Source organism: Notolepis coatsorum (genome assembly GCF_963971535.1).
Source record: "Notolepis coatsorum genome assembly, chromosome: 2".
Classification (NCBI taxonomy): Eukaryota; Metazoa; Chordata; class Actinopteri; order Aulopiformes; family Paralepididae; genus Notolepis; species Notolepis coatsorum.
The window spans coordinates 197,807,052-197,947,051 of record NC_140166.1 but is presented as its reverse complement, the minus strand read 5'-3'; the positions used below and the strand labels follow the sequence as shown (position 1 = coordinate 197,947,051).

General features: G+C 43.4%; 4 protein-coding genes across 6 annotated transcripts in view; 2 read left to right on the top strand and 2 right to left on the bottom strand.

Annotated features, from left to right (window-relative positions):
- Positions 1 to 396, bottom strand: part of ccl25b (chemokine (C-C motif) ligand 25b) — a 3,646-nt gene extending 3,250 nt beyond the window's left edge. Inside the window, exon 1 of the mRNA XM_084337991.1 lies at positions 337 to 396. The gene's annotated coding sequence lies outside the window, so the exon portion shown is untranslated. The remainder of the gene's footprint in view (positions 1 to 336) is intronic.
- A 6,413-nt stretch (positions 397 to 6,809) lies between these two features.
- Positions 6,810 to 43,573, top strand: gclm (glutamate-cysteine ligase, modifier subunit). 3 transcript variants are annotated; one of them, XM_084338148.1, is made up of 7 exons: positions 6,810 to 7,081; positions 15,978 to 16,040; positions 23,035 to 23,119; positions 26,062 to 26,118; positions 30,557 to 30,759; positions 30,926 to 31,040; positions 39,483 to 43,573. In XM_084338148.1, exons 1-7 carry the CDS (start codon positions 6,962 to 6,964, stop codon positions 39,650 to 39,652), a joined length of 813 nt encoding a protein of 270 aa, XP_084194274.1. In that variant the 5' UTR covers positions 6,810 to 6,961; the 3' UTR covers positions 39,653 to 43,573. The 3 variants fall into 3 exon arrangements, with proteins under 3 accessions (XP_084194274.1, XP_084194273.1, XP_084194272.1); XM_084338147.1 differs by having other exon boundaries at positions 15,978 to 16,043; XM_084338146.1 differs by having other exon boundaries at positions 15,978 to 16,043; positions 23,014 to 23,119.
- Positions 43,574 to 51,161: 7,588 nt separating this feature from the next.
- On the top strand, positions 51,162 to 71,437 carry dnttip2 (deoxynucleotidyltransferase, terminal, interacting protein 2; the record flags this gene model as incomplete). Its single annotated transcript, XM_084338048.1, has 7 exons — positions 51,162 to 51,233; positions 59,430 to 61,789; positions 64,288 to 64,426; positions 64,654 to 64,743; positions 65,101 to 65,265; positions 67,175 to 67,284; positions 69,671 to 71,437. 7 exons carry the CDS (start codon positions 51,162 to 51,164, stop codon positions 69,765 to 69,767), a joined length of 3,033 nt encoding a protein of 1,010 aa, XP_084194174.1. The 3' UTR covers positions 69,768 to 71,437.
- A 5,043-nt stretch (positions 71,438 to 76,480) lies between these two features.
- On the bottom strand, positions 76,481 to 108,318 carry spata6 (spermatogenesis associated 6). The gene is made up of 13 exons (XM_084307481.1): positions 108,207 to 108,318; positions 107,736 to 107,870; positions 107,562 to 107,610; positions 107,414 to 107,455; positions 107,184 to 107,302; positions 104,255 to 104,335; positions 97,924 to 98,373; positions 94,070 to 94,178; positions 93,445 to 93,491; positions 93,098 to 93,261; positions 88,065 to 88,161; positions 78,923 to 78,988; positions 76,481 to 77,409 (listed from the first exon to the last, which is right to left on the bottom strand). Exons 1-12 carry the CDS (start codon positions 108,288 to 108,290, stop codon positions 78,944 to 78,946), a joined length of 1,422 nt encoding a protein of 473 aa, XP_084163607.1. The 5' UTR covers positions 108,291 to 108,318; the 3' UTR covers positions 76,481 to 77,409; positions 78,923 to 78,943.
- Between the last annotated feature and the right edge of the window lie 31,682 nt (positions 108,319 to 140,000).

The window sequence follows — 140,000 nt, the reverse complement described above, 5'->3', positions numbered from 1 at the left end:
GTGTGATATCTTCCCAGGAGAAACCACCTCCCTTTGGTTTCTTGCGAAAAGAAACTTGGCATCTGTTTGACCATGATTCCAGGAATCCAGCTGTGTGCAGCTGTTTTATCTCATTAAAACAGCCTTATTGTGTTTAGCAATAAGTAATATTAATGGAAAGTAGTTGCATTGACATGGGGTAAGTGACCGCTAACATCCTTCTCATGAGTTAAGCCATGGCATATGGTTTCTTTTAAAAACTGACAAAATGTTTGCAGAGTAATTTACACAACTCCACAATAATATCTGGTTCCATTATTTCATAAACATGCAGAGAAACATGTGCAAAATACTCACAAACAGTTCACAAGATGTCTCACAGGTAGTGCCTTAGTCTGGTCTACTAGGACTTCTAGATTATCTCTACTCTTATAGTGAGCATGTGAAGCCTGCCCCCCACCTCCTCCCTGCTGCCACACCTCCTCTCAAATGGCACAGAAGCAAGTTTTAAATTGCCGGAGAAGGTGCAACTTGATCTCTGCCCTCTGAGTTTTTTTTGGCTAAGTAATTATTGCTGACGACTGATGATTTGTGAATGTTTTCTTTCCTCAAGGGGACAATCAAAAGCTAGTTGTCTCTTATCTCCCTCCTTTCCTGTCCCCCCTCTCTCTTCCCTCTCCTCAGCAGGCAGCTCTATAACTACAACAGAATGTCTGCCATATACACAGATTTCTGGATCCACAGGCGATATTTGCGATAGAGATGGGCTCCATTATTCCTGGAGACCGTGAAATAAACAGCATCTCTCAGGAGAGATTACTTGGCTGCAGGGAACAACATCCTCGACAAAGGTGGCGAAGTGTGTGTTGTTGCTCTAGACAGGGCCGGACTGGGGAAATAATTCATACCGGGAGATATAGCGCGAAATATAGCCGCAATCAGGCCACTTTTTAAGCGGGGGGTCTGGGGGTCCCCCACCAGGACATTTTTTGTTACAAAGACTTAATTTCCTGCATTCTGGTGAATTTTAGTGCATGTGAATCACAAACTAATGAGCCAACAATTGCTTAGTACAATGTACTGTTATGGACCTCAAATAAAACTGTTGTGGCACTAGCAATGCTACTCTCTCCACCTTCAAAAAGAAAAAATCAAGAGCACAACATATTTTTCTATTTACTATTATAATACAGTTAACCACTCTCTCCTGTAAGGGCCTTTCTTTTTCTTTGTTTTATCCCTCTCTCCTCCACCCTTTCTCTTTCTTCCACTGTCCATCTTGACATCAACGTTAATTGACTTTCGCTCTCTGATCTCTCCCGAGTCCCTCACTACCTGGCTCACTGCCTGGCTGTTATTCTGCATCTGAGTGCCGTCTGCCATTCCATTCGCCGCCTCCGCTGTCAATCAGTTGTATCGCGTGGTCCCGCCTCCACCAATCACAAGCGGCAGCACGGCTCCATTGTGTGTGTGTGTCCGCGTGAGGGAGAGAGTCAGATAGTTCTCCAACTCTGTCGCAGACAGTGAAATCCTGGTTGTTCCCCACCCACCTAGGTTTTCTAACTATCGCGCCATGCCGCCGCCACAACTAGAAATTATAATAAAAAAAAAATCGTCTTTTTTTTTTTTTTTTTATCTGTGCAGGCCAGGCCACCGGGAAAACTCCCGGTGCTCCCGATGGCCAGTCCGGGCCTGGCTCTAGATATAAAGGGTGCATTCGACCAGGTCTGGCACAATGGCCTTTGTTCAAAGCTCACATCAAAGGGCATAAGTGGAAAATTACACATTATGGCTACAGAATTACCTCCAAGGAAGATCCAGCAGAGTTGTGCTCTCTCATCAGTCTTTGTCACCATCCCCCATCAATGCATCAGTACCTCAGGGATCCATTCTTGGTCCATTGGTATTTTCCATCTCCATAGATAATCTGGGTCAGAGGTGGCAGCAAACCTAAACAAAGACCTGGAAGACATCAGAATGTGGGCTGATGCCTGGAAGTTAACCTTTGAGCCCAGCTAGTTTAAGGCAATAATCCTGTCCAGAAAGAGGAATCCATCTTGCCCTGAACTCTTCTTTTGGAGGCACTAAAATCAAGCTCAGTAAGCAGCTGAAACAGTATTATTGGCATTGATAATTATGCACACATTCATTAATCTCTTAATTTTGACCTTTAAATGACAAGTATCTTTATCAGCAGATGTATTTACATCATATGGGTGTTACTGTAGGGACTCAGCACAATGCTATTCATTAAGCCATTCACTTAATGTTACATTTATGGCATTTTGAACCAGTGGGCATGGCCACTTGCAGTCTGGAGTGATCACTTCCAAAGGCTCCAGTGATCTCTGCCTTCATCTGACATAAGTGTAGCCTACCACTAAGGGCTAAAATTATTATGTATTTTTTTCTTTAAATTAATACTACTGTGCATGTTCATGAACATCCCCAGAATCGTTGTTGAAGTTGGTTCAACATCTCAGATTTCTGAGGTGGCCATGGGTGTGCTACTAGGAGCATAGTCTGTTATTTGTCTCAGCTCCATAGCTGTAGAAAATGCTGTTTTATGGTCCTGATTGATTGATTGATTGAACATTTTAATTAACAGATTGCAGAATGGGTACAGTACAGTACACCTCAATAGACACAATTGTTAAGGGGATGCAGACCAGAGAAAGACTTTCATCTTGTTTACATCAGGGTCCCCCATTTTCAATTCATGATAACATTTATGACATACATACAACGTCAGCAAAACAAAGGAGATGATTGTGGACTTCAGGAGGTCGGGGGTCAAGGACTACAGCCCCCTCAGCATCGACGGGGCACCGGTTGAGAGAGTCAACAGCTTTAAGTACCTCGGAGCCTACATATTTTTTCATTTCATTTCAACCTTTATTTAAAATCGTAAGCATCTGAGGTTTCCCTCATTTACAGAAACGACGATTGTACAGTACATAATAAAAACAATATTCACAGAAATTTAAACACCAGAGTAAAACAAATTAAAAACGTTTAAAAATAATTTTAAAATATTAACTAAAACAGTTACAGGTAGTCACACAATGGTCTGAAATCATACATTTAAACATTCCAAGGGAAGGGAGAACCTCCAATTTTAGAGTGAGTTGAAGGACATTCCATGAGTTAGAGGCATCAAAGGAAAAGGCTGACTTCCCTAGCTCAGAACAAATCTGAGGAACCCTAAGAACCATCCAGTCATTCGATCGAGTTGAATAGGTTCCAATATTCCAATTTAACAGTGAGGAGATATAAACAGGTTGTTTACCAATAAGGGCTTTAAAAATAAATAAATACCAGTGTTTGTTGCGCCTTTCTGCAAGAGAAGGCCAACCCACCCTATCATACAGGACACAATGGTGAGTATCATATCTGTCACCAGTTATAAATCTGAGAGCTGAGTGATATGCAGAATCCAGAGGTTTAAGAGTTGATGCCGCAGCATGCCTATAAATTACATCACCATAGTCCAAAACTGATAAGAAGACTGATTCCACAATTCTTTTTCTACTAAATAGAGGAAAATTGGATCTGTTTCTGTACAGGAAACCAATTTTCTGTCGCAGTTTATCCGAGGACTTGACATGGACCACACACATTGACAGTGTTGTGAAGAAGGCACGACAACGCCTCTACTTCCTCAGGCGCCTAAGGAAGTTCCAAGTCAGTCAGAAGATCCTTAAGAACTTCTACTCATGTACAATAGAGAGCATCCTGACTGGCAACATCACCTCCTGGTTTGGGAATAGCACTGCACAAGACCGAAGCAGACTACAAAGAGTGACACGTTCAGCCGAACGCACAATTGGAGGGGGGCTCCCCACCCTCCAGAACATTTACAACAAGCGTTGCAGGGGCAAGGCTAAGAGAATCATTAAAGACTCCAGTCACCCGAACAACTGCCTCTTTGAACTGCTGCGGTCAGGCAAGCGATACCGGAGTCTCAAGGCGAGCACAGAAAGACTCAGAAGAAGCTTCTATCCCCAGGCCATCAGGCTGCTAAACGAACAATGAACACTACACAACAACAACCATCAAACGCACATAGCACACACATCCACACGCACACACTCACTTTAAACAAACACACTGTAGCACCCACTCCACACACTTTATAGCACACACTCACTTTAAACAAACACACTGTAGCACCCACTCCCCACACTTTATATTTATTGATGAAGGATTGCACTACAACTCGTACACCTTACTGTAAATTGTACCTAAATTGTACCTCATCCCATTTCTGCTTTGCACTATATAGTACTGTACATTAGTACACTGCATAGTATTGTATATTATATGGTAACTCAGTTACGTCTATTCTGCATCGAACATTGTACATATGTCTATACTGAACACTGTGACCTCATTTTCTACTTCTAAATTACATGCTATACTATGTTATTTGATACTATCTTGTCTAGCACAGTCTCTGGAGCGTAACAGTAAGAAGCATTTTGTATGAAAGTATTCTGTACTTCTGTATGACAACTATTAAAGAAACTTGAAACTTGAAACACAACATACAGATATACAGATATACAAATCTAATCTAATCATCTAAACTAATCTAATCATGACATTTAAGACATACATGACATACAGATATACAGTACTGTTACATTTGTGACATACAAGATATGCAAATATACAGTACTGTTAACAGATCCTAACAGTAAATATATACATACGAGGGGGAGGGAAATGTACATTAGGAGGGGGTGGGTGGGTGGGAGGGTGTTCAGACATTTACAGAGATCCTAACAGAAAATATATACATACGAGGGGGAGGAGACTGTACATTGGGAGGGGGTGGGTGAGGTGGGTGGGGGGAGGGGGGGCGTCTATGCTCTAAGCAAGTGGCTTGTCCTTCCGCGTTGCTCTGATTGGCCACTGATCTACGCTAGTTTCGCCCCCACGCTAGTTTTGCCCCCACGCCGGTATGAGCGTAGATAATAATAATAATAATGCGAGAGCTCTCGCACACACGCAGCGTAGATAATAATAATAATAATGCGAGAGCCCTCGCACACACGCAGCATAGATAATAATAATAATAATGCGAGAGCCCTCGCACACACGCACGCTGAAATGGGTATCGTAGAACATGACATATTAGACAAACGCACGCAATTGGCACAAGTGTAAATTATGCATTAGTCACTCAGTTCAAACATTGATGCACTTAGCTCAACTTGTTCGTCAGCTGGCTGTGGAGCCTATGGTCACAAGTTCAAATCACTCTTAGTTCAATTTTTTTTATCTTTTTTACGTTTAATAAATGTATCATCTCTCTATATTAACGTAACTAGCTATTCATATCAATCGAAATAACGTTCATCTCTCTATATTAACGTAACTAGCTATTCATATCAATCGAAATAACGTTCATCGCTCTATATTAACGTAACTAGCTATTCATATCAATTGAAATAATGTATTGTATTGTTTTCATCTCTCTATATTAACGTGATTTTAAATGCTTTGTCTAATAAACTAGACTAAATATAGCCTATAGAACAGATTTTTACAGCCTAATCTAAAACAGATTTTTTACACATTGGTTCAAACATGATCACGGAAGGTGACAACCCTAACATGTCATGTTGTGTCACAACAGAATGAGTAGGTGAGTGTTAGGCCTACAGAAAGTGTAATCTATTGATTGACTTGCGCGACCTAGTCAATTCGGTAGAAGAGTCTGGTGGGCGAGATTATGCATGACCAGCCTGTGATCTAAAAACTCCTGCCTGTGGCTGAATAATGAAGCCCAAAGTCGCGTCACGCGCAAGAGCATATTACCTATGCCGTGCTCAATATTAAAACTCACTGTTCGTCCACCCATAACCCAGAGATAAGCAATAATGTGCAGAGATAAGCAATAATGAAGTCGTGTTTTGAACATTTATGTTGTGTTGATGGAATCACGTTAATATAGAGAGATGAAAACAATACAATCTTGCATTATTATAATTATTATCTACGCTGCGTGTGTGCGAGGGCTCTCGCATTATTATTATTATTATCTACGCTCATGCGCGCGCTCATACCGGCGTGGGGGCAAAACTAGCGTGGGGGCGAAACTAGCGTAGATCAGCGGCCAATCAGAGCAACGCGGAAGGACAAGCCACTTGCTTAAAGCATAGACGCAGCCCAGGTATGTAATTTCATCTTTCCTTGTGACAATATTATCACCCACTCTAACAGAGAAGCCGTTGGTTTTGCTGAGTTAGTTATTTGATCAGTATTTCTGTTTTACCCAGGTGTAGGCCTAATGATAGTTTGTTATCAGCGAGCCAGGTGCAGATTCTGCCAAGTTCTGAGCTGAGGGTTTTTTCAACCTGTAACGTGTTCTTGTCAGAGACCAGCTTCATGGATGTCAGAAAACGGAACCCTGCTTATCCTGCAGCATACGGTTGTATCAACCTGAGTTGCATTTTGTGTAGTGTAGACAGTCGAGAGACATACTGAAGGTCCGATCTCCATCCTCTGTCTCCTCTCCACACTGGGATTCACCATAAGCACATACAGTAAAGTAACACAACAACACCATCTAGTGTTGGAGTGGAGAATTAGCTATATACCATTCCATACATTTGAAGTCCATTCCACCATGGACCATTCTGTCCAATCGGTCCAATCCAAAGAGTTTCAATTGAAAAGTCCATGTCAGATTTTACCTTCTCTACGGAATCCATACCTTCATGTGGGCGTGGTCGAGCAGCTCGCTTCCACATCGGCCACACGCAACACTTGAAGTGGAATACACACTGGGTGCTACACATGCTGCAAGTCATCCTGACTGCTGCATTTTACAGTAGTGGGTACTACTGTAGTTCAAGGAGGTGTCTCTTGTCTCCTGTCAGCCGTCAAGAACGAGGTGAAAGTTCGGTCACGTTATACGACTCAGGTTAGCAACTTATTAGCTAACGTCCCTTCGTTTAGTAGAAAAAGCCACATGGAATCTCAAAACATGAACGTTAATTTAAATCATGCTTCCACTCTGAACCTCCACACTGGGAACTTGGTGAACCGGAGTCGTCTAAAAAAGAAATGCCCGTCCTCACCAAGTGAAGAGGTAGGTTAACAACATAAACTCCTAACGACTAAAGTAGCTTAGCTGATCTAACTTACCTGCCTGGTTGATTACATGGTGGCGAGCTTAGCCTGTTAGCATAGCAGCCTAACCAAAGATGGTCGTTAGCAAGTTGGTTAGCATACTAGCTAACGCAATATCTGTTTTATATCTGTGCTGATTGAATGCATTGCACCAGGAGGAAGACTAGCCAACAGATGAATCGTGATTTAGATAATGATTACTTTTTATTTCAGACATATCCGTAGATCCACGTCAGTAAATAAAGAGAGAAATGAGAACAATACAATACAAATAAGGAGGACAGACTGTACAGGAATATGTACAGGTTCATGGCATGAATGAATGAAAACTTTATTTAACAGATTGCAGAATGGGTACAATACAGTACGGCTCAATACACACAATTGTTAAGGGGATGCAGACCAGAGAAAGACGTTTGTCTTGTTTACATCAGGGTCCCCCATTTTCAATTCATCATAACAGACATACCCAACATACATGACATGACATTTATGGCATAGGGACATACATGACATACAGGTGTATTAGTTACATTTGTGACATATACGATATGCAAATATACTGATTGATTGTAAACTTTATTAACAGATTGCAGAATGGGTACAGTACAGTACAGCTCAATACATACAATTGTTAAGGGGATGCAGACCAGAGAAAGACTTAAGTCTTGTTTACAGTTCACAGTTCACATTGATTTAAAACGCATACAGAGACATTCGTTCCAATGTTTCCAAAATTAACGTTAACCGACACATACATTTATAAATGAAATTCCTCAACACACCATGAAAGGTGGGAACAAGTAACAAACATATCACTTCTACTTAGAAGCTTATGGAAGATTCTGAATGCATCATTAATAAATGCCACCTGGAGCTTATTGATTTTTGCTTTACTGCACCACCATTATGAATTGAAAATGGGGGACCCTGATGTAAACACGACGAAAGTCTTTCTCTGTATTGTACCCATTCTGCAATCTGTTAAATAAAGTTTTCATTAATTCGTTCATTCAGGTATCCTGTATAGAGTGGAGTACAGTGAGCTTAATAAAAACCTGTTTTACATGATTGATTGATTGATTATGTTAACAGATTGCAGAATGAGTACAGTACAGCTCAATACACACAATTGTTAAGGGGATGCAGACCAGAGAAAGACTTTCGTCTTGTTTACATCAGGGTCCCCCATTTTCAATTCATAACATATATGACATACAGATAGACAACAGTACTCTTACATCTAGACATTTATGACATCCCAGATCTACAAATATACAGCACTGTTTATGAGTACAAAAAGGGTCTAAAAAGAGAGTATATATACATTTGAGGGGGAAGAAACTGTACATTGGAGGAGGTTGGGTAGGTGGGGGTAACTGTACATTGGAGGTGGTTGGGTGGGGGGGGGGGATAACTACATTGGAGGGGGTTGGGTTAGGACATTTGCAGGGGCCAGTTTCGAATTGCAGTCTCCCGTAGGTGCTCTTTGAGAGTGGTTTTGAAAGTGGGTAGTGATTCACATTCCTTTACAGCTGTGGGTAGGGCATTCCACATTGATGTGGCATAATTGTGAAACGTGTTTAGTCCCTTGTTTGAGCCGAATCTGGGTTTAACATGATTTGTGGAGCTCCCTCTGGTGTTGTCGTTGTGGTATTCACTGACCTTTGGGAAGTATTTTGACATAACCTGTACACGTGAAATTTGCTTCGAAGTTTCGTTCGATGCGCATGGGATTCGAATATGAAAATAAAATTCGATATATTTTTTTTTGCAAATCAACTGCCACTCTTTGTTAACTACAACAAGCAATGCTGTTTGTTATATAAGATGAGGTCGGACTCGGTACTGACAGATTTGTGTTCGTTGTGCTGCTTTTATAAAGCCTCAAATGACGCGTCGCTTACAATATTTCATGGAAGCAAAGTGTTTAGTTTGTCTAAGATTTAAAAAGGTTTAAACTTTACAGCACTGACACAGTTGAACAAAGTGCTGTACAAGTCCCACAACATTAAAAAAAAAAAAATTTTTAAAGAAATAATAAAAAAAAATATATATATATTTAATATATATATTCGTTTAAACATTTTTATTTCGAAGCTTCGAATTTAAATCGAATCTCGGCCCAGAAGCTTCGAATTCAAAAAAAAATAATCGAAGGTCAGCCCTACATATAGTATACTGCACACTTACTGTAGCTGTTAGGTAGACCCGACCGCTACTGTGCTCAAGTGCATAGGACAAGGTTGGGTGAAAAATAAATGCTTGCCAAATTGGCGTGACATAATGTAAAGACATTAAATTACTTTGTTGGCTTTTGCACTACCTTGGTGCAATGTTTATCCTCCCAGCACTCTTTGCATATAGGCTAGCTTTTTATTTCCACATGATGCATTTGCATAACTGGCCATGCAAAATTAAGTGATCTGGCAGGTAACTTCAATTAAGGAAACCCATTAGGAACCCTAATTTTGGCATGGCAGGTCACCTGAAAATGCAATTCCGTGTCAGATTGCGTAGCTCAGTTTGAGGAAAATATTCTAAACATTGCACTTTCCAAACAATCAATGTATTATTGCAACTTAAATCTTGAGCCAGCACTGTAAGGAGACAGGAGGACTCAGCAGACACTAGATGGTTAATAGGACTATTCCCCACTATACATCTAGTCTACACTCTTTTCGCATTTTTCGACAATGCGGCTTATATAACGGTGCGGCTAATCTATGGATTTTTACAGCTAACTGGGCGCACTCCCTCAGCTCTGTGACCGTCAGATCAGACTCCTAAATCTGCTGCAGCAGTGCACACCTTGCCCCTCCTCCTCCCCCTCACATAACCACAGGGAACAAAATAAGTACCAGCCAACCGCCAATGGCTGGTAAAAAATCTGCCTGGCTGGTAGTTTTTAAAATCTACCAGCCATATGGCTGGTAAGTCAAAAAGTTAAGTTTGTTCCCTGAGAGCAGAGCTACACAGCAGTGCGCCTATTTTGCGAGCCGAAATAAGTCTGTGGTTTTTTCTTCTTCTCACAACGGGTCAAATGCATCTAACATGCATTGCATCGTCGCCATTCCTTTATGCCCACATCGCCCGAAATGAACGCTATGTTAGCGTAAGCTAACAAGCTAATCCTGATCAGCGGCAGAGCCATAGAGAACAGCAGACGGTGTGGACTGGGGAAAGGGAAATGGGGGGGGGGGCACTCCCTTTCTCTGTGTGTGCGCGTGCGTTTGGAAAGACGATGAAGTCACTAGTCAGGACTCAGGAGAGGAGTATATTGTAGTAAACTGAGGATTACTGAGGATGCACAGATAATGTTGATATTCAAATATAAAAAGGTTTCGAGAGGAGTGGAAGTTTGAAGACAGACTAGACTACAATATGATGCGGGGGTGGTGAGTTGAAACAGTGTGTGTGTCCCCGACGCGTCTTCCTTAATGATAAGCAAGCAGTGCAAAAATGCTTCCGCATTCGTCACCGCACGCCAGTACGGTAAAGCGCCTTTCTTTTCAGGCCCCGCTTAGACAAATGCTATGGCATTTCCGCGTACATTGCAACGAATCACTTGAAACCTCGGCTGTCTTTAACTATGAGTGAACACAACTGTCTTTAACTATGAGTGAACACAACGCAACATTGTAACGTTAACGTAGAGCCATATGAAATCCGCGTTCACGGAATCGCGGACGGAATCGCGGAATTGACCAATAAAAATGGAATCAACTGCAAAACGTGGAATATTGCAGAATTTGGCCTAATCTGGACTGAAATTCCGTTTTTGGGTGGAACGCTTGGTGCACACGCGACCGGGGAGGCGGACGCTAGAGCGGGTTACACACAACACAGGCAGTCTCCCAAGCGTCTCGCTGCTTCGGTGTTTACATCGTCAAGAAGCTAATAAATTCCCCAATAAGCCCTCAATTCAGAGCAGAGCAGTATCCTAATGACTTTTATGCCTCCGGCGATAAGGTGTTTTGCTAATTCTGTCAACGTTCCGTGGACTGGAGCCACAAAAACACTTGCGACACTATTGTGATTAAATGGCTATAAGTTAACGTTAGGACATGATCGCTTCTTGCTAAATCTAGTGCACCCATCCATTTGTTTAATGCAAACGAGTCATTATACACTGCCCTTTATAATCGAAATAAACTTAAATAGCTATGAAACGTTTTACAGTACATAGGACTATAGATGGAAATGATAGCTTCTTGCTAAATCTGGTGCAATCCATTTGTTTAATGCAAACGATTGTCATTATACACTGTCCTTTATAAACGAAATAAACTAAACTAAAGGTGCCTAAATTATGCATTACTATATTTCATCACAATAAAATAGATATAGCTAGGCTACTGACATTGTGATAATGTCACTGACATTGTGATAATGTCAGTAGTAGCTAGCTGTATCTATTGTTTACACTTGAAATGTGTATTTTTATTTTGTCACAATATTATTTTGAAAAGTATTGTGTAAAATGTAACTGTATTTCTGAGTTGCAGCACTTAAAAACATTAAATGGACTGTTATGTCATATTCAATTGTAGACATTTATTCATTCCCACTTATTAGACACTATTTCTGATGGTAAAATGAGCATAAAAAGCAAAATACAGAATTCTGAAATATTAAAACGGAAAAAACGGAATTTGGGAAAAAATAAAATGGAATTTGGAAAATAATAAAACGGATTTCATATGGCTCTACGTTAACGTGTAATTTACTATGGAATATAGTATAATTATCGCGACGATTGTAACGTTAACGTGTACTTCGCGAATATAGTATATTATCGCGACGCGTCGTCGGACTAAACGCTGTTGTGAACACAACACATTGTAACGTTAACGTGTACTTTACTATGGAATATCAGAAGAAACTACTCAACCTCGGCTGTCTTTAACTATGAATGAACACAACACTCTAACTCACCAATGTACAGTTTCTACGCCAAATGTATATACACTCCTTTTTCTGGACACTTTTGTATCACAAACAGTACTGTATTTGCAAATCTGATATGTCATAAATGTATAGGCGTAGCAGTACTGCCTATCTGTATGTCATGTATGTCATATATGAATTGAAAATGGGGGACCCTGATGTAAACAAGACAAGTCTTTCTCTGGTCTGCATCCCCTTAACAATTGTATGTATTGAGCTGTACTGTACTGTACCCATTCTGCAATCTGTTAATAAACTTTTCAATCAATCAATCAAACCATGTTTAGATAATAAAGTACTCAACCTCTACTTGTCTACTGTCTGACTGAACACAACACTCTAACTAACTTACCATGTTTAGATAATGAAGTACGCAACCTCTACAGTCTTTAACTATGAGTGAACACAACACTCTAACTTACCATCTTTAGATAATGAAGTATGCAACCTCTACTGTATTTAACTATGAAGGAATTACAACCTTTATTTAATGGTTAATAGTTTGATAAAAGGTAATTTACTATATTTGTATGGTATTTACACTTAAAGTAGAAAAACAAAACACGCACGCACCTGAGCCGAGCGAGCACGCCGCCGCCGCCGGTGCACGCACCTGGGCGAAGGAAAATGAAAGGCGCATTACTGCACGCCACTACGGTACATTCTTGCACTGCTTGCTTGTCATTAAGGAAGACGCGTCCCCGACCCCACTTCTATGTTTCAATAAATTATTTGCATTTAAAACCATTAACGCTGACTCATTCCTTCAGTCCACTCAAAATTATGCTAATATTCCTTATGTTGTTTATGATATTAATTGAAAATAGCATATGAGAGTATTATATAGTAATAATAACACATGGCGATATCAGGGTTTCCGTTAGAAAAAATTGTTGCCGGTCTCCGTGACCTGCAAGATTTCAATCTACCGGACAAATGAGATTAATTCCGGTCATAGTTTATTGAGCTTTAAAACAATTTATAGGCAGACTATATAAAGAATGTCATCCTCAAGGCATGTAGATTTATAATATTATTATTTAAAACTAGGCTACTTTTGCGTATACAGTCATTAATATATTCCAAATAAAATAAGTCCCTCGATACTCCGTGCTGCTGCTGACTTGAAATAAAATAGACCGCGTATGTGGGCAGTCGGTCCGACACTAAACGGCAGTCTGTTATAATCACATTTTTATGAGCTAACGAATTCCGTTATATTGGACATTTGTATTAATTATATCAAGCGAAGAACTGAGAAATTTTGCAGAGAGAGACGGCAACATTATCGTGGCCGGGTTTGCGTGATGTATATCTCCACCTCCCAACGACTTGGTGCTGGTCATAATGTCCGGTGAAAACAACTCCCTCCAAGCACAACTTGACCACCCGAACCGTACCAAAACAGGCCAAAATTAAATAGCCCATGCGACGAACGATTCATTACATTCGTTTCATCGTTGCTCCACCAAGCAGCCGGTCCAACAATGAAAGCTGTTATCAGCGCGAGCCGGCCGCAGTTAGTTTGCAAGAAGCATCCAGCTGCAGACCCGCAGAGCAGCTTTCCAGGTATGGGGACCGCACTGTGCCAGCAAAGCTGGTGGGTTCTGTGGGTCTGCAGCTGCATGCCTTCCGCAAATCCAGCAGCAAGCTCTCGCTGAGCGAAGCAACGACAACAAACGCAATGATTGTTTCGTTCATCGCATAGGCCACCCAACTCCAGCCCATCCAAATACAATTCAAATAATCAAACTGTGCCCAGAGGGAACTATTTTCACCGGACACTATGACCGGAGAGATTAAATATGTCGGACTTCAACAGATTTTGCCAGTCAAATACCGGTAATTACCGGCTAACGGAAACGCTGGGCGATATACTAAAAAGCTATTTTAAATTTTTGGCTGGTAAAAAATCTGCCTGGCTGGTAGTTTTTAAAATCTACCAGCCAAATGGCTGTTAAGTCAAAAAGTTAATTTTGTTCCCTGCATAACCACGTCAACAAACCATTACGGCAAGAGTCTAGTGTATGAGCAGCTCAGGGCTCCTCTTTTAACATAACTGAAGCATTAAACAAAATGACCCAGTCAACGAACTATTCACTTTAGTTTATTTATACATGAGGCGTTGTCTAATGTTAGCTAGCTACTGATAGCTCCTGATATCAACGTCTGATATCATCAGTTTGGCACTCGATTTCGCAGGTGCTGGCTAGCGCTGGCTAACTGGCTAACGTTGCTACCTATATGTACCCGGCGCTGCTAACTGGCTAACGTTGCTACCTATATGTACCTGGCGCTGCTAACTGGCTAACGTTGCTACCTATATGTACCCGGCACTGCTAACTGGCTATCGTTATGAGAGCTAACGTTGCTACCTATATGTACCTGGTGCTGCTAACTAGCTAACGTTGCTACCTATATGTGACCCAGTCTGGTGATGATGCCTACAAGTCGCCAGGGTGAAATGACACAGAGACGCAATACAATTTTTTTTTTTTTTTTTTTTTTTTATATATAACTACAGTTCGAGAGTTGAAGAACATATTTAGTATAACAGCGAACAGATATAATAACTCTAATTGTAAGAATTCTGTGTTTAAAAATGGCTGTTTTTAAACAGTTTGTTGCTCTCCACAGAGGAGAGGTGGGGGCTGGGTTTATTTTTGCATCTGAATAGAGCTGCGCGTTGGGATTCAGATTCACTGAGCCAGGTAAAGGCATTCACACAGAGAGAGTCATTAACGTTAACAATGGGCGCATTCAGGTGAGGGTAGTTGTCCACGCCCCCCTCCCCAAACTAGCTGAAGTGTGGAAATCTTTAAGAGGCATTTTCTCCCCTTGAGTGTTTTAGACAACAGACTGAGTTACAAGATTTAAAAAACATTCTCAGATTTCAAAGTTTGACACATCATTTGAAAGCTTACATTCTGTACTTTCACAATCTGGAAAAATCTGGAAAATGAAAATGGAGACATGTTGGCACAAATGCTAGACTTGGTCACATATGTACCCGGCGCTGCTAACTGGCTATCGTTATGAGAGCTAACGTTGCTACCTATATGTACTTGGCGCAGTGGCGCTGCTAACTGGCTAACGTTGCTACCTGTATGTACCCGGCGCTGCTAACTGGCTAACGTTTAGGGCTGACCTTTGAAGCTTTTTTTGGCAATCGAAGCTTCGGGGCAGAATTTTTTTTCTTTTTGAATTATTTTAATCTTTTTTTATAAAAAAAATAAATTGTATCTTATGTTGTGGGACTTGTACAGCACTTTGGTAAACGTCGTTGTTTTTAAATGTGCTCTATAAATAAAGTGGATTGGATTAATTCATTAATAACACTGTCCACATCCATATCTAGTTTGTTTTTAGCCTCGGTTAGCAACTTTCGTTACCGAAAAGCTTTATCAGGCGCTAACGACTAAACACAAATACCTGAGCGCATCACCTTTTTATTGGAATGGCCTATAGGTAATGACCAACAGGGACCGATAGGGAGCGCAGTGATTGCTGGACGCACCAGGCATGTCACAAAAAAAGCAGTAGAAGAAGAAGACGCCATTTTGCAAACGTTCGCTCTGTGAGTACCACTCGTTTTATAAAAATGATTTAAAATGTTTATTAGCAACTCCGAGCTTTCAGACCCCAGCGCGTCGGTGTGTGAAACCCTAATTGTACGCTGGGTACCTTTTGAAATTCATATCAGATATATTTTTGACCCACCCCGAGCTCAGAAGCAGTGCTTGGTGGTCCAAACGAGCCTGGTAGCTATATAGCTGAGAGTGACTGCGGATTCAAAAGCCCCTGGCTTGCACATCGCAGTCACGGAAGGGGCTAAGTACTTTCAGGGTTTGGTCCCACCAGCAGTCACGTTTTCAGTCATGTCTTCCCATCTTCTTTTCTTTCAGCTTCAAGACTGCATTCGAGCTACGCTCATTGAATGGTTTTCCAAGACTCAGCCATCTTCAGAGGTGGTAAGACATCTGCAGTTGAATGTTGTCTGAAACTCTTCTTAAATGATAAAGAGAGGTGGAATTTATGGGCACAGTCGAGGGGAAACAGAGTTAGTTAAATAACTAACAATTAGGGATGCACCGAATGGGAAATTCTTGGCCGAAACCGCTACCGAAAATAGAAAACAGTTGGCTGAAAACCGAATGCCGAAAATGATTCATAGAATAGAATTTTTTTGACCAATGTTGTGGAACATTATGATTATGGAAAAATATATGATTGGCAAAACTTAACTTAAATAATAAATAATCACTATTATGGGTCCATAAAACATTTATTCAGCACTTCTGAATGCATACAGCACATTAATTCCATCTTTTCTCTACTGAGCGCACCTTTCTAGTCCCCAGTTGAATGTGCTCTCTTGACTCGGCACAGTAGACGCGCAACGTGTATGCTCGAGAGATTATATTATCAACGACAGACAGCGTCAATGTGAGAAACACTATCCCCCCCCCCCTCTCGCTCTGAAGAATATGCATATTAGATCACTCAGTGATTAACCGCGACGGGCATATAGTAAATAAGGATGTTAAAGACTAATTTATTGGACGCGTTGCGCGCAGAGTTTACATAGAAACAGCGCGACTCCAGACAGCGCGACATCATCACAACAACACGCGTTAGGTTACAGGTTGTTTCTGTATTATATTTTCGGTAAAAAAACTCTTTCGGCCGAAAGCCGAAAGGCCATTTTTTGCCATTTTCGGCCGAAAACTTTCGGTAGCCGAAATTTCGGTGCATCCCTATTCCCTACTAACAATGACACTTCAAAGGGGCACTTCAGCAAAAAACAACACTGATTTAATTTTACACAATCTCAAGTTCAAGTTTGGTTTTATTTGTCACATATAAACGTACATGTACTTCACAGTGAAATGCTTTGTTCTGTATGAGCCCCTGAGAATGTGCTTCATACAGTAAAAAAAAAGTAAAGGAGGAATAACACTTACAACTAGGGATGTCCCGATCGCATTTTTTGGCTCCCGATCATGTGATTTTGAGTATCTGCCGATACCGATCTTTCCCGATCCGATCTTTCACATTAGTAACTAGGGATGTCCGATCTATAACCTTTATTTACCCAGGCAAGCAAGTAAGAACAATTAAGAGTTGGACAATATCGGTATATCGGTATCGGTAAAAAAGCCAATATCGAGCATCCCTATTAGTAACCAATTTGACGCATTTGTCAGAAACTGGTGAAGCGAGACAAGCCCCTGTGTTGCCTCAATAGCCCCGCCTCGAGCACGGTAGCTCACATTACATTCATCCTGAGCCCCTTCATACGAGAAATATTCAACGTTTCAATCTGTTTGCACATTATATACATTCACAGTGTTCGACTTATGTAATGATTTGCTCCATTTTGGTCTGAAACGCCGACGATAATCCTCACAAAGTGAATAACGACATAGCTCAGCGGTTAACAACAGCTGAACAGCAACAATTAAATGCCACCACACTGCAGACGCAGACTAAAACATGAATGTCATCATGATTCATGACACAAAAGCATACCGAAAACACTCATAAACCAGCAGCCAATTAATTTGAGTAAATCAGGACTCGCCACTTCACTGTTGATGAACGTCACGTCAGCAACAAAAACCTCTTGCGTTGAACAACGTTAACAAAACTTCGCCAACCGGCTAAATTCAAGAACAAACAAACTTTCGCCAACCGGCTAAATCAAAGAACAAACAACAAATTAACTACTTCGGTCCGCTGTTCATTTGCGGGCGCTGTGGATGAAAATAATTGCATCATCCACCGTTGATGGCTTCAGCGCTGTTCCCCTCTCCTCGAGCGTTCTCCCTGCAGTCAAAATGCTTCGAAAATGCAGCTTTCCCAGACGCATTGGTAACTTTTCAAAAGCTCTCCCTTTACTATTTTTATTTAAATCATAAATTTTTCTTTTTTCACGATCTTCTGAAAATCATGTGATCGGCCCCCGATCCCGATCACGTGATCGGATCGGGACATCCCTACTTACAACCTCCTAAGGCATAAAAAAAAATATTGTTTGTTTCCTGTTGGTTGTCAGTTAAGGCCATGGGTAGGTAGGGAATTTATTTTATTTTATTTTTTATTTTATTTTTTATTTTATTCTTTCCCACGGCGACTATGGATAGGGAATTTTTTTATTGAATAAAAATGTTCACAACAACATGGATGCATGTACTCTGTCAGCATGTTTAATATCCATAATACTAAAGGTTTGACTAAGATTTTTATGAAACTTTTATGAAAAAAAAATGTAACTCATAAAATAAATTGGGTCGCACCTAAATCGGCAGGGTCGGTCGGCAACCGAAAACAATTTTTTTCTTCTTTTAGGCCTAAGTACAATCTAAGTACAGTGAAAGACAATGAGGTACAAATGCAGACTTAATGAGGTACAAAACTTTTAAGGCAAGGTGCAAATGAGGAATGCATGTAGTGCAAATCTTTTAATAATGGATAAATATAATGTAGTGTTAGAGTGAGTGTTAAGGTGAGTGTTTGTTTAAAGTGAGTGTGTGGGGCTGTAGAGAGCATTCTGACTGGGAACATCACTGCCTGGTTTGGAAACGGCACGGCCCAGGACAGGAAGGCCATACAGAGAGTGGTGCGCTCAGTAGAGCGTACTACGGGTATTGCACTACTACCCCTGCAGGACTTATACAATAGGAGGTGCAAATCCAGAGCCTGCAGAATAATGAAGGACCCTCACCACCCCAACAACAGCCTGTTCAAGCTGCTACGGTCGGGCAAGCGCCTCCGTATATACGCAGCAAGAACAGAGAGACTAAGGCTCAGCTTCTTCCCCCAGGCCATCAGAACATTGAACACTAAACACTCCACACACAAGCACACATGAACACACACATACACACACACAAACACACCATAGGTCACTTTAAACGCACAAGAAAAGGACACTTTAAAGGAAGGGGAAAAATGACACTAAGAAAATAATTTGTTGTGATTATTGCATAGTATAGCTAGGAGGGCTGACCCCTATTAGTCGATTAGTCTACTAATCGGTCGAAAGGAGCCGTAGACGACTGCCAACCTCTTAGTCGAATACAAAAAATATATATATTATATATATATATATTTATAATTCTTTTTTCTTTCTTCATTCTTTCCAAAAGAAAAGAGGCCTAGAAGTGTGGCTAACGCTAATGGCACACATACCAGAGGCTAACTGCCTACGAAAACAGGCACAGAGGCACTGAAAGAGGATTTCACCCATCTAATGAACACACTAGACTAGACAAATATCAAGATGTATCCATCAGTGGACCAATTGCATGCTTTTGCAGAGGACAAGAAGCCTTCAGTCGACTCCTTCAGACATTAAGCACCCCCCACAGCCCAAATGAAAAAAAAATTATAATAATAATATATATATATATAATATATATATTATACTTTTTTTTTGTCGACTAATAGTCGACTAACGGCACATTATGGCCAATCATAGTCGACTATCCAAATCCTTAGTCGGGGACAGCCCTAATAGCTAGTAACAGCAAGTATAGCATAGGGACATAGAAGTTAAACTGTATATTGTATAGGAGTGTACATATAAGGACCCAGTGCCTTGAAGTGATTTATTAACATGTCTATTTTATCATGTCTATTCTACTTATTTTTATTACTATTTACTATTATTACTATTGTATTCTTGCACAATCGTAGCAGGCATGGCCAACCGCATTTCACTGTATGCCCTGTTATGTATGTGATAAATAAACTCTTGAATCTGTGCATGTGGATGTGTGTGCAATGAGTGTAGATGGATGGGTTGATGATGATGCATAGTCATTGAGCATCCTGATAGCCTGGGGATAGAAGCTCCTTCTAAGTCTCTCTGTACTATGAGACTCCGGTAGCGCTTTATCTCACACACATCCAAAAACTCTACTCACACATTAATTTAGTTTGACAGTTATTGAGAGTAAATTAGTTTGAATATGGCCACCAGTGATGTATTGTGTTGTGTTACAGCTCCATGAAATTATGTTGATGACAAAATAGCAATACATTGTCTTATAGGTACTGCTACCATTTAATTGGGCTGTAATTAAAGGAAAACTCCAACATTTTTGGAAATTAGCTTATTTGCCATCTACCCTGGAGTTAGACAAGAAGATGCATACCTTTTTTCTTCTCTGTGCATGAAGTAGGAGTAGGAAGACGTGCACCGTTAGCCTAGCTTAGCGTCAGTCACTGTAAGTAGGTTCCTCCATTAGCCTAGTTCCCAACGTCTTCCTACTCCTACTGCATGCACAGAGAAGAAAAAGGTATGCATCTTCTTGTCTAACTCCAGGGTTCCCAAAATGTGTTAAGATTAGGGGTGCACGATATTGATTTTTTGACCCCGATATCGATACCAAAAACGTTCTGCTCCTCAAGGTCGATACCGATAATATATATATATTTATTGTATTATATTTTTTTTTTAATGTATATTCCTGTAGTTTTGACCTAACCAGATTTATCATGACATGAGCGTTACTACTATGAACAAAACAAAGCCAAGAGAACAGTTTTGACTCTTCAAATAAAGTGACTATTTATTTGTCCAAATAAATATAATTTGAGTCAATCACAAAATTCACAATCCGTCAATGTCATTAACAATGTGTTTCCCTGAACAATGAGTGAACTAAAAACCAACAGGTATTGTGCTTTGTCAGCAGATAAAACATTTGACGCTATAGGAGAGGAGACTGTTGTGGTCTTGGTCCATGAAACAACTATTACTTGGCATTTATAGGACAGCACGCCTCAAAAAGAATTAAATAAATCAAACGAACATCACCGGTCCATATGTCCGTGGTAAAACTTATGTGCTGTGATTGCTGGCTGCTTTGTCACGTGTCTGGTGCGCCCATCAATCACAGCGCTCCTACTGTAAAATTTGGAAGCAGCCATTTTAGCGAAGGCTAGCTCAGTGATTTATTTACTCATTTATAAAAATGATTTAAAATGTTTATTAGCAACGCCGAGCTTTCAAACCCTGCCGTGTGTGTGTGTGAAACCCTAATGGAACGCTGGGTACCTTTTGAAATATATATGATATATTTTGGACCCACCGCTAGCTTTTAAGCAGTGCTTGGTGGTGCAAATTAACCTGGCTACTACGGAGGAATAAGTGACTGCGTGCGTATTCAACCAAGGGTTGCATCACAGTCAGGAAAGGGGCTAGATTTGCAGCAGCTTTAGCTGCTCGTGCGTCGTCGTAGGCTTTTAACACACCATCGTAGCGTTGGTGATGTTGCAGGTGACTTATTATGATGGATGTGTTATAGCTTGTTGCCCTTTTCCCTCCTTGTGGAACTTCTGCATTGCATTTGTTACAAATAGCAAGCGAACTGTTTTCCTCTGAAACTTTGAAAAAGTCCCACACTACTGACGCCATGTTTGTTTCCTATCCGCGCTGCTTCTGAAAGTTACGTGACTACGTCACAGCCAGGCATGAGAAAGGGAGCGCTGGATTTGTGAAAAACTCCCTCTTCCTAAACCACACGCTATCAGTCGTACCACAGTACTGGCAAAGCGGGAGGAGCCTACAGTAAAAACAAACGCCCTTCATCCCAATCCACCCACACTGCATTTTTTTAACCGAAGAATATATTATATATTATAAGGATTCAGTGTCCTCGATGACATCACTGGAGGCCAAACTCATTTACTCGCAATAACTAACTAAATTTGAACATTTAGCTGACTCTTTTATCCAAAGCAACTTAAAAGTTCTGTACAACAGGTCAGCAGGAAGGGTACAACTCTCAGCTGAGTAACAATGTTCATCAAACTGTTGAAACTTGGGTGCTACAGTGTTGAGTGCATTGTGGTAAAGAGGGAGTATAGTAGGTACTAGTAATATAGGCAAAGCAGATTATTTAGTGGAGAAGTGCATTTGCTTTATCTGGCATGTTGTACCAGGCAGGCATGACTTTTTTTTTTATATTTAGGATAAACCTAATTTTCAAAAACGTCCCCAAGATAATGCTATGCCTATTTTAGGAATAGATGCTATTCTATGAAATGGCAAAAAAATTCATGCATATTGAAATTCTACCTGACATTTTGCCCGGCAAAACAAAATCATGTGGGCAACTCGGGTCTATGCTGCTGTCTCTAGATGGGTTCCACACTCAATTACTGAATACTATGCAGGCAGACCACAGCATTCCGGGCCTGTGCGAAACAAAAGAACTGTGTGCTGATTGACATCAAAGGATGCCCTTAGGCCCACTGAAAGGGAGCTGTCATAGTGAATGTTCATGCAGAGTTGCCTGCCAAAGGCACCAGTCCACATGTGTCTGTCTGCCCTGCTCTGGTGTTATGTCCAGTCAGTAACCAGCTACATGGAGGAATTCTGAGAAGTTGTGGTAATTGGTGGTAGTCGGTCATCCTATGAGTTGGCCAAGCTGACATGCTGAGAACGTTGCAAAAAGAAAATGCAGCAGCTTCTACACAGGCCTGCATTCACTTGTAAAATATGGTAAACATAGCAAGCAAACAATTCCTGCACACACTCCTACTTAGCTCTGGCGTGGGTTTCTTTGCTAGGATCAGCTAATCTGTTTTTAGCTTGAATCACCACGCCCACTTGGTTCAAACAGGGATGAGGGTGGGATGGATGAAGTCGGGGCGAGTGAAGGGGGGGGGGGGGGGGAGTTATTAATAAACATTGTTTTAATAAACGTGGTTTATTGATACACTTCCATTACAATGAATTTCCAAGATTGTGATGCAGGAGACGTGTTAATATGTTTAATCTTTATACTTGCATTTTTGTAGTTTGTATATCAAATGGATGCCCACATCTAGAATCTCATCTTGAATAGCCTTATCTTTCAAACTAAATGGCTCAACAGGAGTCAAATGTCATTCTGCGTTACGCACCAATGCTTGTGTTTTGAACAGTGGGGTTGTTGTGTAATGCAGAACGTTCCAGATACCTTCCAGATACGCTTGCCCCAAGCAACGGAGGCCATCACACCTGAGGAGAGGGAGGAGCTAAAGGTTTCTGGTCAGTATCACACCTGAGGAGAGGGAGGAGCTAAATGTATCACACCTGAGTAGAGGGAGGAGCTAAATGTTTCTGGTCAGTATCACACCTGAGGAGAGGGAGGAGCTAAAGGTTTTTGGTCAGTATCACACCTGAGGAGAGGGAGGAGCTAAAGGTTTCTGGTCAGTATCACACCTGAGGAGAGGGAGGAGCTAAAGGTTTCTGGTCAGTATCACACCTGAGGAGTAGGGATGGGAATTGATAAGATTTTATCGATACGATTCCCTTATCGATTCTTGCTTTATAATTTAAATAAATAAATTGGAAATGCAACAGAACTAAGCTGGTTAGAATAACAACATGCAACTTGACATTTAACAACATGCAACTTGACATTTCTGATTGTCATTTATTGTTGAGCCCCCATGTCAGAAAAATACAAAAACTGTAAACAAAAAAAATTAAATATAGCCTACACTTAAATAAAATAATGTATTTGAGATTCTCTTAAAATTTATTTATTTTTTGAATTTTTTTATTCTTAAACTAATTGAATCTATTGAACCGTAGTTGCATTCAACAGGTCGTTATTGGGCACACACGCACACGCACACACACACACACACACACACACAGCTCCCTCCCTGGGCCCCTGTCCTGTAAGCCAGGGGTTCCCAAACTTTTCAGGCTGGGACCCAGAAAATAAGGCGTCAGAGAGCCGCGGCCCAATGCACATCGTCAGGCTTTTTTTATTTATTTTTTTGCCAGGCGACCGATTTTTTAAGCCAAATATCACTTCAATCCTATTAAGTTAGTTCAAGTTAGTTATTCATTTATATGTGCTATTTATGAGAGGGCTAACTTGTTGCAAAATAATAATGATAATAATAATAGCCTCATTAAAATACTATCGTTGCTTCGGTTGTTTTCAGCGTTTTATGTGCATAATCTGTTATTTAGTTTGAAATGTTCGTTGAAATAAGTAGATTTTTCGTTTTTGTTTATTTATTAAGTTAATATAAAACCATATAGTCAGATTTTAGAATACAATAGAATAGAATTTTAGAATACAACTAGAAACACTGTCCTGGCCTGCTTCTAAGTTCAGTGGCCTGACAAAAAAAAAAAAAATTGGATTTTTATTTTTTTTAATCATCTCGCGGCCCTCCCGTGGCTGCTCGCGGCCCACCTTTGGGTCGCAACCCCGACTTTGGGAACCACTGCTGTAAGCTATGGGCTTGCGTTGCTACACGGACATGTTTGTATGTTGCACGGTACCTACCTACTAGTAAACAGTCAACCCTCTGTCTCTTATTATATGTGAACTAAAGAGTACAAGGTTTACACGACAGTCCCCACCCCCTTTTTTTTTTTAAATTTGTACCTGTACTACCTGCTGTCAGCTGTTATCTCTCTCTGTGTGTCTGTATGAGCCTGATTAGCTAGCGTTAGCCAGCACTAGCTCCGTGGCTGTTAGGTTAAGTGAATGACTCGGTTCTAAAGCATTCGAGTAGTTTTCAATCACTGCACTTAGAAACAGTCAAACAGCGGGAGCATTTCGGGAGCATATGACCAAAACCCAGGCAATTTCGAGCGTAAGGAATCAAATAGTCTGCCATGGCTACATGCTAACGTTATTGTTTTGAAATGCGCAACTGTCGGAAAAACATGGCATCGATAGAGGTATCGATAGTCACGGAGGCATGCGATACCAAGAATCGGACAATTAGGAACCGGCTCCCAACTGGAACCGGTTTTCGATTCTCATCCCTACTGAGGAGAGGGAGGAGCTAAAGGTTTCTGGTCAGTATCACACCTGAGGAAAGGGAGGACCTAGGGCGGCTACGTGGTGCAGTGGGCAAGGCGCTCACCATGAATACTGGAGGCTGGGCTCAAACAGATCATCTCCCTGTTCGAGCCCAGCGCTCCACGTTGCTTTCAGTTTAGCTGGTCGTCCGCACTAATACACATTGGCAGTATTAGGGGGAGGGAAAACTGATGGGTGGGGATCGGGCGTTGTGGACAGCGACTCCTACAGGTCGGTTGGTGCGCCTGCGCAGTAGAATCAGGAAGCGACGGGGGCGGGGCCCCTCCAAAGCCCAGACCCCTGACGCTGAAAGATCGAGCCACGCAGGTGGAAATATGCGACTGCTGTTACCTCGAGTATCGGAGGGGACTCGTGCTATGTATGACTTAGTCCACATTGCAGCCGGCTTGTGGGAGGCATGAAACAGTGTTCAAAGACAGGGGAGGGTTGAATTGGACGATACGAAAATTGGGATGGGAGAAAAATAGAAAATGGGAGAAAAAGTGGATAAAAAAAAAGGAAAAGGAGGACCTAAATGTATCACACCTGAGGAGAGGGAGGAGCTAAATTTATCACACCTGAGGAGAGGGAGGAGATAAAGGTTTCTGGTCAGTATTACACCTGAGGAAAGGGAGGAGCTAAATTTATCACACCTGAGGAGAGGGAGGAGATAAAGGTTTCTGGTCAGTATCACACCTGAGGAAAGGGAGGAGCTAAATTTATCACACCTGAGGAGAGTGAGGAGCTAAATGTTTCTGGTCAGTTTCAGACCTGATGACTTGGATGACCTAAAGGTTTCTGGTTTCCTTTTATTAAGGCAGGGCTACATGCACACAGCACTTTTTACACACTGTACATGATCCATATTAGTATTGTATTTTTATTGCATTGCATTTTGTAGTACTATTTATTTTTTACTGTACTATTTAAACATTTTATTGCTATTATTATTATTATTGCAAAGTTTGAGGATCTGACTCTCTTGTACGGTACTTGTATAATGAGATGTACCAAAATGTGAATCTGATCTGATGGACAACATTTGAAGATATATTCAGATGCTACACCTCGGATCTTAATTATGATCAGGCACTGTTGTATGAAAATGCCAAGACGCCATTATGCAGGAAATGGTAACCATGTTGTCATTTTGCAGTTAAACTGTTCCTGTGCGAGGCAGATCAATCCTCTATCGGAGATGCAGTGGACATGGGTGAGTCTGTCATACTTTCCAGCTCTTGCATATGACGGTTACATTTCATTATTATATGCCAGAAAGATAATGGAGATTGTGATATTCTTGCACAAACCACATAACTATTCCTTTCACCATAGTCACTGACACATTGCCAGCTGAGTTATACATCAATGTCAATATCCTAGCTTAGCAGCGACACAGTGGTGTAGTGGTTAACACTGTCGCCTCACAGCAAGAAGGTCCAGGGTTCGATTCCCGCTTGGGGACCAGGTTTCCATGATGCCAGGTACCCAGGTGGGGTATCTCCCAGGCCTTTCTGTGTGGAGTTTGCATGTTCTCCCCGTGCTCACAAGGGTTCCCCCCCGATAAGATAAACCCAATGGAAAAACATGCACAACAACAGATCGCTAACGCTGTGGCGTCCTTGACGAAGACGGGCAGGAGCACTTGGATTGGTCCCCGGGCGCGGCCCTCGCCGACGCCTGTCTGCTCCCGGCTGCCCTTGGGGGGGGGGAGGACGACGGGATGGGTTAATCGCAGAGACGATCCTACAAAGACGATGCATGCGTGTGTGTTCCGGTGTGTGTGTGTGTTGAGGATAATTGCATGCCAATTAAAGACCTCTGAACAGGTCCTGCATTATTGTTATTATTATAACTTTGATAATTAATTATAAGCTTGATAATAAAAAATGCTATAAATGCATCATGATGGCTCCATAAGCATAGACTGTAAACATAACAATAAGCATAGACTATAAACATAATAAGCATAGACCAGGGTTAGAAAAAAAAATAAAAAATTCCGGGGCTATTTTTGCCCCCCTTAATTGATTTTCGGGGGGCTTTTTTTGTATTTCGGGGGCACTGCATTTTTATGATGAAAATTAACATAAGAATTATAAAACATTTACCATATGCCATTTTGTGGCTGCGGTTGTCTTGGTGGCGCAAAGCGCTGTATTTTTTTTTAGTCTTCGTCCCTGTTTGATAACGTAATTTCTCCATAATATAGGGCTCTACGCTAACCTTTTTCCCAAGGAGCACAAATACATTTTTTATAAAGAAGATCTAAATGTAGGAGCACACAAAATACATTTAGGAGCACAGTGAAAATTGTTCAAGTAACACAGTTTATTAACAAACTATTTATTACATGCATATTATACTGTGCGTGTGCATGGGGCCAAACATCTGCCCGCGGATGCGTAGCTAATGATGGAGCATCGCCATCGGGTGTGTGATAGTAAAGGGTTAACTTCTGTCGTGTGGCAGTGAAAGGGTTAATTAGGGATGCCCTGATCACGTTTTTTGCCACCGATCACAGATAGTCTATGAGCCATATCGGCCGATACACTGCCGATACCGATCGTTTTTGGTTTTGTTATACTGTAAAAACTGGGATTTGGGTTAATTAATATTTATTAAATAAATATTAGTAACCTATACATCAGGGGTAGGCAACCCTAGGCACGCGTGCCTGCATAGGCACGCGGGGCATTTTCATAGGCACGGGGGGCTGCATAAAAAAACAAATATATATATATATATATATTTTTTTTTGCTTTGAAATATTATAGTGAAATATTTTGCACTGTTGTCGCATTTATCTTGTTGAAATCCTCCCACAGGGGGGAGCTCCCGTAGCTCACCGCGTACCTCGGCACTATCTCTGTGTCGGGGACAACCGTGCTCGTCGCGGATCTGGGGTACACGAGTTCGATTCCCGGACCCGCCGTATTTTCTCAGAGTGTCTTCCCCTACTCTACATCCTATTCAACCTGTTTCTGTCGGTCATGCTTGACCAGAAAAGCGATAAACGCTAAAAAATAAAGTTTAAAAAAAATTAAAAATCCTCCCACAGGTTCTTTTTACTACCACATATTTAATTGAGACCCTTTATTTGTTTATTATTTCAATTTATCTGGAAATACATTGCTACATCATTCAGTAACATTTGCAGAGCCTTATAACAAAAACATTATTACGGTCACCATTGTGACCAGTGGGATTAATCAACACATTTTATTATTTATTTTTCTATTTCATTGAACATTGCACATGTTAAAAGCCATTTTTTCAACTCAAAATGTGAGTATTACCAAGTCAACTTGTGTTCTTAAAACAATGACAATAAACATAGTTTTATTAGGTTGAAATAATGTGGTTGTGTACTTATTTTTCTGTTAACTTATTATGGATTGAAAACTGAAAACCTTAATGCGCAGTAACTGAACTCAATATTTTTAAGTTCTGGTAACTTATTATTATTTTTTTTTTTTTTACAGTGTAGTCTTGCGATCAATCAAAACTTATTTACACCATATACCTCACATTCACCCTCCATTCACATCCTGGTGTTCTCCTGGTGTTCTCCATTAGGCCTGTAGGTGGAGCTATGACAGCACACGTACAGTACACACACCGATGGTGTGTGATGTGTCCAAAAATGAATGGGCAAATGTGAGTGAAATGGTCGCACTGTATGCAGCTGTTTGTCTGCATTGCATCCCCCCCCCCCCCCCCCAACTCAGATTTAGGGTTGATACAACCATCATAATAATATTGTTAATAATAACAATAACAATAATGATGTAATAATGTAAAAATTATCATTAAAAATACCTGATTATGAGGGGAAAAAAATTACGATGCATGGAATATTGTTGAGGCACACTAGTTACAACTATATTTCAAACAGGCACTCCATGTCAAAAAGTTTGCTGACCCCTGCTATACATAATAAAAAAGACTATGCCATTTGAAATCGAATTGAGCTGAATTCAATGAATTTTAACCATTTTCATATCCATTACGAGTCGAAATCCTGTACATTGGAGGGGGTTGGGTTTGAACATTTACAGGGGCCAGTTTCGAATTGCAGTCTCCCGTAGGTGCTCTTTGAAAGTGGGTAGTGATTCACATTCCTTTATAGCTGTGGGTAGGGCGTTCCACATTGATGTGCCATAATTGCAAAACGTGTTTAGTCCCTTGTTTGAGCCGAATCTGGGTTTAACATGATCTGTGGAGCTCCCTCTGGTGTTGTGGTTGTGGTATTCACTGACCTTTGGGAAGTATTTTGACATGTACATGGGTACCTTAGTGGTGTAGTGTATCTTGTAGACCAGGCCCATTGCAAGTTGCTGTACTCTGTCGTCTACTCTAAGCCATCCTAGGTTGTCAAAGTGGGCAGGGGTGAGGTGGGTTCTAGGAGTTAGGTCAAGCAGTAGTCTGACCAGTTTGTTTTGTGATGTTTGTAATTTTGTTTTTAGCGCCTTTGAGATGCTTTGGTACCATGAGGTGCAAGCATAGTCGTAGTACCCTTGAATGAGTGCTCCTGCCAGAGTCTTCAGGGTATTCTTGTTTACCAGAGAGGAGATTCCTACCCTGTCAGTAAACATAACAATAAACATAGACTGTAAACATAATAATAAACATAGACTGTAAACATAGCCTTTAAGCATAGACTGTAAAAATGTGTAGGCAAATGAGATGCTCATAAAAGTAATTCCTACCCTGATGCCTGAACTAGCATGACACAGCCAAAATGTTTAATCTCTCGCCAATCACTGGGAAGTTCAGCTGATGAGTGAACGTGCTCTCAACTTGTCATATGTACTGTACTGTATATCGATGCATGATATGTGATATGTAGCTAGCGTAGCGTTTAGGGGTGTAACGGTACACAAAAACCACGGTTCGGTACGTACCTCGGTTTTGAAGTCACGGTTCGGTATGGGTTTTTGGTACAGTGGGGGAAAGTTTGGCTTTCCACATTCCACTCAGGGGTGATGTAGTGTGCAGTAACTAATTGTACTTGTAGGGCTGTCAACGAATATTCTATATTGAAATTAATAATCAATTTGTTAAATAAAAAGATTATTAATAATTTATATTAGATTGTGAAAAAAACAGCCCCCGGTGGGCGGTTGTTAGTGGTTATAACATACCGTTGTATTCGTTCGGTACACAGCCATATTGAACGGTTCGGTGCGGTTCGGTACGGATACGTGTACCTTTACACCCCTAGTAGCGTTACACATTACCCCTGGAGGACCGGCAGGCTAACACCAAAAGCAGATATTTGACACTTGGGGTAACATTAGATCAGGAAGATTGAATGAGGTCATAAGCAGCAGGGCTGCTGAGCTGAGCTAAAAAAAAAAAAAAAAAGTAGAGGGAGAATACTAAAATGAAGTCAGATTGGAGAAATACAGTACAGTATGTCAGCAAAGCATAGATGAAGATGCTCATCAGTCACATGCGATGAGGAGAGGGTGAACAGCCTTGACAACCGTGAATGAGGAGTTTTTTGTTGTTGAAGGAAGTTTTGTCTTCCATTGCGTTATAATGCCTCCAGTAGTTCTGTAGATCCGACTTGGACACATACATTTCTGTCGGATCCCAAAACAATGTTGACGTATTTAGGACCCCATCTCCTCTATCATCCCCAGCCTGCGAGACACTGGCTGTATCCCAGCTCGACTCTGTGATCATAGCGCCCCCTGGGCTGCCAGAAGGGGACATCCAGACCCTGGCCCACCTGCAGCCAGCCTGGGAGGAGCTGGAGGCTCTGGTCAGGAGCGAGAAGATAGCAGCCATCGGTACATCCGACCTGGACAAAGATCTCCTGGAGCAGCTCTACAACTGGGCTCAGGTGAGTGGAGGCTGTGTGGTTGTGGTTGTGTGTGTGTGGGTGGGGGGGTGTCATTTCCATAGAAGTGTTATGCCTGGTGCTAACGGGTTAGGCAGGTATCATTTAAAAGTCTCATATCGAGTCATGAAGCCAAGCGTTAACCACTTGCCCTACTTCCTTTGAGCAGGTGAAGCCCAGCAGTAACCAGGTGAACCTGGCCTCCTGCTGTGTGATGCCTCCTGACCTCACAGCCTTCGCCAAGGAGTACGACATCCAGCTGCTCACACACAACGACCCCAAAGGTGAAACCCCCTTTCTGCGTGCTGTCCTTGGCTCTGCTCGACTTGGGTTCAATTCTGACCAGGCGGCGTTCATGAATGTTGATGGTTAACTGAGTGAAAGGACTAATTATTAACCGCCAGGTAGAGATTTGACTGACGTTTAAACAATGAATTGCCCCATTTTACAATGATGTAGATATTTAAACACGCAGTCTATGTTCTGTGTTGCATTTGAGTATATGACCCCATGCACAATTTACATAAAATACAAATGAGTCTCAAAAAGACTGCATAGTCTTAGGCTGAGGTTACACCTTTCGTATCATTTCGTATTGTTTTCTTATACGTATCGCCGCGTATCGCCGCGACGTCATGCGCCTCGAGTCACACTTTCGTTTTTTTTCCCGTTTTTGTCAGCCGAGCACACTGATGTAGTACACTGCCAAAGCAGTAGGTGGCAGTAGGTGGCAAACATGAAGGCAATTTCAACCAATCTGAACGAATGTGCCAATACACTTCCTGGTGGAAGCTCCAGCAAAGAAAATGTCAATAAGGCAGGCGCCTATGCCGCGCCACCATCTTGCAATGCAAGATGCACTCAATGCAGCAATAATTTTTCAGCAAAGCCTAATAAAAGTGCAATAAACAAAACGGATACATTCACTGTGTGTTCTGCCTGTCATTTGTTGATGAAACAAAACTAACATCAACACAAGTGACCACCAAGAGCGGATAGTTTAGTCTAAAAAACGATCGGTAGCATTGTTAGCTGCATGCTAACGTCAATGGAGTATGCCATTATAACAATATAGCATTGTGGCTAGAAGCTAACGTTAGCTCACGCTACTTAGCCAGCACGAAACTGATGATATCGCGAGCTATCAGTAGTTAGATAACATTAGAGACAACGCTGTGTGTATTAAACAAAGGTGAATAGATGACTGGGCCATTTTGTTTAATGCTTGTTAAGTTGAAAGAGGAACTTGAGCTAACAGGGTCTGAATCCTGATAGCTCACGTTAGCCAGCTGCTCATGCAATCGGTAATGCTAGCAGAATGAATGGATGTAAACTTTATTTAACATATTGCATATGGGTACAATACAATACGGCTCAATACAAACAATTGTTAAGGGAATGCAGACTGTTGTAGCTTGGACTGGGGTCCTTATAACAATAACTTGACAACACATGGTAGCTGAAGCTATTTGGGACACGGAGCTCTGTCCCAAACACACACACTGTTGTCACCGGAAGGGCACGCAGATGGTATCTACTGCGCATGGGCGTTTTCGCAACAACTGCTCCGTGCTGACTACACGCTGTTGTCGAAGCGTTTTTTTTGCGTATCTCCAAACGCAAACACAATTTTGCGTTTCAGCCGTATCCACAAAAAAACGCCAAAAAACGCATTTCTGTGTAGATAGGACATCAAACGTCGTCAAAAACGTATAAAAAAAACGCCAGGAATACACTAGTCTAACCATAGCCTTAGTAGTTGTAAGTAGTAGTAATTGCAGTGACATAAATGCAGATGAGTCTTGTATAGGAGTCTAGTGTTTCTCCAGTTTGAACTAGGGGTGCACCGATGTATCGGTCGGGTATCGGTATCGGCCGATAAGTGCCTTGTTGACTGCAATCGGCCTGTCGGCCGATAAGCTCGAATGTGCCGATGGCAGTAGCCGATAAATATCCATCAATTTGTGTAGCGTCAAAAGACAAAAAAAAGTTCACTCGCGACCTACCTGCACAACGCCCGCCGCCATGCCGTGATTAACAAGGCATTCGTTTTGTGGCATTAACGTTATATAGTTAGTGTTACACGTTCAATAACATCAGCATATTATTTACCCGAACATAGCAAGTAAGCAAGGCATTACTCCGTTCATAGCTCAGTTCCATTCCGTTGCTCATTCCGTACCCAACTACTCATTCTGCAATCTGTTAATAAAGTTTTCAATCAGACAAATGTATAGAAAGGCTTTGTTTTATTATAACATTCGTTTCAGTAAAATCATTATGTCTCGTTTGGTCATCCTGTGGAGCGCTGGTCGGCGGGCAGCTAACGTATTAGCTACGGTAAGTTTGTTGTGCTCTCGCAAGCAGATCAATGGCGGCATTGCCGGAAGTAAAAAAACGAATAAACGCTTGCCGATTGGTGGTAAGAACAGCAGGAGGTGGGTGCTAGCGGTGTGACGTAATTGGCAGATTCGACTGTCAATCAAAATTTCATTGGTTGAGAGCTCTGTATCCAGCTGCAGCCCGGTAGACCATACTGGTAGAACTAGTATCTAGCTGCAGCCCGACAGACCATACTGGGAGAGAGATAGTGCTATTTCTTGATGTTTCCTTTTTTAAGTAAGTAAAGAGGCCTATGTTCATATCGGTGAGCTCAATTTGTAAAATATACAGTAGTTTCATAAAAAAAATTAAAAAAAATTACAAAAAAAAGGAAATTACAAAAAAAATTATATATATTTAAAAAAGAATTGCCACAAATATCGGTATCGGCCGATTGGGTTAGTTGAACAATCGGTATCGGTGGCAAATTTTCATATCGGTGCATCCCTAGTTTGAACACTTTTACAGCCAATCCTAAGCCTCTTTCAAACATGAACTCAAGTTTCAAGTTCAAGTTTCTTTAATAGTTACAGAATATTTTTCCATTAAATGCTTTTTTCTGTATGAGCTCCTGAGAGTGTGCTAGATAAAATAGATAAAAAGTAGGGATGTCCGATATTATCGGCCTACCAATATTGGCATTAAAATGTGATATCGGAAAATATCGGTATCTGTTTTAAAAAAAAATATTTTATTTTTTTACATTTCTATAACCTTTATTTACCCAGGCAAGCAAGTAAGAACAAATTCAGATTTTATTTATTGTCAAAAGTATGCATAATGTTATGTTAATTCCACAACAAGACACATGTAATGTTAACACTTTAATCGCCGATGACGTGTTTAGACGTCATTCCTCGCCATGCTCATTCTGCCGAAGACGCCGTAACTCGTCTTTGATATCAATAATTCAAAAATCTGTGATCGAAATCATATTTCTCCTCCGGAGACATGAGATGTACTGGTGAGCTCCACTCAACTGTCTAATGGTTTGAGAGCGCCATCTGGCGGCCGATCGGCAGATCGGCCAAGAGGGAGGGGCGCGCCAAACAGGAAGTGCTCATCCATAATCCGTCCGGGCACTCGCGATCGGTAGCCGGACTCCATCTCAACACACTGGATAATCAATCGCTCGCCCTAACTCAATAAACAACGTTATTTGGACGTATATAGTATTATACAACCTGGAAATGGTTCATCAGGATCAACATCCCATAATCGAAAACTGTCTACTCCACGCTGATCGTCCAACGGCGCGAGGAAGATATGGTAAGATCCAGCGTTATTTTCTAACGTATTCTATACTAACTGATCTGATGATCATATGACCCACACTAGATGAATGGTATAACGTTGCCCACGGAATTATAAACGCCCCCTCGCCCATCCGGTCAATATCAGATGATACGTAGTAACTTCTAGAAGTACCTCCAGTTGAAATTTTTCATCTGGCAACGATCGCTACCAAACTGTATTTGATCATCAATATAATGCATTTGGAGCTATAAATCAAGTTCTGGAGAAAGCTGCAGAAAACGATAATAACATACTTATACTTTAGACTATATTTTAGTATGAATATGTGAATGAAAAAGTATATCGTTGCTACACCGTGAACAATGGATATAGGACATTGAATGGGCCATAATAATGGCAATTTAGCAATAGAATTTAAAAAGTTATAGCCCTGCAAAGAAGGGGAACTTCTCCATAGACAAATAGAGCTGGCTAGGGATGGTAAATTATGAATTTGAACCATGGCGATCAAAGTGTTAATTACCTGAAATAATTCAGTTTTGGGGGGGGGGGGGGGGGGGGGGGGGGGGAACCCTGCATATATCGGTATCGGTTGATATCGGTATCGGAAATTAAGAGTTGGACAATATCGGTATATTGGTATCGGTAAAAAAGCCAATATCGAGCATCCCTAATAAAAAGTATAAAATAGACAAAGTCAAGAGTACGTAAACAAAGTGTTCAGTCAGTCAATATACATATATACAATACAGAGTAAAAAAAAATAGTAACAGTGAGGTACAATGCAGCAGTGGGATCAGGTACAACTTAGGGTAAGGTGCAATGAGGTATGAGTTGTAGTGCAAATCTCTTTGTTAATAAATATAAAGTGTGTTAAAGTGAGTAGAGTGGGTGTTACGGTGAGTGTTTATTTAAAGTGTGTGCGTGTGGATGTGTGTGCTGTGAGTGTAGATGATGGGTTGTTAAATAGTGTCATTGTCGTTGAGCATCCTGATGGCCTGGGGATAGAAGCTCCTTCTGAGTCTCTGTACTGGCCATGAGACTCCCGTATCGCTTGCCTGACCGCAGCAGTTCAAAGAGGCAGTTGTTTGGGTGACTAGAGTCTTTGATTATTCTCTTAGCCTTGCTCCTGCAATGCTTGTTGTAAATGTCCTGGAGAGTGGGAAGTCCACCTCCAATTGTGCGTTCGGCTGAACGTGTCACTCTCTGTAGTCTGCTACGGTCTTGTGCGGTGCTATTCCCAAACCAGGAGGTGATGTTACCAGTCAGGATGCTCTCTATTGTGCATGAGTAGAAGTTCTTGAGTATCTTCTGACTCACTTTGAACTTCCTTAGGCACCTAAGGAAGTAGAGGCGTTGCCGTGCCTTTTTCACTACACTGTCAATGTGTGTGGTCCATGTCAAGTCCTTGGATATGTGGACTCCGAGGTACTTAAAGCTGGTCATTCTCTCGACCGGTGCCCCGTCGATGCTGAGGGGGCTGTAGTCCCTGGCCCCCGTCCTCCTAAAGTCCACAATCATCTCTTGTTTTGCTGACGTTCAGGGAGAAGCAGTTCTCCTGACACCACTGTGCCAGATCCTCTACCTCTTCCAGGCCCTCTCGTCGTTTGCAGAGATCAGGCCCACCACTACTGTGTCGTCAGCAAACTTGATGATTGTGTTGTTCCGCTGTGCCACACAGTCATGTGTGTACAGCGAGTAGAGGAGGGGACTCCGAACACAGCCCTATGTTGAGGGTGATGGATGAGGAGGTGCAGTTGCCTGCTCTGCTCTCACCACCTGGGGTCTTCCCGTCAGGAAGTCCAAGACCCACTGGCAGAGGTCATAGTTCAAGCCCAGGTTCCTGAGCTTGGCTACGAGTTTGGAGGGGACTATGGTATTGAATGCTGAGCTTTAGTCAATTAATAGCATTCTCACATAATTCCCCTGCCTCTTGTCCAGGTGTGATGCTGCTGTGTGCAGTACATGGGCTATGGCGTCCCCCGTGGACCTGTTGGGGCGATATAATGAACTCTGGATAATGAGGGCATGATGCAGAAAGAGAAAAAGGCTGAAAGATTTCCAGAGATGTCTGTGTTCCACCATGTTTCATTGCAAATCAAACCCATGTTGCACCTGTATGGCTGCATCTGGGAGACTGTTGCTAACTAGGGGTGGGAGTCACCAGAGTCACGAGACCATATTATCACCATACTACAGACACAATATTGTAATATCACAATATTGCGATGCATTACATTTTTTCAACTGCAAATGAAATGTCCCCAATGGAAAACATCTGCAATACAAATATATATACATCATCTGATTTATCTAATACGTTTTCAGTCTATTCACCTCGTTTCCAATCATTTTTATTGCAGTAAAATGGAATTGGCAAGCAGAGATATTGATACTTTGCATCATTGTATGGATATAATATTGGCACACAATATATTGCGATGTATTGCTCCATCTATGTTTTCCCCATCCCTATTGCTAACATCTTTGGTTGATGCTGAACAGTTACAGTATTAAGCATGTTTTTTCCAAAGCAATAATCGTGGTTTAATGATAATTATTGCATTAACTGAATCTGAGGAGACTGGTGGGCTTTCCTCAGTCTCCTCAGGAAGAAGAGGCGCTGGTGAGCCTTCTTGACCATTGACGAGGTGCTGAGGGTCCACGAGAGGTCCTTGGAGATGTGAACTTCTAGGAATTTGAAGCTGGAGACACGCTCGACCTCCGTCCTGTTGATGTGGACGGGGGCGTGCACGTCAGCTCAAGTCTTCCTGAAGTCCACGATAAACTCCTTGGTGTTGAGGGCCAGGTTGTTGTCATCACACCACGCCGCCAGGTGCTGGACCTCCTCCCTGTAGGGCAGGCCAACTCATCGTTGTTTTTGATGAAGCCCACAACTGTTGTCATCTGCAAACTTGATAATGGTGTTGGTGCCATGTATATAGGAGTGCAGTCGTGGGTGAAGAGGGAGTAGAGGAGGGGGCTCAGCAGCACGCAGGAGGTTTCAAGTTTCAAGTTTCTTTAATAGTTGTCATACAGAAGTACAGAATACTTTCATACAAAATGCTTCTTACTGTTACGCTCCAGAGACTGTGCTAGACAAGATAGTATCAAATAACATAGTATAGCATGTAATTTAGAAGTAGAAAATGAGGTCACAGTGTTCAGTATAGACGTATGTACAATGTTCGATGCAGAATAGACGTAACTGAGTTACCATATAATATACAATACTATGCAGTGTACTAATGTACAGTACTATATAGTGCAAAGCAGAAATGGGATGAGGTACAATTTAGGTACAATTTACAGTAAGGTGTACGAGTTGTAGTGCAATCCTTCATCAATAAATATAAAGTGTGGGGAGTGGGTGCTACAGTGTGTTTGTTTAAAGTGGGTGTGTGCTATAAAGTGTGTGGAGTGGGTGCTACAGTGTGTTTGTTTAAAGTGAGTGTGTGCGTGTGGATGTGTGTGCTATGTGCGTTTGATGGTTGTTGTTGTGTAGTGTTCATTGTTCGTTTAGCAGCCTGATGGCCTGGGGATAGAAGCTTCTTCTGAGTCTTTCTGTGCTCGCCTTGAGACTCCGGTATCGCTTGCCTGACCGCAGCAGTTCAAAGAGGCAGTTGTTTGGGTGACTGGAGTCTTTAATGATTCTCTTAGCCTTGCCCCTGCAACGCTTGTTGTAAATGTTCTGGAGGGTGGGGAGCCCCCCTCCAATTGTGCGTTCGGCTGAACGTGTCACTCTTTGTAGTCTGCTTCGGTCTTGTGCAGTGCTATTCCCAAACCAGGAGGTGATGTTGCCAGTCAAGATGCTCTCTATTGTACATGAGTAGAAGTTCTTAAGGATCTTCTGACTGACTTGGAACTTCCTTAGTCGCCTGAGGAAGTAGAGGCGTTGTCGTGCCTTCTTCACAACACTGTCAATGTGTGTGGTCCATGTCAAGTCCTCGGATATGTAGGCTCCGAGGTACTTAAAGCTGTTGACTCTCTCAACCGGTGCCCCTTCGATGCTGAGGGGGCTGTAGTCCTTGACCCCCGACCTCCTGAAGTCCACAATCATCTCCTTTGTTTTGCTGACGTTCAGGGAGAGGCTGTTTTCCTGGCACCATCCCGCCAGGACCTTGACCTCTTCCAGGTAGGCCCTCTCGTCGTTGGCAGAGATCAGGCCCACCACCACTGTGTCGTCAGCAAATTTGATGATTGTATTGCTACTCCGCTGAGCCACACAGTCGTGTGTGTACAGGGAGTAGAGGAGGGGACTCAGAACACAGCCCTGGGGGGCCCCTATGTTGAGGGTGATGGATGAGGAGGTGCAGTTGCCTGCTCTCACCACCTGGGGTCTGCCCGTCAGGAAGTCCAAGACCCACTGGCAGAGGTCATAGTTCAAGCCCAGGTCCCTGAGCTTGGCTATGAGTGCGATTGTCTATCCTAACTGTCTGTTAGTTAGGAAGTCGAGTATGGTTTCCACAAGGTCACCAAGTTTGGAGGGGATGATGGTGTTGAATGCTGAGCTGAAGCCGATGAACAGCATTGTCACATGGGTAATGCTCTCATCCAGGTGGGAGAGGGCGGAATGTAGCTCTGAGTTGTTGGAAGTGCTCTTCAACCCTTCGCCTGTGGCTGTGCTTGGCCAGCTTGATTCCCCTATTCAGGGTAGCCCTGGCTGAGTAGGCCTGCATGTCACCTGATCTAAAAGCGGTGTCACGTGCCTTTAGCAGTGTACGGACCTCTCTGTTCATCCATGGCTTCTGATTGGGGAATGTAGTAATCCGTTTTAAGGGTGGTTACACTGTCAATGTTGGAGTTGATGTAATCCACACTGGAGGAGGTATACGAGTCAATATCGGTATGGGTGGCCTGGGTGGCAAACGTACTCTAGTCCATGTGGTGAAACTGGTGCTGCTGCAGCTCAGCTCAGCTATACAGTTGCTGCTGCTATACAGTTTAAAGTCCTGTCATGTGATATTGCTTCAGTATTTTCTTAAAAATCATCATAATTACATATGTGTGCACTCCAGTCTTTTTGTATGGCTTCTTCTGTAAGCTGCAAGTTGATCTTCCCTGGCGTCTCATGTTTCTGTCCCCAGAGCTGATGTCTGCTGCCACCTTCCAGGAGGCGGTCCAGGAGAGCAGTCAGGACCTGAAGGTGGCCGACTGGAGGCTGGATTGGGTCCTGCGCTACTCCATCATTGTGAAGAGCAGGGGCATCATCAAAGCTAAAGGCTACCTCGTCCGCGCCAGGAAAGCTAGCCCCTAGCATGGCTCACTAAGGAATAATGAGAGACAGGAACAGAGATACTTTCCTCCTTTTTATTTACACACACACACATAGTGTTCAGGGGACGAAGATATCATGGTATGTACTGAGTTTTCTCAGTCGTGGCTCTTTCGTGGTCTAACTCCACACCAACTTTTCTTCAACATGGTTTCCGCACCGTGTCCTAATGTGAAGTGCCTCTCTTTCTCTCCTCCTCCTCCCCACGTCGGCCTTGTGTCAGCTGTATCAGTGAGCATCAAGGTTTAACTTGGGGGTTAAGATTGTATGAACTGGTACCACAAAAGGAAAATAATGTCTAGATGTATAATTTTATATTTTAGTACACTCGCATGCTCCACCTGAGCATGACATAAGAGCAAAATGGCAATTATTTCAAACCTTTTTGAAAGGTAAAACCAAAATTCAAAAGATTCAATATGAATATTAAAGAGAGTCCACATTTTTACTTACTGATTTGTCACTTTCTTATTGTCCAGCCCATCCATAAAGCACATGCACCACGATTTAAAAATTCTTTTTTTGTAAGCAGAACATTTTTGCATTTGTAAGCAATGCTAATGGAGGTCAATGTGTCCCTTAAGCATCTCTGAAAAGTTCCATACTTCATGCCCCCATTGAACCCCACTTTCAGCATTGTCTTCTTTCGATATCTCAAAATCCAAAACCACTGGTGCCAGTGGTTTTTGGATGGACTGGAACGACTACCGGTTGGTGACTAATCTAATTCAAACAACTTCAGAATCTGAATTACTGAGTACATTTACACATGCAAGGAATTTGTCTTAGTGATTGCAATGCGCACACAAAGAAGACAAAAACAACACATCTAGAATACAATTTTAGATACAAATATTTATAGAATTTATGAGACACAAGATACTTGTGCCCTAATGATAAGGAAACGTGCTCCATGAAGAAACGCACTCCCATTGAGAAAATTATTTCTAACATGCCTATAAATATGTATACTATGGAATTACACACTACAAATGTATTACATGGCCCATAACGGCCCCCAAACAGCATTGCCAACTTCAACAGACCCGTGCCCCATTGTGTGAGCTACAGGTATTGACCATGCTGATGCTACATACCCTACCACATGGCCCCTAATGGCCACCACAACCCATCCTGTAGATAGTTGCTCTATCTGTTCACTGTCATTCTACTCCAGTATACCACCTACTAGGGGTGTAACGGTACATGTATTCGTCCCGCGACTTCACGGTACAGACATCACGGTTCGGTACATCCAGCTATATGACGAATACGTCTCATACGACACTAGGTGAAACTAGGGTTGCCCATTTTACAAATCTATGCTCAATATCTTTACTTTACATTGGCTTACTTTGATCTTTAACGTTACATTTAAGCTTGTATTGCCAAATTTAGATGATGAATAAAGCGTTGTAAAGGCACGATGACACACAGACAGAACAAATTAACAACACGCACTGACACTCTGCACTGGGCTGTTTCTCCCCTCCCGTTTACTACAGGTGTCCCTGAAACAAAACCATGAATGAATGATATGTTTGTAACACAGCAGGGTCATTACAATTTTACTTCTGTCTCGGCTTCACGTGATTTGCTTTCACTGGTTTTGTATCTACAAAACTTTTTGTTTAATCATCTTCACTTTATTCATTTTCTTAGATTTTATGTACACATGATCTCAAGAAGGTACTGAACAAGCTCAGTGGCAGTTTTTCATGTCTGGTCATTTTTAGCATGGTGTTATTCACTGTCAAAGATGCAAAGAAAAATCATAATTCATATTCTCCTTTGTTTCATCACAATTTAAGCAAGCCTAGTAATAGACACAATATTCCTGACACTGAATACATTCACTGAGGTCCATATATGTCCCTAGATACCAAGAACATGCAAATGGACCTTGTAGAAGTGGAGCAATCTTCCATTTACTTAGGTATGTATTTTAGGCAGATTTTCAGAAAATAGGGCTCCGGGCTTAAGAGGTTAATAGAAAATAATTATATTTAATAATAATTATAATAATAATTATAAATATTTTGTTCCTGTTGTACCCTACTCGTACCGAACCGTTACCCCAAAAACGAGGTTGTACCGAGCCTTGGCTTCTGTGTACCGTTGCACCCCTACCACCTACCCAAACGTTTCAATGGCTTTTCCCTTATACCCTTATAGATGGAATTTCTTCCACATCTACATAAAACCTTCTCTCTGGTCAATGAAATGCTTTTCGACTTCATCTTCATACTAGCCCACTTGAGTCTCATTTAACTTCTTTAGTAACGAGGCACTGTCCTGGTCACCAATGTCATGTCTTCCATGTAAGCCCTAATTGGTGGGAGGCACAGCCTGCCCTTCCGTCTCACCTCACCTACAACCCACTTTGATGCTTCCATCGCAATAATTACTTCCATCGCTATTGTGAATGCTAGTGGAGAGAAATGGTACACTCTGGCATGCCAATCTCTAGTCTCTGCCATGTTGTTGTAAAATCTGTAGTACTAAAACACATTTTATCTTCCAATATCTTGGAAGAATGCTTTCACCAAGTTTACAATCACCCCGGGCGGCGGGCACTCTAAAGTAACCAAAAGCACTCCAAATAAGTGTAACGGAGGTCCGTGAGTAATATCCACAGTCACGATGGACTGTGTTGTGAAGTGACTGTGGCAGTAAGCGGTACTGCGAGTTAAACTCACTCCCCCTGAAAAGACATAGACACGTTACCACGCAGTGAATTCACCTCGCTGTGACGTCGCCCGTGTTGCGGCCGACCCGGGTTCAAAACTCCATTGGGGCATCGAAGCCTAACACAACGCAGAGGTGTCAAGTACGATCGGTCACATAAGGCTATGCAGTACTGAACCAAACCCATTTGCCAGGTTTAAAAATACCACATGTAAATCTCTTTTCTCTATCTTGGCTGCCTGAATCTGGTGCCATATCATGCTAGTGTGTTTTTCTACATGTATGCATCTGGCACAACCTGGGATTCAATTATTCCTTTCTAAAATGTTTGCTAGCTTCTGTGCCACTATACTAAATAAAATCTTACACTTAGACACATCGCCATAATTTAAGATATAGTTTATGCATTCGCAAATATGAGAGCTCTGTCATTGAAGTGGGTGGTGGCAGCATTACTAACAGTAGCGATTTTTATTGTTTTGTCATGACCAAACATAATCCCAACATAGATAGGATAGGACGTGTACCCCAACAAGTACACAAGTTGGTTGCCGCGCTGCCGCTCGCTTGCTCCTTGGATTTCATTTGGGACGTGCGCTTGCCTGTGCGTGTGGGCGGGGGGGCGCGGCCAATCAGAGAAAAGCCGAACACAAGTTGGTTGCCTTTAATATTCACGCATCCAGGGGGGGATATGGTTTACTTCCATACTACTCTTAATTACCTCCATAGGAATCCTAAGTACATCAGGCACACTTTTATAAACCCAGTAGGGGACTCTATTCTACCCTGAGGCTAAAGAAGCCTTTGAACGCCTTACTACAGCTTCCACTTCCTTCTAGCTTGGTGGCCTAATATCAATCGTATACTCTATCGTTCCTATCAGGAGGAAGGCCAATTTCTCTATTCTTTTGTGTATGTGTTTTTTTTTTTTTTAATTCCTCTACCTCTTACTTTGAGTTGCTCTCCCTTTCCTTGGCTGAACATTCTGTTAACAAATGTAAATGGATCCCTATAAATACTGTTGACTCACTCCTTCTTTCTCCTAATTTACATTTTGTCATTTAGCTGACGCTTTTATCCAAGTTCTGTACAACAAGTCAGCAGGAAAGGTACAACTCTTTCAGCTGAGTAACAATGTTCATCAGTGTTGAAACTTGGGTGCTGCAGTGTTGAGTGCATATAGAGACATATTAGTATTAGTGCTGTCAGGCGATACATTTTTTTTATCTAATTAATTACAGGATTTGTAATTAATTAATCGCATTTTAATCGCATAACCATTTTAGGCTTGATATTCTATAATCATATTTCAAATGGCATGTGAAAGGCGTGTTGCTTTTTAACAGCGGAGGAGTGCAAGAATGTGACCATGTGACCGCGGCAGCGCGAGAGAGCGGCAGTGCGGAAATAGGCTGTCTATTGCCATTCTCTAAGACAAACGCTAACCTTAACCAGCTCCTTAACAGCGCCTAAACTTAACCCTTCTAACCTTAACCAACTCCGAAACAATGCCTAACCTTAATGTAACTGAGGGGTACAATTCCCTGACTGTATTAATCAAGTACTGATATCATTAATCACTACCGTCTATGTACTCCTGGCCAATACTGTACATGAGTATTATTAGATTAGAACACTCCACAATAACACGTTTTCCACACAGAATACTCGGTTAGAATATTTATTACATAAAAGGGATATTAGGTTACATCATATACTTTGCTTAGATTGCGCTTATAAGGCAAATAGAATGTGCAGGTAAATCAATAGTGCATATTAAGGATGATCTCTATGGTTATTCTGGGATAGGGGGTACTACCGGTTGTAAGCCAGCAGAGGGGGCCAAAGCTCTAGGCAAGTCAATGGTTCACGGGGGCGATGTCACCCCTGGAGCAGCGGGGAGAAGCAGCCTGATCCCAGGATGCGCTGCCGTGTAGGTGAGAGCCGTGGAGCCTCTGGTACAACAGAAGCGGGCTTGAGTGATGTCTCCACGGGCACGTGGATCCCACAGCAGTGGGTGTAGGCGGTTCTCTGCTTCCAGCAGCTTAGTGAAGACTGAAGAATAATAATCCTTGCCCGGAGAGTGGCACCGCTGGCGGGGTGTAAATCCTCCGTGGTGCTGCTGCTCCGGTGTAAATCCTCCGGTGCGGTAATGCACGGCTGAACTTGACGTTACTATACTATTAGCACGGGCAATAAGTGCTCTATGTCGACGCACAATTACTCACTCCACGTGGTCTTTGACTCGTAATGAAGGTTTACTAATGAATAGAGAACGATACGACAAACAGACGTATTTAGGATAACACGAGACTATATTGGGGCAATGCGAGCCCTGCTGTACCGCACGTTGCGTAGTGGGTAAGGCTTTACTTGGTAACTGAACCAGACTGAATTGAAGGCGAACTGAAAGGGAACTGCAAGCCGGGTTCTGTATTCTTGCGCCATATTTATATCCTCGGTGGACAAATAGTGCCTATCTCATTTCTGTCGCCTCTCGGTCTCGTAGCCGTGGGCGAAAAGCGGGCATGTTTGGGCAAGTCCTGGCGGTAGCTTTCAAGTCAGCTCGAGGGGGGTAAGGCTTTACTCGGTACCTGGCGCCAGGGGATCGCTTCCAATAGGGGAACGAATATTATGGTCTGTCCTGTAGACTAAAGGGATATTCAGTGCATATTGTACAAGGAATATACAAGGGATATCAAACGATATGCAGATATTATACATGGGATCTCAGGCAATAAATATATATATTCGGTTTAATCTGACCCTTTGTAACACTTAACCTTAACCATGCCTAACCTTAACCTTAACCATAGAAAGAATATTGCCATTCTCTAAGACAAACTCTAACCTTAACCAGCTCCTTAACAGCGCCTAAACTTAACCCTTCTAACCTTAACCAACTCCGAAACAATGCCTAACCTTAACCTTAACCTTAACCATGCCTAACCTTAACCGGCGAAAGAATACATGTTAAAAAAAAAAAAAAAATTGATGGGATTCGAACTTGTCACCAACGGACCGCAGGACCGCAGCGCTGCCAGGTGAGCTTCGAATGAAAATCATGGCGGATTACGGCTACATAATGCCGCAAGCTCTGCCGCTCCGCTCTGCGGCTGCCGCGCCTGCCGCGGGGCGTGTCGCAGCCAATCAGGGAAAACGCGGAAGCACGCGGAAGCACTCCTCCGCTGTTAATAAGCAATAGGCTGTCCGGATGGCAGAATTCAGTACTGTATCTACAAAACCTTCTGTTTAATCATCTTCCATTTATTAATTTGCTTCGATTTTTCAGGTCTGGTCAATTTTAGCATGGTGTTATTCACAGTCAAAGATACAAAGAAAATAAAAAGATTATTTTATTAATTTTGAGTTAATTTTCATAACGCGATAATTTGCTGTGTAATTAATTAATCTAATTAACGCGATAAACTGACAGCCATAATTAGTATAGTAGGTAGGTAGTAATCAAGGGCGATTATTTAGTGGAAGAGTGCGTGATAGAAGGCTGGAGGGGTCTCCGCTCTACATTGTTCTGCCCTCCTGAGTACTTCTAACCGACTTCTTAGCTCTTCCTGCAAAACATGAATCGACTGTCGCCTTTCTCCACTGCTTTCTTAGCCGTCTCCTCTCCTTCACTCATTTCTCTATTTCTTTCTGCCAACTAGACCATCTCTCCAGCCTCTTTCCATCAATGATTCTACATCTTTCAACACCATATTCATAAATAATGTCTCCTTTTTAAGCCCATTTAACACCATTATCAAGTCTTTCTTTCCTTCCCTAGGCCTTTTAACTAGCTTTTTGACCACAGCTCTTCTCGAAGGCTGGCCTCTGTACCATCTACTGTACATCCCCTCCTCCAATGCTTTCCCCCTCCTCAGCGACGGGGTTACTGATATCCTGCAAACTATGGTTGGACTTCAACCAACCGACTTAACAGGCTTCTTAAGAAGTACTGATGAATGCGGGAAAACCTGCACTCCCTCTACCAAGCACTTCTTCATTCCCTGATATATTTTGAGGCATTTTGCTGTTACTTTCTGACAGCCACAAGGACGGATCTGGAGCTTCTTTCCCTCTACCGCTCCACCCCTGCCCTCTATTGATGTGTTCATCCTACTCATACTGCTGTTCTCTTTAGTTCTAGAGGACAGGTTCAAGACCTAGTCTTGTCCGTTCCATGGTCTGGTTAAGGATCAAAAATAGAATCTGATAAGTTTCTCTGCTCTACAGAATATACAATAATAGGAACATAATAAATATAATATACAGAGCATTTGCAGTGGTGGAGAGAATCTTTACTGTATAACAGAGTATACAGTCTTTGTATGCACCTTTTTTTAAATCCACCAGGGTAGACGTCAAACCAAGGTAATATCAGATGGGCTTCTTAAAATGTGGACTATCTCGTAAGTTGTCAAGTTCCTAAAAAAACAACCCTAAATTCTGGTTTTGTATAAAGCATTATTCTTGGTGCATATTAGAAACTCTTACCTACTGTATATTGTTACCATTTGCATTCTGTAATGGAGAGAAGATGACTTATTTCTAATTGGAGAATTAAATGTGTATTTTATGATTTAAATACATTTTACTTGGTTATAAAATCAAACACTTAAAGCATAATGTAAATGTGGGATATTATGTCATACATTTTTTATATTTTCATTTATTTCAACACCTGCTCTGTCCTTTTTACTAGCTGAAATGTCTGTTCTAAAACATGTTTGGAAGACTGCTCATGAGATTCATGAGAGGGCAGCTCTGGCTAAAGCTATATTTTGAGATTGACATTCATGGCCAGCTGATGTGTTTTATGCATATTTACAGCACTGGAAATTACAGATTCTTAAGGACATGTAGAAGAAAATTACTTGACTTGAAGGAAGTTCTTGAATATATTATTTATGAATCATCATGGCTATTCTCTGACAGGGTCCAATAAATCTGACAAAGAGTTCTTCTAATTTCTCTATTGTACTGTAAACATAATATATTTAATGTTGATATATCTGTATATCATGAATTGGCTTTTATTAAAGTGATGGAACAAAGTTGTTTGTGCTGTCTGTCAATACTACATAAAGTAGCCTGTAGGGGGTTGTTTAGGAGGGTGTACCATTGTATGCTTGGTAGTGACTGTTTAAAGACAAAATATTGCATAATTCCCTTCGGTTGCTTTGCACATATCGGCTACAGTAGAAGGACAAGCATAACTGCATTGAGGTTCATTAGGAGAACAATGGTTGGCAAATCCAGTGAAAGGACATCCGCCTAAGGAATATCCTACATTGAAAATAGCTATTTTACAAGCATGGGAACCACATGGACATAACTTGTTGGCTTAAAAGGAAAGAATCTTAGGCTGAACTGAAGATGTAATATAACTTCAGATATTTTTTTTTTTTTACATTTGAGAAAGAAATCCCCGTTACCTGGAGTGCTTTGATTGATTGAACATTTTATTAACAGATTGCAGAATTGGTACAATATAGTACGGCTCAATACACACAATTGTTAAGGGGATGCAGACCAGAGAAAGACTTTCGTCTTGTTTACATCAGGGTCCCCCATTTTCAATTCATAACATTTCTGACATACACGACATAATACTGTACTGTTACATCCAGATATTTTTGACATACAAGATATACAAATATACAGTACTGTTTATTTACAGAGTTTCTAAAAGAGAATATATACATTTGACTGGGAGGGAACTGTACATAGGGGGGGGGGGGTTGGACATTTACAGAGGCCAGTTTCGAATTGGGGTAGGTGCTTTTTTAGAGCGGTTTTGAAGGTGGGTAGGGATTCACATTATTTTTTACGGCTGTGGGTAGGGCGTTCAACATTGTTGTGGGTGGCATAATGCGAAACGTGTTTAGTCCCTTGTTTGAGCCGAATCTGGGTTGGACATTGTTACGAAGGATCAGATTAAACCGAATATATATATTTATTGATTGATATATATTGCATAATATTTGTATATCGTTTGATATCCCTTGTGTATTCCTTGTACATATACACGGAATATCCCTTTAACCTAGTACAGACCATAATATTTCGTTCTCCTATTGGACAGCGGTCCCTTAGGCGCCATTGCCATACCCCCAAGGTCTAGTTCAAAGTCACCGCCAAAGACTTGCCTGGACATGAACGGCTCTGCGCAAGGATACGAGACAGGAATAGGGCTGGTACTAGTTTGTTCACCTAACGTATAAATACGGCGCAGGTGAATACAGAAGTTAAGTTAACCAATAAGTTGAAGCCTCACCCACGATACAACGTGCGGTGAAGTATGGCCTGTTTGGCCCCAAATAGAGCATTGAGACCGCGTGGGAATTAATAACTAAAGTATCAGAGTTTAGCGCTGTACCGTCGAGTTCGACCTATTCTATTAATTCAGTAATAGTCTATTTATGTATAGTGTATCGTACCGGCTACCGTTCTACAGTGACCAGCATCACCAACGTTTCCTCGTACCAGCTAGTGTGCTTATCCAGGCTGGGCAGCTTACCCTGGCGCCTTCACCCGAGGAGCCCTAGACGAGGACCGTGTGGACATGTACACTGGATAACCTACCCGACGACTACATAGCCCTTTTCGGCTGGATTATATTTGCTTTGGTCCTGTAATTGATGGAGCGGAGAATCGTCTACACCCACAATTGTGTGGGATTTACCCTGTGAGGAGCAACGTCGAGCCCGCCTCTCAGAAGCCTGAGGCTGGCTAGCTTTCTTCCATGCGGAGCTGCATGCCACAGAGAACAGCTGTTATTCGTCTGCGGATCAAGAGATTATTGCACCGTCTCCTGTACTTGGAGTCTCTCTATTCATCGTTGACCCAGACTCTACTACCGACAAATCCTCTCCCCTTGCTGGCCTACAACCGGAGGGACCCTACCAGTATCTCCCGCTGCCTTACTAGTGTACCATAGATATAATTCCTAAGATTCAGGTTGTATTCATTATCTCCTGCGTAATATAAGAATGGACTTACGTTATTGATTTGCTCACGCACATTCTTTTGCCTTATAAGCGCAACCCTACGTAAAGTATTGTTATATACTATCATTGCTGCTAATAAATATTCTTAAACCCAGTTTTGTGTGGAACTGTGTCATTGTGGGAAGTGTTCATCTAATATACCTGTGTACTGTATGGCCAGTAGTAATGTACATAAGACAGTAGTGGTTTAATGATACCATACTTATATAATACAGTCAGGGAATTGTACCCCTCAGTTACAGACATGATTTGTGGAACTCCCTCTGGTGTTGTGGTCGTGGTATTCATCACTGACCTTTGGGAAGTATTTCGACATGTACATGGGTACCTTAGTGGTGTAGTGTATCTTGTAGACCAGGCCCATTTCAAGTTTCTGTACTCTGTAGTCTACTCTAAGCCATCCTAGGTTGTCAAAATGGGCAGGGGTGAGGTGGGTTTTAGGAGTAGGGTCAAGCAGTAGTCTGGCCAGTTTGTTTTGAGATGTTTGTAGTCTTGTTTTTACATACTGTAAGTAAGCAATGCTGAGAAATACACCTGTGAGTAAAACGTGTGACAACTAGACTCAGTCTCCCCTACCTAAAAAATATTCCCTGAATGAACTTTTAGCACAATACACATAAATGATTGCAAACAAAAACAATTGCCAGTTAAATATTGACAACTTGTGATAACGTATGGTGGGGCATGTTGTTGCAGAGTATGGGGCATTATAACGTTTCATAATAACGTTCAAGTATTTCATATTTAAAGCAATCTTCACTTGTTGCTTGGTGTCTTTTCATGCGGTAGCCTCTGAAATCCAAATAACTATGTTGCTCTAATGTCCCTTTGACAAATCATAATAATCTACATTATATTACAAAGATACAAACAATATTTGTACACTATACATGAGACCCTCTTCTTGGAACCAATTAAGGTTGTCGATAATCCAATGTACAGTTAAATAATAAAATATACATATAAATGTATAGATGTAGCAGTAGCCTACTGTCTATCTGTATGTCATATGTTATGATGAATTGAAAATGGGGGACCCTGATGTAAACAAGACGAAAGTCTTTCTCTGGTCATTGCAATCAATGCAATGTGTGTATTGAGCTGTACTGTATTGTATTGATTGATTGATTGAAAAGTTTATTAACAGATTGCAGAATGGGTACAGTACAGTACAGCTCAATACATACAATTGTTAAGGGGATGCAGACCAGAGAAAGACTTTCGTCTTGTTTACATCAGGGTCCCCCATTTTCAATTCATCATAACATATATGACATACATGACATACAGATAGACAGTACTGCTACATCTATACATTTATGACATATCAGATTTGAAAATACAGTACTGTTTGTGATACAAAAGTGTCCAGAAAAAGAGTGTATACATTTGGCGTAGAAACTGTACATTGGAGGAGGTTGGGTGGGTGGGGTGGGGTTGGGTGGGTTGGGTGAGGGCTGTACATTGGAGGTGGGGGGGTGGGTTGGGTAGGGGACACACACACACACATTTTACACTGTACATTGGAATACTGACAAAGCCTTACTTGGTCATTTACTGTACCCATTCTGCAATCTGTTAATACAAATTTCAATCAATCAATCAATACACAAGTGTGTAATGGTTCAATTTATAGTTTTATTGTGTACACCATTCATACATCAATATCATAATAGCACAGTAATGATCACAACTACTGTACGTGGTGTTGCCCATTATCGGTTGGTCGAGTCTAGTTGTGGAACCACGAGTCGGGGTTCAGACCGGAAGTGAGCGACATGCCAGTATCCAAGATGGTGGCCACCAGAAGAGGAGTACGCGTGGACTCCCCAACTAAAACCAACTCAGAATCCTCTGGTGTTTTAGTGAGTACAATTTATGATGTACTTATTTATGCTAAAGTAAATCAATCATGTCAGTATTGCTTAGCAATGAATAGAGCCCAACATATATGGCTGTATCTTAGCCGCTCTTTCACGTGGCTATCTAGTGAGCGGTTAGCCTCAGCGTGGCCACGGCGTGTATTCTCGTGGATCGTCTGTAAATTGCAATAAGACTCCACTTCATCACTCTTTGAGTAACTGTTCCATTTAGCAATGGTTCTTGAGTTGCATCTGGTCAAGAGTTTATTTGTATAGCAGCTCAAAATAACCCCCAAAAAGGATGACCAGGTGTGTAATGTAGGGCAACACTTAGAAATACATAGCCCCTTTCGTGACTGTGATGCACCGAGTGAATCCACAGTCACTTGCTTGCTCCTCAATAGGAAACCAAGCTATGTTGACCATGAAGGACTGGTTCTGCCCGAACCGTTCGTTATACAAGTATCACAGAGACATGTCAAATGTACTCACAGTTGCACGAGGGTTTCACACACAAAACCGGGGTGGTTTGAAAGCTCGGCGTTGCTAATAAACATTTTAAATATTTTTTATAAACTGGTCAACACTGCTCAAAACGGCGTTATTTCCGTATTTGGCTGCCTGGTGGCCGCCTGGGCTGTGATCACAGCGCATGCGCATCATGCACCCAACCCAACTGATAACGCAAAATGTGCAACTGAACCTTGCTTGCCTTAGATAATACAATCCATATAGGCCTAAGATAAATGTGTATATTCTGGTTAAAAACAAGTAGGCCTGTACAAAATGAAATAAAAAAACAAGGACACAATCATGACAAAATGGTTTTCATGTATAAAACATGCTTAGACCTGTAGAACCCCCCACCCCACAACACGTATTTACACACACCAGTGTTTTAGACACACTTCTTTGTGTATTTAGCCCAGATCTCAGCTGAAACACTAAAATGACGTGCAGAGGATGTGGCAGGTAGTGGCTCCGTGATGACACATTTGATGTCGTCCAAGTAATGCCACACTTTCTCTCCATCGAACCTTCGAGATGGAATGTAGAATTTGTTCTCTCCAGCACAATTCATTGTGTCAACCTCATATTGATCATCCACAATCTGTAAAGGACATAGGTAAAAGAAAACATACAAAACAGGACTCAGGATTTACCATTAACAAGTAACCTAGTGTCCATATCTAAAACTAGTTCTACATATACCTGTGTGATGGTGCCAGGGAACAACTCTGCATCATACTCCACAAGGACCCACTTTCCCACTTCCAAAACAGGTCCTGGCTCTGAAAAAAAATCTCATTTACACATTTACAGACTTTTTTATGGTCCATTTGCATGTTCTTGGTATCTGATTCTAGGGACATCTATGGAACTCAGGGAATGTATTCCTAGTGTCAGAAATACTGTGTCTGTTACAGGCCACGTGAGCGGATCGGCGCGGCCGAGAAATCCGCTCTTCGCTCTTTAAAGCTTGGTCCGCTCCGCTAATCGCTCATGTTGACCCCGCCCCCAAGTCGCTCTCCGCTCGCTCCCCGCGCCAGATCGCTCGGCAGATTTTTTTATTTTTTTTGGAGCATGGTGTAAATTAGCTCAAACTACAACAGTCTACACCCCCTGGGCCCCTTAACAATTGTTTGTATTGAGCCCCATTGTAATTGTACCCATTCTGCAATGTTAAATAACGTTGTTTATCCATTCACTAGCTCTATTAAGCGATGATAGGCTAGCCGAGCCACAATGCTATGGTCGCTGCCATTAACGTTAGCATGTAAGCTAACGACAACAACAATGGCGTCGATACTTTTTCTAACAGGAGTGAGTGACGAAGCCTGAAGAGGATATCACAGGTTCACCCTTCTCATTGGTTGAAAATGGCCTTCATGTTTGTACATCGTCATCTGTTGCTTTGGCATTGTACTGCATGTATATATTACATCAACAGTGTTAAACCACTGTGAGCGGCCTGGAGTGGATTGGAGCGGAGGAGAACTCTCGCTCCGGACGTCGCGCCGACTCATTTGAAAACCCACTCCTCGCTCACGTCAAAACCGCCCGCTCCGCGCCCCGCGCCGCACCGCTCACATGGCCTGGTCTGTTACTAGGCTTGAGTAAATTGTAATGAACCAAATGAGAATATCAATAAAACATTTTTTATCTTTGACTGTGAATAACACCATGCTCAAATTGACCAGACCTGAAAAATCTAAGCAAATTAATAGATGGAAGATGATTAAACAGAAGGTTTTGTAGATACAGTACTGAATTGTGCCATCCGGACACATGCAATTTGAAATATGATTATAGAATATAGAATATCAGGCATAAAATGGTTATGCGATTAAAATGCGATTAATTAGATTAATTAATTACAAATCCTGTAATTAATTAGATAAATCTTTTTAATCGCCTGACAGCACTAATTATAAGTTGTTGCCCTTTTCCCTCCTCGTGGAACTTCTGCATTGCATTTGTTACAAATAGCAAGCGAACTTTTTTCCTCTGAAACTTTGAAAAATGCCCACACTACTGATGCCATCTTTGTTTACATCCACGCTGCTTCTGAAACTTACGTGGCTATGTCACAGCCAAGAAAGGGAGCGCTGGATTTGTGTAAAACGCCCTCTTCCTAAACCACACGCTATCAGTCGTACCACAGTACTGTCAAAACGGGCGGAGCCTACAGTAAAAACAAACGCCCTTCATCCCAATTTTTTTTACCAAAAGATATATTATATTATCGGAGCTATCAATAACGTTATCGGGATGACGTCATAATTGCTGATATCGGCCCGATAATTATCGTGCATCCCTAATTGTGTTCAATCAATCAAACTTGTTCAACCTCATGTCACATTGAATACCTGGTGAATCTTCATAGTCCCGGGCACTGTATTCAGGGATGGAGGAATCAAATCCTGGGCCGAAATGATCTCATCCTCTGTTACCATGTATAGCCTTACAGATGAGTGTGTTGCCAGTTGCTCATGCAGTGTGTTGGTGTCTGGGATGATGCTAGTTCCATAAGCAACAAGCCGGTCTGCTAGGTTCTTGAGTGCACCCCCTACCCCATCAGGGGCACCCTTGCCATGAGATGCCTCTGAGAAGTTCCAGGCGACATATTCAAACCCTCTCATGAAAGGCGCTGTCGAGGCCAGATAGAACACTGTCTTGTTGCGGTACTGGGAGGTGGGTCCATCTGAAATAAAATGGATGTGCTTCACTTCTGGATGTTCCTCCCGGATGGACTTGAGCACTGGATTAAGATGAGCCCACGTTGCAACAGCATCATGCTTTAGGGACGCTGACAAAGAGGCAAAATACCAACATTTTAGTTTCGATACTATACCAATATTAATTTCGATACTTTCGATACTTTTCCTCAATCAGGGAAAAACTCTCAGATGTCATTATTGTTCTTTATTTTAAAACACAACAATGAACAATGACAAGAATAAAATAAAATTAAATTAAAAGCAATGGCATTCAAAATGCTGGAGAACTTTTTTTGCACTCAAAACAGTTGCTGTACAAGGTTTCTGAGACCATGTTTAGACGGAGAGAGTCAACAGAAACCGCAGAAGTCGTCTTGCGGTCTCACTTTTAATTTTGCGTTTAGACTAGCGTTTTGGGAGGGAATTCTTCGTGCAGACGAGGCTATAAAAGTGTAGTCGACTCGAGACGACGGAGCCCCGCTACACTGCCTCAGGTCGTTGAGACAACCAGGCATGCTGTGAAGACCCACCCTACTCTGTCTATGATTCGCAGACTGTGGGTGGGGGAATGTGATTGGACCAAAGCAGACACACACAGACAGTGGCTCCAGTCCCTAATAGTTGTGATAGCCGCTGGACTGATTCTTGTGTATTTAATTAAAAGTACTGTCAATGTAGCCTTCAGGTGATCTCCGTGGATAGAATCAGACATGCTTGTTTGCTTTGTTTACGCTTCTAGGCTACTAGCGCATGCCTGTGACCAGGGGGCGAAATTAAAGCCCGCCGCCCGCCAGGGGCGCTCAGTTTTTACCTTTGGCGCTTGCCACTGAGAGCCCTGCCCGCCGTGTGGCGTGTAGACGTGTAGTTCATAATGATACTCTTATTTTGAAGATCTGTGTGGGTCTCATTTCCGGCCCAAGCGCAGCTAGAGTCATAATATCGATGGCTCCGGCAGTTAGCAGCATTCGGTTCGTATGATATTCTTATTTTGAAAAAAAACGTGGCAACGAGTCATATCCGCCCAGCCGGGCCAGCCCCCTGCAGCGGGATACTATTGGCTTCTGCTCGTATCAACACAGAGCGGCCCGCGCCCCGCAGCTCTAGTGCCACTGCTAACGTTAAGCTCTCAGAATGGTAGCAGCTCGCCTGCAGCATCTAGTGCTAACGTTAAGCTCCCAGAATGGTAGCAGCTCGCCCGCAGCATCTAGTGCTAACTCATTGTCTAACGGTATCTAGCTGGCTAGCTACTGATATCAACAAATGCTCCAGCAATAGTCTACTCGAGTGCATAAAACCTCCGTTCCCTCGTTAGCTAGCTCGCGTTAGCTAGCTCACGCTAGATCGATCTGTCCCAGTAAACTAAATTGTCTTAACGTTATCTACCGGGCTAGCAGTAGCTACAGATAGCTCCTGATATCAATGTCTTATAACATTGATTGAATGCGTATTCTAGCTGAGGGCATGTTGAATGTGATTTGACAACATAACCGTAACGTTATAAATGGGTCCAGCTGCATCGCCGGAGAATCCTTGCATGCTGAATGTAGGGTCTAGTAGCTGAATATAGGGTCTAGCTGCAGGGCCGGAGAATCCTTGATCCTTGCTGGAGCTGGAGGCTACTCAAGTATACACAGACAGTGGAGCTGTTTGCAGATAGCAAGCATTTTGACTTATTGCGTGGTGGCGATGTCTCGCAGATAATACAACTACAAGTATGATTATATAATATATATTTTTTTTTAATCAAAAAAAATTTGGCAGGTAAGAAATATGCTTGGCGGGTAGACTCTTCCCATCTACCCGCCACTGGCCGGTGAGTCAAAAAGTTAATTTCGCTCCCTGCCTGTGACGTAAGCAGTACGCAACGAGAGCCTTGAGAACCCTTTCATCTAGGGATGCCCCGATCGATCGGCCACCGATCGTTATCGGCCGATAATCAGTATAAATATGCGGTGATCGGTGATAATGCTTTATTTTCGCCGATCGTCAAACCGATCTCACTCGCTCGTCTCGCTGAGTTCTGTCTCAGACACCGGGAGCTGTGTTTGTCATGCCGTCATGACAAACCAATTACATAATCCAACATATGTGTAAAGGCACAACATATTCCAGTTAAGGGTATATTTTTTTAATGATTCGTTACGGCGTAATCGATACTTCCATTTGTATAAATTGCCTTAAGCGGAGCCTGGCTGAGGAGCCCGTCGCGGCTCATGCGCATGCGCGCGCTCGGCCAATCAGCAATGCGGAAGGACAAGTTGGCTGCCGAAAGTATTCACACGACCAGGCAGGGATGAGCTGACTAATTTCTGACCGAATTAGTCATTAATTTGTAAATATAAAGACATATTCATAATCCAACATACAGGGGGCGAAATTAAAGCCCGCCGCCCGCCAGGGGCGGTCAGTTTTTACCTTTGGCGCTTGCCACTGAGAGCCCTGCCCGCCGTGTGGCGTGTAGACGTGTAGTTCATAACGATACTCTTATTTTGAAAATCTGTGCGGGTCTCCTTTCCGGCCCAAACGCAGCTAGAGTCATAATATCGATGGCTCCGGCAGTTAGCAGCATTCGGTTCGTATGATATTCTTATTTTGAAAAAAACCGTGGCAACGAGTCATATCCGCCCAGCCGGGCCAGCCCTGCAGCGGGATGCTATTGGCTTCTGCTCGTATCAACACGGATGCCCGCAGCTCTAGTGCTAACGTTAAGCTCTCAGAATGGTAGCAGCTCGCCCGCAGCATCTAGTGCTAACGTTAAGCTCTCAGAATGGTAGCAGCTCGCCCGTAGCATCTAGTGCTAACGTTAAGCTCTCAGAATGGTAGCAGCTCGCCCGTAGCATCTAGTGCTATCGTTAAGCTCTCAGAATGGTAGCAGCTCGCCCGCAGCTCTAGTGCTAATGTTAAGCTCTCAGAATGGTAGCAGCTCGCCCGCAGCATCTAGTGCTAACGTTAAGCTCTCAGAATGGTAGCAGCTCGCCCGCAGCTCTAGTGCTAACGTTAAGCTCTCAGAATGGTAGCAGTCTGCTCTAGTCTAGATCGGACCTCCATGAGCTACCGTTACTGTTTAAACAATGACCCAGTCAACTATTCACTTTTAGTTTAATACATGACGAGGCATTGTCTAACGGTATCTAGCTGGCTAGCTACTGATATCAACATGCTCCAGCAATAGTCGACTCGAGTGCATAATACCTCCGTTCCCTCGTTAGCTAGCTCACGTTAGATCTATAATGTCCCAGTAAACTAAATTGTCTTAACGTTATCTAGCGGGCTAGCAGTAGCTACAGATAGCTCCTGATATCAATGTCTTATAACATTGATACAACGCGTATTCTAGCTGAGGGCTTGATGAATGTGATTAGACCAAAGAACCGCAATATTATACCAATAGGTCTAGCTGCATCGCCGGAGAATCCTTGCTGGAGCTGGAGGCTACTCGAGTATACACAGACAGTGGAGCTGTTTGCAGATAGCGAGCATTTTGACTTATTGCGTGGTGGCGATGTCTCGCAGATAATACAACTACAAGTATGATTATATAATATATATTTTATTAAAAAAAAAATTATATAAAATATATATATATATTTTTTTTAATCAAAAAAATTTGGCAGGTAAGAAATATGCTTGGCGGGTAGATTCTTCCCATCTACCCGCCACTGGCCGGTGAGTCAAAAAGTTAATTTCGCTCCCTGCCAACATATGTGTAAAGAAACAACATATTCCGATTGGAAGGACTCCCATCTCCTCCTTCCTGCTCGTGTCACACAGGGCTGAGCTGTGCCGAGGTGCCGCACCCTCGCGCGGCTTTGTTCTCACACTCGAGTGAGGAGGAGCGGAAAACCGCTGGTTCTCCAACATACAGCAGCAGCAGAGGCAGAGAGGCTTGTCGCGGCTCATGCGCATGCGCGCGCTCGGCCAATCAGAGCGCAAAACGGCTACGCCGGAAACCGAACGCTGTTGTATTTGGCATAGACGCGACCAGGCAGGGCTGAGCAGATCACAGGCAGGGCTGGTCTGGCTGTAAACTTATAGTATTGGCAGTAGGGCTGCCGCGGTATTGATGTTTTCCTTACCGCACAAATTTGCAAAATATTTCCTACCGCCGCGGTTACCGCAAAAAAAAAAGGTTTTAATGCATTTTTTTTTTTTTTTTTAGTCGACTCTTTATAGCATATAGCCTGCCTCTAGTCTAAATGTCTATCTTTAGAGGATGACTTTGCAGCATGAATATTGTTTGGGATTCGGCAAGCACGCATTCGTTATTGAAAGTGAAACACGGATTCGAAGTCTCCCCTCTGGTCGTGCGCCGTTCACTCGGTGTCGCGGGCAGGGGTGGTAGCGCCCGGCAGTTACCCCCCTGACCCTTTCTTCTTCTTCTTCTTATTATTATTATAAAGTTACTACTTATGATTAACAAAGGCATTCATTTTGTGGCATTAACGTTATAGAGTTACAAGTTCAATAACATGAGCGTATTTACCGGACCATAGCAAGGCAGAGCGTGCCGAGTTGTGCCCATTCTGCGGTCTGTTAATAAAGTTTTCAATCAGACAAGTGTATAGAACGAAGGGCTTTTATTATGACATTCGTTGCAGTAAAATCATTATGCCTCGTTTAGTACTCCTGAGGAGCGATGGTAGTCCACTCCGGCGGGGAGCTAACGTTATTAGCCTTGTTGTGAGCTCTGATCAATGGCTGACATTCAGGAAGTAAAAAACAAATATGCGCTTGCCGATTAGTGGTAACAGCAGAGGCGGGTGCAAGCGGTGTGACGTAATTGGCAGAATCGACTGTCAATCAAAATGGTTGCATTGCTTTGGTTGAGAGTATTATTATAAAAAACAGCAGTGATGCGGTATTCAGCTAAACTCTGTGGTGGGCGTGATGTAACAGCGATACCGCGGTAATGCGGTAACCGCGGCAGCTCTAATTGGCAGCATTGTTTACTTTGTTGAATGTCCCATCTGTCCCTCAGGCCACTCCATCCACTGGTCGAATAACCAGGAGGACTGCCAAACAAGAGGAGACTCCTGCCAAGCCTTCCCAGGTAGAGAAGACCTGTTGCCAGCCTGACGAGGGAGAGGCAGGACGTGCAGTATCTCCAGAGAGTCAGAGTTCCACAGGGACGAGACGATCAAGATGCACCAAGGCCTCTAGACTTCACAGTCCAGAGCCCTCCTCCCATGGGGATTCCACCCATGATGCCGATGCATCCGACCTGGAGTCCTGCTGTTCTGCTTTATCCGAGAGTGAACCACCATCCACCCGCACTCGGGGAAAGGGAAGACAGCCGCATGGAGTCAGTCAGGAAGGAGATGACTTGCATTCCTCAGCAACGCCTGCATCCAAAGGGGGTCAGAGTGCACGCCGTGGCACCAGGACCCCAAGAAAGACGAATGTTCCGGAGAGTTCTGACCCAGCCCCTGTTGTGTCGGGCGTTGGTGATGCTGGCACAGTGTCGGAGGCTGAGTCCTGCAGCTCTATGCTGTCTGATTCCCAGAGAGTCACCAGGAGCAGCAGGAAGAGCGCTCCCACCAGGGCATTGGCCACAAAGCAGTCCGAAGAGTCAGAGGCTGACAGCTGCACCTCCAGTGTTTCTACGAGGTCCAGAAGGGGCCGACCTGCCCCCATGCACCTGGATGACGTGTCGGAAGGTTCCGAGTCCCCTGCCCCCAGCAGGAGAACCCGGGCTGGAAGAGGGAAGCCTGCAGCTACCCAGTCCTGTGATTCTGAAGGATTTGAGTCTGGGCCGTGTGCAACGCCAAGGAGAAACACTCGTAGATCCGCCAAGTCCACGGATACCATGGCCACCGACTCGGATTCTGAACTGACGGATGTGCATTCTCCACCGGGCAGCGCCTACTCCACGCGAAGCAGAGGGACGCCAAGCAGCAGCCGCGCAGGCTCTGGCACCAGCAGTAAAGACACTCTAGCTACCAGGCTCTTAGCTGTTCAGTGCTGTCTCAGTGGTGTTCTAGAGCAAGCTAACACCCCTGGAGCTGTGGAGGGAGAAGAACCAGGAGAGGGTGAGCTAGCGGTGGCGATGCCCATGGCAGTGGACTCTCAGGCCAGTAAGGTTACCGTGTCACAGCCGGCAGCGGAGGAGAGTTTATTAAGTGACTCAAGGTTAGACAGTACAGTCAGTGCTGACCCAGACTGCACGGTGTTCGAGGAAGATATAACTCTAACTCTAGAAGAGGAAGATGAGGAAGATGTGACCAGTACTAACCTAACATCAAAGGATGTCCCACCTGAGGATGCAGAGGTGATAGAAGTTGGACACAGAGGGAGTGTGATCATGTCTACTACTACACCTGCTGATGTGGAGATGAGTGAAACTAGCGCACTCCAACCTAGTGGTGTTCAAGAAGACTCCACAGACACACCCGAGGCTGTCATCACAGTGGAGGAGGAGAACACTGATACTCCAGCAGATTCTGAGGTCCCTCTCAGTAGCTCAGTCATAGCGTCGGATAGTCCTACTGGAGAAGCAGAGGCTATTAATGAGCCTGAAGTGACAGCTGGAGAACAGCAGAGGGAGCCGTTGACTGGAGATAAAGATGGAGATGTCTCGGCGATGCCACTGGTACAGGAAATGGTGCCACCAACGGAACCAGTGGAACCCTCCTCTACCCAGTCTGTTACAGTAACCAAAGGTGAAAGGCCCGCTACCTCTGGAGTCACAGAGGAAATTGAAGAGAGTGATGAAGCCATGGAGATGGGTGAGTTGAACACCAATGTGGACGACCACCCATCACAGAGCGTAAGCTTGGACAATAGGTCTGTGGATGGGAACGTTGCCGTGGAAACACTTCCCGATGGGGAGGAGGGCATGGAGGTCAGCACATCAAGTACAGATGCTCAACAAGTTGGTTCAAGTGAATCGCCTCCTTCCCCTTCAGAACCCACTGAGTCCATTCAAGTGACGTCTAGTCAGACGCTCAATGTAACACTGTCTGGTCCTGAAGCAGAAGCTAGAGACTCTGTCATTGTTCAGAAGACGGGAGTGATCAGCCTGTTGGAGAGCAGCGAGGACGAGGAGGAGGAAGGCTCTGGAGCAGAGGAAGAGGAGGGTTTGGATGAAGAACGAGCAGGACCACCCAAGAAGCGTCAGACTCCCGCTGTGTCAGTTAAAGGACTGTTTGTGATTGACACAGAGCCTGGCCTACAGGCTGACGGACAGTATTATATAGGGGAGGGCCCAAGTGGGGAGGGGTCAGGCACAGAGGCGGAGGACCAAAAGGATCAAGATGAGGAGTTTGTGGATGAAGACGGGGGTGATGATGACGATGATGAAGATGACGAAATCCTCTTCACTGGTAAAATTCCTCAGTTGTAAGTATGAATTGGATGTCTGCTTCTGATGATTGACACACTACATGTTAAAGCTACTACAAGGAGAATTTTCAACAAAATATATCATATTATATATCATTGTCAGATTTGTTGCAATACTTTGGTATAATTACAGTAAACAAAATGAGACCATTGCCGAAACAATTGGTAGCCTAATTCTCATAACAAGACCACATTTCCCATAAACCCGGTCGCTTCCCGTTTGCTTCCATTTGCAAGATGATTTTGCCATTTGTTCGTGCCCCCTGGCATGAGATCTGATTTGACGAGGAGAGGAGGGTAAACGGCCCTGGCTAACGGAGTTATTTTTTGATAATGAGCCAGTTTTGTGTGGAAAGGCTTCCTTTTGAGCTGTAATGTATTGTCTTCAGCAGAACTCCTGTGCATCTGACCCGGTTGCCCAACATGTCAATATAAAATAGAGGATATTAATGGACTCACTGCGGTCTCGTCAGGTGTCTTTCATTCTCCTCAGTCTATATGTTTCTGCCGTGATCCTGCCACGGTCTGGACATGAGTTACAATGATATATTGATGTCAAAATCCTCCTAGTGCCTTAACACTTTGGGTGCCGGGAAACGCTTAAAAGCGTCATTCCCGGCCATGCTCAAGTTGCCGGAGGACGCTTTACAGCGTCCTTATATCAATATTTCAAAAATCTGCGATCGGATTCATATGTCCCCTCCGCTGGCCTGAGATCCACCAGGAGGACCCACTGAGCTCTCTGGCGGTTCAGGAGCGCCATCTGGTGGCCGATCGGCGCAATCGCTTAAAGGGGAACTCCACTTTTTTTGGAAATTAGCTTATTTAACATCTTCCCTGGAGTTAGACAAGAAGATGCATACCTTTTTTGTCTCTGTGCGTGCATTTTAGCTTTGGGAATAGACGCTCCGTTAGCATAGCTTAGCTTCATCACTGGAAGTGAGGCAGGACAGTAGCCTTACAGTGCCTTACAGTGTATTGCAAGGTCTGACATTGACCAAACTTGATATGCATGACCTTGGTGGGCTCTAGGTCAACTCCTGAAAAGGGGGTCAATGTCAGACCTTGCAATCAAAAGTTAGGGGGCGCACTGAAATTATGGCAAGGGTTATTAGCCCCCTAACTTTGATTGCAAAGTCTGACATTGACCCCCTTTTCAGGAGTTGACCTAGAGCCGACCAAGGTCATGCATATCAAGTTTGGTCAATGTCAGACCTTGCAATACACTGTAAGGCACTGTAAGGCTACTGTCCTGCCTCACTTCCAGTGATGAAGCTAAGCTATGCTAACGGAGCGTCTATTCCCAAAGCTAAAATGCACGCACAGAGACAAAAAAGGTATGCATCTTCTTGTCTAACTCCAGGGAAGATGTTAAATAAGCTAATTTCCAAAAAAAGTGGAGTTCCCCTTTAACAGGAAGTGCCGTAGAGGTTGTGCTGGACGGCCGTATTACTTCCGGGCACTCGGTACATGTCCCGGGACTCTGGCTCGTCACAATACATAGCGATCGATTGCCAATAACTCGATAAACAACATGATTTGGACGTATATACCATTATACAAGCTGGAGATGGACCGGGTAAATCTACATCCCATAATGATCAAATTTCTACTCTACGATGATCGCCCAACGGCGCGCGGAGACTGGGGTGAGTTTTAGCGTGTAAAGTTACCGTCTTCGATACTAACTGCTATTATCAACATTTGACCCACATTAGATGATTGGTATAACGCTGCCCACGGAATTATAAACGCCCCCTAGCCCATCCGGTCAACATCAGATGACGTGTAGTAACTTCTAGAAGTACGTCTAGTTGGAATTTTTTATATCGCGCTGATTGCCATAAAACTGTATTGCATCATCAATATAATGTATTTGGGGCTATAGATCACGTTCTGGAGAAAGCTGCAGAAAGAGATGAAAACATACTTATACATTAGACCATACTTTACTATGAATATGTGAATGAAAAAGTTTAACGTTGCTACACAATGAACAATACATATAGGACTTTGAATGGGCCCTAATAATGGCAATGTAGCAATAGAATTTAAAAAGTTATAGCCATGCAAAGAAGGGGTACTTCTCCATAGACAAATAGAGCCGGCAACCTATGGTATATCATGAATTTAACCCATGGCAACCAAAGTGTTAACATTCTCACAGATCCTAATGGGCAGACTCTTATATTATAACACACTTAATCCTTTATAAAGACCTTTAGTGGAGACCTGTTTCTGAACGCAGTAGTATTTTCCTTCTTCCGAGATCCCTGTGAGAGGAAACCTTAATTAAGAGAAATGTAAAGCAGTGTTTTCTTTCTTCTGTTATAAATCTGCATTACTCCAAAATCGAGTTGCGAAGCACGTCCACATAGCATATGCACACTCCACACACATCTTCATTATATTATATTCATATCTCGAATGCGGCAGTGAGAAATGAGACATGACTGTGTCTCCTGAGGAATTCTCTCTCTGCCAATTTGTTTCAGGAAAGAGTTGTCCAGCCGTATTGACCCGGGCCTCAGAGTCAAGGAGCTTGGGGGATTATACATCAATTTTGATGGCAGCAAATCAAAACCTGTCTCTAGCTCCCTGAAAAAACTGAAGGAACAGAAGATCCAAGATGAAGTAAATAACTTTCATTGATTTTCTCCCTTTTGAAGGTGATCTATGGTGCAGAATGAATAATGAATTTTATAGTTATGCAAGGATGGGTAAATTCAATAATTCCCGGAGGTGGTGGTTGTTTTTCAGGCAGTTTGTCTTGACTTTGGTCTGTGTTGAGGAGTCGTGGGTTGGTGTGGTGCAGTGCCTTGCAGCCTGTGGTGCTGTGATGCAGTTTATCTTGTCCACAGGTGATGAAGAACAGCGTGATTGGTCCAGACTTTGAAAAGAAGGATGGTGTACCTCGACCCACCAAACGCACCTTAAAACTGAAAAACAGAGTAAGTCGTACAAGCAGGTACTTGGTTTAGAGACGCATTGATTTCACTGCCCATAACATGTGTGATGTGTGTGTGACAAAATGTAATGAAGACTTTGACTTTGAGCTTTGAGACATTCTTATGCTAGCAAAATATGTGGCCGTTACTAATGGTAGCCTCGGGGATCTGCTCTGCAGTAACATTTATTTCAGTTTCACTCATTTTGCCACAGAATCACGCCAGTAGTGTCTATGTTATGCATCAAAAGCAGATGATCAGGAGTGATAGAATGTAGCATCATTATATATATATATTTTAAGCGATCATACATCGACATGACATGGTTTTAATATAGTTTCTTTCTCTTATCTTCCCCAGGAGGAGAGGGAGAAGACGACAGGAGACGGCTGGTTCAACATGAAGGCCCCTGAGCTGACCAGTGAGCTGAAAGGAGACCTCAGAGTCCTGAAGATGAGAGGAGCTATAGACCCTAAGAGGTTCTATAAGAAGAACGACAGAGACGGCTTTCCCAAATACTTTCAGGTCAGTAAATATAGTACTAAGTACTAGGGCTGGGCGATTCTTGCTAAAATGTGAATCACGATTTTCCTCCCTAAGAATTGAGATCACTATTCTCTCACGATTCTTTTTTATTTTTATTTTATAAAAACATTTATTGCACTTTCTTAAACGGACAACATAACATATATCAATGTGCTTGACTTAACATAACTTATATCTTAACTTATAACAAAGTGCTTGACTTAAACTTAAAAGTCTCTTGTAATACAAAATAACTAGTCTCTTTTCATCTCTTATTTTAGAACACTTAATCAAAGTGATTCAATTAAATGCTGCTGAACATAAAAAAGACTAGAATGTAAAAATGTATGAATAAACTTAGTGTGATTGCTTCATCAGTAATGAATGTTCGGTTATGGCTTTAGAATGTTCAGAGTGAAATAGGATGTTCGCTTAGGGCTTTAGAATGTTCAATTATAGTTTTAACATGAAATAGAATGTTCAGTTACAGCTTTAGAATAAATGATAAAATAATACAAATAAAACCTCATCACATCATCACGCAGTTCTGTCTCGACTGTCGTTCGACACTGGGTGTACAGAGCAGACAATGCAACATTTGAAAAGTATTAAGTAGCACTTGTCTAGCGTCTTGATCATTTTCTTAAACCCCTATTTTTGAACGGTGTTGATTGACTTGATCGATAAGACGATGCACTGTGTAACGTTTGCGTTATTGAGGCTTGTGTGGTCTGACGGCTGGGATTTTGTGATGTGGTTGTCCTTCATTGCTAAATCATATTCGACTTTATGGTGACGTTTGAGGTGGTTGTAGAGGTTGGTCGTGTTACCTTGCGTTGCTGCGATGGTGCCAAAGCATTGCTTGCAAAGTAGGACTCCTCCTTGTACATCATCGTCAGGTTTAATTAAACCCGAAAAAGTTCCATACACTGGAATGTGCTCCTTTTTTCGGTATAAGCACAGTAGTGGATACATCACTCTCCCTCACCACCGGGATTTTCTTCAGTGTCGCTAATTTCTTTCTTTTTTCTTTAGCTTGAAAATGTTTTGTCTTGCTCGTTCGACACGTGCCGTGTTATGTGCGAGCTCAGCTGTTTACTCAGCTGAGTAGCCTGGGGGGGAGGGGCATTGTGGGGAGAGCAGCGGTAGTGAGCACTGTGAGTGAGGAAGAGAGGATAATAGGAGCAAGTGTTTTTAATGCAATTGATCTCCATTTTGACGCAAATACATCAGAATCGCCGTCATTTAGAAATGAGATCGCATAGGTCTATGAATCGAGATCGCTGTCTTTTTACGATTAATCGCGCAGCCCTACTAAGTACTGTGTACTATATGTGTATATATATATATATCGGTTATCAAATATTGCAAGAAAGATAAATGCCTAACATCCACGGCGGTACAGTGGTTAGCACTGCTGCCTCACAGTAAGAAGGTCTTGGGTTTGAACCCCAGCAGGGGGCCTTTCTGTGTGGAGTTTGCATGTTCTCCCTGTGTTCACATGGGTAAACTGGTTTCCTCCCACACCATAAAGACATGCATGGTAGGCAGGGACTACAGATGAAAACTAGCTCATTAGCTAATTCTGGTACTTTTACATTGATGTGGAAACTGAAGATGTTGATTAATGTGCACTGTCCCTGGGTAAAACATTTATAAATGAATAATTAATAAAAGTCAGGGAGGCCCATTTAATTTTTAATGGAATTGTATCTGTTTAATCAGTACTCATCAACAGGCAAGTAATAGCAATGTTGTTTAGATGATTATTATTATGTACATTCACAAAAAATCACTGCAAATTATTATGTGGAAAAAAACTAAAATATTGTTGTTGTAGTAATCCAAACATTGCCTTTTATTTCATAGGCGTTATCCATCAACTTTGTTTTGCTTGTATGCGTTGCAGATTGGGACAATAGTAGACAGCCCAGCAGACTTCTATCATTCCAGGCTTCCCAAAAAGGAGAGGAAGAGAACCATGGTTGAGGAGCTGCTGGCTGATGCAGAGTTCAGACAGTATGTTACACAAACATGTATATCACATTCACCCAAATGCGTTACATTACTGTATATCCAGGGCTGTACGCTAAGCTTTTTCACTAGGGGCACACTTGCCCCTAAATGAGAAATTTAGGGGCACAGAATTTTTTTTAGGGGCAAATTTTACAATTATAGTGCAAAAAAATATTTTCCTGCCTCATTACTGTGGTCCTTTTATTTAACATTTAAGTGCGTTCTTCAGGTTTGTATCTTTTATAATGAACCAACTGAGAAAGTGTGTAAATCACTAATGGAACAAAAACAACAAACTGTGTGTGCGTGCGCTTGTGTAGTGCTCCTTGAATGAGATCACCACAACACACACACACACACCATTGCATTAATCAGGAGGACAAGAAACTCTGCATACCTTTGTTTCACAATGAAAAGTGCTTTATAAATAAAATTAATTATTATTATTGTAAATAACCCCATGAAAGGTTTATTATTTTTATGGGTAATTACCCGCTTCATATTTGTGATGTTACTGGTTTCAGGGTGTGCCTAAAGTGATCAATGTGTTGGGCCGTTTATAGAGATCTATGCCAATTAATGTTTATGTATATCCGGGACTTTTTTTAATAAGAATTGAGAGGCCTACTACGGTATGTGTATATGTGACCTTTATTTTGAAAACAGTGTTGCGACGCAACCTTGTTTAAGTTTTCTCTTTTGACAGTGAAATGATCAGTTCAACTTAGCTCGAAGGAAAGACTCTAATCAAAAAGGTTTAATGGACCTGTATGAGGCTCTTACGGTAGGACTTTGATTGTTTATAGAAGAGGAATGTAATACTATGCAAAACGAGAAATAAACAGTGATTTTACCAGCAGTAAGTTGCAAGCCACTTTCATATGGGGAACCGTGACAATTATTAGTATTATCTTATTTGCATATTGTCTCTATTAGATAGACAGATAGGTTGATACTTTATTGATCCCCGGAGGAAAATTTAAGTAGACAGTATTTCACGTCCTAATAGTGGGCTACTCACCTAATGCATGGCTGAACTGAACGTTAGAAGTGTGTCCCCGTCAATCATCACTGCCAGGTTCGACTTAATTTAATCAGCTATGGTCTCTTATCATCTCTCCACATCGGACGTGGTTGTCATAAGATGGACTGATATCCGCTCCGTTGTTCTTGCAGAGCAAAATTAGCAGCTTCAACTTATTGAAAGGAAGTTCACATTCAGTTTCGATTGTTCGCTAGGAATTATGGGATTTGGTGTTGGATGTATGGACTCTACGCAGGCGGGACATGGTATTTAATTGCACGATAGACTACAACTACCAAGTATATAGCATGACCCAGATTCACTTCACACACAAATCTTTTTTCCCCACGGGCTATCGCAATAAATTCATTCATTGCCGACAGATCTTTTCATAGAACCGGTGTGACATTATGTCGCACTGTACAGCCCTGGTTGTAGGCTAATGTTTTACTATTTTTTTTATTAATTTAGGAGTGAAATCACTACTCGCAAGGTTGCCCCCAAATATTATTTACCACTCGCACGGGCCAAATTAAGGGACAATTTGCCATAATCTCGTTGCAGTGTACAGCCCTGATATCACATACACACAAAACACATATACCCAACACATCCCAATACTGTATATCATATACACACCAACACATCCCATTACTGTATATCACATACACACCAACACGTCACATTACTGTATATCACAAACGCATCACATTACTTTATATCATATACACCCAAACGCATCACATTACTGTATCACATACACACAAACGCATCACATTACTGTATATCACATACACACTCATCACATTACTGTATATCACATACACACAAACGCATCACATTACTGTATATTGCATACACACAAACACATCACTGTATAACACAGACAAACACATAAAATTACTGTATATCACATATACACCAACACGTCACATTACTGTATATCACAAACGCATCACATTACTGTATATCATATACACCCAAACGCATCACATTACTGTATATCATATACACCCAAACGCATCACATTACTGTATCACATACACACAAATGCATCACATTACTGTATCACATACACAAACGCATCACATTACTGTATATCACATACACACAAACGCATCACATTACTGTATATCACATACACACAAACGCATCACATTACTGTATATTGCATACACACAAACACATCACTGTATAACACAGACAAACACATAAAATTACTGTATATCACATACACACAAACACATCACTGTATAACACACACACACACAAATGCATCAAATTACTGTATATATTTTTATGTATATAAAAAAAACATTAAATGGCCACATATAAAATAGTTCATTCCTTTTTCTTTGTCACCAGCAATAACAAGAAGAAATACAAGCAGATCATGACTGAGAAGATGGCGCAGGGGGCTGGCAAGAGGAACAAGAAAAAGAATAAATTCCACAAGAAGTAATCTTTAAGAGTTGGTATGTTGGAATGCGAGTTTGGAGCGACGGCCATCTTCAGAATATCAGACGGTGGTGGATGATCACAGCTGCAAGGTTTCCAGAAAGGCTAAGCTGTACTTGGCAGTAATGATCATAAATCATCTATGGGGACATATGAGTTGGGTTTAATTATGTATGTAATGCTTAATCATGTCAACAGTTCATCCAAGTCACTTCATCACCTAAGATGGATTGATGCCTTTTTATTTTGAGACGGTTGAAATATGTTGATGCAGCTTACCAGCTATATAAAAAAGAAAAGTGTAATCTTTCAGTTAGTACATTGAGCTTAAAATGTACAGTTGAAAATTTGTATGTATTACTTTGTACATTTATCAATTATATTTGCTATGGAAATTAAGATTTTGTTTTTTATGTAAAATGTATTGTATTTTCCAGAAGGGAGTATACATTCACTAGCCATTATTTGTATGTCAAGTTAAGAACACCCAAATGAACAGGCTTACAGCAAAAGTCATTCAGTACCTGGACTCTGGAGCAAATATTTCTGCTATCCAGGGTGTGATTTGTGATGATGGGGATGTTTAACCTTTTTATTTAGGTCATAAATAATTATTAATTACAGTTCTAGCCATATAAAACGCACATCTCCTAAAACAATGCAACAAAAAGTCCTTTAATGTTGTAGTTTGTTTCTAAATCGAGGGATCTGCCCATAAGAACTTCCAAAGTAAATTAACGCATTCTCAATCTCATGTTTTACTTTCAAATGGATGATTTCCAAAATGTTATGCAATGGTTTGCTGCTCCCTTTGACCAAACGCAGCTCAATAATTCTACGGGACAGTAAAGTAATATTGAAAGAATAGGCTGTAAGAATAAGGTTTACATAACTTATAAAGCATTTGACCTAAATACAGCTAGATTAATTAACTAACTAGCCTACTAAAAGCACAGTAGGTTAAGTAGGTCAAAAGGCTAAGCAGCGTAGACCAAACACTGTAGAACCCAACATAAATTGTAGACTGATTACATCTTCATATTTGTTACTGGGCGCCGAAAACACAAATTTGGAGAGGTGGGTGGGCCATAGCGCCATAGGCAACCAGGTCGAGCTTGGGCCGCCTTCAGCACCATGGAGAGTGGTAGGTGGGCCATAGCGCCATAGGCAACCAGGTCGAGCTTGGGCCGCCTTCAGCACCATGGAGAGTGCGGTGGGTGGGCCATAGGCAACCAGGTTGTGCTTGGGCCGCCTTCAATATGACGTTTGTTCAACAAGCCACTTAAACATTGGTATTTGGAGCTCCATATCCTTCAATAGAATCCCCAACTTCACTCCCACAGTCGCTCCCATCTCCACCACTTCCCTTTCATATCATAGAGCGCATCTTCAGCTGTAGCGCTGTAGAGACCAGTCAAACTGTTTGAAAAAGTGCCAGGCTGTATTCGGAACGGCAACTTGCAGTAGCTTCTGCAAGCGGGGAAATGCTGGTGTTTAGACTGCTGACAATCTTGAGAAATGTATGTATTTAATGTTAGAATGAACGATGGTTATTTTAAACTACCAGAAGGTTTGATAAACTGTTACATTTGGGGTCAATTGGCCCCCCCTGGCAAATCACATCCTCAATCAATTCTACTTCCATCTGTTTAATAAACTAAACCATTTTGTGAACTTGTGTGTTTACCCTATTATTTATTTTTAATTGCTATCATGCATTGGTCAAAACTCCTCACACAGTCAGTGAAACGGAAGTCTGTGGACCAAATTTTATCATAATTTCATTGCTTTTACACAATGCATTTTCCAAAATCCATGAACTCTTCTCATTCATACACCACCACCTGCAAAATGACATATTTGAAGCACATGTTCCAAAAGCTAACGCACTCTTTTCAAAACTATGATGGCAAATTCTGTGCATTTCTGCAGTAACCATATTGCAGTACCGGTATATAGAATATCTTACCAGAACATGTACAATAAAATGTATAATCATTCCAAACAGCCAATTGCAATTTCAGGTGAAAGCCTACCCCCAGGTGTCCTGTTTTAAGTCTTGTTGCCAAACAGACTAAATGGCTTTGGAATGATTTTGTTTGGAAAAATTGATGGAGGAAGACAGGTTGGTGGGGGAATGCTGTGGTCTCTGATGAGATAAGAGTGGCAGAGAGACCATTAGCCCTGGTCTCTGATGAGATAAAAGTGGCAGGGAGAGAGACCATTAGCTGTGGTCTCTGATGAGATAAGAGTGGCAGTGAGAGACCATTAGATGTGGTCTCTGATGAGATAAAAGTGGCAGGGAGAGAGACCATTAGCTGTGGTCTCTAATGAGATAAAAGTGGCAGTGAGAGACCATTAGATGTGGTCTCTGATGAGATAAAAGTGGCAGGGAGAGAGACTATTAGCTGTGGTCTCTGATGAGGTGAGAGACAATTAGCTGTGGTCTGATGAGATAAGAGTGGCAGAGGAGACAACAACAGCTGTGGTCTCTGATGAGAGGAGAGACCAACATCTGTGGTCTCTGATGAGATAAGAGGCAGGGAGAGACCAACAGCTGTGGTCTGATGAGATGAGAGTGGGAGAGACCATTAGCTGTGGTCTCTGATGAGATGAGTGGCAGTGAGAGAGACCATTAGCTGTGGTCTCTGATGAGATGAGAGTGGCAGTGAGAGAGACCATTAGCTCTGGTCTCTGATGAGATGAGAGAGGCAGTGAGAGACCATTAGCTGTGGTCTCTGATGAGATGAGTGGCAGTGAGAGAGACCATTAGCTCTGGTCTCTGATGAGATGAGAGGCAGTGAGAGAGACCATTAGCTGTGGTCTCTGATGAGATGAGAGTGGCAGTGAGAGAGACCATTAGCTGTGGTCTCTGATGAGATGAGAGTGGCAGTGAGAGAGACCATTAGCTGTGGTCTCTGATGAGATGAGAGTGGCAGTGAGAGAGACCAACTGTTGTTGAGGCTAGTCAACACAATCTGCAGTGTTCCAACAGTTTCGTCAAAATGTGCGTTATAAGGTTTGCTATGCATAATGTAAAGTAGCCTACTGTAATTTAAATGTACTGTATTTCATAGAGCAATGAAGATGAAACCCCTGTTTCATCTACTGTATGGTCTGTTTTTTTTATGGTTGTGAGGTTTGTGTAGTTTAGTAACTTGTACATGTACTGTTGTCTGTTCTTGTGATTATGAAGTTTGTGCACATTTGTAATTGTCTGCTCTATTAACGTCAACCTGCAAAGGGACTACAGATGGAAATTAGCCTCTGGCTATAATCTGACATATTTACATGAAAGTGTTCATCAATATGTACCGTCCCTATTTTAAATGAATAAATACAAATGCATGTCATTGGACAGAGCAACATCACCTCTGCTCCTCTGACCCTGAGCACTGGAGCTCCTCAGGGCTGTGTCCTGAGCCCCCTCCTGTACTCCCTGTATACATACGACTGTGTATCTTTACACCACTCTAACCTGGTGGTCAAGTTCGCCGATGATACAACTGTGGTGGGCTTGATCACCGATGGGGACGAGTCGGCGTACGGGAGGGAGGTCGACAACCTGGCACGGTGGAGCGAGGATAACAACCTCTCGCTCAACATCGCTAAAACAAAAGAGCTGGTGGTGAACTTCAGGAGGGGGAGGAAGACTGAGTTGGCCCCGATCACGAGGACCTGAAATGGGACACCCATGGCCATGCAGATCAGGTGGTCAAGAAGGCCCAACAACGCCTCTTCCAGCTGAGAAGACAAAAAAAGGTTGGCATGGGGCCTAGCATCCTGCGTGCATCCTACAGGGGCTCGGGCTGCATCACAGCCTGGTACGGGAACTGCACTGCTCACAGCCGCAGAGCAATACAGAGAGTTGTTAAGACAGCTCATATTTTCTTTATATATATTTTTTTATTATTCTTTTAAACAAACACATAAACATAACAACATAAAATTAGATATACAAGCATTAATTAACAGTGCACATCCAATGAAATTACCATTTAAATAAATGTAATATACAAGGTATACACCTAATACTTTATAATACCCTATACACATATGCTCTTGCTCGCTCCCCGGGCCCCCCCCTTGGATAATCCATCCATCATCATTCGCTCCTAACCAGGCATTACCATTCAAATGCTAGTTTTTATTCTCTCCACCACTTCTAACCACCTTGTAATTTTGGATTCACTGAGACCCAAAATTCTTGCTGTAGATATTTCTAGATAAATCACTTCGAGATATGTAAGAATCCAGACCTTCCGGCACATTTTTTCCGGTTGAAACCATTGTGATGCTATCAGCTTTTTAGCCGCTGTGATACCAGATAAAACCAATCTCTTTAGCTGTATAGGGACTGCAAACTCGAAAACATCATTCAACAGTAATACAGAGGGGTGTACAGGTATATTCAGAGTTAAGAGATTTGATAATTGCTGGGTCACTTCTTTCCAGAATATCTTAACTGGTGGGCAATCCCAGTACATGTGCATAAATGTACCCTCATCCCCATTTGTACATCTCAGACCCCATTCTGTTCAGTCTTATAGGAGTCAGGTATGTCCTATGAATATAGTTAAGATTGATTTGTTGATGGTCCGGGTTACGTGACGCAAGTCTAACATTTGCCCAGGCTTCTTGCCAATCAAAATTTATTTCCAGGTCTGGTATATCCCTCCTCCAGACTGAGTGGAGGATTTCATACGAGGACGTTAGTAATTGATGATAAAAATCTGATACAAAACCTCTCGATGTCTCTCTTTCATAGAAGAATTTGTGGTATCTGTGGTGTTCAATTGGTATCCTTAATGGGACACCATGAGCCTTCAAACATAACAATAACTGTGCGTAAAAATAATATGTGGAACTGGTGAGATTATTTTTTGTGTATTTCCTCATAACTACAAAAACCATGTTTGTTGAAAACATCTCCTAATGTGTGTATGCCCTGCTTTTCCCATCTAGGGAATCTTATAGGTCGTTTTCCAATCAGGAGTGCATTGTTATTGAATAAGGGAGTATGATTATGCCATTTATGTGGGTTAGAATATTTTTTTTGTGTTTCACGCCATATCCGGATCGCATGAGTAATAATGGGGCCAAATTCCAGTTCGCATTGCTTAATTGATAATTTGGTGTATACTATGTCCTGCAGTCTATGTGGTGCGGTGCTACTATATTTACTTCTAAATTTCTCCAGGATACTGATGCTTGGGGATCAAACCAGGTTGTCAGTGGTCTTAAAGTGTACGCCTTAAAATAGTGAAAAAAATCTGGAAATGCCATACCTCCGTCGGCTTTGTTTCTCTGTGCGGTGGATCTTTTTATACGTGGTGGTTTGTTATTCCAAATAAATGTGTATGCGGAAGAGTGTAATTTTTTCCAGTAACCATCTGGAGGGGGTAACGGTAGCATTGAGCTGATGAAGTTGATTCTAGGTAAGACATCCATCTTAACTATTGAAACCCGTGCCTGTACTGAGTTTTTAAGTTTTGACCACCTGTCAAAGTCGTATTTTATTTTATTTTGGATTTATATGTAATTGTGCTTCACCGTTTGGCTTATGGTAGGGAATACTTCAACTCCCAAACATCTAAAGTGTTTAACCATTGGTATTTCTACTGGAAGGAGTATATTCTTTGCAGGGGCGTTAAGTGGACAGCTCAGAAAATCTGCGGCTGCGAGCTCCCCTGTATACAGGACATTTACAACAACCGGTGCATCAGCAAGGCCCGTAAGATTATAAAAGACCCAAGCCATCCCAACAACAGTCTGTTTCAACTGCTGCCTTTCGGGAGGCGTTACCGCAGCTCCAGCTGCCTCAAGGACTCATACTACCATCAAGCCATCACTCATGAACACTATCTTAGCAATTATGATTTTATTGTGTGTATTTATGTACATTTTATTCTACTGTTGCACTTTTTATATCACCACTTTCATCACTCACTTTTTCTTACATCACTATGGTTTTTTCGTATGTTATTGTGTATTTTATTGACATGCTGTAGGTCGAGGGGGCAAGACCCAAGAACTTTGCTCTTTTTGTATGAGAATATGACTAGATGCAACAATAAAACTTAATCTGAATCAGAGAGGACCTAATCTCACAATGTGTGCAGCCCTGTCCAATGGTGGTTTTGCTGTCAAACCGCTCATTGGCCTACGGCTACAATACCAATACCAAGAGGCTCATGTCTTTTCTGGATGACTTGCATAATAGATGTGTGCCAGCGGAGGATAGAGGGGCAGGGAACTGGCATCCCACCACTCTGCACATCCCAGGATGTTCATACTCTCTCTACCTAAACCCCATAGGAGTTTTTCCTGTGTAGAGGTGGAAGGTGTCGACATTCCAGAATATACTTTTCGGAGGATAGAGGGGCAGGGAACTGGCATCCCACCACTCTGCACATCCCAGGATGTTCATACTCTCTCTACCTAAACCCCATAGGAGTTTTTCCTGTGTAGAGGTGGAAGGTGTCGACATTCCAGAATATACTTTCCACATCGCCATAAGATGTGATGTTGATGAGAACTTGTGGCCAAATACAGGAGAGAGGGAGCACTAGAACCCTCACAGTACCGTACAGTATGAGTGATTATACTATACATTATTAGTGCAGCTGGAATTTCAGAAAAAAATATTTGTTTCAACCTTTTATTTTTCACAAGTACAGTAAATTACTATATGTAAAGATATAGACAAAGGGGATATTGAAGCAAATTGCTGCATTTCTGATTCATTCTTTAGTACAGACAGTGAAAGGTGTTATTCTATAATGAAATACTGATTTGTGGAAAAATCATTCAAGCTTCAAAGATAAAAATGTATGTATGTTAGTGTTTTTCTTTTATGTCAATGTGTTATGAGTGACGAAGTATGATTTCTGAGTCAGACTAGTTACCTGGGTTACGGTTGAATTAACCTATTGTGAAACGTATGAAGTGGTTTGAGTGAGTTTTGGAAGTCAATATGCATGTTGGTACTGCAGACAGTATGAAGTGTTTTGAAAAAGTGGCTTCAGTATTGACCGATGCTTGTTGGCAATTGAAAAAGAAAACTACTACAATATGGGGAGGGTACAACAAAAGTTAATCGATTGGATTAGTAAACAAACAGATCAGATAATACAGTCCAGTACATTCTGGATAAAAGTTGAGTGTTAAAAAATGAAAAAAGTGCTATATAAATGTAATACATTATTAAAACAGGTAATACTGAGTTAAAGAAAAATGTGGCAATAGTGAATTTGTTCAGTGATTTGTTCAGTGCACTTCTAGTATTATATGGAAAGACAGAAGGTTAATCACTTCTGTCTGTTTCCCCCTTAAATCGATATGTTTAGACACACAACCACAAACAAATCTTATCTGGGCTTGTAATGATATAACAAATACAATACATAGACAAGCGACAGTAAATTATAAATAATTAGACCATTATCTGTATTTAGTCTTCCTTCTATACTGTAAAAAGCAGTGTGAGTAAACACCCGTCGGTTATTAGTTGGTACTGGAGGCCCTCCTGTACATATTCTTGTAGATATTTCCCAGGCTGTCCTCGGACACGGCCCTGTGGGACCGGCCTGTGTAGAGGGATGCCTGGTGGCTCCAGATGGACCGACGTCTCTCCTAGACTGTCTCTGTAGTTGGAGGAGAGGCACCACAGACAGAAGAAGAACTCTTATTAACGTCAAACTATACCTATGTTACAAACACATTGGATGCCGTTTTGGATACACAGGTAAAAATATATAAACATTTAAATTAAGACTTAATTTATGCTCATACAGAATTTAAAAAATGCAGTCCAGTATTGCAAACGTTTTTTCTCTTTGGCAGGGAAGCACCTTGAGATCTTGTTTGAGTTGAAAGTGTGCTATATAAAGGAAATGTATTATTATTAAGCCATTTTCAGTAGTTTATTGAACTATTTGGTGGAAAAAAACATTTATTCAGTATATAAAAACGTGTAAACATTTTAAATACGTCTGGAGGGGATCTTTAAATGTAGCTTATAGCTCTGTATCTGAAAATATATCCATATCCCAGTAAAATCACCATGGGTACTGTTATAGTGTCTTTTTTTATAAAAAAAAATTATTTAACCTTTATTTAACCAGATAAAAAAGCATTGAGACAAAATCTCATTTACAATGCTGACCTGGCCAAGAAAGCAGCAACGTTTCCACAATGGTAAACACAACAAAAACACATAAAACACAGAGAACAACACAACCAAAAGCAATCACTACATTGTGCACATTTGGAACAATAAAAAGCCAAGGTACGTTACGTATTACTACATGAGCAGCTGGTGGTAAGGACCTCAGATAACTCTGTTTAAAACTGGCTAAAGGAACAAGTGCCATCAGTTTGAGGCTTGACTGAAGGTCATTCCAAGACCAAGGACCAAAATAAAAAACTCATTTTTCCAGCCTCATTCCGCACAGCAGGTACCTGGAACCATAGCAGGCACTGGATCTGAGGTGGTAAGAGTCGCAACAGTAAGCGAGGACCATCCAGTTAGGCTATACAGTGTGCAATGATGAGTCCTATAGGGTGTGTTTGATATATATCTCAGTGCAGCATGGTAGAGTGGGTCAAGTTTGGCCAAAACAGTGGGACAGGCAAATCTATAGACATTAGATAGTGTCACCGTAGTCAAGCCGGGACCGGAATAAGCCAGAGACCAACCTTTTACGAGAAGAAGTTGAAAAACAACCTTTAAGTCTGTAAAGGAAGCCAAGAGTAAATTTCAGTTTCTTAGTTAGGCCTTCAATGTGAGTTTAGATTTCTGTCCAGCCAAAAGCCCAGATATTTGTATGTATCGACAAACTCAACAGTGTGTCAATGGAGAGGCAAGAGGACACAGACTTAGGAGCAAAAAGCACAGCTTGTTCCACTATTTACTGTTGATGGAGCAGCTCCAGAATTAGTCTCTTGATGACATCATCACTGGTCTTGATGAACAGGACAGTTTCAAATGGAAACAGAGCTGTACAATATTGTAGAAATAACATCATGTATGTAAATTCTACTCTCTCTTCATCTGGCACACATTAAACTTCAGCAACGTGACAGCAAACAGACATGGGGATGAAAACAGGGGGAATTCTTCAAATTATTAACATTAATTTCTTATTTTTTTTGTACCTGTCCTGAAGGACCTGGCTGTCACAGAGAGTCGTGGCAGGAAGCAGCTGGACTCCTCTTCTCACTCTAATGAAACACATCTCACATAGTTACAATACTAACCTAGGATCACAAAAAAAACGGACTGGGGAAAAGCCGCAAAGACACTGCAACATACAACACAGCTCTGATAGAATGACGCCAGGCAAGTTCCTTTTCAACTGGGGACAAAGACAATAAACAAGGAAAGTAAAATGGTGATACTGTTGCCCAAATATCAAGAATATCTCAAGCCCCGCCCTCTTTTCTTGACCTTCCATTCACAATTGTTGCTTACATTATGAGCTGTCACACAAAGTCCTCTGTACAGCCCCCTGTGTCTGAGGTCAGTGACGGGCCTGGAAGACCCGTTTTGTATGAAACTGGAATCATTCATTTGTCTTCCTTATAGGAGCAGGTCAATCTAAACACCCTCACTTACTCTGGGGATGTCTTTCCTTCTTCACATCAACATTATAAGGTGATAATAAGATTGCTCAATCAAGGTAAGCTTGACTTGGAAGAAATGCCTATACTAAATGTATATATATATATTAGATATAATTTATCTTTATATTACTGCATATATACCCATATTTGTCTGAATATACCTGCATATAAACCCTCTATATACTTGCTTGTACAGTACACCTGCACATAACCCTTAGCTCTGTATGATAGCATGTACTATAATGCTATATATACCATATATATATATACGTATCATCACCTGTCTGTACATACCTGCACATAGTTCGTTGTACTGTACTTGTGCTGTATAATACATTTGAATGTAATCTAATAATAAAAAATATTTAAAAGTAATCCAAAATTACATAATACAATGTGTAGTGCTCAGTTAGCTTCTCTGTATTAAATCAGACATTCTACATTAGTATCCTTTTTTTTTTTTTATTATTGCTAAACAAAAATTATTAAAAGTCAGTACTCAACACATAATGCATATATCCTATATACACAAGCCACCTTAGCAGCTACAATTCAAACTGTGGCAGAGAACATTATTATTATATAGGATGATACAGACATAAAGACATAGTAGTTGAACATTTATGAAAGCATAAATGTACCTCATATAACTCTCCACAGTGGCAGAGGCACATCAGACAGGTTTAGTCACTGGCAGCTTGTAACATAGGACCATCAATACAGGGACCAGGTATTGGGTTCATTTACTTTCAATTCAAGAAGCAGGTTTTTGAAAATAATTATCCTATGAATGCTCCATTATTACCAAATTAAGTACATTTTCATGCATTTTAATATCTAGTCTAGTCTAGTCATTGTCGAGGAGCCATTTCTTTAAACCTTTTACTTAACTTTTTTAAATGACAAAATGTGAATCGTGTGCTCAATTCTTAAGAGAGAAAAATCGTGATTGACATTTTAGCAAGAATCGTGCAGCCCTAATGTGTGCTGATTTTATGCCTATGTTCATTTTATACTAATTGCTGTGGGGCACTCTGGACTGCGGTCCATGTGTGAAAAGTGCTATATAGATAGTTATTCATATTTATTATTATTATATTGTAAAAATGTATGCATTGAAATGTCTGTAAAGTCTCTACGACATTGAAAATGAGGGTGACCTCAATTGTCTGTCCATTAGCCGTTTTCAGTATTTTGGGAAAGTTGTGATTACATCTAGGTTATACTAAGGTGCTTGACACACACACGCACATACACACACAGTCACACACAGTCACACACAGACACACAGACAGTTTTCATTATCAGTATCCAAGACCTCTCAGCCTAGCACCATGGGTCTGAATGATTGATTTAATTCTCGTTAAAATGAATCCCTCTCATTCGCTACTGTTCTTTCATTCAGGATTAAAGACTTTCTTCCTCTTCCTCTCTCTCTCTTCTCTTCAATCTCAGCGTCAGTCTCTAGCCGCTGGCTCCTGGCGGTGGCTCTCGGCTACCTTCTCTTCTTGTATTTTGTGTTGGAGAGATGAGCTCTTTACAGCTGCAGCTTACATACGCCACGTCTCCATCCCCCACACACACACACACACACCCTGTCGCCTTTTTATTCTCCAGCCGATTTCACACAGCTTTAGAGTAATTAGACAGCGTTTCCCTTTGGTTGGGCCATCAGGACATTTCAAGCAGCCCAGCTGATGGGTGGGAGGCAGCGTTTCTACACGTCTGAATGCTTCCGGTGCCCTGCCTTCTTCACAGTGTAAAGAAGACAACCACAGCCCAGCAGGTACATAGACGGGTTCTGAATTCAAATGAGCATTAACCCTTTCACTACCACAGTACCAAAGGGTTAACCCTTTCACAACCACACTACAGAAGGTTAACCCTTTCACTACCACACTACAGACGGTTAACCGGTTGTTGGGCTGGCTCCCTCTGGAAGCCAGGTCCGTTCAACTTCAGCTCAATATAGTTCACAACATTTATAACAATAAGGGCCCCCACTTATCTTACAAATTATTTTCAGTGGAATATGGACATGCATACCCATAACACCAGAGCCAGCATTGCCGACCTGTGTATTCCAAGGTTCAAAACAAATATGGGCAAATGTTCTTTTAAATTCTGGGGGGCCACAAATAGGAATTTGCCGACTAGTAGCCAACACAATTTTAAGAAAAAAGTCAAATCATGGCTCCTCGACAATGTTAAAAACTAGATATTCAAATGCATGAAAATGTTGTCTGATACATTGTTGTCTGTGGCTACGTTTGTACTGAGAATGGGTCCTACTAATCACCCCAAAGTACCAGAAAATACCCTAAAGTACCCCAAAATATACCCTAAAATACCCCAAAGTATACCCCAAAGTACCCTAAAGTACCCGGTCTGTCTGACATGGGGGCGAACAACAGCACGCGTCGCGTCTCCTTCGAGTCGGATGTGGGCGTGAGGCTCACTCAAGTCAACCAGCATTAGCCGGCTAGCTACCTAGCATGTAACAAGCTACCATAACGCGCGTTCAACATAGTGGACGACTATACTGAGCGGCTTTGCTTAAATGCAGCCGAGTGACATTTTATTATTACCGAATTATTACCGGGTTTCCCCCCATAGCACCACTTGCCCATATGCCCTTCACAACGGTGATGTTGTCATACTTGTCATTCAGAATACACCTGCTGAACCCCTAGCGTTGACATGAGATTCGATTCCAATGTATTGTCATCATACAGCACAAGTACAGTACAACCAGAATACGTTTGGCATCCAACCAGAGTGCAAATGTAACAAGTCAAGTTCAAGTTGTTTTATTTAGCTATTACATTACAGTAAAATGCTTGGTTCTTTCACTGCCCAGCCCAGTCCAACCTAGACCAGCCCAACTTTCCCTGCCCAACCCAGCATCTTTCACTGCCCAGTTCAGCCCAACCCAGTCCAGACTCCAGAATAGTTCCCTCTTTCATGTTAACACTTTCAGTGCCACTCACGAGTTTTCTCGGATTTATTAATATCTCGTTGAAAGCCACTCACAAGATTTCTCGGATTTTTTTTTTAGCGATCTGAAATCATATTGCATCATGCGAGCCTACCCTAGTCTACCCGAGCGCCGCCGGCGATCAGATGTGGAAAAAAGCGCCCCCTATCGTCTCCCAGATGACATAAGGGATTTTGGAATGGACTCAATGAAAATGGATGGGGAAAAAAATCCTGTACTCCACATTTTCCAGTCCACTGATGCAGCCGGGGTTATCAGAGTTCATTCTGGAGCCTCTGAGCCCCGCGGAATCATGTACTGTATCACGTTGGATCTATACACTTATCGATTTTTTCGAATGGTGATCAGGAATTGGAATATACCAGTTGGATACCATCTGATGTCAGGTAAGGAATCTATGTTATCAGTGTTAGGATAATCAGACTCATTTTGATGAAGATATAAGCTGTTTTGTGAAATGTCCTCTATTGGTTTCACTGTAAAAATCCAAGAGGAAATGAACACGGCGATTATCCGTGCGCGGCTCGAATGGGCGTGCGTGTATGTATAATATTGATCATCTAGCGTTTATTTGAAAACGATTCATAAATAGGCTGACAAATATCAACGTTCTGGAATATTCCAGTAAAAGACGATTATCATAGAATGGCCCAGAATGGACTGTTTTTTACCTCAAAACGGGTGCTTTTCAAAATGCTCTCAAACGGAAATGAAGCGATAAAAAAACAATCTACCCCAAAGTACCAGAAAATACCCCAAAGTACCAGAAAATACCCTAAAATACCTCAGAGTTCCCCAAAGTATACCTCAATGTACCACAAAATACTGGCTCAGAGGTAGAGCAGGTCAACTAATGATCATATGGTCAATGGTTTGGTCAGTGGTTTGAATCCCAGCTCCTTCTGTTCACATGCCGAAGTGTCCTTGGTCAAGACACTAAACCCCAAATGACTCCCAATGAGCAGGCTAGCACCTTGCATGGCATCTGGCTGCCATTGCTCTGAGTGCATGTGTGAATTGGTGAAGGAGAGGCAATTATAAAGCTCTTTGTGCAGGTAGGAAAGTGCTATATATGTGGAGTCCATTTCCCATTCCAAAAGTATCACATATTTTCAAAACAAATGTTTATTTTAATATATTATAATCTCCAAATGTAATAACATCTGTATTGAACACTGAACAAACAGTATACATTTTTTATCAATTTTATTTTAAATGTTCAACAATAACAAAACATCAACAACAATAATAACAGAACAGTATACAATTTTTGAACAAATTCCAGTAAGGACGGAACAACACAAGGTGGTTTTCCCTTCCTAGAAATGATTTGCTGAACATAATGATTTTCCTGCAACATATTCAGAACTGTCTGAAGCTCATCGGCAGTATTGGTTCGATTACCAGAAGGCCTCTGGTCTTTTGATACTTGATGTTTTATATTCCTGACTTGTTTTAAATCTCGAGGTGCATTTTCCTCATCTTTCATAACCAACTGTGCATATACATCACAAGGTGTCTGGGTTTGCACCGCCTAAGCCACTCTTTCAGTCACCTCTGTTTGTGTTCTGATAAACTGAGATGGATTTTTCTTAGCATTTGCATGATAACTGAGTGTTATGGGGAATGTGCCTAGATATTCCCACACTGCAATGTCGGCCCTGTTCACTGGAAAATATCAATCCATGTTATCCTCCTCATGAAATTAGTATCCCTCTTAAGTTTAGTGTAATAACGGCCCATTATTACAATATATTTTGCCTCTGGTTGTGGGTCTAATTTCTGCCAGACCTCGTTTCTTATCCTGCCATATACCCCCTGTCTCAAATCTACATGTGTCAGTTGACCATTTTTAGCACAGTGTGTTCTTGAGGTGTTACCTGAGGTGCTCTTCCAGACTCCACAGTCATCAACAAAAATACTGTGTTGATTGTTCTCTCTTCTCATTCTATTGAGGGAATTGTTTATAAAGAAACATTCGTTTTGTTTCATTCCTTTAGGGACATGCCTCAACACAACCTGAGATCAAGGTGAGCATTCTGTTTTATTTCCATAAAACGGCCTTGAAGACAAGTTGATTCAGACTCTGTTGGGTCAAAGCTTTTTATGGTGTCAACCATAACAGCAGACTGAAACTGATGAACTAGTTCAGACTTAATTGAACCATCATTTTGCCTGAATAAGTTTATGTTGACCATGTTGTCTTGGAGGTCAGGGTCACACTTCCTTTTGTCATTGACTTTAATTGTTGTCTTAGTTGTGTCATGGTTGTCTTCAGTGTTTGCACGTTTTCTGGTTGGAAGCTTTGAAAAGTCTTCTTCACTGAATAGTGATTCACAGTTGTCCTCCTCTTGTCTGAAATTGTTTATGTTGACCATGTTGTCTTGGAGGTCAGGGTCACACTTAATTTTGTCATTGACTTTAATTGTTGTCTTGGTTGTGTCATGGTTGTCTTCAGTGTCTGCATAATTTCTGTTTGGAAGCCTGGGAATGTCTTCTTCACTGAATAGTGATTCACAGTTGTCCTCCTCTTGGCTGATAATCACATTCTCTTTTGGAGGAGCTGAAAATGGAACTAGAGGCACAAAATGATTGACATCAAGAATTTTGTTGTATGGCTTCCAAGACACTGATGTCCACATGATGGTAACATTTGTGCGATTTTCTCGGATCCCTCTTCCTTTGACCAACTGTGTCAATGGAGGCTGTGAAAAACTTCTGGAAACTATAAAAACATAAAAGAAAGACAATGTGTTATTATTAATGATTAATTTCTTATTATTAATTATGCGATAATCTTTTACAGTAATATTCTGGTATATTGTCTGTTCATTTTCAGGTACATGACACACACACATATATATATCCAGACAGACACACATATATATATCCAGACAGACAGACAGACAGACAGACAGACACACATATATATATCCAGACAGACAGACAGACAGACAGACAGACACAGACAGACAGACACACATATATATATATATATATATATATCCAGACAGACAGACAGACACACATTATATATATATATATATATCCAGACAGACAGACATATATATATCCAGACAGACAGACATATATATATATATCCAGACAGACAGACATATTATTGCTTAATTATATACTCACCAGGTGGGAAATAGCTCTGTATTGGAATTCCCAGCACTGCTGTGAGGGCAATGATATGGTTCATATCCGAGTAGGACCCCAGCAAGGGTGTTGTTTCTAGATAGTGTTGGTAATCACTGATAATGACATAGTCATTATCCCGGTATGGAGAGCAATAATTCTTATTCTGTTGATCATACCAGCATGGATGCTCCGCCATTTCAATTGTCACTAGAACTCTTAAGAGCTTGTGGTACTCTTCTGTCCCAAAACAAGCTGCAGAGGTGGCCCTATACAAACAGTTCCCATCAGCACCCGTCTTCAGGGGTCTGTACTCCGATGTTAGAGGAGGGTGATATTTGGCCAAGATGTCGAGTGAGACAGTATCTGTAGGGGCCATGCTAGTGTCATTACTGAATGCAGGAAAGTTAATCCCATAATGCTCAAACAAAGCCTTTTCATTTTTACATTTCCTTTGAATGTCTTCCACTCCTGTTGCACTTTGAATTCTTTTAAGACTTTTGTCTAAACTAAATGGGCTCCTTATGCATTGCTGGCAGAAAAAGTCCATGTTGTTCCAGGTGTGGATCTGTCTTTCAGTCATGGACACACAGGGGGCATGAAAGATTGACTTGCATTCATGACATTCAGTAAATGGTTTTTCACACAAATCTTTGCATATCTGACATCTTTTCTTCTTTTGTCCCCATGTGTAGGCCATGGTTTTTTTTTTCAGAAAGGATGATTGGGATGGTGGTAGATTAAGTTAGAGGGAAAGGGAAAAGGAGGAGGAAGAGAAAAAGAAGTAGCTAGCTTTAGAAAATAGCAGAAGTCTTCTTTTTATTGATTGAATTGATTGATTGATTGATTGATTGATTGAAAGCTTTAATTAACAGATTGCAGAATGGGTACAGTACAGTACAACTCAATACACACAATTGTTAAGGGGATGCAGACGAGAGAAAGACTTTCGTCTTGTTTACATCAGGATCCCCCATTTTCAATTCATAATGACATTTATGACATACACAACATACAGATACAGATATAAAAATCTAATCTAATCATCTAATCTAATCATGACATTTATGACATACAGATATACAGTACTGTTACATTTGTGACATACAAGATATGCAAATATACAATACTGTTAAACAGAGATCCTAACAGTAAATATATACATACGAGGGAGAGGGAAATGTACATTAGGAGGGGTGGGTGGGAGGCGGTTCGGGCCAGTTTCTAATTGCAGCCTCCCGTAGGTGCTCTTTGAGAGCTATTTTGAAGGTGGGTAGGGATTCACATTTTTAACGGCTGTGGGTAGGGCATTCCACATTGATGTGGCATAATTGCGAAACGTGTTTAGTCCCTTGTTTGAGCCGAATCTGGGTTGCACATGATTTGTGGAACTCCCTCTGGTGTTGTGGTCATGGTATTCACTGACCTTTGGGAAGTAGCTTGACATGTACATGGGTACCTTAGTGGTGTAGTGTATCTTGTAGACCAGGCCCATTGCAACTTGCTGTACTCTGTCGTCTACTCTAAGCCATCCTAGGTTGTCAAAGTGGGCAGGGGTGAGGTGGGTTCTAGGAGTTAGGTCAAGCAGTAGTCTGACCAGTTTGTTTTGTGATGTTTGTAATTTTGTTTTTAGCGCCTTTGAGATGCTTTGGTACCATGAGGTGCAAGCATAGTCGTAGTACCCTTGAATTTTAGGTATTTTGTGGTACTTTGTGGTATATTTCCAGGCACTTTGGGGTATTTTGGGATATGTTGGGGTACTTTGGGGTATTTTGGAGTATTTTGGGGTATTTTGGCGTACTTTGGGTATTTTCTGGTATACTTTGGGGTATTTTGGGGTATTTTAGGGTATTTGGGTATTTTGTGGTACTTTGGGGTATTTTGGGGTACTTTGGGGTATTTTAGGGTATTTTGGGGTACTTTGGGGTCTTTTCTGGTACTTGTATTTTGGGGTATACTTTGGGGTACTTTGGGGGTATTTTGGGGTACTTTGTGGTATTCTGGGGTACTTTGGGGTATTTTGGAGGGTACTTTGTGGTACTTTGGGGTATTTTGGGGTACTTTGGGGTATACTTTGGGGTATTTTGGGGTATTGTGGGGTACTTTAGGGTATTTTCTGGTACTTTGGGGTGACTTCTTAAAATGTACATGTCGGGAGTTTGTCAAATTGTTATTTGTGGTCATGTTTTGTATTGCTCGTCTGTCTGAGACCAAGGACCACAATGGAAATAAGTCTTGACTTTTTTGTGTAGCATCCTTGATGTTTTCTGGAATCTTGTATTTTTTTAAATGTCAAATAAAATAAAATCAAGGTACTAGGGAGCGTACATGTTTGTGTGAGTGTGTATCTATTCCTACAGACTGAGCACACGGTGGAATGAAATATATAATGTAATACCTGCTTCTCTCTATACATTATCTTTATCAGAATATGCATCACCAGTGAGGCAGGGTTTTGTTCAGAAATGTACCATCTTTGTAACATCTCTCGGACCTTGGACCAGAATGGCAGATAAGAGGTCAGAGGGCACTCACCTGTTCTGTCTGAGGGGCTGCGTGGGTCTGTAGGATCTTCTGCACGCGGCTGTGGATCTGCTGCCAGTGGAACGGAGTGGACTGATTGCTCTGGAACCTGAGACACAAAAAGCAGAGAACATCACAAACCCCACAGATCTACGAGTCCCATTACCATGGTAATAATATACCAGTATAACCCACTTTTCATAGCTGTATGGTACAATGGACTCCGGCACTTATTGGGTCACTCAAAATCTGTAACGTTACCTCTATATTGTGTACAACAGGGGTTCTCAAACTTTTTTATACCACAACCCCATTTTATTTAGGATAAATACCCCACACACGACGATGGCTATGAAAACAATGCACAATCAAGCTGAAATTGACGTTAAATTGCTCTTACCTGTGGCCGGTGAGATCCCAAAAAGAATATTCCAATTATTTGATTGCCATCTGCTAGATCGTATGTCCATTTGGGCCACGACATAACCCACCACAGCATAATGAATCAGGGGTCCCGAAAACGATTCAATGCGATCGGGTGAAGCTCTTGATCCACGTTACTAGAAATGTCCGCCCGGAGGAATTTCATCGACACACAGAGAGATACACAGGCGGTGGTATTGGACTTTTGCTATCTCAGACTTATTCCCTATGGTTACACAACCTTCCTGGATGGATTATGAATGGAAATAGCGCAGATTCTCACCGGGAGAGTGTAACGTGTGGAAGGTCACACTACCTCCCTCCAGATCCTACCCTCGCTGTGCAGGCGCCCCGACCGAACTGTAGGGGTCGCTGTCCACAACGCCCAGGACCCACCCATCAGCTTTCCCACCCCTAACACTGCCAATTGTGTTAGTATGAACGACCAGCCAAGCTGATAGCAACGCCGAGAGCTGGATTCGAACCCAGCGTCTCCAGCGTTGATGGCGAGCGCCTTGCCCACTACACCACCTAGCCGCCCCAAAAGCACACGTTGTTGAACTTGATCATGCATATTTATTAGAACATTTTATTACAGCACTATGTTATCAGTACACATTTATAAAACGAGGCATATTTAGCCAACATATGTTGCCAGAACATAAAAAAAAAAAGATTGCCAATGTGCGACCCCACTGGCATCTACCCACGACCCTACTTTGGGTTGCGACCCGTAGTTTGAGAACCACTGGTGTACAACACACAACTATACAGTTGATAGGATGCCATCGACTGTTGAGATGTGTGTATTTTCTGCTGTCTAATGTATAGTCTACTGTCTGAATATACTGTATGTACTGCACTCACTACGCCCTATGTGTCCTCGGAACAGATACAGTACATCAGTTAGTCCTGCGTCAGTTAGTTTAGTGTCATAATGTCAATACGCCATGTGCCAAGGCATTCCTTGTATGTAGCCTACCTCATACTAGTCAATAAATGGCGTCTGATTCCGATAACATTCAAGTGACACAGTTCAGGTAACGTACCCCAGTGAAACGTGCCACCTAAATCAAATTGACATTAAGCTTTTAGTGAATGGGTTTTATTAGAGTAAAGGTGTTGCATTGATACTACATGGATATCATTTCTGCCCTTCCTTCAATGTCACTGAGAGAGGTGTTCTTTCTGTCCACTAGTCCGCGCTGTACCCAAAGGAACAAAGCAAGAACCAACACAAAGCCCAAAGTAAATCAACTTTATACACTCTGTATACACTGTTATAAAACAGGGATGCCATTTGGAACATAAACAACATTGCTCCTTTGTACAAAAAATGGCTTAAGTCTTTTTTATTTGACTCCGTAATATTGGACCCTGAGTGCAAACAAACATGTAATTTTCAACTCCATCGAACAAACTATCTGTTTGAACTAGGAGGCTTTAACATCCTTCATCAAAAACAACACCAATTCATTCGGCCTGTGAAATGGCCGGGGGCACTTAGGAAATAAAGGATGGCAAGGAAAGACAGACAGGAGTAAATGGGAATACATTTCTAAAATCTATTTGTTAGGAGTGAACGGATGGTAACTGACTGACTGACTGACTGACTGATGCCCTCGTGTGGCTTACTGTCTGGAGAGATGGAAGCATTTAATCTGTAATCAGATAAATTCAGTTCCTGCTTCAAATAGTAATCAAGGCCAAATCACCCAAAGACATGAATAGACTCAGACTTCCGGAGTGCAGAGGGGCAAAAGTTGCTGTTGGCATCTGTCGTTTGCTTTTCCCCATCGCAGACGTGCCCCTCCTCCTCTCCGGGGGAATCTACAGACGCCCTGGCCTAATCTGCCGCCCTGTGACTCCTGTCGCGTTTTCAATTGAGAGAGAAGTGTCATTCATTTCCTACAATTTACTTTCCAGTTTAAGATTGTCTATTGATTTTAATGTTTACTTATGGACTGAGAAGAGGGAAGGGGAAGGGAGAGAGCGAAAACAAACAAACAAACAAAACGGAGCATCAGTCCCGTCGGTGTGTTCAACTCGCAGCTGCCGCGGTCGATGACAAGGTCTCTCAGAATGTATTAAAGCGTGCGTCGGGTCAAATGCATCAGGGCTCAGGCTGAAACACAAATCAATACCATTTTCCTCTTTGTTTTCGCTCCTCTTTCGCCCCCCCTTTCTAAGTAATGAACAAACATGACGAGACATCAGCCCCCGTAATTTGAGAGGTGGAAGGGAATTCATCCTGCCTGTCGTGTGTGATCAAAATTAAAGATTAGAGGTGGGCACACGCACACATGTGTATGGCTGGCTCCTCGTGAAGAGGCCCATATTTGTCAATACCATATAATTGGAAATTCATATGGGAGTCCTGTTTTTTACCCTACCAATCCTTTCCACATCTTTTGTGCAAACACAAAATGGTTTGCTCAGATGGATCAGGACAAATTCAAGACAAATTCCACCCCTCACCCCCCCCCCCCCCCAAAAAAAGGAAACAGGATTTAAAATGTTCATGCATATTTCATGCATGTTTAAAAATAACGTTTTTTCTTTCTTTTTGCAGCTACAAAACGTTCTTCTCACTGGTGCAGATCCACGTGCAGAACATGTGCAGATGCTTTCTAATTACCGTTACTACTCATCATCTAACTTCCTGTTGTAACCAGGGGTGTGCAAGGTAATGACAAATAGTAGATGACCTGAATAAGACTACAGACAGATGAAGAAGAGACTGTGTGCATAGGATGAGATGCCAACAATAAAACAACGAAGGCGTGGACATCTCTGGGTTATACAGTGTAGATGGACTACAGCAGTGAAGGTGTGGACATCTCTGGGTTATACAGTGCAGATGGACTACAGCAGTGAAGGTGTGGACATCTCTGGGTTATACAGTGCAGATGGACTACAGCAGTGAAGGTGTGGACATCTCTGGGTTATATGGAAGTCCTTGGCTGCTTTCAAATGTTTTCTTTACTCTCTTACTGCTAGCAACTTGCTATCAAGAAGGTGAAGGAGATGTTGAAGGAAAGAATGTTACAGTTTCTATAGATTCTTGGCCGAGCACTTGATAAGATGGGACAGTTCTCATTCCCTGCTCAGATGCTGTGAGGTGATGCCTCCACGTCTGGGCTCTCTTGTGCTCGGAAATATTATTTTAAATGATAATCTATTCCATTCACAATAAGCACATAGTATTATTAAGACTAGTATTAGTATTAGTAATATTTTCTATTAATTATATAAAAGACTCCTCTGGAGATGTGGTTTGACGTTTATTAGAGAGCTCTATTGTTATGTTGATTGTTGTGATACTACTGTACTGTTTCCCACAGGTTCGTAGGTTATTTCTGGTGGTGGCAGGCTTGGGTGGGGTTAGGTTTGTAGGTTATTTCTGGTGGTGGCAGGCTTGGGTGGGGTTAGGTTCGTATGTTATTTGTGGTGGTGGAAGGCTTGGGTAGGGTTAGGTTCATAGGTTATTTCTGGTGGTGGCAGGCTTGGGTAGGGTTAGGTTCATAGGTTATTTGTGGTGGTGGAAGGCTTGGGTAGGGTTAGGTTCATAGGTTATTTCTGGTGGTGGCAGGCTTGGGTAGGGTTAGGTTCGTAGGTTATTTGTGGTGGTGGAAGGCTTGGGTAGGGTTAGGTTCATAGGTTATTTGTGGTGGTGGAAGGCTTGGGTAGGGTTAGGTTCATAGGTTATTTGTGGTGGTGGAAGGCTTGGGTAGGGTTAGGTTCATAGGTTATTTGTGGTGGTGGCAGGTTTGGGTAGGGTTAGGTTCATAGGTTATTTGTGGTGGTGGCAGGTTTGGGTAGGGTTAGGTTCATAGGTTATTTGTGGTGGTGGCAGGTTTGGGTAGGGTTAGGTTCATAGGTTATTTGTGGTGGTGGCAGGTTTGGGTGGGGTTAGGTTCTTAGTGTAGGTTATTTGTGGTGGTGGCAGGTTTGGGTGGGGTTAGGTTCATAGGTTATTTGTGGTGGTGGCAGGTTTGGGTGGGGTTAGGTTCTTAGTGTAGGTTATTTGTGGTGGTGGCAGGTTTGGGTGGGGTTAGGTTCTTAGTGTAGGTTATTTGTGGTGGTGGCAGGTTTGGGTGGGGTTAGGTTCATAGGTTATTTGTGGTGGTGGCAGGTTTGGGTGGGGTTAGGTTCATAGGTTATTTGTGGTGGTGGCAGGTTTGGGTAGGGTTAGGTTCATAGGTTATTTGTGGTGGTGGCAGGTTTGGGTGGGGTTAGGTTCTTAGTGTAGGTTATTTGTGGTGGTGGCAGGTTTGGGTGGGGTTAGGTTCATAGGTTATTTGTGGTGGTGGCAGGTTTGGGTGGGGTTAGGTTCTTAGTGTAGGTTATTTGTGGTGGTGGCAGGTTTGGGTGGGGTTAGGTTCATAGGTTATTTGTGGTGGTGGCAGGTTTGGGTGGGGTTAGGTTCATAGGTTATTTGTGGTGGTGGCAGGTTTGGGTGGGGTTAGGCTGCCACAAATAAATCCATGTATGGGAAACACTGCTTTGTTTTGATTAGCAAACGCACACAAAGTCGAAAAACGAATTTCCATTTGCTTACATGCATGGACAGTTAAAGGTTTTGAATCAAAGAATCTTGAATCTGAATGCAAGCCAAATACCTTTCTCTGAGGGAGGAGCTACTGAGAAGCAGAGAGCTTCCAGGGCTTGAAGCGTCGGGGTCGTGCCGCGCTGGTGGACTGCTCCTCGTCAGGCTTGTGATCTGGGCTTGGTGCCTGGGTGACCCTCCTGGAGATGACTGTGTCTTCATAGAACCTGACCCCCACTGTAAGAGGTCAAAGGTCAATGTGGATTAAGGCTGTACTGTTGAATATACCACATATGTCACTCAGTTTACAGCATGTACACGCCATATATTTCAATGTAAAAAATAATATACTGTAGAGAACAAATGTGCACCGTTATTATATTCCAGTTGACCCGTTTTGACATATGAAACAAGACTCACTGTCATTCCTGATGTTCCTGGCCTGCAGCTGCCCAGGATAGAGGAATCTAAGGTGACAAGAGAGGGTTACAGGTCGAACAAAAGTTGATGTGGACTGCAATACCTCTACAATGCCTATTCTAAAATATGGAATATTGATTATTTATTGTGCAAAAAGTGCCATAGTAGTAGTATCAGTATTAAAGGAACACGCCAACATTTTGGGAAATTAGCTTACTGTCCTCTCCAGAGAGAGACAAGAAGATAGATACCAGTTTCCTCTCTGTGCGTTCAGTAGAAAGCTATCTGGCTGCATGTTAGCTTAGCTTAGCACAATGAATGGAAGCGGACAGTGCCGGTTAGCCTAGCCCTAGGCATTGTCCAACTAACACCTCTCCCGAAGGCTAACCGGCAGTGTCCGCTTCCATTCATTGTGCTAAGCTAGGCTAACATGCAGCCATATAGCTTTCTACTGAACGCACAAGAGAGGAAACTGGTATCTATCTTCTTGTCTCTCTCTGGAGAAGACGGTAAGCTAACATTCCAAACATGTTGGCGTGTTCCTTTAACTACAGCACCTGTAGGCTGTAGTGTTTCAGTGTGTGTGTGTGTGTGTGTGTGTGTGTGTGTGTGTGAGGCTTGGTACCTGTGCGATCAGCTGTGAAACTGGCAGAGTGACTGTGCAGCAGGCTGCTGGTCTTGGGAGAGGGCAGACGTTGAGATGACGGAGTCTCCACCACAGACACACTAGAGACCTGGCAGAGCGCACACACAACCACACATAGTCAATCCATCACTTCATCTAGTATCAATCATAAAACATCCAAACAGTTAAGACCAAGCAATTCAATGAAAACACCCAAACAAGAAGCGAATTAGAGCTATTCTACTGGTGTCATTTTTCCTTTAAAATAAATCGTAAGACACAGATTCTTTTGCATTGCTTTTATCTAGGTTTTTTGCATTGCTTTTATTATTTGTATTATATTATTATTATTATTATTATTATTATTATTATTATTATTATTATTATTATTATTATTATTATTATTATTATTATTATTATTATTATTATTATTATGCGTTTGTTTTCAATTATTTTAATTATTCTTTGAAATGATTTTCTGTGAAGCACATTGAGTTGCACTTACTGTATGAAATGTGCTATCAATCAATCAAGCTACAAATGTGCTGAAGCTTGATTCATCACATTCAATCATTTCTATAAGTCCCTGCCAGGGTACTGGAGTTACACGCATCTACCACATCATCTACCTCCATTTCTTCCATGTCTTAAATTGTTTGCCTTAATTGCTTCAACAGAAGGATTACAAAAACGATCAAGGTGTAAAATAATTTATACATACCGGTATATTAAAAAAAATGTAAAGACAATATTTTTATGGAAGGATAACGTTAATCTTACTCAAACACATTATTCAAGCTGACTGTAGAAATGTGCTACTTGCCACACACACACATACACACACTGCTGGGGCCGAGCTACTTCAATAGGTAACTATTTGTTAATTGCAGCTTGACTTTTAATTATCAGGGTTAATTATAGCAACGGGATTCCCCCAGGAAAAACGAGAGGGAAAAAAAACACACTCTGCTCTCATACAAAACGGCCTGTTGTGTTCTAATAAATGGCATTAATGTGTATCACAAACAAACAACTCAAGCCCCAATCACTTCCTTTAATAACAACATCATGGCTGATTTTGATATTCACACCTCAGGCCTAGATCCGAATCATCTGATGTGAATGAACAATCAGACGGGAACACAGACGGGGGAGGGGCATGGAGGGGCCCTTCTGTTGCTCTTCATCTCTATTCCTCAAGGCTCTGTGTTTGTCTGGCTTGATCAGAAAAACACCCCCTTTTTATATGCAAATCTCTCGGAGCACTGATACCGACCAGTATTTAAGTGTTTCGTAATAAACAAGTGTGATGTACGAGACCCGCTGTGATGCTGATGAACAATAATAAGCTCCTGAGAGATGCAGATGGCACAAAGGGTGATGTTGAATCATCGTTAACGGTAGACTCTCTAATGGCTTCAAACATTGATCTCTTGGCAAAGAGACCCACTTGGTATTAGACTTTATTTGGGTCCGATATGTGGGTTTGAGTGGGGATATTGACTGCAACTAGTCGTGTTAATAATGTGCCAGGGCCCTGGTATTGTGTATGCTGGCTCACTAGTAGTGATATTGGCCTGAATATAATTTTTTTTTTAAGACTTTTTAAAAATATCTATTTTTTGAAGATCAGATCTTGTTTTTATGAAGAAAATAATTGCACCTGACCAGAATGCAATTTATAATGCAATTTATATTTAAAATCATATATTATTTATTATAATAATAATATGATTGAAAAGTGGCCTCCACGTGTATTGAAGGAGGCAGGTGATAGTTTACACCCTCCCCAGACCGACAGGAGGGCAGTACAATCAGGAAGGGAATTGGCATAATGACTAAATTAGGGGATGGGAGCAGCAAATGATAAAAAACAAAACAAAGAATATTCGAGCCAATATAGTAAATGGAATGGCCCCATTATTAAGGCTATCAGTCTGGATCCAACTCCTTTTGCCCTTTTCCAAATTCCATGATTGTATGATTCAATTCAAGCAACTCAGGGGTCTAGACCCGTCATAATGTGGAGCGGTGGTTGGTAGGTTGGTACCCTGGAGCTGTGGAATCTGACTGGATTTTCATTGTTTTTATCTGTAACTCAATCCAGGGGTTACAGCAGCACAGGGGAGGGGAGGTATAGGCAGGGTAATAAAAATAACAATGCAAATATAAGAATACAAATAATTAAAAAATATATATAAGAATAAGAGGTAATGGATACAGTCAGCAATGTATCATAAAGGGCTAGCTTCTAGCTAACTACCACCTGCATTAACCTTACATTTGAGGACTTGGTGTCAGCAGACAATGCAGCAAATTAATCTTCTACATTCAATACCACAAGGCTCCAATTTGTTTACAGCAGTATTGTGTTGGTCACTTTTGAAATTGTTAGTTAAAAACTAGCTAGGTGTGTGTGTGTGGGGGGGGGGGGGGGGGGGGGTCGCAACATTGTATTTGTTGATTTCTATTCAATGGACTTAATTGGTCTAACCCCGCCTGCTAGTTAGCTAGGTTATCAATTGATATTTCTTTTTTTTATCCACTTTTTCTCCTTATTTTTCTCCCATCCCAATTTCGTATTGCCAATTCTCCCCTCCCGTCTTGAACGTTGCTAGACTATGCCTCCCACTGGTCGGCTGTAGTGAGGATAGAAGCCTTGCATCACGTGTCCCCTCCGGTACATGAGGAGGCAGCCTGTCGCATCTTTTCACCAGACAGCACAAACTCTCAGTTGCGAGGAGTAACGCGTGGGAGGCTCACACTACCCCCGCCATTTCCTGTTTCTGCTGTACAGGCGGCGTGAATACTTTCGGCAGCCAACATGCCCTTCCGCGTTGCTCTGATTGGCCGAGCGCGCGCATGCGCATGAGCCGCGACGCGCTCCTCAGCCAGGCTCCGCTTAACGCAATTTATACAAATGGAAGTATTGATTACGCTGTAACGAATCATTAAAAAAATATACCCTTAACTGGAATATGTTGTTTCTTTACACATATGTTGGATTATGTAATTGGTTTGTCATGACAAACCAATAAAAAATCGCAAATTAACCGGTGGCTACAACAACACACAGTAACTACATGCATCATTGTTTACAATGAACGGTGGGGCTAATCGAAAGGACTGGACACGGACGCGTTAAACAGCAATCAATTAATTTAATATAACAGTCCGGTTCTGTGTTTGTTTGTGTCTGTAGATTGTTGGTGAACAACTAACTTTAGGTTAGTTTAACGCGTCCGTGTCCAGTCCTTTCGATTAGCCCCACCGTTTATTTGTAAACAATGATGCATGTAGTTACTGTGTGTTGTTGTTTTTTATTGGTTTGTCATGACAAACCAATTACATAATCCAACATATGTGTAAAGAAACAACATATTCCAGTTAAGGGTATATTTTTTTTAATGATTCGTTACAGCGTAATCAATACTTCCATTTGTATAAATTGCGTTAAGCGGAGCCTGGCTGAGGAGCTGGCTGAGGAGCGCGTCGCGGCTCATGCGCATGCGCGCGCTCGGCCAATCAGAGCAACGCGGAAGGGCATGTTGGCTGCCGAAAGTATTCACGCGTACAGGCGTCAGTACCCAACCGACCTGTAGGAGTCGCTGTCCACAATGTCCAATCCCCACCCACTGGCTTTCCCACCCTCTAACACTGCCAATTGTGTTAGTATGTCGGCCGGCCAAGCCGGAAGCAACGCCGAGAGCTGGGCTCGATACCAGTGTCTCCTGCGTTGGTGACGAGCGACTTGCCCGCTGCGCCACCCAGCCACCCTATCAATTGATATTTCAAACCCAGGGTTGAAACAAATGAGCCATGGTTGGAGAGCAGTGATGGCGGATTATACCAACCAGGAAGGGCTGCTGATTCTCCGTTTCCTTCCTGAAGTGGTGAGGCCCCAGTTTGAGGTGGCCGAGCCGCTGCCCGGCATCCTCAGACAGCTGGCACATCCTGCGGTGGGTGTAGGGGGACAGGGCGCGTGACCTGGAGGCCACCGTGGCCTGCTGGTAACCAAAGTCTGCGGAAGACGCAGAACAAGTCTGCCGTCTCTCCGGCCCGCTTCTCTGGGACCCGCGGCTGGATGGGGGGGGGAAAGGTGGTGGTCTGGAGGATGGTGATGTGACATCTGTAATTCCTGCCTCGGCGGCCCGTTGCGTCCCTTTCCCGTTTCTTGTGGAACTACAGTTCCCATGATCCACTTCAGCACACTGTGGTTTGGATGGAGATTGATATGAAGATGGTTTGGCTGAGCTGCTTCTGGATGGACATGGAGACGGTCTCACTGGAGATGGAGAGCAAGGCTGGGAGTGGAGAAAGAGAGAAAAAGAGAGAGGGTTTAAAAAATAAAAGATTTATATCTATATTCACAGTCGTTTATTTCCTTTAACCATAAATTGAGGTGACCGTGGGTGTCTTGACTTTAAATAAATAAAAGAAACTGCACTATATCAATCAATAAAAATAATTTTTGAAAAGCTGTAGATGGTGCCCATTGTTGAGTACATCATATGGATGCAAAACATAGCTCATAGAATGTAGAGTTCTCTGCAGTCTCCATAGCTGTTTCTCCAATGAAGTGTCAGACAATTAAGTAAATTGCTCTCAGTCTCTATACAGGCTTGTTTTCCCTTGATGAAACCATTGAACCATTAGCTAAATCATGCAGCATAAGTGTTACAACAACAACAACAACAACAACAACAACAACAACAACAACAACAACAACAACAACAGCAGCAGCAGCAGCTCTCAGTTCACACAGAGACCACCTCTGCAGAATGACTTCAATAACTCTAATGGCTGCAAACATCATTCTCAGATGCAATATCCCGCTTCCTGCAGGCGATGCCGGCCGGGGATAAATAAGTTAAGAAAAAATGTTAATTGCATTTGATGGCCATCTCCAGTCTAATGTGATAATAGGCGTTACCTGGCTGTAAAACAAAGATTATCTAAATGCTAATTAGGGACGTCCTGGAACATAATATTTTTTTTTACGAAACAGAATGATAAATAAATCGTAATTGAAGTTGCCATTTCAGAGTGGACTGATTTAATGGAATTAAACAATGTAAGGTTTCCGCCGCCCTTCTCTGCCCTGCCTCCCTCTTTTTCTCCAGTCTCTCTCTCTCCCGTTCTCCTATTCCTTCCACCTTTTTTTTTTTTTTTTAATAAAACATTTTTGGAGTCACTGAGGGTCGGTCACTTTTCCCGTCTGCTTGTCTGATGTGATTAGTTGCTATGCCGCTGTTGGTATTGTGTGATAAAGCGGCCTGCCCTTGAGACAACAAAGCCTGAGCTACAAGTAGCTTATTAAACAGGAAACCAGCCATGCCTCAAACGCATGCAAATTATGTTGTTGTTGTGGACAAAAAAAAAGCCATTTAAGCGAGAGAAGAACACCACCATGTCAAGTGAGTGAACACCCCGTCAATCTTGTACAGAGCGGGACACACAGGGACGGGGACAAAACCAAAACCGACAAGACTAGACACGCAATAAGGCAATCATCTGGGGAAGTAGCAACAAATCAGAGAAATAAAGAGACCAGGGGGAGAGAAGAGGATAGGAGAAAGAGAACAAGGTTGGAGGCAAGAGCTTGATATGCTTTTGCAGAGGTTTGAATGCATGTTATTACAGTTCTTTTGGAGGTGGCAGCTCTATCGTTCTAATATCTAGTAATAAAGCGTGACACTTGGTGTGGTTGGGTTAGGGTTATAGGGTTAGGCAGGCAGCCTGCCGGGGACATGACTATTCTGAGGAGCCATTAGGATAGAGAGAATGGAGAAATTCTACAGTGTGACAGCACATCTCTCCAGGGGGCAGCACAACACGTCTGCAATCTGCCTCGCTGTCAATAACAACCCGTTTCGACAAACAGATCTGCTTAGGATACTGCACCTGGAAAATATATGGCTCTGCTTTTGGCACAAAATGCCAACCAGTGTGTGATGGATAACATCACTAACAGCGCTGTCGGTGAAGGATTGTTCTTCCTCTTTTTTTCTTTCAAAATTCCCTTTTGGTCGGCAGGCAAAAGGTCTTTTAAGTTCCTTCAGTGATAATGGATGACAACCTTGCTCTCCTGCCGTCCGTCTGCCAAGCAACCACACACTCGTGTACGTGTCGTGCACACGAGCGCACACCACACACATATACAGGGCCATCATTGAACGGATTACACTGAGAAGAATGGATAAAAGGCCCTCATGAAACAGAAATCCTGGAGAGAAAGTCCAAGAGTGAGAGAGCGAGAGAGAGCATGAGAGAGACAGAGAGAGAGAGCATGAGAGAGACAGAGAGAGAGAGCATGAGAGAGACAGAGAGAGAGAGCATGAGAGAGACAGAGATAGAGAGAGAGAGAAATCTACCATCTTCTGAAAGGTAAAAATGGTGATTTTATGCAGCTGAGCACCAGTTGCCCTTTAAATCCAGAAGGACAGAGTGGAAGTGAGATGCAGGTGAGGCTGAGCCAGGGCTGTGAAATGCACTGAACCGACTGACTGTTTCTCTAACAAAGACAGTACGAAAGCCCGGGCAGCAGGAGCCAGGCTATCAGCATCACAGATCTGTCTCTAATTACATTCACAAGGAGAGAACAGACACCCTTGAAACACTACAGGGATAGATAGATGGCAGTAGCCATGGCAACAATAGAAGATAGGTCTATATGATGGAAACAGACGGAACCAAATAAGAGAGTGATGGTATTCATTAGAATGATCTGGAGACAAATCTTCACTGTTCTAGCTGTCAAATCCAATCAAATAAAATCAAATAAAAAATCTAGCTGTCATCCGTCTGCAGTGTTTCCCGGTTCAAATTCAACCTCATTTCGAACAGGTAGACAATTTGCCTTATTAACCTCGTCTCCATCTTTGTTTTTGTAGATCACTATGAACACATTTCAATGAGCCGATGACTAATTAATTCACTTCCGTGTATTCCAAAAACGCCAAAAACAACTGTGAAAAACAATGTAACCATGAGCTAATTTTTTCTTTTTTTATGAAACTACTGTATATTTGTATGTCTCTAAATGTTTTGATTAATTGAAAATGGAGGACCCTTATGTAAAAAAGCCAAAAGTATTTTTCTGGTCTTCATCCTCCAGTCCACTGAGCTGTTTTGTACCCATTCTGCAATCTGTTAATAAAGTTTTCAATCAATCAATCAGACAAATATATAGAAAAGCTTTTATTATAACCATATAACAAAAAATTATATTATTGTTTATGAAAATTGTTTAGCCCTATGCTTGACTATTATTTTAGGCATGGCAACAAATAAAATAATAATAATAAAATGAATAAATAAAATATTAAATAAATAAAGGCTAAACGTCTCTCTTTGTGTGTTACAAATTGTGCTCACCGATATGAACATAGGCCTCTTTACTTACTTAAAAAAGGAAACATCAAGAAATATGTTTATGGTATTAATTCCACCATGCCATGTGTGTTTTTATTTTATAATGCTCATGAGTCATGATTATTGCTGAAGTCTGAGTCATACAATACTCACTGGCTTTCATAACAGACTTGTCTTGCTCAAGACTTGTTTATTAGTTTTAATAAGAGAGCACTATCTCTCTCAACCAAAGCAATGCAACAGAACAATTTTGATTGACAGTCGATTCTGCCAATTACGTCACACCGCTTGCACCCGCCTCTGCTGTTCTTACCACCAATCGGCAATCGCTTATTCGTTTTTTACTTCCGGGAAGTCCGCCATTGATTTTCAGGAGAGATCAACAACAAAGCTAATAAAGTTAGCTCCCCGCGGCCCACGAGTAGACTACCAGCGCTCTGCAGGAGTACTAAACGAGGCATAATGATTTTACTGCAACGAATGTTATAATAAAAGCTTTTCTATACATTTGTCTGATTGAAAACTTTATTAACAGATTGCAGAATGAGTACAATTCAGTACGGGCTCTCTGAGCAAAGGAAGGAAGTGAGAGATATGAATGAGTAATGCTTGCTATGGTCGGGTAAATACGCTGATGTTATTGAACGTGTAACTATATAACATTAATGCCACAAAACGAATGCCTTTGTTAATCATAAGTAGTAACTTTGATGCAGTAGCTTGTAGGGGTGGGACGATACATCGATCCAGATCGATACATCGATGTAATTATCAACAATCGAATCGGATCGATGCGATGTAATAAGATCGATTCATATCGATACTCTTATTTTGAAAATCCTGTGGCGAGTCTCATATCCGCCCAAGAACAACAGCAGTAGCTCTGTGTGTGTAGACGTTACAGCATAGCATTCTCCCTTTCTGTGTGTGTGTGTGCGCGCGTCTTTGGAAAGACCAGATGAGGTCAGAGGAGTTTGATGTTTAAATGTTATTTAAACATAAACAATATAATACATAATAAATGTAGGCCTATACATGATCATGCAACATCAACAAATTGTTGTAGGAACGGTTTGGGAGAGGGAGGTTGTGAGTTTTGAGTTCCAAAAAATGTAGCTTAAAGTTTAAAGCTCAATATATAAAAACGTGGCACTTTACAGTGAACAGGAGGTCTATTTGTATTAAAAACAATAGATTGATTTTCCTTTAAATGTCTGGAAGAGCTCAAAAATACAAATGTCAAATGATATTTTCATTACCTTTTTTTTGTTGATCTAAATGTTACTGATTGTGTTAAATGGGCATATGATATCATCTCATATCGATCGCAGGCACCTGAATCTAATCGTATCGTATTGTATCGTGAGAGACTTTGTGATATCGGCAAATATCGTATCGTTGTCCAAAGAATCGATATCGTATCGTATCATGATGAAACTGGTGATTCCCACCCCTAGTAGCTTGTGTGGGCAGGTCGCTTGACTGAAACTTTTTTCAAAGTTTGAATGTGTGGACCAGATTGACGCAACACAAATTGATGGATATTTATCGGCCACTGCCATCGGCACATTTGAGCTTATCGGCCGATAGGCCGATGGCAGTCAAAAAGGCACTTATCGGCCGATACCGATACCCGACCGATATATCGGTGCACCCCTAGTTGTTTTGACTATTTAGGTTCTTGAAGTGGTGTTTTTGTGGATAGGTTTTAACATTGAACCTCACATTACATCAGACGGTGAAGTGAATAAGGTGAACAGACCTTTTTCACAGCAGACATTCTCTACATGTCATAGCAAGGTAAAGACAGCTGTAATTAATAACATTAATCATGGGTCTGTTCAATGTAGGTGTGCCAATGTCAGGGCCCTGGTATTGGGCATGCTGGCTCACTAGCACACCTAAATGGAATAGTCATTATTAACATTATTAGTTACAGCGGTCTTTACCTTGTAATGATCGGGCTTGGGAAGCTGATGGAAGCGGACATGGCCGGTTAGCCTACGCATTGTCCAACTAACACCTCTCCCGAAGGCTAACCGGCCATGTCCCCTTCCATTCATTGTGCTAAATAATAATAATTAATAGAAGTGATCCTCCAAAGATAGTGTCCAGCATTTGTAGCAACCCGTAGTTACGTCTAACTTCCTGAGCCTGATTAATCAGTGCATTTCACTTGTAAATGGAGGGCATTTGAATTTATTTAGTGTTTATTTTGACGAAAACAAGACACTACTAGAAGATTATACTTAAAGGAACACGCCAACATTTGGGAAATTAGCTTATCGTCTTCTCCAGAGAGAGACAATAAGATAGATACCAGTTTCCTCTCTGTGCGTTCAGTAGAAATCTATCTGGCTGCACGTTAGCCTAGCTTAGCACAATGAATGGAAGCGGACATGGCCGGTTAGCCTAGGCATTGTCCAACTAACACCTCTTTGCAGGCTAACCGGCCATGTCCGCTTCCATTCATTGTGCTAAGCTAGGCTAACCTGCAGCCAGATAGCTTTCTACTCAACGCACAGAGAAGAAACTGGTATCTATCTTCTTGTCTCTCTCTGGAGAAGATGGTAAGCTAATTTCCCAAAATGTTGGCATGTTCCTTTAAAGTAAATGCTAAGTAAAACATGTAAAAACTGTATTTATATACTAGTATCGCGTATTAAGTGACAATGTAGGCATTGACCGTTTGCTCTTATGTCGTGCTCCAGGTGGGATTCATTTTCACCCTGCTCCCACCTTGGGGGCAAAATGGCCACTGTGTGAATATGATCAATGTGTGAGTGCGTTGCGATGGAAGGACACACTTACAGGTGAAGTAGGCCGGGTGTCTCTCCCATCACTCTCCTCAATGATGGATGTGATGGCAAACTCCACTTTGGGGGAGATTCCCTGGGGGGAGGGGTTTGGGGGGAGTGCAGTGTTAACAGGAAGATGGGACCAAAGCACAAATAACGGCACTGCTTGGAAGATCAATTTACCAACACAAATCTACAATCTGCACGGCATTCGAGGAACACAAATTGGAAAGAGAAAGGCTTGAGTGAGGTTAGATTAAAATAATATAGCAGTTCACAGTAGTAATAATAATAATAAACTTTATTTGTATAGCACCTTTCATACAAGAATTGCAGGTTGCAGCCCAAAGTGCTTCACAGCAGTGATGTAGACACGAAATACATAATTATAATATATATATAATATAATTATAGACAGGCATAAAATGAGCAGATAATTTAATATAAAACTTCCCAGAAAGATTGTAATAGATTTAAAGTCATTAAAGTCTATTAAAAAAAATAAGATTGTAATAGATTTCTTATTGATTATGATAGATGATAGTAGGAATGTGTAAGGATATCCGGTTAGCAGGTTAACCAACTGTTTTAAATTAACCGGATATTCTTAACGGTTAAATGGTTAATTCGCTAATATAATATTTTAATATTATTTAGCTAGAAAATAATTAAACGGCTAACTGGTTTTCACCCTGTTAAATAACTGTTATGCACATCCCTAGTTCACAGAGAGGCATCAGAATGGCAATGTAAACCTCTCAAACACAAACACATATAAAAGCCAGGTATGAGCAGCAGAATAGTCTTTAAGAGACGTTTATAAGATATGACAGCTAGAGTCTTAAATGACAAGGAGAGGATAAAGCTGCTACAAGGCTATTTTGTTTTTATTGTGAATCATGATACACAATTTACTTAACACTTTGGGTGCCATGGGTTAAATTCATTATATACCATAGGTTGCTGGCTCTATTTGTCTATGGAGAAGTACCCCTTCTTTGCATGGCTATAACTTTTTAAATTCTATTGCTACATTGCCATTATTAGGGCCCATTCAAAGTCCTATATGTATTGTTCATTGTGTAGCAACGTTAAACTTTTTCATTCACATATTCATAGTAAAGTATGGTCTAATGTATAAGTATGTTTTCATCTCTTTCTGCAGCTTTCTCCAGAACGTGATATATAGCCCGAAATGCATTATATTGATGATGAAATACAGTTTGATGGCAATCGGGGCGATATAAAAAATTTCAATTGGAAGTACTTCTAGAATGATCTACGTATGATCTGATGATGACCGGATGGGCGGGGGATCGTTTATAATTCCGTGGGCAGCGTTATATCATTCATCTAGTGTGGGTGATATGTTCATCATAACAGTTTATATGGAATACGATCAAAAATAACGCTGAATCTTACCGTATCCTCCTCGCGCCGTTGGGCGATGAGCGTGGAACAGTCATTTACCGGTATGTAGAAATATCGGGTCCATTTCCAGCTTGTATAATAGTATATATGTCCAAATCATGTTGTTTATCGAGTTATTGGCAATCGATCGCTATGTATTGTGTCGAGATCGAGTCCCGTGAGCCAAACAGAGTGCCCGGAAGTAATATGGTCGACCAGCACAACCTCCATAGCACTTCCTGTTTGGCGATTGCGCCGATCGGCCACCAGATGGCGCTCCTGAACCGCCAGAGAGCTCAGTGGGTCCTCCTGGTGGATCTCAGGCCAGCGGAGGGGAAATATGAATCCGATCGCAGATTTTTGAAATATTGATATAAGGACGCTGTACAGCGTCCTCCGGCAACTTGAGCATGGCCGGGAATGACGCTCTAAAGCGTTTTCCGGCAGTCAAAGTGTTAATAATAAAAGACGAAAATCACACGTTTAACATTTTCTATACCTAAAAGGATATTGTGATCTAAATTATAAAAGAAAATTATATTTAAAAAAACTGATTATGGCCTACCTACTGGCTACCATCATGACAGCAGTAACAGCCCTATACTGGCTACCATCATGACAGCAGTAACAGCCCTATACTGGCTACCATTATGACAGCAGTAACAGCCCTACTGGCTACCATCATGACAGCGGTAACAGCCCTACTGGCTACCATCATGACAGCAGTAACAGCCCTACTGGCTACCATCATGACAGCAGTAACAGCCCTACTGGCTACCATCATGACAGCAGTAACAGCCCTACTGGCTACCATCATGACAGCGGTAACAGCCCTACTGGCTACCATCATGACAGCGGTAACAGCCCTACTGGCTACCATCATGACAGCGGTAACAGCCCTACTGGCTACCATCATGACAGCGGTAACAGCCCTACTGGCTACCATCATGACAGCGGTAACAGCCCTACTGGCTACCATCATGACAGCGGTAACAGCCCTACTGGCTACCATCATGACAGCGGTAACAGCCCTACTGGCTACCATCATGACAGCGGTAACAGCCCTACTGGCTACCATCATGACAGCGGTAACAGCCCTACTGGCTACCATCATGACAGCGGTAACAGCCCTACTGGCTACCATCATGACAGCAGTAACAGCCCTACTGGCTACCATCATGACAGCAGTAACAGCCCTACTGGCTACCATCATGACAGCAGTAACAGCCCTACTGGCTACCATCATGACAGCGGTAACAGCCCTACTGGCTACCATCATGACAGCGGTAACAGCCCTACTGGCTACCATCATGACAGCAGTAACAGCCCTACTGGCTACCATCATGAGAGCGGTAACAGCCCTACTGGCTACCATCATGACAGCGGTAACAGCCCTACTGGCTAGTGGCTACCATCATGACAGCGGTAACAGCCCTACTGGCTACCATCACGACAGCAGTAACAGCCCTAGCCCTACTGGCTACCATCATGACAGCGGTAGCACAAAGAAGGAAGAGGAAGCAGTAACCTACTGGGAAGGAAAGGGTTCTCTTCATGATAATCTCACTCTCTGGAACTCCATCCCTGGAGGCCAGCTTGGGTTCCAGAAAGTCCATAGTGGTCTCTTCTACCGTGGCTAAGATTTCACCCTCTGGAACCACACACAGACACACACACATCCACAGAGTTAAATTTCCATGCATTGTAATGTTTGGAATGGATAAAAAGGTGGAGAACGCGCCCATAGCGTCAGAAAGCATACCTGGCTGTATCAGCTGAATCAGCTCAAAATGTGTAACGTCAGCTAAAAGGGATGAAAGCACAACATTTAGATCAATATCAGTTAATAGCCTATATAAACCTACCTTATAGCGAACTGATGAGGAGGCAAATCACATAAGACCACTTACCTTCAAGTAGGTCAGCCACATCACAAGGATCAACAACACCTTTAAAAGTCTGGCAAGACAAGACAGAATACTAGAAATCAGTTTTAACTGGACAAATAGCTGATTAGCCAGTGTGTTGTTGGGGATGTTACAGTTTGTGTCAGGGATTCTGTGACACATGGTTGTCATTCTCACCTTGGTGAAAACCATTTTGTGGTGGAAGAGCAGAGGAAAGGAAGAGGGCAGGCAGCGAGTCTCCCTGTATTGACCCAGGATGCGCACACCCAGGTAGATGTCCCCGTGATGGAGCAGCACTGCTGGGCATGTGACCTACGATACAGAAAAGATGTGTATGTAAGAGGCGGCTAACGTTACTTAAAAAGATACGCTTTGTGCAATACAAGTTCTAAGTTGGCCAGCTGAGCTAACGTTAAACCCATTTCTGGGGAGTGTGCCGGAGTTATGTAACGTCAGCTAAATACATTTAAAGAGTTACCTCATACAGTACGTGAAACTGCTAACGTTATATCTTTACCAAGGTTGCCTCTGTTTGCATTGCAACGGGGGAAGTGAGTAACACTGGAGGAGTGACAACGCCTGCTAACAAGCTAGCTAGCAGGCTAATTTTACGATTTTGTCAACTAAAAATAAGAAGCATGCACTTACTGCCTGTATGTCCAAGTGGATGGTGCATTTCAGAGATTTGTGAGACACTTTGGAGAAAAAACGTTTCTTCACATTAACCGTCATTGCTCCAATAGTATGCAGCTGCAGAGCCGCAGAGCCAGCGGCGCTCTTCTCAGAGCAGCGCTGTGACTGTGAGGGCCGCTCAGCAGCGCCACCCACCCAATGGCTGAATTGGAGTATTGCACTGTGCGTGCACAGCTGTGAGATCCGCGCGACGAGGCCAGATATCTTGAATGAATGCGTTTATTTATTTCAAACATAAATTGAAAATAAATAATAATAAAAAACTAGACAATTCCGCACGGGAGAGGGTCTGTAGTTGTCTCTGTATTGTCTCTTTCCACAGCAAAACGGTAGGCAAGGCACCTTGGTTGAGCAATGCAGGCTTCAATCTATGTTGTTTAGTCTATCTGTTCAGTACTGTTCAAGATGCACTATGAGATCTTCTTCTTCTTCTTTTTTGAATTTTCGGCAGTGTAGACGCATCATGGCGTATTACTGCCCTCCGCGAGAATAGTTGAATATATATAGAACACAAATGTTCTAGAACGTTTGATTATGACATCATACTGTGACATCACAAATGTTCTAGAATGTTCTATTATGACATCATACTGTGACATCACACATGTTCTAGAATGTACTATTATGACATCATACTGTAACATCACAAATGTTCTAGAATGTTCTATTATGACATCATACTGTGACATCACAAATGTTCTAGAATGGTCTATTATGACATACTGTGACATCACAAATGTTCTAGAATGTTATATTATGACATCATAATGTGACATCACAAATGTTCTAGAATGTTCTATTATGACATCATACTGTGACATCACAAATGTTCTAGAATGTTCTATTATGACATCATAATGTGACATCACAAATGTTCTAGAATGTTCTATTATGACATCATACTGTGACATCACAAATGTTCTAGAATGTTCTATTATGACATCATAATGTGACATCACAAATGTTCTAGAATGTTCTATTATGACATCATACTGTGACATCACAAATGTTCTAGAATGTTCTATTATGACATCATAATGTGACATCACAAATGTTCTAGAATGTTCTATTATGACATCATACTGTGACATCACAAATGTTCTAGAACGTTTGATTATGACATCATACTGTGACATCACAAATGTTCTAGAATGTTCTATTATGACATCATACTGTGACATCACAAATGTTCTAGAATGTACTATTATGACATCATACTGTGACATCACAAATGTTCTAGAATGTTCTATTATGACATCATACTGTGACATCACAACGGAACAAGTTTGAGTGTCATTTGAATAATATAAATAATATGTTTGGTAAGGCTGTCCCCGAAGCCTGTTTTTGGGATTCAAACTTCGTCAGGGTTCTTCGAACGGACGTTCGAACCTTTGTTTTTAATTAAAACATTTAAATAAAAAAAAAATAGACAATTAGACAAATGCCTCTCCCGGAGAGGAGCACACATGAGCTGTTGTGGTATGAGTCAATGTGAATAAAATGCTGCCAGCAGAGCAAGACCACAGACGGAAACCATGCCTCATGTACATATTATTGTCGCCCCATAGCCATTTCTGTTAACAGGTTATGGGCCCAGATCTCGCAGGGACGAAATAATAAGGGTAGCTAGCTTAGCTGACGTGTAGGCCAGAGTAGAACCGGGAGTACCGCGTGGCTAGCGTACTAGGCCAACGAAGCTTAAGCTACACCAACCACCAACCACCAAGAAAGAGGATGGCGACCAAGGGAAGAAGCAAATGGCCCTCATTTAAAGGGGACATGCGTTGCTATTCCTAGCACTATTTGGGCAACTTTACACAATTCCTGTGAGTCTATTGAAGACTGTAAGGTTTTTTTCAAAAAAATGCATTGTTTTATATTTCTAATCAAGTACTCAAAACCATCATTTTTCAGCCTCAAGATTTCAAGCTGTTATGGCCTGGCTCCGCCCATAAGCACTTTGAGTGACAGTCAGTCCACACAGTCTGCGACTGGTAGACAGAGAGAGAGAGAGAGAGAGCGAGAGAGAGAGAGAGAAGGCCCCCTCTCTCCCTCTCTCTTTCTTTTTTTCTCTCCCTCTCGGGTATGCTGCACGGCAGCTTGTGGGGGGGGGCCTCCCTTCCTCCCTCTCTCTTCCTTTTTTTCTTTCTTTCAATCTCCCGTTTGGGGGTGTGTGCCGCGCGGCAGGTCCCCCCCCCCCCCCCCCAAGTGCTCCCGAATGCTCTCTATCTCTCTCTCTCTCTCTCCCTCCAGAGTGCATGCAGAGTATGAGGAAGTGGTTTCCACTCGCTGTGTACAGTCAGTCTAGGTAGATTGTGGGCGGGCATTAGCTACAACCACAGAGCCAATCACATCACTGTCTGCTACCCAGAGCCTGAGTAACGTCATTCAGGCCTTCAAATCAGGATGGCCTAATTTACTGGAGCAGGAAATTATCTGAGCTGAATCAGAGCAATCCGCTAATATGGTATTTAGACACTAAAACACATTGATACTAACTCCTATTACTATAATACAATGCTAGAGACTGAAAAATGACATTTATAATGCATGTCACCTTTAATGGGAAAGCGGAGGGATATGAGCTCTGGGAAGAGCGCATGCTATGTTGCATGCACGGCGCGGGACTCAAGGCGGTGATCTTGGCGGCCCCCGCGGGACCACTGACAGCGGAGGAACAAGCCCAAGACGACAAGCTTAATGCGGACGCATACTGTGAGTTGGCGCCGCTGCTCGACAATACAAGCTTGGGGCTGATATTCCGTGACACGAAGGACAAAGGCAGAGAAAACCTGGGAGTGTTGAGGGAGCATTACATCGGACGGGGAAGGCCCCGAGTAGTGTCCCTCTACGTAACGTTGACGGCCCTGAAGAAGGGGCACACAGAGAAGATGACAGAATACATCATCCGAGCTGAGCAGATCATGACGGCGCTCAAGAGTGCGGGAGAGGCACCCGGCGAGGGGTTAATGATGGCAATGGTGATGAGAGGACTACCGGAGTTGTACAGGCCGTTCGCGCTACTGGTTACCCACGGTTCAACGGACATGACATTGGGGCAGTTCAAAGCCAAGCTGCGGAACTTTGAGGCCTCAGAGGATATCCACCCAGACGCTGCGGAAGCGGGGGGGATAGCACTGAAAGCCCGAGCGACACCGAGGGAGAAGGCCAGGCCCACGACGGAGCTGACGTGTTGGCGATGCGGAGAGAATGGGCATCGGAGGGATAACTGCAACAAGACGGTCTGGTGCAACTTCTGCAGATCATCGGGGCACACAGACAAAGAGTGCCGAAAGAAACGAGACCAGAGCGCCCAATACGCACATGGGCAAGATGTCGGCCAGAGACGAGGCGGCGCCTATGGACAAGATGGCGGCGACGGACGAGGTCGCGGCCACAAACAAGATGGCGGCGATGGACGAGATCGCGGCTATGGTCAAGATGGCGGCTGTGGACGAGATGACGACTACAGACAAGATGGCGGCGACGGTGACCGTGAGGCGAGTCGAGATGACGCCCCGGAGAGCGGCAGGACGAGAGGACTTCGTTTTCGGGGCGCGGACTACGGGCGTCGCCCGGCCAACGCAACACCAACTGTTCCCGAGGAGGGGACTGATCGTGGACACAGGTGCGTCGTCCCACATCATCAACGACAGGAATAGTTTCAAGAACTTTGATAAGTCCTTCGAGCCGGAGGGACACAGCATGGAGCTGGCAGACGGGAAACGCACCTACGGGTTGGCGCAGGGGAGAGGAGACGCACAGGTATGCCTCATAGACAGTGGGGGGCGCCGGTGTACAGTGACGTTAAAGAACGCTCTCTACATACCCTCGTTCCCACAAGAACTATTCTCTGTAAAATCCGCTACTGCTAACGGTGCCGAAGTGTTCTTCAGTGAAGGTAAAGATGTTCTTGTAGAAAAAGATGGTACACGGTTTAACATTGACGTATATGGAAGAACGTATTACCTACAAACGGAGTGTAATAATAATGATAAATGTAATGTGACTGTTAGTCATGACATCTAGACGTGGCAAAATTATGGGTCATTGTAATCACAAGGATTTACTAAAGCTACAAGCAGTAACAGACGGTATGCACATTAAGGGTGAAAAGCATAGACCTGACAAAGAATGTGAAGTTTGCATAAGGGGGAAGTTTACTCAAACAAGGAACAGGGACCCCACAGAGAAGGTAAAGAGACCACTGGAGCTAGGTAACACCGACCTAGCCGGTCCAGTAAGGAACGAGTCCATAGGTGGCTTTAACTATGTACAGTCCTTTACAGATGTGGGTACAGGCGTAGTGTTTGAGTGATGCACTCCAAGCCACGGAGAAGTTCCTTGCCGATGTCGCCCCCTATGGGGACGTAAAATGTTTGAGGTCAGACAACGGGACCGAGTTTACAAACAGAGAGTTCCAATCACTGTTGAGAAAAAACAGGATCAGACACGAGACATCATGTCCCTACTCCCCACATCAGAACGGGGTAGCCGAGAGGGAATGGCGCACTCTTTTTGAAATGGCCAGGTGTAAGCTAGACGATAGTAACATACCGAAGAGCCTGTGGCATTATGCGGTACAAGAAGCCGCCTACACCAGAAACAGGTGTTTTAACAAACATACGGGCACCACCCCATATACAGCAATGACAGGGAAAAGATGTAATCTAGCCAGAATGCACAAATTCGGATCAGTGTGCTATGCTTACCAGCAGGACAGAGGCAAGCTTGAGTCCAGATGTGAAAAAGGACTCTTTGTAGGACACGACAGAGGGAGCCCCGCACTCCTAGTCTACTATCCCGGTAAAGGGAAGGTGCAAAAGCACAGACTAGTGAAATTTGTCACCAAGACAACGTGCGAAATCGAGACACAGACAGAGGAGCCATGGCTGGACTCCGGGGTAAGGTATGGAGGGACAGAGACACCACAGCCTAATGTACTGAGCACAGGCGTGCAGGCAGACCTCCAGACACCCCCAGAGGGCGATGACGAGGAGCACCCAAGGGTGACGTCAAGTGCCCCATGCAGTGGGAGATATCCCTCAAGGGAACACAAACACCCAAGATATCTGAAAGATTATGCCCGGAGGGGTAGTGACGAGGATGACAGTACACTAGACAGTAGACTACAGACCGGTGGCACTCACCTCTGTGGTCATGAAATGTTTCGAGAGGCTGGTCAAGGACCACATTTGTGCCTCCCTCCCCAGTGATATGGACCCTATGCAATTTGCATACAGGACAAACAGGTCCACCGACGACGCGGTCTCCCAGGTACTGCACAGCACCCTCTCGCACCTTGACCGTCAGAAGGGGGGCTATGTGAGACTGTTGTTCATTGACTACAGCTCAGCGTTCAACACCATAGTCCCCACCAGACTGGTGGACAAGCTGATCGAGCTAGGTCTGAGCTCCGCCCTGAGCGCCTGGGTACTGGACTTTCTGAGCGAAAGACCCCAGGCGGTCAGGGTGGGGGGTCAGACCTCCAACACCATCACCCTGAGCATCGGGTCCCCCCAGGGCTGTGTTCTGAGCCCCCTGCTGTACTCACTCTACACACACGACTGTGTGGCCAAGTTCAGCTCCAACTCCATAGTGAAGTTCGCAGATGACACGGTGGTGGTGGGGCTGATCTCGGACAACAACGAGAAGGCCTACCGGGAGGAGGTGGAGGTACTGGAACGCTGGTGCCAGGACAACAGCCTGCTCCTGAACATTGGCAAAACCAAGGAACTGATCGTGGATTATAGGAGAGGACAGCAGGGGACACACACACCACTGATGATAAACGGGGCTACCGTGGACAGGGTGAGCAGCTTCAAGTACCTGGGGGTCCACATCTCAGAGGACCTGACATGGTCAACACACATAAGCACAGTAGTAAATAAGGCGAAACAGCGTCTCTACCACCTGAGACAGTTAAGGAAGTTCAGAGTATCGGGGAAGATACTCCAGTCCTTCTACTCAGGAGCTGTAGAGAGCATCCTGACCGGAAACATCACTGCCTGGTATGGAAACAGCACGGCACAGGACAAGAAGGCCCTACAGAAAGTGGTGCGCTCAGCCGAGCGTACCACGGGTATTGCACTACCCCCCCTGCAGGTTCTATACAACAAGAGGTGCAAATCCAGAGCCTGCAGGATAATGAAAGACCCTCACCACCCCAATAACAGCCTGTTTCAGCTGCTGAGGTCAGGCAGACGCCTGCAAATCTCAGCTACTAGGACAGAGCGGTTTAGGCTCAGCTTCTTCCCCCAGGCCATCAGAGCCATGAACAATGTACATTGAGTGCTCAGAACATTGAACTGTCCACACACAAGCACACATGAACACACACACGACACGCACACTGTGCACGCTCACACACGAGCAGCCACTTAACACTTTAGCATGAGCGGGCACACACTCAGGCCGCACGCACCCTCACTTATTGCCAAAAGGAAAGGCCACTTTAAATTTAAATTAGTATTAGCAACAGTAACAGTGTATTGCACTACTATTACTACTACTGTTAACTGCCAACTGTTACCCGTCATTGCACAAATTTATTGTTACCTGCTACCTGTTATTGCACAATTTTATTGCACACATTTTTTGTATTGGATTCTATTATATGTTATATGTTGTACCAATTGCACATCGTTGTGGGCAAGACCACCCGCATTTCATTGTATATCCGTATGCCGTGACAAATAAAACTCTTGACTTGACTTGACTTGACACTCGCCAGTATTGATTACTGCTACAGAGCGGTGTGTGGCGTGCCTCAGTCCTTTAAGGAAGCCATAGTGTCCCCAGAGTCGAGTAAGTGGGAGAGAGCGATGGACGAGGAGATGAGGTCCTTAGAGGACAACCACACCTTTACCCTCACAAAATTGCCAGAGGGCAGACAGACAGTGGGAGGGAAGTGGGTGTACTCAATCAAGGAAGGGATCGAAGGCCACGAAAAGTACAAAGCGAGATTTGTAGCTAAGGGTTTCAGTCAGAGGGAGGGAATAGACTATGGTGAAACATTCTCCCCCACAGCCAACCTGACCAGTGTAAGGGTAGTGGTTCAGAAAGCAGCTGAGGACAATCTGATTTTACATCTGCTATCTGCACGCACCCATAGATAGGGAGATATATATGGAACAACCTGAAGGTTACGAAAAGAAAGGGGGAAAGCTAGTGTGCAAGCTAGAAAAATCCATTTACGGCCTGAAACAGTCTGGGCGAAATTGGAACGAGATGCTTCACACATGCCTCATCGAGGATCACTTCCTACAGAATCCAGTAGTTCCCTGTGTTTACTCAAGGGAGTCAAAAGAGTCAGGAAAAGTGATAATAGTCATTTGGGTGGATGATTTGATCATCGCAGCAGACAACTCTAGGAACCTAGATCAGGTGAAAGGTACATTATGCTCTCCACCAGATTCAAAATGAAAGACCTTGCAGGTTAAAGCATTTCCTAGGCATGGACTTTGAGCAGTCAGAAAATTGTGTAACTGTATCCCAGAAGAGATATGTGGAAAAGATCCTGAAACGTTTTGACATGCAGGAATGTAGAACAAGGGAAACACCATGTGATCAGAAACTTGATTATCAGGAGGATGCTCAGAAACTGATTTTACTGATGTAAAAATGTACAGGGAAGCCGTGGGTAGCCTCATCTACTTAACAACATGTATGAGCTGACCTATGTTTCAAGTTTCAAGTTTCAAGTTTCTTTAATAGTTGTCATACAGAAGTACAGAATACTTTCATACAAAATGCTTCTTACTGTTACGCTCCAGAGACTGTGCTAGACAAGATAGTATCAAATAACATAGTATAGCATGTACTTTAGAAGAAGAAATGAGGTCACAGTGTTCGGTATAGACATATGTACAATGTTCTGAGTTACCATATAATATACAATACTATGCAGTGTACTAATGTACAGTACTATATAGTGCAAAGCAGAAATGGGATGAGGTACAATTTAGGTACAATTTACAGTAAGGTGTACGAGTTGTAGTGCAATCCTTCATCAATAAATATAAAGTGTGGGGAGTGGGTGCTACAGTGTGTTTGTTTAAAGTGGGTGTGTGCTATAAAGTGTGTGGAGTGGGTGCTACAGTGTGTTTGTTTAAAGTGAGTGGGGAGCCCCCCTCCAATTGTGCGTTCGGCTGAACGTGTCACTCTTTGTAGTCTGCTTCGGTCTTGTGCAGTGCTATTCCCAAACCAGGAGGTGATGTTGCCGGTCAAGATGCTCTCTATTGTACATGAGTAGAAGTTCTTAAGGATCTTCTGACTGACTTGGAACTTCCTTAGGCGCCTGAGGAAGTAGAGGCGTTGTCGTGCCTTCTTCACAACACTGTCAATGTGTGTGGTCCATGTCAAGTCCTCGGATATGTAGGCTCCGAGGTACTTAAAGCTGTTGACTCTCTCAACCGGTGCCCCGTCGATGCTGAGGGGGCTGTAGTCCTTGACCCCCGACCTCCTGAAGTCCACAATCATCTCCTTTGTTTTGCTGACGTTCAGGGAGAGGCTGTTTTCCTGGCACCATCCCGCCAGGACCTTGACCTCTTCCAGGTAGGCCCTCTCGTCGTTGGCAGAGATCAGGCCCACCACCACTGTGTCGTCAGCAAATTTGATGATTGTATTGCTACTCCGCTGAGCCACACAGTCGTGTGTGTACAGGGAGTAGAGGAGGGGACTCAGAACACAGCCCTGGGGGGCCCCTATGTTGAGGGTGATGGATGAGGAGGTGCAGTTGCCTGCTCTCACCACCTGGGGTCTGCCAGTCAGGAAGTCCAAGACCCACTGGCAGAGGTCATAGTTCAAGCCCAGGTCCCTGAGCTTGGCTATGAGTATGGAGGGGACTATGGTATTGAATGCCGAGCTGTAGTCGATGAATAGCATTCTCACATAGTTCCCCTGCCTCTTGTCCAGGTGTGATGCTGCTGTGTGCAGCACATGGGCTATGGCGTCCTCCGTGGACCTGTTGGGGCGGTATGCAAATTGCAGGGGGTCCATGTTGATGGGGAGGGAGGAGCAGATGTAGCCCTTTACTAGCTTCTCAAAGCACTTCATGGCTATGGAGGTGAGAGCTACAGGGCGGTAGTCGTTGAGGCAAGCAGGCTTGGATTTTTTGGGTACAGGGATAATAGTGGACTTCTTCAGGCAGGTGGGGATGACAGCCTGTTCTAAGGACAGGTTAAATATGTCAGTGAATACTGGGGCCAGTTGGTCGGCACAGACTTTTAGGACGCGGCCGGGGATGCCGTCCGGACCTGCTGCCTTCCTGATATTCACTTTTTTAAAGGTCCGCCTCACCTCATGCTCTGTTACCCTGAACACTGCGCCTCCATCAGCAGCCGACCCCCCCCCCCCCCCCCCCATTGCCGTGGCTTGTGAGCAGGTGTTGTTATTACCAGCATCAAACCTCGCATAGAAGGTATTGAGGTCATTTGCTAAGGAGATGTCACTGTTCAGTTTGAGGGAGGCGCCTTTGTAGTCTGTCATCGTTTTGAGCCCCTGCCACATAGCTCTAGAGTCAGCTTGTTCAAACTGGAGTTCAATTTTATCCCTGTAGCGCCGTTTGGCCTCTGACACTGTCCTCCTTACGTTGTATCGCGCCACCTTGTGGTCATTCATGTTGCCTGCCACTAGGCCGTCGTTGTATGCTTTGGTGCGCTCTCTCAGAGCTTCACGGACGGATTTGTCTACCCAGGGTTTTTGATTTGGGTAAACTCTCATTTTGGTAGTGGGGATTGTTTCTTCCACCAAAGTACAAACATAGTCCAGCACTGTCTCCGTGTAGACATTAATGTTATCTGTGTCGCGGAACACATTCCAGTCTGTGCAGTCAAACGCAGACTGGAGCGTCTCCTCTGACGTCAAATCCCATTTCTGCACCTCTCGCGAGACTACAGGAGTACTTTTGATTCTCTGTTTGTACATTGGTGAAAGAAAGATGGACGCGTGATCTGATTTACCAAAGCCACTATCAGAATGAGCCTTGTAGCCACCTTTAAATTGCGTGTAACAGTGATCTAGGATGTTACCGCCTCTGGTGTTGCAAGTCACATGCTGATAGAAGTCAGGTAATACCTTTCTCAGATTGGCGCTATTGAAATCACCCAGCACTAAAATGGCGTTTTGTAGTGAGTAAGTTGTCACAGCACTTTGCTGATCCCACAGAGGAACACTGGATACTGTGTTAGTTTAAACACAAACAGCTCACTGGTTTCATGGAAAACAAAGAAGCAGCCCACAGTGGCACTGTCAACGTGTGAAGCCGAATACATGGCTCTGGTTATGACGATACAGGAGTGTATTTATCTAGAACTACTGCTCGGAGGGATGGATAACTATGTATATAAGAAAACTGTTGTTTATGAGGACAACCAGGGTACTATTGCCATTGCGAGAAACCCTGTATGTCGACAGAGGTGTAAGCATATGGATATAAAGTACCATTTCATCAGATCTGTCATCAGAGAAGAAAGGATGACACTGGTTTATTGTCCAACAGATGACATGGTAGCAGACGCTATGACAAAGCCTGCTTCAAAATTGAAACTGAGGAGATTTGCAGAGGTCATGTTTGGTGTGTAAATATTGACTGCCATACTCTTTTTGATGTTCTAAGACTGTATTATTTTCTTTGTAAATTGTTTTGAAGAGTTCATACAGTGTACTAAGTAACCATAAGTGGGAGTGTTGAATCTAGAGGGTGTATGTATGGTTGTAACTAACTGTAACTGTCCTCTACTGCTCCCATGACTGCATATATATCTGTGTCCACTGGAGGGCACTATAGGCGGAGCTTCTACAGTCTACGCCAGGTTGGGAGTATATAAGACTTGGCTCCCTCCTATTTTTTCTTCTTCCCACAAATGCCTCTCCCGGAGAGGAGCACACTGAGCTGTTGTGGTATGAGTCAATGTGAATAAAACGCTGCCAGCAGAGCAAGACCACAGACGGAAACCATGCCTCATGTACATATTATTGTCGCCCCATAGCCATTTCTGTTAACATAGAGTGTGAAGGTATACTGAATACTGTCTATCTGTATGTCATGTATGTCATTATATGTTATGATGAATTGAAAATGGGGGACCCATGTAAACAAGACAAAAGTCTTTCTCTGGTCTGCATCCCCTTAACCATTGTGTGTATTGAGTCGTACCCATTCTGCAATCTGTTAATAAAGTTTTCAATCAATCAATCAATCAATCAATCAATCAATCAATCAAGGGGGTATGAATACATACGTTTACACTTCATCCTCCTACTCCTGCTTGTTTGTTTTTTAATCTGTTTATTACTTGTTTTTTATAATTTATTTTCAATTTATGTTCGAAATAAATAAACGCATTCATTCAAGATATTGTGTGAGCAAAAGTATAGTTCATTTACTCATACAGTATGTACATTCTCTGGCCTCGCACGGATCTCACAGCTGTGCCCGCACAGTGCAATACTCCAATTCAGCCATTGGGTGGGTGGCGCTGCTGAGCGGCCCTCCAATGTACAGCCCTCAGCCACCCACCCAACCCCACCCCACCCACCCAACCTCCTCCAATGTACAGTTTCTACGCCAAATGTATATACTGTAGCGCTGAGAAGAAGGAGTCGGAGGCGGTGTCTCGAAGTTAAACCTAATTCCTTTATTCATCAGCGTAACAACAAATCGACGTAGTCGTGTCGACAGTAAAATAAGAATGCCGGTGGCAGGAAGTGCCACCCTATAAATCGTCCGGGGGGAACTACCATTCCCAACGAGTTCCTTGTGAATTATGTACAGTCACTACACAAGCCCCCCCAGAATTCACCCATAGTCAAAATCCCCCCGGCGTGGGGGAACAATTGCCCGGCCTCTGCGTGTGCGGAAAGCCGGGGGCGGGGAGGGCGGAGTGGCATAAGCGCCCGCGCCGTCCACGACACCCGGGGGCACGAAACGGCCTCGGCGAGCGCGGAAAACCGGGGGCGGAGAGGGGAAAGCGTCGCAAGCGCCCGTACCCTCACCGACACCCGGGGGCGCTGGCATCGGTGAGGCCGCCGGTGGCTCTGTGGGCGGTGGCACCCGGGGCAACGGCGGACGACCCCTGCGGGGGGGAAGGGCCAACTCCAAAGGCTGTGAAACGTCTACGTGAGCGGGCTTGATCCTGTCTATTGACACGGTCTCCGTCCTACCGCCCATGTCGACCATGAGGTCCTTGTTACCGTGTCGCAGGACCCTAAACGGGCCATCGTAAGGGGGGCGTAGGGGCCCACGGTGCGCATCGTGGCGAACAAAAACATACTCCGCCGTGTGCAGGCTGCGCGGCACCCGGGAAACGGGGGTACCATGCTGCGACGTGGGAATCGGGGCGAAGGTCTGAGCCGCTTCTCGCAGGGTGGAACGCTGGCTGGCCGCGGACCAAGGGGTTGTCGCGTCCGGAATGAAATCCCCCGGGACGCGCAATGTCTGGCCGTATAACAGTTCCGCGGACGAGGCCTGCAGGTCTTCCTTGGGGGCGCTCCTAAGTCCGAGCATGACCCACGGCAGCTTATCCACCCAGTTGCCGTCCGTCAGGCCTGCGCGCAGCGCCGCCTTCATGGACCGGTGGAAACGTTCGCATAGCCCGTTGGCCTGCGGGTGGTACGCGGTTGTACGGTGCAGCTTAACCCCCAGGCCGCTGGCGACCGCGTTCCAGAGCTCTGAGGTGAACTGCGAGCCCCGGTCGGAGGAGAGGTCCGACGGGGTCCCGAAACGTGCGATCCACGTGCTGATAAAGGCGCGGGCCACGTCGGAAGAAGACGTCGAGGCGAGGGGAACGGCTTCCGGCCATCGGGTGGTCCTGTCCACCATAGTGAACAGGTAGGTAAACCCGTGAGAGGAAGGAAGCGGGCCCACGAGGTCAACATTGACGTGGTCGAATCTCCTCTCGGGAACCACGAATGTCACAAGCGGGGCCTTGGTATGTCGGTGCACTTTAGCCCGTTGGCAGGACACACACGCGTCGACCCAGGCCATCACGTCTTTCTTGAGCCCTCGCCACACAAACTTCTGTGACACCAACCTGCTCGAAGGCTTCCTACCGGGGTGAGACAGGTCGTGCACAGCCTCGAAAGCCCGCCTGCGCCAGCCTATAGGGACCAGCGGCCGGGGTTGCCCGGTGGAGAGGTCACAGAGCAGGGACGCGCCCGAGCCGCCAATCGCGACGTCTCTGAGGCGCAGACTGGTATCCGCTGTCCTGAGGGCCTGGATGTCGTGGTCGGAGGCCTGTTCCTAGCCCATGGCGACGTAGTCGAGGCCCAGTTGCACAGCTCCGATGACGACCCTGGATAGGCAGTCTGCGACCACGTTGGCTTTCCCGGCGATATGCCGTATGTCTGTTGTGTACTCGGAAATGTACGAGAGTTGGCGCTGTTGTCGCGCGGACCACGGTTCAGCCACCTTGGACATGGAGAACGTGAGTGGTTTGTGGTCGACGAAGGCCGTAAACTCCCGGCCCTCCAGCATGAAACGAAAATGGCGCACCGCCAACCAGAGACCTAGGAGCTCTCTGTCAAATGCGCTGTACTTGCGCTCCCTGGGGGTCAGTTGACGGCTGAAAAACGCCAGCGGTTGCCAGGCGCCGTCAACGTATTGTTCATGCACTGCGCCCACCGCGTAGTCTGACGCGTCGGTGGTAATGGCGACCGGGGCCCCCGGTGACGGGTGAGCCAACATGGCTGCACCCGCCAGGGCCGCCTTGGTGGCCGCGAAGGCTGTCGTCCTCTCGGCCGTCCAGTCGACCGGCTGGTTGGGGGACTTGTCCTTCAGCGCCTCGTAAAGCGGCCGCATGGTGTGGGCCGCCCGGGGGATGAACCGGTGATAAAACGTCACCATCCCGAGAAATTCCCTGAGCGCCCGGGCCGTCGGGGGTCGTGGGAAAGCGGAAACGGCCTCCACTTTCGACGGGAGGGGGGCGGCCCCCCTCCTGTCGATGAGGTGTCCGAGGAACCGTATGGAGGTCAACCCGAACTGACACTTAGCCGGGTTGATGATTAGGCCGTTTTGGCCCAGCCTCGTAAAGAGGCATCGTAGGTGCTCCAGGTGCTCCTCGGGCGAGGAGCTGGCGACGAGGATGTCGTCCAGGTAGACAAAAATAAACGGCATGTCTCTGAGCGTCGAGTCCATTAGCCTCTGGAAAGACTGTGCCGCGTTCTTCAGTCCGAACGGCATCCGTAGGAACTCAAATAGACCGAAGGGTGTTACCACCGCCGTCTTCGGGACGTCCAAGGGGTGTACCGGCACTTGGTGGTAACCGCGTACCAGGTCTACTTTCGAAAAGAACAGCTTACCCGCCAGGTGCCCTGAGAAGTCCTGGATGTGGGGGACCGGGTAGCGGTCTGGCGTGGTAGCGTCGTTGAGGCGTCTGTAGTCCCCGCACGGTCTCCATCCCCCGTCCGGTTTGGGCACGATGTGCAGCGGCGAGGCCCAGGGGCTGTCCGAGCGTCGGACAATCCCCAACTTCTCCATGTTGGCGAACTCTGACCTCGCGACTGCTAGTCTGTCAGGGTTGAGCCGGCGGGCCCTAGCGTACACGGGAGCTCCTTGAGTCTCTATGTGATGCTCGACCCCGTGTTTGGTGGTCGCGGCCGAGAACGTAGGCTGTGTCAAGCCGGGAAACTCCCGCAGTAGGCGTTGGTACACGTCACCTTCTGCGAGCGAGCTGGCCAGCCCGCCGTATACCACTTCATTGCGCACACAAGTCAAGGAAGCGTACGTCTGGGCGTCTACCAGGCGGCCGTGCCTCACGTCCACGAGGAGCCCATGTGCGCAGAGGAAATCCGCCCCGAGTAGTGGGAACGAGACGTCGGCCGTGACAAACTCCCACGTGAACCGCTGTCCCCCAAAACACAACTCCTCGGTCCTCGTGCCGTAGGTGCGGATCGGGTTACCGTTGGCGGTCGTCAGTCGCGGACCCCCCCCCCCGCCGGCGGTGTCCTCCACCGTCGCCGGTAGGACGCTCCTCTGTGCTCCGGTGTCGCAGAGGAATTCTCGACCAGAGAGTGTGTCCTTAATGAAGAGTAGCCTGTTCGACGTACCTGCGCTCACGGCCGCTACTGGGCGCAGGTGTTGGCATTTCCCGCCCTGACAAAAGTACAAGGCGGGCGGCACTTTGTTGCTTTCGCGCCGAAGCGTGCATGGAAATAACACAGGCCTGTGTCATTATTGCCGTCGGCCGCGGCGCCCCTCTCCATCTTCGCCCCTCCCCCTCTGGGCATGTGCGCCCGTGTCGGGGCCAGCACCTCTGGGGCTAAGTGCTGCGTGGCCAGGTAGAACCGATCTGCCTCCTCTGCCAGAGCCCGGGGATCCACAATGTTTGTATTGGCCAGCGCCGTCTGTTCCCTGTGGCGGCATGTGTCTGAGGAACAGCTCTTTAAATAAAAAGTTCGGCTGCTCGGCGCCCAGTAGATTCAGCATCATCTCCATATGCGCCGACGGCTTGCTGTCTCCCAAGCCACGTATATCCAACAAGCGACGGGCCCGCTCAGACGGCGACAACTAAAAAATCCTGAGTAGGTGCGTCTTAAACGCCTCATATCTATCCCGGGCCGGCGGAGCGGTAATGAAGCCTACCGTTCTCGCCGCCGTAGTGTTGTTCAGACTCGAGACGACGTGGAAGTATCGAGCGGCGTCATCCACGATTCCCCGTAGGGCGAATTGCGCCTCCGCCTGGGCGAACCACGCGGCCGCCGACTGCTCCCAAAACTCAGGCAGTCTGAGAAAACCAGCGTTGTTTGCCATGTTCGTCGTATTCTCCGTCTCGGAAACTTCTTCGAGACTAATGTCGGGGTCACCAGTGTAGCGCTGAGAAGAAGGAGTCGGAGGCGGTGTCTCGAAGTTAAACCTAATTCCTTTATTCATCAGCGTAACAACAAATCGACGTAGTCGTGTCGACAGTAAAATAAGAATGCCGGTGGCAGGAAGTGCCACCCTATAAATCGTCCGGGGGGAACTACCATTCCCAACGAGTTCCTTGTGAATTATGTACAGTCACTACAATACACTCTTTTTCTGGACACTTTTGTATCACAAACAGTACTGTATTTGCAAATCTGATATGTCATAAATGTATAGATGTAGCAGTACTGTCTCTGTATGTCATGTATGTCATATATGTTATGATGAATTGAAAATGGGGGACCCTGATGTAAACAAGACGAAAGTCTTTCTCTGGTCTGCATCCCCTTAACAATTGTATGTATTGAGCTGTACTGTACTGTACCCATTCTGCAATCTGTTAATAAAGTTCAATCAATCAATCTGTATTGTTATCACCTAGACTTTGCATAATAATAGGATGCGCGCACTTCGAAGCCCAAACGCCGCTTGACCGCGGTTGCCCAGCACTGCACCACTGTGGGGGACCCTGATGTAAACAAGACGAAAGTCTTTCTCTGGTCTGCATCCCCGTAACAATTGTATGTATTGAGCTGTACTGTACTGTACCCATTCTGCAATCTGTTAATAAACTTTTCAATCAATCAATCAATCAATCAATCACAGCGCGGCCGTCAGAGCGCAGCCCTGAGAGCGCCGCTGGCTCTGCGGCTCTGCAGCTGCATGCTTCTCCATTCCTCCGGTTTTCAAACGTCGTTGTCATAGCTGCCACAATAACAGGAAGTCGACCGGTGTGGTTTCATGTGATCAACAAGTAACCAATCAAACCTCTTTCTACGGCACGCAGTATTCACAGGCGCGCGCACCTCACACTTGATTGATTGATTGAAAAGTTTATTAACAGATTGCAGAATGGGTACAGTACAGTACATCTCAATACATACAATTGTTAAGGGGATGCAGACCAGAGAAAGACTTTCGTCTTGTTTACATCAGGGTCCCCCATTTTCAATTCATCATAACATATATGACATACATGACATACAGATAGACAGTACTGCTACATCTATACATTTATGACATATCAGATTTGCAAATACAGTACTGTTTGTGATACAAAAGTGTCCAGAAAAGGAGTATATATACATTTGGCATAGAAACTGTACATTGGAAACTGGCCCCTACAAATGTCCTAACCTAGTTGTACAGTAAATGACCAAGTAAGGCTTTGTCAATATTCCAATGTACAGTGTAAAATGTGTGTGTGTCCCCTTCCCAACCCCCCCCCCCCCCCCCCCCCACCTCCAATGTACAGCCCTCACCCAACCCACCCAACCCCACCCCACCCAACCAACCTCCTCCAATGTACAGTTTCTATGCCAAATGTATATACACTCCTTTTCTGGACAACTTTTGTATCACAAACAGTACTGTATTTGCAAATCTGATATGTCATAAATGTATAGATGTAGCAGTACTGTCTATCTGTATGTCATGTATGTCATATATGTTAAGATGAATTGAAAATGGGGGACCCTGATGTAAACAAGTTGAAAGTCTTTCTCTGGTCTGCATCCCCTTAACAATTGTATGTATTGAGCTGTACTGTACTGTACCCATTCTGCAATCTGTTAATAAACTTTTCAATCAATCAATCAATGGAGGAGGTTGGTGGGGTTGGGTGGGTTGGGTGAGGGCTGTACATTGGAGGTGGGGGGGGGGTGGGGGGGGGGGGGGGGGGGGGTTGGGTAGGGGACACACACACATTTTACACTGTACATTGGAATATTGACAAAGCCTTACTTGGTCATTTACTGTACAACTAGGTTAGGACATTTGTAGGGGCCAGTTTCGAATTGCAGTCTCACGTAGGTGTTTTTTGAGAGTGTTTTTGAAGGTGGGTAGTGATTCACATTCCTTTACAGCTTTAGGCAGGGCGTTCCACATTGATGTGGCATAATTGCGAAACGTGTTTAGTCCCTTGTTTGAGCCGAATCTGGGTTTTACATGATTTGTGGAGCTCCCTCTGGTGTTGTGATCGTGGTATTCACTGACCTTTGGGAAGTATTTTGACATGTACATGGGTACCTTGGTCGCGTAGTGTATCTTGTAGACCAGGCCCATTGCAAGTTGCTGTACTCTGTCGTCTACTCTAAGCCATCCTAGGTTGTCAAAGTGGGCAGGGGTGAGGTGGGTTCTAGGAGTCAGGTCAAGTAGTAGTCTGACTAGCTTGTTTTGAGATGTTTGTAATTTGTTTTTTAGTGCCTTTGAGGTGCTTTGGTACCATGAGGTGCAAGCATAGTCGTAGTACCCTTGAATGAGTGCTCCTGCTAGAGTCTTCAGGGTATTCTTGTTTACCAGAGAGGAGATCCGGTACAAGAATCGCGTTCGTTGGTTGACTTTTTTTATTACATTGGATGCCATTTTGTCACAGGAAAGATTAGCCTCTAGGATGGAACCCAGGTAGGTAATTTAATCTTTCCTTGTGATAATATTGGCACCCACTGTAACCGAGAAGCCGTCGGTCTTGCTGAGTTTGTTATTTGAACCGAAGAGAATGGACTCTGTTTTGCCCATGTGTAATGATAGTTTGTTGTCGGCGAGCCATATGCAGATTTTGCCTAGTTCCGAGCTGAGGGCTTTTTCAACCTGTAACAACACAAACCCCATACACCCCGGCCTATGAACACAACACAACAATGTCTCTCTCTCTCTCTCTCTCTCTCTCTCTCTCTCTCTCTGGGGGACCCTGATGTAAACAAGACGAAAGTCTTTCTCTGGTCTGCATCCCCTTAACAATTGTGTGTATTGAGCTGTACTGTATTGTACCCATTCTGCAATCTGTTAATACAATTTTCAATCAATCAATCAATGGTTTCATGTGATCAACAAGTAACCAATCAAACCTCTTTTTATGGCACGCAGTATTCACAGGCGCGCGCACCTATGGCTCGCCGATAACAAACTTTATCATTTTATAGTTTATCAAACTATCAACAATCATTACACATGGGCAAAACAGAGTCCATTCTCTTCGGTTCAAATAACAAACTCAGCAAGACCAACGGCTTCTCAGTTACAGTGGGTGACAATATTGTCACAAGGAAAGATGAAATTACCTACCCGGGTTCCATCCTAGAGGTTAATCTTTCCTGTGACAAAATGGCATCCAATGTAATAAAAAAAAGTCAACCAACGAACTCGATTCTTGTACCGGATCTCCTCTCTGGTAAACAAGAATACCCTGAAGACTCTGGCAGGAGCACTCATTCAAGGGTACTACGACTATGCTTGCACCTCATGGTACCAAAGCACCTCAAAGGCGCTAAAAACAAGATTACAAACATCACAAAACAAACTGGTCAGACTACTACTTGACTTTACTCCTAGAACCCACCTCACCCCTGCCCACTTTGACAACCTAGGATGGTGGCAGGAGCTCTCATTCAAGGGTACTACGACTATGCTTGCACCTCATGGTACCAAAGCACCTCAAAGGCGCTAAAAACAAGATTACAAACATCACAAAACAAACTGGTCAGACTACTACTTGACTTTACTCCTAGAACCCACCTCACCCCTGCCCACTTTGACAACCTAGGATGGTGGCAGGAGCTCTCATTCAAGGGTACTACGACTATGCTTGCACCTCATGGTACCAAAGCACCTCAAAGGCGCTAAAAACAAGATTACAAACATCACAAAACAAACTGGTCAGACTACTACTTGACCTTACTCCTAGAACCCACCTCACCCCTGCCCACTTTGACAACCTAGGATGGCTTAGAGTAGACGACAGAGTACAGCAACTTGCAATGGGCCTGGTCTACAAGATACACTACACGACCCATGTACATGTCAAAATACTTCCCAAAGGTCAGTGAATACCACGATCACAACACCAGAGGGAGCTCCACAAATCATGTTAAACCAAGATTCGGCTCAAACAAGGGACTAAACACGTTTAGCAATTATGCCACATCAATGTGGAACGCCCTACCCAAAGCTGTAAAGGAATGTGAATCACTATACCCACTTTCAAAAACACTCTCAAAGAATACCAACGGGAGACTGCAATTTGAAACTGGCCCCTGCAAATGTCCTAACCCAACCCCCTCCAATGTACAGTAAATTACCAAGTATGGCTTTGTCAATATTCCAATGTACAGTGTACAGTGTCCCCCACCCACCCCCTACCCGCATCTGCATCCCCTTAACAATTGTGTGTATTGAGCTGTACTGTATTGTACCCATTCTGCAATCTGTTAATAAAATACATTTTCATTCAATCAATCAATCAACACATAGCTACAGTATATTAAATTATAATTTACAAGCTAACGTTACATATAACTATGACACAGACAGACAGAGAGAGATAAACATGATTTGCTTCCAACAATTTATTTCATTCATGGTATGCCTCTGGGCTCTGAAATCCAATAAACCCTTTTAGACACAACATTCACATATTCATCAATTACACGTTTTAAACAAATAAAACGAGTGTAAAACTGTAGAGTAGCAAATGATAATCAATTTAATACACCTGGTGGGCAAATTGTATCAAATGTTCTTGAGCTCCAGTAATACCATCAAGAAAGGGAGGGGTGGGGGCCCAACAACACGTCCTTTCTCTTATGAAACAACAACATTTGGAATTATAATGAAACAATATTGTAAGGTAATGACGAGTATAAAGTCTAGTAACAGTAAAACATCACCAACAGAGTCATGAAACAAGTTCAAAATGGCATGCATTTGGCATGCATTTATTAAAGAAAAAAAAGAAAAAAAAAATTATCTAACCCTAACTAACCATACTGTAATGCACTTGTCCTAATAAACTAACCTACACTGTAGCACTCAACACTTTGATGAACATTGTTACTCAGCTGATAGAGTTGTGCCCTTCCTGATGGCTTGTCGTACAGAACTTGTAAGTCGCTTTGGATAAAAGCGTCAGCTAAATGACTAAATGTAAATGTAAATGTAAGCTACAATAGTGCATTTTCATCAAAGTAAAGGGCAGTATTCTGTAAAGGCTCAGAATGGAAAAAAAGCGCATCTTGGTGAAAACAAACACACTGCTGAGCTACTATATACGAAAAGGCCTAAAAATGAGCTTGGATGTTTGAGTTTGCCTGCATTGACATTCCATAATAAACACACCATGGGTTTACAACCATCTTGCTCTGACAATAGTCATGCAGGTGCTGAACATTCCTCTATTTATTGCTCTGTCAAATTTCAAAATGAGTCTCTAAAGCCGGCAAGTTGTAAAGGCAATGCTGTTCCGGTCAGGATCTTCCTGTTACGATGCTCTTTAATCTAAACATACAGCACTCTGTCTCGTCCGTCAGTGGTCTGCTCTGACGCCTTGTTTCCTCCTCTCCTTCTCGCCGTCTGTTCTCTCTCTGTCACCTCGGTGACTCCTTCCGTTCCCGTTACCCGTTGTGGACAACGACACCTCGGAGCTAGTGACAAACAGAGAGAAGCGGGAGTGAGTTAAATTATAAAGGTGAACAGCTTCAAGCAAAATGTGTTGGAAACAGAAACAAATAAACTCCCACGGAAAAATAAACAGTACATAAAATGCACAACATATTCATATTATATTTGCGTTTTTAATCGACTTTCCTGTTTGAAAACGTCAGTACCATTGAATGTGAGTTGGTCTGTTGTCCTTGATGAGGTCGGTGAGCTTGTAGTAATCAAGGAATGTTCGAGCCACGTTCCTGCCCAGTTTTGTGTCTGAGGAACCCAGGAGTTAAGGCTGTTTTCATCTAGTCTTCTAGTTGCTTGTGTACAATTCAAAAACATAACAAAATTAACTACTATAAAGCATCCAAGACAAGTCCGAAGCCTGCCGGGAGGATGAACGCCTGACAGATGAGAGATTTAGATATCCAATATCCATGATGAATAATTTGCGTGACACATTCAAACACATTCTGACCCAGTTGAAAGCTCTAAATCTCCAGATGGATGCTGAAGCGTAAAATAAACATTTAAAGGCCCTATAGTTTCTCCCGCACACCAACAACAAACACGGGCAGTTGCAGTAAATAACTTGGGAGCGGCGGGTGGAGAAATGTGCCGTGTAAATCCTGCAGGTACAAGGTACTGTGTTCGGCACTAAGTGAAGCTAAATCAACCGCATTTCAGTCTAGTCAGCCAAATGAATGTTGGCATGAATCACACAGTGGCAATTATTTACCGCTGGCCTTATTTAAATTCACAGGTGCATGCATGGACGCACACAGCACACACACACACGCATATCCACCCATTCCCCTCCACTACATTAGAGGCAAAACATCAATAACTTCACCACTTTCCATTATGAACCACTTGGGCCTCAACAAGTGTTGTTACCACGCCTGTGATCATTAGGTCTGTCGGGGGAAGGTAATGATGACAATCTGGGTTAAGGTTAATGGAGAAATAGAGATAATCAGAATACCAACAGTATTCTCAGTCGCTGTGGTTGAGGAATGAGCGTGTAAGAACATGGAGGGAACATGTCCCTGAGTAGAGTTATGATTCATCAGTCACCCAGACTCACGTAGAGTGACAAGTGCCCATCAATATCCATCTGCTAATCCATCTATCTGTCCGTCTACACAACCATCTGTCTGTAGCCCATCACGAAAAGACACAGTGGTTTCCGTGTCGCGGTTCGTTGATGTTTAAAGTAGCGAGCTCCATTCCTCACCGGCCTGATGCTGCCGATGATTGAACAACACATAGACATAATCTGTCACCTTCTGCTGTCGTTACCTTGTTGATGTTCGGATCCAGCCTGTCACCCTGCCTGCCTGTCTGTCATAGCTCTGGGACTGAAAAAAAAAGGCAACGATTTAGTCGTTTTATTTTTTTATTTTTCCAATTTCTTCAGATGGTCAGAAAATGACCTGTGTCACATCAATCCGGTTTGCTGCAGAGGTGAAACGCTATTGTCCAAAGCTGTTAACTCCTAAAGCATCCATGCTCAGCCCAAATGGACTGTCTGGATGGAGACCCAGGCCTCTGCTTCTTATCAGGAACCACACAACACAGCAAAGCACTGCACAGCACCACAACACAACACAACACAGCACCACACCGCACAGCACAGCACCACAACACAACACAGCACTGCACTGCACAGCACCACAATACAACACAACACATCACCGCACCGCACAGCACCACAACACAGCACTGCACTGCACTGCACAGCACCACAATACAACACAGCACCACACCGCACAGCACAGCACCACAACACAACACAGCACTGCACCGCACAGCACCACAACACAACACAGCACTGCACCGCACAGCACCACAACACAACACAGCACTGCACCGCACAGCACCACAATACAACACAACACAGCACAGCACAGCACCACACAACACAACACCGCACTGCACCACGACACAACACAACACAGCACTGCACAGCACCGCAACCCAACAAAACACAGCACTACACCACACCACAACACTGCACCACAGCACAGCACTGCACCACTGCACCGCACCACAACACAACACAGCATTGCACCGCAAAACACAAAACAGACACACACGGGTGTTGTCTGTAAGTTAGAGTGTGAATATGTGAGTAAGCCCCTCTGTTGGCAGTCTATCACCTTGGCCTGTGAGTGCGTGTGTGTTGGGAGTGTCTCTGTGGGTCTTCATTCTTCACCCAGCAGGATGATGGAAACTCGCTCAACACGACTCCCGAGTCTGTGTTTACACCCCATCTGGCTGGCTGTCTGCGTCTCCTGCATCAGGCTTAGAGCTGCTGTGAGTGTGTGTGTGGATGTGTGTACATGTGTCCCAGTCTGTCTCATCACATTGCAAGCTGGCGACACGGAGTAGGCCGAACAGGAAGCTGCAGGTGACACCGCTCACACCTTGTCATGTGCTTCCTCTATCCTGCGAGTCGAGAGACACCACTGTCCTCACAAATGCAGGTACGTCAGATAAAATGGAGGAGGTCGTAAATCTACTATAAAAAGCCAGCGCACACACATTATAAAGCCACGGCACACACAGAAACACACACCGCGACACACGCGTACTTGTGCACGCACGCACACACGTACACTCTCCCTCCCTATTGTACCCTTGACATCTTCATTCTGACCTCGGGAAAGTTTTCCGGTGTTTCCCTCTCTTTGATCAACAGAGCACGGTGCCAGCCCTGCTCTCTCTGGCCCGGTGCCGGCGCTCAGTGACAGAAATAACTCCTGGACCCCACCGCGCGCAGATGGCCTCTCAGCTTGGCATGTCACGACTCACCGTCTATTACAGGAAGTTTTGTGATGGACGGGCGGCTTCTGAAGGAGAACTTCATCTGCGGTTGGAGACACAGAGAGGATACCCTGATTGGCTGGTTCTGGCCTATTGCCGGGGCGAACTGGAGGGGCTGGAACAGACGCTGCCGAAGCAGCAGGAAGTGATGTGGCATGTGGGCCAGGAAACAGTCAGAGGGCTGCTGGTGGATGACGGCGGCGGATGCGGTGGAGGAAAGAAACAAGAAAACATCAGCTGTTTCAGTTTGCATCTCCCCACAGCCAGGAGACGGAAACGGGGAGAGAAAGAGAGCAGAGACGACAGTCCAGTCAGTTTAGAATGTATCTCCGACTTCCCTGCATCTCAAGGCATTATCGTTATCATTGAGCTATCATTATCCTGAGCTAGAAAGGTCATGGGAGCCGTCTTATGTGCCAGCTTCCCGTTAGATTGGAAGACGCTGCAGCCTGTCAACAGCCTGTCTGTCTATTCATTAAGGTGCACGTATGGCCCTTTAATATCCACGCACACACTCCGGTCTTGTCCAATCGATAGCAGGTCTTGGAGGTGGCTCAAGGGCGCGCCACCTTAGGGGCTGATGAGAGAGGAGACAAACGACACAACAGGGAAATAGACATCATGATTTGTTTACCACAGCTGTTTACTTGTTGGGTCGACATGTCCCCTGTGCCCGGTCCTGGCAGACAGACAAGACGGGCTGACAGACACGCAGACAGACGACAAGGCCTTGTCCAATGACAAAATGGACAAGACGACGGTACGACGTTGTCAGGAGTTAACAAGGAGACAAACGAGGGGACATCGGAGCCATCAATACGTCACGCTGACAGGCCCTGTCACCACGGTGACACGGAGAACGCTAATTAGCAATGCTAAGTAAGAGGCGAGTCAACAACAGCAATACAGAAAGGGAGATGTTTTGTCCCCAAATAGGGACCCACCTAGCTTAAAGACCCTGTGTCCTTTTCCCCAAGGACACAAACAGAGGCTAATTTAAATCACTGACAGCGTGGGCGTTCAGGGAGGCAAGGTCTTAGAACTTTAGAGGACACCATTAGATGATGCATTCGCTCCTACAATTTGTGGAATATCATCTTCATGTGTACAAGGATTCTTATACATAGAGGTACTGTTTGAGTACATACAGTATATCTGTAGTAATATATGTATACATTAGAGTTGTCAGTTAATGCGTTCATTTTGGCGATTAATTTGAAAACCTTAGGTTAAAGCGTACATTTAATGCAATGTAATCATATTATCTATAAAATTTAAAAAAAAATTGCCCAACCTCCTCGGCAGATAGTGTGTCACCTTCCTGATCCCTCTAACATGCAAACCAGGAGAATGATGGGTAATGCCTGATTGGCAGATATCATTATTCAAGTTTCAAAACTGTCTTTTGGAGCTAAACCAAGTTGTATGCGTGTTCTTTTCACCAACGTATCAAGTACCGTCTACAGCAGTAGACTTTTATTTAACCAAGGTGCCCCTGAAAATACCCCCCCCCCCCCCACCATGGCACCCCAACAAAAAGAAAAAAAAGTATGCATGTTTTGAAACACGTCAGAGCTTACACACCACCATTTTGTTTTTCAGAATAAAATTCCATTGAACTAATTGATACAACTCCTGGTCCTTATGAGAAAAGAATGAAACAATGAAAACAATTAATACAATAGATGAAATATTAAGAATATTCAAAATGAATCATTTAAAAACACAGGCATAGGCTATTATACTGCACTCTTTAGAGTTTTTAATGATATCCTTTTGGCCACTAACTCTTGTACTGTTAGATCTCACTGCTGCCTTCGATACAGTGGATCATGATATTCTGCTCTCCCGTGTTAAAGGCTGGCATTAAAGGCTCAGCCCCGGGGTTTTTCAGGTCGTACTTGTCCGAGAGAAGTTTCTGTGCCAGCCTGGGCGACGCTGTATCCTCCACAGCAACTCTACCCTGCCAGGTGCCCCAGGGCTAAATTCTTTTGGCCAATTTTATTTATGCTGTATTTGCTCCCACTAGGATCTATACTCAGAAAACATGGCGTCCCCTTTCACTGTTACACAGATGACAGGCAGATCTACCTGCCATTGAAAAGAAACAATCCTAACCCTTTAAAACATTTGTTAGCATGCCTTGAAGATGTCAAAGCATGGTTGGCATTACATTGTTTACATTTTAATGACAGTAAAACTGAAGTTATGGTTTTGGTCCCAGCAATGTGTGTCTCCTCCTGGTGACTTGGACTTTTTGTGAACCAATTGTTGTCACCAATCTAGGGGTGAAGATAGACTGTGATCTTAAGATGGACAAACAGGTAACAGGTAACTGCTAACTGGTACACGTAAGCGAGAGCACATTTCCTCTGTACTGACTTTCCTCCACTGGCTTCCTGTGCGTTTTAGGTTTGATTTTTTTTTATTTTTTTTATTGGTCTTTTTCCCCCTCCATTTTCCTCCGATTTTCTCCCATCCCAATGTTAGTCGTATGCCAATTCCCAGTCCCTTCCTGGTCGCTGCGCTTTACCCCCCACAGTCAGATCATTTGGGAGAGTGGAGGCTACCACGTGCTTCCTCCGACACACGTCCAGCCAATCACCGCTTCTTTTCACCTGGCAGCGCGGATTCTCATTGAGAGGGCGTAGCGTGTGGGAGGACCACACTATCCCCCTCACGTCCAATCCGCGCTTAGCAGGCGCCCCGACCGAACTGTAGGAGTCGCTGTTTACAACGACCCGGACCCACCCCGCCAGCTTCTCCCACCCTCTGATACAGCCAATTGTATCAGTGCAGACGGCCAGCCAAGCTGGTGACAACCCCGGAGCTGTGAGCTGGATTCGAACAGGCGAACCAAGCTCACAGCTCCGGGGCTGGTGACGAACGCAATCTCCGCTCGACCACCTAACCGCCTGTTTTAGGTTTGATTTTAAGGTTTTACTGTTTGCTTGTAAATGTCTGAACGGCTTGGCACCGGGTTACCTCTCGGACCTGCTGGAACCTTATGTTCCTCCAAGGTCCCTCAGGTCCTCTGATCAGCTCCTCCTGGCTGTTCCCAAGTCCAGGCTAAAGCTTAGGGGGGACCGTGCTTTTGCAGTGGCAGCCCCAAAGATTTGGAATGAGCTGCCTCTGCATGTTAGGCAGGCCCCCACTCTGCAGGTGTATAAATACACCTCAAAACACATTTATTTACTTTGGCTTTTGGTTTTCACACAGTTTGACAGACCTGCCTTTTTTATGTGACATATTGTACACGTTTTATTGTGTGCTTTTATCTTTTTATATCCTTTTATTTTATGTAAATATTTGTTGTGGGACTTGTACGGCACTTTGGTCAACTTTGTTGTTTTTAACCCATTTAGACCTAAAACGCCTGCTAATAATGCTTTATATAGCGTGCATATACACACAAATGTGTTTCCCGGTTTCAATGTGCTTTATAAATAAAGTGGATTGGATTGGATTGGATGATGATATGCTGTGGATATAGATCTGGATGGATCCCAGAGCTAGTCATAGTCTTCATTCATGAGGTGGAAATATCTAAGAACAAAATTTGTTTATTTTAATGAGACTCAAGCAGGAAACATTATTGCCCATTTGCGCTTGATGAAAGTTAAGAAACTATCTTTGCAACGTAAATATGGATTCAGTAGCAAGTATAGCCTATTCAATTTGATATGACATTTAAAAATATGAACAGGATAATCAGCCTTCAAACCCATTTTGAAAACCTGATTTAACCCTTTCACTACCACACTACCAACAGGTTAACCCTTTCATTGTGACATTACAGAAGGTTAACCCTTTCACTGCCATACGAAAAATGGTTAACTCTTTCACAACCACACTAGAGGGTTAACCCTTTCACTACCACACTACAGACGGTTAACCGTCTATAGTGTGGTAGTGAAAGGGTTACATCAGGTTTTTATAAGCTGTGTGGTACAAATAAGTGTACAACAAGAATGTGAAATGATCAGATTGTGGTGGCACCCCTGAACAGTTATCACTAGGGATGTCCCGATCACATTTTTTTGCTCCCGATCCGATCCCGATCATGTGATTTTGAGTATCTACCGATACCGATCTTTCCCGATCCGATCTTTCACAACTAGTGGATGTCCCTCATCCTTGACATAAATCATTTGATGTATAATTAAATCAAAGGAAATGCGTTTGTTTTGGCAAATTCTTCTGCTCTGTGACAATAAATAAATTAATGATGATATGTAATTTAAAACCAAAACTAAGGCCTCAGTATGAGTTTAAGACGTGAACATGGTCATGTTTCTTTTTTTCCCCCGATCCCGATCTTCTGAAAATCACGTGATCGGCCCCCGATCCCGATCACGTGATCGGATCGGGACATCACTAGTTACCATGGCACCCACTTTGGGAACCACTGGTCTACAGGCCGAGCACTATCTTTGCTAATGCTAGTGGTGTTATACTTATGCCACAAAGGAACTGATAGGCCAACTCATCAGTTCACCTCAAACTTTGGAAACATGCATGTGTTACATGTGAACGCTTTGTCTGCTTTGCACCAAACTTGACAAATCAAGTGGAGTGTGATGTGAGATAATATCACCACTGTTGTAAAACGTGGATTTACAGCTTGGGTCTGGCAATATATGAAACTATATGAAAATGTCTGTCATCTACCCAGTAAAATGTTGAGTGTGAAAGTAACAGCTGAAGTGGGGAGATTGTTAAGCCTTGGAGGAGGTCTGCACTCTACTGACACTCTACTGACATCGTTTAGATAGTTGTTGATTGGCCAAACTGTAAGACTGCCAGATCCAATCGCATTTCGGATAAACACATGGTAGACAGGAAGTGATGTGTACATTTTTATATTTATCTATCTACTTAAAAATAAAATTTATTCATTATACAAACATATTTTACAAAGTTTGGTGTCAATTAGACTGTGTGCAAGTTATGCTTTTTTTAATGTAACACCTTTGTGTAGCAGCCTGAATATTCTACAAAGTATTCAGTAGTGCTAACTAACTGTTACTTTCCCTGTGTGTGTATAACGTGTGATTTACAGTGTTCCTTTGGATAGCCTAACAGTGTTTCTTTGGATAGCTTGCCCAGTCTAACGACGAGGTGAGGTGCTACTCTTCTCCAGATGCAGTATGGATTACTAGCAATAACATTGAGCCGTTTTTCCCTTTCTGGAGCGGTCCTTGAGTGGGACCAGTGGAGGTTGCCAGCAGGGAGCGGAGTGGCAGTGGTGGCAGGTGGAGCAGTGGAGAGAAGCAAGCAACGAGGAAGAGGGAGTTACCTGGAGGCGAGGGGAGCAGGAAGTTCTCTTCGGCATTGGACTTGGCCGTGAACGGTCGCTGCCACAACGGGCGTGTGCTTTGGAATAGCCCTGTTGAAGAAGTCAGTGAAGGAGAGCCCCGTCGGAGCGAGCGGCGGGTGATGAGACATACTTGCTAGTGACGGGTTATCCTAGAAGTATCAGCGATAGTGTGTGAGTAAGAGAAACCGAACCCAAGGACTAACGTCTAGAGCTAACGAGACTAACGTCTAACGTTATCGGGTTATAGTAGTTACTGTGTGCGGTATAGTAGTATGCTGCTAACGGCTCCGTCTGACTTGAGTAGACTACCGGGCGCGAGGCGCTGAAGAGACCGGTGGTATAGCCAGCCACGTTGCGTTAGCAGTGTAACCGAATAGCAGGAGGGTGCGTTGAGACCCAAAGCTTAGCTGTGTTTAGGGTAGCCAAAGTATTAGCTCGCGCGACAGAAGCAAGCCAGCAACAGCAGCGGTGGACGTTTCCCAGACGGTACAGAGGACGCCTCTTCCCACCAGCAGAGGACGCCATACAGCAAGCTCCGCCAGCTAACCACTGCCTGCTGTTCGCCCAGCCTGCTGGCTGTGCTCGCGGGATCGCCGACGCCATCTTGTCACCCGGACGAGCGGTGACAAGAGTGGGTCCGCCATCTTGGCTAAGTACTAACAGTACCACGTGTATCAACAGCAACGTCCATTGAAGTGAACGCTAACAACCAGTGTCTAAGGGGTACCCCGAACAATTTAAGCCGGCTTAGGTTAGGTTTTCTTTGGTAACGTGGGCCCACATTTACTTGGTTTATTTGGTTATTTGTTTATTTGATTGTTTGATTCTTGAATTCCCAATGTGTCTACATTTTATGCCTGGGTTCCCCTAGTACAAGCGGGGTGTTTTAATGTACTGAGCACTCGGTGCCTATGGTGGGAAGAGCTTCCCCTACATTGATAACAAGAGCACCCGGTGCCATATATTAAGAATAGAATAGAATAGAATAGAAATACTTTTATTATCCCGTGGGAAATTAGACTTAGAAGGATTAACATTGTAATGGATAACCTGCCCAGGCTTCGATAAAGTAGACCTAATTGGGTGTGTGTCTGTTTCTTTAAGTTCCATTTGCTATTCTAACCTCTGGGTAAATATTGTGACTGCATAATTATGTAACCCTTACACCCCATTTACAGAATAGCATTTGAAGGGTCTATACAGGTGGTCAAGGAAGGGTACTGCTTAAAGGAAGCCCAATAATACTATTGAACTGACAGTCACTGGGTGTGGGAGGGCTGTCGGAGGTACTGAGGGAGTGAGGGTGTGTGGGGGAGCTACTGCTGACCGCCTTGGAAGGCGAGGGAGACCAGAGTACCAGTCCCCAGGTTAGTAAATCCTGGGCCCCATCCACTCCAACTGCAAGCCCTCCAGAACGACGTTCCGGGCCAAAGACGGGGGTACATATAGGTCCAATACTATAGTATCCTACTACCCAGTGTCTGTGTACTACTACTCCCACAAGCAGGGATAATCCACCCTTCTACATTTGTAACACCACCATCTGGCCAACATGAGTAGCTGGCCTTGCTTGAGAAGTGTAACACTTCCCCCGGTACTGTGGGACCAGCCGGCAACCCTCCGCCCGGTTCGGTTGGTCCAGGACTCAGACATTCACAACCCCCCTTCAATACACTTCACAATACAATATTGGCAACCGGTGGGCTGAGCCAGATCTGGCAGATCTGGCATCAGCTCACACACCTAATTAACATTGTCATCTACCATTTATGTTTGTTATGTTCGTTGTCTATATTGTCGTTGTTGTTTCCATTGTGTTAGATTGGTGTTCCCCTGTCTGTGTTTTGTAAATGTGTTTTAGTCTGTTGGTCTCAGTTTGTTCTATTGTTATTGTTTTCCTCTTGTGCTCTGTGTTCTGTTAGTCTTGTCTACTACACCTGTGTCCTGTTTGTAATTACCTTTTGTCTCTAATTAGTGTTTGTATATTAAGTGTCTGGACCAGCAGAGACTTGCTGGTTCATTGTCTAAATGTTACCTGTGTTTGTCCTCCTTGTTACCTGTTCCTGTGATGTCTGTGTCAAACGTCGTCCTTGTAGTTGTGCTCTGTCTAAAGTAAGTGTATATTAGTATTCTGTTTGTCTTCTTTTATTTCGTGTGTTATGTCCGTCTTCTGGTTAGGTTTTGTTTTGTAGTTAGTGCCAGCACGGCTGTGCCTATTGTTTATGCTTGTATGTACTTTTGAAGTTGCCAAGTAAACACTTTAAATTGT

What these genes read in the sequence shown, in the direction of transcription:
- gclm (XM_084338146.1), top strand. Translation starts at nt 6,962, where the DNA reads ATGGAATCTCAAAACATGAACGTTAATTTAAATCATGCTTCCACTCTG. An exon ending in CTCAGCCATCTTCAGAGGTG is followed by an intron (nt 16,044 to 23,013) that starts GTAAGACATCTG and finishes TGTTTTGAACAG; the next exon opens with TGGGGTTGTTGTGTAATGCA. An exon ending in CGGAGATGCAGTGGACATGG is followed by an intron (nt 26,119 to 30,556) that starts GTGAGTCTGTCA and finishes TATCATCCCCAG; the next exon opens with CCTGCGAGACACTGGCTGTA.
- spata6 (XM_084307481.1), bottom strand. Translation starts at nt 108,290, where the DNA reads ATGACGGTTAATGTGAAGAAACGTTTTTTCTCCAAAGTGTCTCACAAA. An exon ending in GATTCAGCTGATACAGCCAG is followed by an intron (nt 107,303 to 107,413) that starts GTATGCTTTCTG and finishes GTGTGGTTCCAG; the next exon opens with AGGGTGAAATCTTAGCCACG. An exon ending in AGCTCCTCCCTCAGAGAAAG is followed by an intron (nt 88,162 to 93,097) that starts GTATTTGGCTTG and finishes TTTGTGTCTCAG; the next exon opens with GTTCCAGAGCAATCAGTCCA.